The sequence below is a fragment of the Ascaphus truei genome, chromosome 2 (genome assembly GCF_040206685.1).
Source record: "Ascaphus truei isolate aAscTru1 chromosome 2, aAscTru1.hap1, whole genome shotgun sequence".
Lineage (NCBI taxonomy): Eukaryota > Metazoa > Chordata > Amphibia > Anura > Ascaphidae > Ascaphus > Ascaphus truei.
The window spans coordinates 35,526,392-35,670,570 of record NC_134484.1 but is presented as its reverse complement, the minus strand read 5'-3'; the positions used below and the strand labels follow the sequence as shown (position 1 = coordinate 35,670,570).

The window sequence follows — 144,179 nt, the reverse complement described above, 5'->3', positions numbered from 1 at the left end:
AGTGTAACCCCTAGGCGGCGTGCTTGGGCTACTGGGTGATTGATCGTATTTCCAATAGCAATGTGGAAGGAGTTAGTAGGGCCAGGTTTGGGAGGAAGTATAAGGAGCTCTGTTTTTGCCATGTTAAGTTTCAGTCGGCGGATGGCCATCCAGGATGATATTCCAGAGAGGCATTCAGAAACTTTGGTCTGTATAGCAGGTGTAAGGTCAGGGGTTGAAAGGTAAATTTGTGTGTCGTCAGCATAGAGGTGATATTTAAACCCAAAATATGTGATTAGGTCACCTAGAGAGAGTGTGTAAAGAGAAAAGAGAAGAGGTCCCAGGACAGAGCCATGGGGTACCCCCACAGAGAAATCAATAGAGGAGGAGGTGTTAGCACAAGAGACACTGAAAGTATGATGGGAGAGGTAAGAGGAGATCCAGGATAAAGCTTTATTCCGAATACCAAGAGTATGGAGAATGTGAAGGAGAAGAGGGTGGTCCACGGTGTCGAATGCTGCAGAGAGGTTGAGTAATATGAGCAGAGTCAGTCTTTGGCAGCATGGAGGTCGTCAGTTATTTTAGTGAGGGCTGTTTCAGTAGAGTGAGCAGTGCTGAAGCCAGATTGTAGAGGGTCTAGAAGAGAATAGGTGTTGAGAAAGTGTAGCAATCGAGAGAATACAAGACGTTCAAGGAGTTTGGAGGCAAAAAGCAGGAGGGAGACAGGTCGATAGTTAGGACAGGTGGGGTCAAGTTTGCTGTTTTTGAGTAATGGTATAACGGTTGCATGCTTGAAGGAGGATGGAAAGGTACCAGAGTAGAGGGAAGAGTTAAAGATCTGTGTGAGCATAGAAGGAGCAAGAGGTTTTAGGAGATGGGAGGGAATGGGATCAAGAGGGCAAGTGGTAGAGGGAGAAGAGGAGATCAGCAGTGACACATCCTCCTCTGAGATAGCGGAAAAAGAGTCAAGAAAGGCAGGAGGAGAGTTGGGAAGCAGTGTGGGATGGGAGGAGGCAACAGATGGGATGTTCTGACGTATGGATTCCACCTTTTCCTGTGTTGCTATACAGTATGATCTGATGTGATGTTATTGTGTTATTTGCCCATATAGTAAACCTGTGTTATATATAACTTGGTGTATGTGGATCCTATGTTGGGGACATTCTACACTCCTAGAATCCTGCACAGGTAGAGGCGCTGTAATTAGAAGATCGTTCCAGAGGATTCACCCCAGGCTCTCACTAGCAGAGGCTCAGACCTCCTGTGAGCCTGACAGGTATACTGCACCACACCTGGTAACATATAGGTTCCCCATCACATACACTCTATACAGTATGCTATTGGGTGGGGGAATACCCGTTACATAAGTAACAGCAGTTTCCTCTGCAAAATAGAACACAGGTAACTATTTTCTGGCATGTTGAGATTAACCTGCTTTATGCACCCGAACTGCGTGTGAATATCTTGATTATTCATGCGTTCTCATTTTTATCAACATATTTTTAGACTCACTGCAATCTTGTTTTTAACATGCTCATTCCACTGAATCTGGCCTCACCAAAGCACAGATGTAACCACTGTTACTTTCCATGGCAGCAGTAATAACGCTGCTGGGGAAAGCATCAATTGCAGGCAGCAACGGCTTTTACCTTCCTCCGGAGCCACAGCATCTTGCTTTTTTCGCCACAGCTCTGGTGAAGGTAAGTCTGGCAATATCTCTAGCTAATGATCTACACACTATTAAATCTCAAAGGTGTGACGAAATAATATTGCTGAAATGAAGATACTGTTGATAAATTATTGAAATGGACTGGGGGGTCTCTGGAGAAGGATTGAAAGTGATGTTTAGTTTCCATTTTGTAAAAACTGTTGTTTTCAGTATCCATTTTGTGTGAAAGAATGTGTGGTGTATGTGGTGTGGTGTGATTTCGCTGCTAAGTAGATTTACGACTGTGACTAAAGTAACGCCCACATTCTTGTGATAGTGAGTACCAAGGAACCTATTCATGGCTGTTTGAGGCCAGTTCAAACCAAGTTTAATGAGCTGTAAAATGATTGGTTTAAGAATTAAGGAGTGGTTAGTATAATCTGCCTAGTAACACATTTTGAACAAAGGAAATTAAATGTATAAAGGTTGCTGCCTGGACACTCCCTGGCAGAGAGAGTCTTGTAGACTTTTGAATGAGTATGATCATACTATGCACATAAACTACTTATTATCAAATGAACCCCTTTTGTCAATTTGGAACATTAACAGGTGCAACTCTTTCCTAAATTTGCTTGACCTCTCTGTTGCATTTGACACACTTGACCACCCCCTACTCTGGCAAATGCCTCACTTTCTTGGCAGCCACATCAAAGCTCTCTCTCGGTTCTAGTCTTATCTTCCTAACTGCTCCTTCTGCATCTCAAATAGCTAGCTCTTCCTCTTCTCCTGTTGACCTGTCTGTTAGTGTGCACTGGGAATATTCATCTTCTCTCTATATACAACTGACAGAAAAGCTCCAATACTACATCCAGCACCACAAATTACTTTACTATCTGCTTTTTCTTATTTATTCTTCTCATAAATATGGGTCATTTTGTTAAATACTTTGGCCAAAACATATCAACCTGCCACCTTGTCAAGATACGAAACCTCAGCAGGACACAGATGTTGTACTGTCTTTTGTATTTGTATTATGAACCAAGACATGTGGTACATACAGCTCCGTGGTCAGGTAGGGGAGATAAAAATATATAATCTAGAAGGTTATGGGGGAGTGAGGAGGTGGGGGAAGGGAGGGGAGTGATGCAGGAAGCGTAGGGAAAGGGAAAAGGGGGAAAGAAATGTGTGGTGAGCTGAGGGGGGCAATGTTTCAGGGCAGAGGGCCCCTTCTTCAAGCCTATTCTCACAGACCCAAAGGACCTATGGTACTTCCCTCCAATCCAGCCACACACTCCTCCCTCAAATGGAATAAAATCAACAGCAATGTGTGTATAGTAAGGTAATTACTGCACCATAGAATAGAACCATTCAAATAATAAATCCACTCTGACCTACATGTAGTTGTGAGTATACCACATCACACTACGTCACTATTCTGTCACTAGGCAAAAAACTAACATGTGATCAAAAAAAGTGCCTATAATTATATCTAGATTACTAGAGAATTAGAACAACTGCCCAGGCTCTAGAATAGGCACTATAAATCCAACACACACACACATACACAACCTTTGCAGCTACAGTACACACACACACATACACAAACTCTGTGGCTACAGTACACACACACACATACACAAACTGCAGCTACACACATACACAAACTTTCCCTCCTCACTATGTCCTGTCAGAGCTCTGTGTAGGGAGGGAGGGGGAGGAGTCATTGTCTGGCTGCAGCCTCCAGTCCAATCATCTCCCCTGCCTGAGGGCTGCTCTAACAAGCTGATTGGCTGGAAATAAAAAAGCCATTACCAAATGCATAATGCCCGAAATTTTAACCAATCAGGGAGCAGGGATTTCAATAATGTCCAGAATTTTGAATAGTTTAGTCAATAATTAAGTAATAATCTCCAATGAACAGGGCATTACTGGCCAATAATGTGCGTCAATGGTATAAAAAAAAAAAAAAAAACGTTATTTTTACAAATGTAATGCTTAAATAATGTCCCGATAACTCATTTTATCGCAGCTAAATTTAATACCAGGATTTCTAATTAGCACGCAAATGAGTATGCATCACCTAATTACATATCCAAGGGTGCTGACTGTAACGACAATGTATCAAAATGTCAATATGAGTAATAGAAGACCACAGGGGGACTCCAGGAATTACAAAATATCAAAACAAAAAGAATAAAAGGAAAAATTATTTTAAAAAGTGAGAACAATTGCCAGAAACACAAGGAGATGCGTTTCAACAGCTATAAACACGTTGTTTAGAAAAGTCGGGACTGTAAGGTTGTACTATACTATACTGTAATAAAGACAGTAAAGTGCCCAGGTCACCTGCACATATTTGTACTGTAGATAAGCATCATATATTCGGCCATACAATAATGATCATGTTCCCACATGTTCTTAAATTGAAGAAAATGTACTCAGATATTGTACACTGGCTATAATGCAATAATGATAAGTATAATACAAGAACACTTTCTCATAGATATACGGTGGCAGGACAGAAAAGTAATTTACAGCAGGTAGACATAAACCCCATTCCCTGGCATGTCAATTGCTGAAAAATGTGCAGAAAAACATATGGTCAGTCATGAAGGTGATAATGACCTTTGCTGTAGCAATAACCGTGGGAAGTCTATACTTTTTCTTACACTAAAATTTTTTTAGATTTGTTTCACTATATTTATTAGGGCACTTTTGGATTTTAACTAGTTTTACATGCACTGCACACAGTCTCCTAAATTGTAACCCCTTAGGCACCGCACACATATCACCTGTCCCATGCCATTGACTATCATTATTTTGTTTAATCTTTTTCCATGCAGTGCAGGAAATACAAAGGACACAGTATAAAATTGGTAGTGTCGAACCTGCTGATAGGGTCTACCTTGAGGTGGCTGCAGGCTTGATAAAGTATGTGTAGCCATGTGGGTTAGAACGCTGTATACATAGGAGGAAGGTGCAAACAGTGTACTGCTTGTGGGATGTAGAGAAAAGAATACAACGGTGGCTGGATCACATTTGATTAAAAATAGCTTCTTTATTCAGGATCTTGACAAAAAAACAATGTTCACGTGGTGCTGTGAGAGGTACTCTGACGCGTTTCGGGCTCCCTGCCCTTTGTCAAAGAGTCTTTGTAAATCACATATACTCATTGGCAAACGAACATTGTGACCAATAGGAAAAAAAGAAGGGGCTATTTAGGAATGGTCATCAGACGCACAAAGTATGACTCTTGACGAAGCCGAACACGTGCAAAACGCGTTGAGTCGCCATTGCTGCCATTTCCAGTGCCCACCATCCTTGAAATCCACTGTGTTCCAACTGCCGTAAGTGACGTGACCGAGACACCGAATCACTGAGCAAGCACCTTGAGGAAAGTACCGAGCAGCAGTGATCAGAGATGCTATCACAACTTTAGTCCTACATGCCGATTTGTCACGCTTGTATGTAAGTGTGATTCTAATATTTTATGTTATAAATTCATGAATACACAGATCGCACTATGGTATTTTCCACCTTTTCTTCTGAGAACTCCACGAAACCGATGATCGTTTGACCAGGCCACCATCATAGGATTTGATACTATCTACACATAGGTACCAAACAGAGTTTTGGAATTGCTTTATTTCTTATTATGAAATGTGAGTGTACACTTTAAAGACCACTTCTAGCAACTATACCCCCATTATTTAAACTATCTGCACCTTTTGTGTTTTTATGGGTTTTTTATGTTTTATATTTGGTGAGCATCTGTGCTCCCCAAACTCCAGCACCCTGTACTGTACTTTGTAGAGGAAGACATCTGACCGTCCTCAAAAGGGTTCTGAAGCTGCATTTTTTACATCACTTTTTTCACTTATATTTTTTATAGAGCACTTTATTTGCACCTAAGCACTTTATTATTCACTACTTCACGTTAGGAGCGCCTTATTCACTCTCTTTTTGCTTCATGTGCACTACACTATATCTACATCTCTTTTCTCCACAGAAACATTGGGAGCTCACACTCATACAAATGTCCTAAAAGAGAAGTCCAAGACTCGATGTAACACTGAAAACACCTGATTTTTTCAGATACCACGTGAGTGGGCAATGTATAATAATTCTGAGCACAATTTATCACCAGTAGCAATTTTGCACTATGTATATGTTTTCTTTTTTATGATCCTGATAAGGTGCAGTATGGCAGACCTTGTTAGTGATTGATAACCAGGGCTGATGAAGCCTAAAGATTTCTTCCTCACCTCATATCCACCCCTAACCTCACACCTACAATCCAGTCCCAAATCTCTGATTGACTCCTGGCTATATCCTGGTGTATGGCACTCTGTCGCCTCAAACATAATATGTCTATAACTAAGCTCCTCATATTTCCTCCTAAACCTAGCCCAGTATCTCCTTTTTCCATCACAATAAACAGAACCACCATGTATCCTTCCACCAAAGCACTTTGTCTAAGTTTAATATTTAGCTCTTCCCTCTACTTCTCTTTTGACATTCATGGTCTGGCTAAAACTTGTCACTGCTTCCTCCACCCTCCTGGTTACTGCTCCACACCCACAGTTCCCCTTACCAACCGTCCTGATCAAGTACTGCCATCTACTACACTTATTCCTTCACCTGCTGTCTCTAAATGTCTCCTTACATACCCCATGGGGCTGTTATATACTGTGTGCAGCCGTGCGCGCGCACGTGCCTGTGTGAAGGCGCGTGCACGTTCAGCACACGTTTTGTGTGTATACTGTGCACGAGTGAGGACTGTGTGTGTGTGTATGTATGTATGTATATGTGTGTTTGTGTGTGTGTATGTGTGTGCGTTTTCAAATAAATAAATCCTTTAATATTGTTTTTAATAACATTGTACATATATACATACACACACACACACACATATTGTACATACATACGCACATATATACACATACACACACATACTGTATACACACATGTTTAAATACATTTCAGCGGCGTTAGCGGCGCAAATTCTTTCTTTTTCTCATCTTCCCCCCTGTCGGCCGGTTCCACTCTCCCTGCCGTGCGCACGCGCGGCACCATTATAGAATGGCTGACTAACCGCAGCCAACTAAAACTTCCGCGCGTGCACAGCATAGCGCACGCAGTATAGAACCGGCCCTATAGCGTAAGTTCTGCGAGGCTGGAATTTCCTTTCCTATTGTCTAATTTTATATTTGCACTTATTGTGTTATAATTCCCTGTATGGTATTGTCTCTTTTGTAAAGTCTGGCGTTTATTTTTGGCGCTATGTGCATAAATATATACATACATACTGTATATCAGTATGCTATTCCTATTTTTCAATATTTAGTTATATACTGAAACATTATACACATTTTCAAGAATTATGTATACTCATGGAAGTGTTTGTGAAGATTTATATGCACACATCGTTTGTTCTTTTTGTATTTCCCCAAGTATGTTTTTATTGAATAAATTCACATACTGTTTGTCATTATTGTACAATATGCATTTTCCAGCTATTCTTCACATTTAAAGAATCACATTTCCATCTCTTTTCATACAACATTAATGATTAAGGTAATGTTTACATTGCTTACAGTTCAATATAAATCTCTCGCAGATCACCTCAGTTCATAATGTTTCTTTACACTTTAAGAGAATTCATATGTCTAACCCTAAGGGCCCTTTATATAGAGGGGTTGACTTTGTTCCAAAAAACTGGGTGGGGGTAATAGAACAAAAGATCTATCCTATGGGATCTATAAATTGGGGACTTAACCCCCACGGACTCAATGTCGATATCGATCATAACCCTTTTCTTGTTTGATCTTTCTGTAAATTAGAATGTCAGGTTTGGTGTATTCTATAGGATGTTCATATTAATATAATGATATTTATTAAGTTGGCATTTTTTCGATTACAAGAATTACAGTATTTATCGGAATTTACAGTAGTGTACTATATAATTGCCAAGATGCTAAGATTTTTTAATATTTTTATTATTTTAAATTGTCATTTAACAGTACCCATGGGGTTTAGAGTTTGTCTGATATTTTCATACCTGATATTTCCTTGCCCTAAACATTCCTATTCTTCTTTTATGTATTTAAAAAAAAAATTGTAACCAGATTACACTACTGCATGTTGCCTTTTTTTCTGTCTCTGTGACCCTTTAAGGTGCGTGATTTTTTTCAGCGAGACATCCGTTTGCTGTGAGTTCCTGCTCTCTGTGGAAGCAGACACTGCCTTTTCTGTATTCTATATAGCCTTTTCTTATATGTATGGATCCATCTGGATGAACTATGTGCCACTGATAATTTTTTAGGTCACCTTACATGCCTTTTTGTACTGTATGTACACATTCCCTTTATATCATTAACAGCATCATTTTGATTTTCTTTTTCCTTTATAAGTTTAAATCAACTTTAAATAACATAACAGTCTGATTTTACAGCTTTAACATATTATTTAAATCAGTTCAAATTTGGATTACATTCTCCCCCATTGCCCCCCCCTTCCTACCCCTCTTAATTGCAATGACAATCTACCTGTTCTATGTAACTTTTGTTAAAAGGTTAACCTGTTTTAATTATCATAATCTTAATCATCATAATCCTCTGTTAAATTAATAACTCTTAGCGTTCTCTAGGTTTTTGTCTCTCCAAAGTTTTAATCTGCTGTGTTGATTTAAAGCTGCAGTTCAGTTTTTTTTTTTACTGCAATAGTTTCATGTGGGCAATCTCTAATTACCTAAAGAACTGTATAGCCGCCGGTCAATTCGTTCTCCGTGTATTGATCGGCGAAATTTGGCGACATCTTTAGATATGGGATATGTTTTTCATCTACTTCTGTCAGTCAGTGGAAGCTCATGAATATTCATGAGTCTCCCAGTGACGTGTGCTCGCTCCAGATCTGCCACTGTGTGGTGCCCCCCTTTTGCCCCGATCCTTGTGGCTGCCTCCCTGCATGCACGGGAGATGGAGGGGGGTTGCGCTGCCCCTGGGGGGGGGAGAAAGGGGGAGCGGGTGATGTGTCCCCCTTCTGCCCCGATCACCATGGCTGCCTCCCTGCCTGCACGGGAGATGGAGGAGGGTTGCGCTGCCCCCGGGGGGGGGGGGGAAGGGGGGAGCGGGTGATGTGTCCCCCTTCTGCCCCGATCCCTGTGGCTGCCTCCCTGCCCGTGCGGGAGATGGAGGGGGTTGGGCTGCGCCCGGGGGGGGGGGGAGCAGGTGATGTGTCCCCCTTCTGCCCCGATCAATGTGGCTGCCTCCCTGCCCGTGCGGGAGATGCAGGGGGGGGGAACGGGTTGTGTCACGGAGCAGTGGTGGTAGCAAGGTGGTGTGTGTGTGTGTTTAAATTTAAATATATATATATATATATATATATATATATATATATATATATATATATATATATATATATAAAATGTAGATTCCTTACCAGGCAGACCAGGAGTCCAAGATCACGCAGCAAGAACCGAGACAGCACTCAGATTGATATCAAATATAAATGTATTGAAAAAAAAGGCACATACAACCGACGTTTCGGGCCTGAAACAGGACATTTCTCAAGGGAGTGCTATATATATATATAGCGTGTGTTGGTGTGTGATATATATAGTGTGTGTGTGATATATATAGTGTGTATATATCCGCTATAACGCGGATCCGCTTATAACGCGTATTTGAGCGTGGACCCCGAATTTAATTTTTTTTTTTTTTTATTTTTTTTTTTTTTTAAGTTTTTTTTTTTGCACTCACACTGCATACACTCCCAGCCCACTGCATACACTCACAGCACACTGCATACACTCACAGCACACTGCACACACTCACAGCACACTGCACACACACACAGCACACTGCACACACACAGCACTGCACAGCACACTGCATGAACTCACAGCACACTGCATACATTCACAGCACACTGCACACACTCACTGCTCACTGCACACACTCACAGCACACTGCACACACACAGCACACTTCACACACACACTGACACACACACACACAGTCTCACACAGTCAAATACACACACACACACACAGAGACACACTGTCTCTTTAAGGGAGCTTGCTCTCGCAAGACGGAAGCAGAAGCAGGAAGCAGAGACAGGGAGAAGAGCTGCCAGAAGCAGGGTAAGTGCTGTGTGCTGTTTTTTTTTTTCGGCGGCCATTTTTTTTCCGCGACCCCATTTATAATGCGGTGGTCGCGGGTGGCCCCCGTGGACCGCGCTATAACGGGGTTAAGCTGTATATATAGTGTGTGTGTGTGTGTGTGTGTGATATATATATACAGTGTGTGTGTGATATATATATATATAGTGTGTGTGTGTGTGTGTGTGTGTGTGTGTGTGTGTGTGTGTGTGTGTGTGTGTGTGTGTGTGTGTGTGTGTGTGTGTGTGTGTGTGTGTGTTATATATATAGTGTGTGTGTGTGTGTGTTATATATATATAGTGTGTGTGTGTGTGTGTGTGTTATATATATAGTGTGTGTTAGTGTGTGTGTTATATATATATATGTATATAGTGTGTGTTAGTGTGTGTGTGTGATATATATATAGTGTGTGTTAGTGTGTGTGATATATATATAGTGTGTGTTAGTGTGTGTGTGATATATATATATCTCTCAGCATGAGAGAGAACTGTATACCATTTTTAACACATGGCTACATACATATATATATATATATATATATTGTGACAGAAACCAGGGGATGGTAATAAATTCCGTATATAGGGCTCCCAGGATACTAGACAGTTTCTATCCTGTTTGGCCTGGGAGTGCAGCCTTATAATACATACACTCCATCCCACAGTTTGGCAAGCGCTGGAACTGAGGGATGAGAGATCCAGACCAGAATTTGTCTGCTGCCTGATTTCTGTCACCTGTCATGCTAATTAGGAATCAGGTATGAAAGACTGATTTCCTGTTTGCTCTGGTCTCCCCACAAGAGCCAGGAGGCTGGAAGGCTGCTGAACTACAGAGGGGAGAAGCCTCTTCCCCAAACAGGTTCAATCTTTCTGTTCATTTGTGTAAGACTGCAAAAGTACCGTGTTGTGATGTTGGAAGTGGAAAAGCCACTTCCAACCCTGAGTCAGGGATATCTAAGTTAAGTTATCGCTCAGGTGAGCAGCTTTTGTTTTGATCTGTTTTCTGTTGTATGCACTGTGGCAGTCTCAGTGCCTGGGACTGAATAAACCAGGCATAGCCTGTTTAAAGGAACAGTACGTGACGCCTCATCATTTAACCTACCCTAAAAGACCGTGTTCTAAACAGTCCCGGACAAACGACGGAGCCCCGGAGTAAGCCGTTTGTCACATATGGTGGAGAATGCGGGCAGAGCACTAGGGGGTCTGCGGGTTGAAGAACTTTGAAAAGAAAAAAAAAAAAAAAGTTTTTTTCATCCTCTGCAAACAAGATGGAAGACGTGGTGGGTGCGCTGGTACGCAATGTCGCTGCCCAGAAAGACGCGAATGAAACCCAGCAACAGCTGTTAATAGCCCAGCAAGAAACTAATGCAAACCAGCAGCAGACGAATGCAGCCCAGCAACAGCTGCTAATAGCCAAGCAAGAGATTAATGCCAACCAGCAACAGGCGAATGCCAACAAGCAACAGGCGAATGCAAACCAGCAACAGACGAATGAAGCCCTGCAAAACGCGAATGCAAACCAGCAAGAGACAAACCGCTTGCTGAGAGAGGAGCAACAGCGGTTCGCTCAGGGCTTACAGCAGGAACTCGAGATCCTGAGGGGGACTATCAGTAACCTTCCACTGGCAGCGGCAGCCCCAGTTCCGAAAATGACCAGGGCAAGCCACTACCTTCAGAAGATGGGACCCTCGGATGATGTGGAAGCCTATCTTCTCACATTTGAACGCACGGCACAGAGAGAGGGATGGCCAGAAGCTGAGTGGGCTGGTCTAATCGCACCCTTCCTAAGCGGCGAACCCCAGAAGGCTTACTTTGATCTAGAGCCAGCCGAAGCTAACGTCTATGCAAAATTGAAGTTCGAGATCCTCGCCCGCCTCGGCGTAACCACGGCTGTTCGCGCCCAAAGGTTTCACGCATGGTCCTTCACGATGGATAAAGCCACCCGAAGCCAGATGTATGACCTCATCCACCTCGCCCGGAAGTGGCTACAACCCGAGATCAACTCAGCCAGCCACATCGTGGAACGGTTGGTCATGGACCAGTTCTTGAGGAAACTTCCCTCTGCCTTACGCCGTTGGGTCAGTCGGAGTGACCCCCACAATGCGGATGAGCTTGTGGCCCTCGTAGAAAGGTACAATGCAGCAGAAGAGCACCCGCAACCCACAGTCGTGGAGCAACCCCACTACCCGAGGTTCCAGGACTCTTCCAGAGACGGTAAAAGGGTACCGGGGTTAAGGGGCGCTGAAGAGCGGCGACCACCTTCACGCAGCACCAGCAACAGTGGTTCGCACACTAAGGGCAATAGCCAACATGGGGAGCCGGGAAAAGGCTCTAAGTGGGACACAGACTATGTACCTAAATGTGTAAATTGTCATGAGAGGGGCCACACAGCAAAAATCTGCCCACTAAATGATGAGCCCATGCAATGCAACAGCGTGGAACCTTATTCGCTGTTGTCCCAATGTATGGGCCCTAGCCCAGAGGACCCCTTGAATAACCATCTGTGGGCATTTGTAAAGGTTAATGGTAAGAGGGTTCGGGCACTTCTTGACTCTGGGAGCATGGTCACACTAGTGTCCGAATACCTCTTGCCCATTAAGAAGAAACAGGGAAACAATTCACAAAGAGTGGCAATTTGTTGTATACATGGGGATAATCATGAATATTCCACTGTTGATGTTTTTTTTGAAACAGAGTTTGGTTCTTTAGATTTCAAGGTGGGTATTGTACCCAAACTGGCACATGATGTGTTAATAGGGACCGACTTTCCCCATTTTCTAAAAATGTGGTCCCCCGCTCAGAATAGCGCCCAGAGTTCAATAGCGGACCATAACGAAGTATTAGAAGAAGCAAATCCTTTCCCTTTTTCAGAAATGGAGGTTGACGAGGGCCCAAATAAGAAGGGGGAAAAGGAGGAGTGCTGTAAAATTCCCTTCCCCATCACTACTTTGGTAGGGAATACCCCAAATCAAGATGTTGAGCAGACACTTACCACCCCAGAACCGGATAAGACCCTCGCTGACCTAAAGGTCAGTCCTGGGAGTTTTAAGAAGGCCCAGTGGGAGGACCCCACATTAGCGGTAGCAAGGGGAAATATACGGGACCAGAATAGTACTCCTGGCCAACCAGATAGGTCACTTGCTTACCCCTACTTCGAGGTAGAGAACGACCTAGTATATCGGGTTGATAAAAGAAAATCAGTTACAACTAAACAATTGTTGGTACCACGGACATTCCGTAACGTAGTATTACACCTCGCACATAGTCATCCATTGGGGGGACACCTAGGGGTGGAAAAGACAAAAGAAAAGGTTCTCCGAAGCTTCTATTGGCCTGGGGTTCTGGCAGAAATTACGAATTATTGTTCCTCATGCCCAGAATGTCAGATCACCGCCCCGTTCAAGGCGTACCGCAGCCCATTGGTACCCCTTCCCATAATAGAGGTACCATTTGACCGGATTGCTATGGATCTAGTAGGACCCCTAATAAAGTCTGCTAGGGGACATCAGCATATATTGGTAATATTAGATTATGCCACCCGATATCCGGAGGCAGTTCCCCTACGTAGCACCTCAGCTAAAAACATAGCAAAAGAGTTAGTAGTTCTGTTTTCCCGGGTCGGGATTCCTAAAGAGATTCTATCTGACCAGGGAACACCATTTATGTCCCAAGTAACGAAAGAGCTATGTAAACTCCTAAAAATCAAGCATCTCAGAACCTCAGTCTATCATCCACAAACAGATGGTTTAGTGGAAAGGTTCAATAAAACCTTAAAGAGCATGTTACGGCGGGCGGTTGATAAAGATGGGAAAAACTGGGATTGTTTGTTACCGTACCTGTTATTTGCCATTAGGGAAGTTCCCCAATCATCCACAGGCTTCTCCCCGTTTGAACTATTGTATGGCCGACACCCAAGGGGCTTACTGGATATAGCCAAAGAGACTTGGGAACACGAGGTTACCCCTTACAGAAGTGTAATAGAGCATGTTGCCCAGATGCAGGACCGCATTGCTGCAGTCCTACCCATAGTGAGGGAACACATGGAGAAAGCTCAAGAAGCACAGAGGAATACATATAATAAGGGTGCTAGGGTCAGAATTTTTTCTCCAGGTGATAGGGTACTAGTTCTGGTTCCCACCGTGGAGAGTAAATTCCTTGCTAAATGGCATGGGCCATATGAGGTCTTGGAAAGAGTGGGAGAAGTAAATTATAAGGTAAGACAGCCAGGTAGGAGGAAACCTGAGCAAATTTACCATATAAACCTACTCAAGCCCTGGAAAGATAGAGAAGTCTTGTTAACCCTAGTACCCCCAGGTCCGTCAGAGAATCAAGAAACTGACCCAGAGGTTAGCATAGCTGAAACCCTGTCTGTTCATCAGAAACGAGAGGTTCAGAATTTAGTGAAAAGAAACAAAGAAATCTTCTCTACACAGCCAGGTAGAACTAGCGTAATTGAACATGACCTAGTCTCTGAACCGGGGGTCCGAGTTAACCTTAAACCGTACCGAATCCCAGAGGCCAAAAGAAAGGCTATAAGTTTAGAGGTTAAAAAAATGCTAAAACTAGGTGTAATTGAGGAATCCCAAAGTGGGTGGAACAGCCCTATAGTCTTAGTCCCAAAGCCAGATGGTACAACAAGGTTTTGTAATGACTACCGGAAACTAAACGCGGTGTCAAAATTTGATACTTATCCTATGCCCAGGGTAGATGAACTTGTAGAGAGACTGGGCAAAGCCGGATATCTCACAACCCTAGACCTAACAAAAGGGTACTGGCAGGTTCCCCTCACAGAAAGGGCAAAAGAAAAGACAGCCTTCTCAACCCCAGACGGCCTCTTTCAGTATAAGGTGTTGCCTTTTGGCTTACATGGAGCTCCCGCCACATTCCAAAGAATGATGGATAAAATTTTAAAACCACATGCTCGGTATGCTGCCGCCTACCTGGATGATGTGGTAATCCATAGTGAAGATTGGCAATCCCACCTTCCAAAGGTCCAAGCTGTGCTTGACGCAGTCCGGTCTGCTGGACTAACTGCTAACCCCGCTAAATGCACTATTGGTCTGGAGGAGGCCAAGTATCTGGGATATTCTATTGGCAGAGGTTTACTCAAACCCCAAACACTCAAAGTGGAGGCGATACAAAATTGGCCAAGGCCAGTTACAAAAAAACAAGTAAGGACCTTTTTGGGGTTAATTGGGTACTATAGAAGGTTTATTCCCAATTTTGCAACTAAGGCAACCCCACTAACTGACCTCACAAAAGCAAGAGGACCGCTAATGGTAAAGTGGTCCCCCGAAACCGAACAGGCCTTTAGAAGCCTGAAAGAAGCTCTCTGTGCCCAACCAGTGTTGGTCACACCTGACTTCTCCAAAGAGTTCGTAGTCCAAACCGACGCATCTGAGGTAGGGCTGGGGGCGGTACTTTCCCAGGAGTCTCAAGGTGAGGAGCACCCCATCCTTTATTTAAGTAGGAAACTAAATCCCCAGGAGAAAAATTACTCCATAGTAGAGAAAGAGTGTCTCGCAATAAAGTGGGCTGTAGAGACGCTCAAATACTACCTGTTGGGGAGAAAATTCCGGTTGGTCACAGATCATGCACCCCTTACCTGGATGTGTCAAAACAGGGAAAAGAATGCTAGAGTGACCAGGTGGTTCCTAAGCCTACAACCCTTTAAATTTTCTGTGGAACACAGGTCAGGGCACAAACATGGCAATGCTGATGGGTTGTCAAGGATGCACTCCCTAATATCCATGGTCGCTCATCCCTCGAGGTCTGAGCTGGGGGGGAGGATATGTGACAGAAACCAGGGGATGGTAATAAATTCCGTATATAGGGCTCCCAGGATACTAGACAGTTTCTATCCTGTTTGGCCTGGGAGTGCAGCCTTATAATACATACACTCCATCCCACAGTTTGGCAAGCGCTGGAACTGAGGGATGAGAGATCCAGACCAGAGTTTGTCTGCTGCCTGATTTCTGTCACCTGTCATGCTAATTAGGAATCAGGTATGAAAGACTGATTTCCTGTTTGCTCTGGTCTCCCCACAAGAGCCAGGAGGCTGGAAGGCTGCTGAACTACAGAGGGGAGAAGCCTCTTCCCCAAACAGGTTCAATCTTTCTGTTCATTTGTGTAAGACTGCAAAAGTACCGTGTTTTGATGTTGGAAGTGGAAAAGCCACTTCCAACCCTGAGTCAGGGATATCTAAGTTAAGTTATCGCTCAGGTGAGCAGCTTTTGTTTTGATCTGTTTTCTGTTGTATGCACTGTGGCAGTCTCAGTGCCTGGGACTGAATAAACCAGGCATAGCCTGTTTAAAGGAACAGTACGTGACGCCTCATCATTTAACCTACCCTAAAAGACCGTGTTCTAAACAGTCCCGGACAAACGACGGAGCCCCGGAGTAAGCCGTTTGTCACAATATATATATATATATATATATATATATATATATATATATATATATATATATATAATCAAAAAAATTAAAAAATAAATAGATGATACCGTTCTGTGGCTAACGAAATGCTTATATTTTTATTAAAGGTTTTTGCTTCATTCATTGTAACATCGCCGGAAGAAGAGATCAGTGTATCTCGAAAGCTCGCACAAATAAAAGCATTTCGTTAGCCACAGAACGGTATCATATATTTATTTTTTTATTTTTTTGATTATTGAAGCTCGGCTAACACGGTACTGATACCTCTACATATATATATAATGTACTGCACCGACACACTTTATTCGAGCAAATACCCAGTATGTACCTGGCAGATACCTGGAATGCGCCGCTCCTCACCTCTGACAAGCCCCGTTGCGTTTGCCTTCCCAGCCTGGGTTCATGCCTGGCTGACGGGCGGCTGATCTGTTAAATGATAATGATTAGGATTTAATAGGCTGCAATGCTTCGCGTGTCTACCAGATGGCATAAATTCATGAATTGTAATGCAGTATATATATATACTGTATACTGTGCAGTATTGCAGCCAGCGGGAATAAAATGCTTCAATCCCTGCCTGAAAATAACCCAATGCACTCGGGCAGAAAACAGTCACAAACCTCAATACACCCGGGTATACCCGAATTCGTGGGACTAGCCGAGCTCGAATAAAGTGTGTCGCCAGTGTATGTATGTATGTAGCCATGTGTTAAAATGGTATACAGTTCTCTCTCATGCTGGCAGTAAGCCTGGTAACTATACAGGGTTGCCAGCATCAATCATGGAGGTTTGCCCTCACACCCTGGTGAGGTGTCATATGTACATGAGGGGAGTGGTAACAGACCTGGTGTCCATTGTTAGTGACACAAGAGGTGGAGCCATTTCCTTGGTATATAAGACACAGCACTGCCCAAAGTTAGTGTTCAGCATGTATGCAAGTCTATGTACAAGGTCATGGGGATAATCTAAAGTGATTCTGCAGCAAATAGTCTGACCTGCAGCAGTAAGGCTGGCAGGGCCTACACTGTGTCCAGGAACCTGGCACAGGTGGTGATCTCCCTGAGGGGAGAGGTGATCCAACTCCCTTGGGGGGGGGCAGATAGATCTTCTGAAAGGAGAGCACAGAAGAAGATGAGCGGCTAAGCTGTCTGCTGTGAGGGGCAGTCTCCCTATACCATCATCAATAAAGATGCCCTTGTTCAAAAGAACCCCAATGTGTGAGTGTGAAGTTACTCCACAGCGGAAGGCACCACCAAGAAGGAGTTTCTCATCAGAACCATCTCCTTGCGGACGCAGAGATCCTGATGAGGTGGAGGCGCTGCACTGTATGTAGGTAGGACTCTTACACACTACCTCAGCTGCCTGTCTGGGTTGACATTCCCCACACAACATCATGCGGGAGACTCAGGAGTCCTGTTGCCAACAGGTGCACCACCAGACATGACCATGTAATGGGGACTGGTTAGACCACAGGGGCCAATGTGAGATTGGGTGGGTCAGCCAGGCCAGAAAAACCATTACATTTGGAGGTGCTGCTGAGAGACCTGTCAACAGGACAGGCTTTTGCTAGGCAAACTGGGAAATAGGAGAGTGTATGCTGCCAGTCAGTGCTGTGTTGGGACGGAACCAGGGGTAGTCTGGGAGGCTGATGGAGTTGTCAGACCGTAGGGACGACCTGGGAACCTGAAAGGAGTTGGGGGTCTGGAGACAGGGCTATAGCTGTCCTAGTCACTTTGAGGTAGTGCAAGTTGGTAGGATGCCTAAAGGGATAGCCTGTTAACGAGGTAAGGAATCCTGGAGAGGGTCTGCGCTAGACTGACCAACAGTAGGTAGACGCCCCAGTACTGCATGGAGAAGCCAGAGTACTCTAGCCCATTCCAAGGTGGGTAAGGGAAACTCCCTTAATTGGATGCTCTATAACAGTCCAGTGCAATCCTCCTCGTGTGGTTTTACCTGGGCTTGTATGCCTGAATAAAAGTTATTTTTTGCTGCACCCTGCCTCCAGCCTTCCTTCACAGCAGTGCTCGTCCAATTTCTTTTCCTACTCTAGCCCATTCCAGACCACTTACCACAGTCAGCACAGATTGGAGAGAAAGGAGAGACACAGCATACACAGCGAGAGTGAGCCTAGCCTGAGGTAGTGCAACACGAATCAGACCTACATTAGGTACACAAGGTGGTGCATCGGGCAATCTTTATTGTATCGGTATGGCAGCTGCCCCGCAGAGAGGAGCTCCATGTACAGTAACAGCAAATACAGTAACCAACTGGCGACCGCAAGAATGGAGGATCCGAGCGGTCCAGAAGGTCCAAAATGGCGGACAGAGTCCGATGGAGGGAGCACACGTGGTGTGCGTCCCACTGAAGAGCACGCTACTGAAGTGACTTTGGCTAGCCTGCTGTGGAGTGGCGCAAAAGCGGTGGCCGCGCCGTTTTGGTCCTTCCTGGGACCGTGGGGTGATTCCCTAGAGGACAGTGAGGAGTACATTGTGGTGGTGTGTGGTGAAAGTGAAGGATCTGCTTTCCAGACGGCGAGCAATGCACAACGAGCTACCACAGTTGCTAAAGTGATTGGCAATGTAAACCAAGATGGCGGTTCCCGCTTCCCTGGGAGACCGCGTGGGCCGATTGCAGAAAATGCTGAAAATAAAAAGGTTGCAGAGAGTTGGCCGGGAGTGGCGCCAAAAGGAAAACCCCACCCTGATGGGAGGTATGGCGCGAAAGCTGCGGCCGCACCCTCATGGACAGTAACAAGCTAAGCCCCAGTGCTGGGTCACCCTGTGAATTTGTGGGACCCTCCTCTAATATCAACCAGGGGGAGTGGTTTCCAGCTTTGTCAAATGAGGATGGAGCTGGCGGAGGGAGGAGTTAGCAAACCAGCCCCTGCCCTTCAGTTGCGAGGAACTGATCTACTGGGAAGACCACTGCAAAAAAGTGTCTCCCGTGAGCAACATGGCCTGCAAAAGCGAGGAAGATCTGGACATTTCTGCCCATCCCTACTCGGCCCCAGGAGGCTTCCTGGTGCTCCGAGCGGGAGGGAAGGAGACAGCCAAGTGTCTATGCATGCAGTGTCGGCTGCCTGGCAGTTCCGGCAGTTCCACGTCTAGGTGCCCGCAATGTGGCATCCAGTATTTATGGGCTGTGCAACCATTTGTGCCCGGACAGACAGTGGAGGCGGGGCCGGACACAGCCATGCTAACGGCTGAAGCCCCGGGTGCGGCCTGGAGAGAACCCGTAGATTCCAGAGCGTGGGGATCGCTCCTCATGATCAAGACGGAGCCGGAGGAGAAAATGGCCTGTAAAAGAGGTGGAAGCCGAGAGCCTCACCAGTGGTCCCCGACAGGAGTGCCACTCCCTGAGTCGGAGCTAGATTCCTCGGACGAGGAGCAAGTGACCCCGACCCCGGTGGTGACGCGCCAACCGTCGGACCACTATGGCGGTGCTGCGAAAGAATCGGCACTTACCTGTGTCACGGCAGAGCGGAGCCTTGTGTCGCCGGTACAGATGCAATCCAAGAGGCGGAGTCCCTCGGCCGTGGTGACTGGAGGAGCCGACGGCGGAAAAGGAACCATCCCGAGCCTACGGATCGGTAAGCGACACCCTTGCCCTCCCCAGGCGCCAGTGGTGGCAATGGCGGAGAAAGGCCTAGTCCGGGCCCGAGCGGAGCGGAGAGTAAAACCATCACTTCCGGCGGTAGATGTCGTTCTGGAGGAAAAGGTTCCGGTTGGGAACCCAACGCAAGATGGCGGCGGCGAGTCCCACGAGATCCAGGACATCACTTCCGGTGGGCACAGCGGAGCCGGATGGAAAATGGCAGCGTCCTCGCGACTGAGTAGCTGTACCCGATCGCCGGGATCTGGGAGAAGCTGCCAGGCCCTGCGGAAGCCTGGGAGCAGCGAGACTGGAGAACCGGAAGGCCAGTCCGATGGCACCGGGCCAGGTAGCGGAGAGATGCGGGTCGTAGCCCCACGGATGCCTGCCGTATTCCAATACGCCAAACCCCCGGCTATAGTTAAAGCCCCCACCCCTATCACTTTTTCCTATGGGTCCCATTCGAGCCAAGGGTTGTCTGGGGTGTCCCAAGCCACCTCCGATGAAAGGACTGGGGAGAACTTGGACTATGGGGAATGCTTCACGTATGATGATGGGTCGGGAGGGGGAAGATATGTGCGACAGGTATCTGGTTCAAGTGATTGTCCTAGCTCTATTAGTGTCAAGGTCACCAGTAGGCCCAAAAGGTTGGGGTCACACTCAAGATCGACCGGTACCTCAGGGATATCCTCAAGGGGAGAGTTAGAGGAAGGTGAGGGCACCGCAGCAGTACCAGAAGAGGTTAAGGAAACCAGGTGGTGGGCGCCCAATTTTGAAGGGTATGAAGCATGGCTAGATCGTATCAGGTTTATCCTAAAACAAGATGGGATTGTGGATTACTGCTGGGCACCAGGGGAATTCACAGAGAAGGCTCGTCAGGAGGAACTGAGATTGAGGTGGTATGATATCAGTTCAGGGGTGGTGGATCCCAAGGGACCAGACAGGTTAAGGGACCCCGTAGAACCTGCTGAGCCCTTATCATGGGTGCTACCAGGTAAAGCAGGCAATGCCAGGTTAATTAGGACAAGTCGGGCTGAAAGGGCCATCGTGACCCGATACAAGGAATCCCACGGGTTGGAGTATCCTTACATTCCTTAACCTCTAATGCAGGAGATAGAGGACCAGAGGCATGGGTGGTTGAGAGAGACCATAGAAGAGTACATCCTGACTAAGAGTGGAGGATGCTCTGCTTATAAGACAGAAGATCAAATTTCTCAGTTAATGAGGGAATGGAGCATTGGGTGCAATGTACATATGCATAAGGTAGAGTACCGCCAGAGAATTGGTTACCCCGGGAGTACAGCGTAACAGTTAAGTATAATACTGTCCGGGAGGTGAAGAACCAGACCCTAGGCACTACTATTAAGTACAGAGGATAATGGAGTCCGATTCAGAAACAGTGCTCTCTGCTGGACAGCAAGCATTGTAGTTGTTAAATTATCATGAGAACTGTATTATGCAAATTGTAAGATAATTATGTTGTTATGTTTTGCAGTGCTTCCTGGAAGAACGTCTACCAAATTAAGGTCCTAGACGGGTCGTTGGGATTCACCAGGGGGAGAATGTATCCATGTATTAAAAATGGTATACAGTTCTTTCTCATGCTGGCAGTAAGCCTGGTAACTATACAGGGTTGCCAGCATCAATCATGGAGGTTTACCCTCACACCCTGGTGAGGTGTCATATGTACATGAGGGGAGTGGTAACAGACCTGGTGTCCATTGTTAGTGACACAAGAGGTGGAGCCATTTCCTTGGTATATAAGACACAGCACTGCCCAAAGTTAGTGTTCAGCATGTATGCAAGTCTATGTTCAAGGTCAAGGGGATAATCTAAAGTGATTCTGCAGCAAATAGTCTGGCCTGCAGCAGTAAGGCTGGCAGGATCTACACTGTGTCCAGGGACCTGGTACAGGTGGTGATCTCCCTGAGGGGAGAGGTGATCCAACTCCATTGGGAGGGCAAATAGATCTTCTGAAAGGAGAGCACAGAAGAAGATGAGCGGCTAAGCTGTTTGCTGCGAGGGGCAGTCTGCCTATACCATCAATCAATAAAGATGCCCTTGGTCACAAGAACCCCAATGTGTGAGTGTGAAGTTACTCCACAGCGGAAGGCACCACCAAGAAGGAGTTCCTCATCAGAACCATCTCCTTGCGGACGCAGAGAACCTGATGAGGTGGAGGCGCTGCACTGTATGTAGGTAGGACTCTAGCACACTACCTCAGCTGCCTGTCTGGGTTGACATTCCCCATACACCATCATGCGGGAGACTCAGGAGTCCTGTTGCCAACAGGTGCACCACCAGACACGACCATGTAATGGGGACTGTTTAGACCACAGGGGCCAATGTGAGATTGGGTGGGTCCGTTTGGTCAGAAAGTCCGTTACATATATATAAGACTGAAATAATGTTTGTGTGTGTATTTGTTCCCCCTGTGATTGGCCCACCAGCTCATTGGCCTGAGGGTGGGCTGACGTGACAGCAGGGCCTGCCCCCCACATCACGTGCTCCTCTTGTGCTCACTTGGAGTTGGCAGCTCACTTGGCAGGACCACACACTGACTACTTTGCTACTCACACTCCTCGCCTCACCGCCGCTGATCTCACCCTTCCTCCCGCACCCTCACTAACTCTCCCCCGCTCCTCACTCTCTCCCCCCCATCACACTGCTAACCACGGTCCTCGGCGCCGCCGCGCACACCGCCTCACCTCTCTCCCCCACTTTATTACACTATAATGTCTGCTGTGAGATTTTATTCGAACAGTGCGGCGAGTAGATATCCAGCAACAAGGTTAACTAGGTGGCAGAAGTGGGATCCCAGCCACTCTTCAACTGCCTGCACCTTACAAAGAAAAAGGACACCCGCTACAATTATCTCAAAGGAGTGCGGTAAGATCCCAAACCTTTATCTTGACTGTGGAAAGTTTTTCTACAGTATATCTGCTTTAAAATGTTGTGATAAGGAATTAATGAACATCCCCATTTTTGGTCTTAAGTTCTTTTTTAAAGTTGGCTTCTATTCTGTCCACACTCATGAGTCTAAATACATAAATAAGTAAGATTTTACTATATCATGTGTTGCTAGGAGTACAATTTCAGATGCCTTTACTGCCTTGGTTCTATTTTGCAGCTACGATTCGATATTGGCAAACCGTAATACCAATGTGTACTTGGGTTTCGTAATTTTGAGTATTTTTGCTACATACTCCATTAATGATAAATGCCAAATTTAATTATCAAAAAACGAATGTACACATGTCAAAGGCGCACTCCGACGTGCTTTGTTCCGATGGGAACTTTGTCAAAGAAAATTACTCTTTGACAAAGTTCCCATTGGAACGAAACACACCAGAGTGCGCTTTTGGCATGTGTACATCCGTTTTTTGACCATTAAATTTGGCATTTTTCATTAATTGCGTTTGTATCACTTTTTGGCTAGCAGTGCACGGCCCTGCAGCATTTTTTCTATTTCCATGTACCCTGGCTGGAGCACGCTGTTTCTATGGACGGATTCATGGCTGCTACTTCCCTGATGGCATCTTCTGAGTACTCACGCAGTGCCCAGGTACCGGTTTCAGTGTGACACCAGGTTTAGCGGGGGTTGCGGTTACAGAGGGTGGGATTGTGTCGGGTGTTTGCTTACTGTTGGCGTCCGGCAGCTCCTTTGCCTTGTTCCTCTACATTCACCCCCCCTGCCTCTTGCATGTCCACATTCCTGATAGAGACTGGGGAATCAGTACTTATAACAGCCTGACCATCTTTGTTTATTTATCTAGGGATCATTAGATGAACTACTTAATGAGTCCTCATTTCTTGAGCACCAATTTTGGGGTTCATACCCCATTCACCCAATATTAGGTGATCAAGACAATTTATACCCTTTGTCTCCCAGAGTTTAAAGGATTCTTGTTCTAGTCCTGGAATGAATATTTAGTTCCCATAGTGATGCAGAAATCATGACATATCATACGGTAATTAGAATGTATTCCTTGTTTCCCGCCAAACTATTATGTTACTCTTGTATTGATTGTTCTTTTGTTGCAAACGCTTGCAATATTTGGCAATCTTACACAAACATACACTATTAGTGCTGCTGGTTCAACATCCATTCCTGTTTGCAGTGCTGGAGGAATCAGATTAAGTAAAGGATTTCAAGAACATTTTCTGAAGAGATCACTTTTCTCGCTAGAATTCACAGTACATAATTAGTTACTAAGGGGCCTGCAGAGAGCAGCGCTAGAATAAATTGGAGAGTTTAAGAAAAAGTAGCTTTAATGGAGAGTTTTTTTCTCCATATGCAGCAATGGCCGAAAATCGCAATTTATGGCATGAATGCGTGTGGCGAGTTAAAAAGGGAGAGATGCGCGCTGCAGAAAAGTGAGAGAAAAAAATCGCGCGAGATTCAGAAATAGAAGAAAAAAAATGGCGCGTTTTTCGTACCTCGCCATTTTCTGCTGTTTTCTGCGCGAATTTCTCAAAAAAATGACGAGATTTACTTTAGCGCTGCTCTCTGCATGAGGCCCTTAATGTTAGTGAGTTATCACTGTACAAGTGTTGAAGACTTTGATACATTTTTGCAAGTGCCGAAAGCCCAAGATGTGCCGGTTTCGCACACGTCTAGAAGTCAGTTACTGTATGCATTGAAGCAGGAACAAAATATAGTATATATTTTTTTCCATCCTGATTATACAATTATTTGTAAAATTGTTCACTGAATTTCTACTTTTATAGACAAATTGTTGTCAAACAATATTTGCGGAGCTCACTTAAAATGACTCAATTGTGTATTTTCTTAGAGATGTGTTACAACTCCACCATTCTTACTGCATTATAATCGAACCATTCTTTCCTCGTTTACTTGTGTGCCCCTGGCAAACACAGTATAGATGACATATTTCCTGAAATTATCCTAGTAGGAAGAATAAACTAAGATGACTGGTTGCTAGCCCTACAGGAGCTGCTTAATACTTTGTTGGCCAGCCAAATTTAAAGTTAATTTACTGGAAAATGGAGCTGTCTGCAGAACCAGTGGGACATACAGTACAGTACACACACCCTGGCTACAACAGTGAATTGCATGCACATAACCTCACGAATATAAGTAACCCCTCTTGAACTGAACCATTTTCCATCTGCACAGCAACTGATAATAATTTCCCAGACAAATCATGTATTTAACATTTTTATACTAGAACAGTTTGTGTTACTGCTAATCTTCTAGAAAATTGGTTACTGAATGGTGTGTAATTAAAGCAGCATTTCATGTTTTGACCACCCCTTGATAATGAAAATGCTGCAGTATATTCAACAACCTTGAATATGACTATAAATATAATCCATCTAAATCCGTCTAAAAATACATACAATTCTACAGAGAAAACCAAAACCTGGCAACTCTATTAAAACTGTTATAAGTGCAGTTTCAGACTCCCACTGTTCTCCTTCATAAATAAAAAATAAAATGCGTGAAGGTGGGATGTAGTTTCAAGTAGATTTTTAATGAATACTACAGCTGCGACCGCCTTTATCATAAGGCGGCCGCAGCCGAGCTGCTCTGATAACCGCGGCCAGACGCGGTCTGTTATCTTTTTTTCCAGAGCGTTTTTCGATATGTTAGTGCTCGGATTTTAGCGCTGTCTGCAATACTGCAATACCGTCTAAAAACTCAGATGGGCGTTCGCGAGCTGTTGTCTTAAAAGTCTAATAGCAATTCAACCTACAGTACAGCCGTACATTTTCTGCAAGTCTGTGTGTGCGCGCGCAGTAATTGTAAATTTGAAGATTTATACAGTATTACAAAAATATAACGTCGCGTCTTCTTCGAATATAAAATTATCACATTTCTACAGTATATGTATTATTTAGTAATCAATACTTTTACTTCTTTTCATACTGTTTATTTTATACGCATGCGTGTACTGTAGAGTATGTCTCATTTGAACATTGTTGAAACGCATAGGCGTGTTACAATATCACATTTCGGCACATTAAACATTATGATGACGTTTTGAAAATATTTGTATTTGTGCTTTCACAAGGTGAAGATGTAAAATAATATTAATTATTCTTTCCATGCTGGAAAGTCCTCGCCTCCCACATCCAACTTGTGTCTTGTTGGTGTAAATATCTCTAACCTCATACCCATCCCCTGTCAACCTCCCTCCCTCCGCTCTCCATTTCTCCTGTGCCCTCGGGAATAGACACTCCCTCTCTAACAAGTTCCTCTCTGTACATGACATATTTTCCTCTCACTCTCTGGTCCTTTTTGCTATAACCGAGACTTGGCTCTCTCAGTCTGACTCTGCATTGGAAGCTGCCTTCTTCTATGGTAGCCTTTTTTTTCTCCCTCAGTCCACACCCTGATGGCAAGGGTGGAGGTGTGGGGCTCCTCCTTTCCTCAATCTAGTGCTACCAATCCCATCCTATATCTCCTCTCTTTAATTTCCTTCCTTTGAGGCTCACATTGTCCATATTTTTTCTCCTCTCCCTCTCCACATGGTAGTCATCTATGGTCCACCTACCTAATCTCCCTTCTGTGTTTCACCCTGACTTTGAATCCTGGCTCTATTTCTGTTCTCCTTGGTGACATCAACTGCCAAATTGATGACCCCTCTCTCCCTTGGACTTTCTGGTTTCTCACTCTAACCTCTTCTTTTGGCCTCCACCAATGAACTGCAGCCAGCACCTATAAGAATGGCCACTACCTGGACTTTGTGTTCACAAAAACACATTTCTCTCTGATTTTTCCATTTCCCCCTTTCTTCTCTTTCTGACCATCATCTCGTCTCATTTTCTTTCTCTCAGTTCTCCCCTCTCCACGTTTGCCTACCCTTCATTTCGGCAGAGGCCTGCATTCCATTAATCTACTGGCTCTTCACTCCACTTTGCCCTCCACGCTCTCTTCTCTCTGCTCCACTACTCTAACAACCTGGTCATGGACTATAACTCTGCACTATCCTAAACTGTCATATGCACATACTCCACTCCTGCTACTTTTCTTCACTAATTAACACTCATAAATCTAACCAATGCCGTCTCTTCGCTGTCTTTGACTTTCTACTTAGGCCATCGGTTCCTGTTTTCCGAACTCCATTTCACCTCATGACTTTGCTGAGTATTTCAAGACAAAGGCAGATTCCATTTGCCATGACATCCCATTTGTATCCTCCCCACATTCTACACATCTTCCTACCTCTCCTCCTGCCTTCCTTGACTGTTTGAATTGTATGTAGTAACTTCCTGTAAGCTACTGAACGGTCCTTAGTCTGCCCTAGACACTAGCAAATATGGCATGATGTACATTCAAAATCATAAAGACTATAAAAGTGTCATCTTCTATGACATTTAAGGTATGTAATTGGGGCACTGAAGTGGGTACTCTTTGAGTGCCTACGACATCATAGTATGTGGTACCCTTCCCCAAGGTCAGTGATGTTTTGTTCATTTCTAAGAGAAATTGTGACCTCACCTCTCAGTGAGCTCTTCTGTTCACAATGTGAGGAAGACGATTAGGGTCATGTGATCTCTACACTAGCAATCGAATTTTAAATAATGGTTTAACATACTCTATTAGAGGTATTTTTCAGGAACAGTGGCTTGGCCCTGTATATACCTGCTAATATATTAAACTTAAGGAAGGTTGCCAGAGAGGGAGCAGAAGAAGGAGACAGTTTCAACGGTAATGCTAAGGCAAAGGGCTCCTGGACTGGAGGAGTATGTGTCGATTGGAAAAGGGAGGAATATATTCATAGTCCCATAACGCCAAGCATATGCCTCATAAAATACAAAATAATGTACACACCGGAAACCACTCAAAATAAGCATAGTCGGTCTAGCAAGAAAAATTGAGTCTGGGCTACTTTAAATCCTATTTTAAATGTGTGGAAAATGTGTTTGTGCCTCTTTGTTCATTAATACAAACAGGTATAAACAAATGGAAAACACATCTTTATTTGTATTTTCAGAATGGTTAAAAGTAATCTTGTTTTTATTCAGATTAATGTGCTCCAAGTTGCAGTTTGATGCCGTGCTGTAATATTTTTGAATGGGGCATTCAGACAGAATGACAGGTCAGACAGGTGACATGTCAGTCATATGTTCTTGAATTTAAGATGTCATAAAATACAGATGTATCCCACCTGGAATTTCCTTGCCACTCCGACCACGGCAATCCTCAGCCACAACAGCCGTTTGATTAAAATGCAGCCGCTGCACCTGCTCATCCTGTATATGTCTCCTTCCCCAGAGCCGTCTGTAGCTGGCGCCTCTGATAAGAGTGAGTGGTCGGCCTGATTCAAAATATTTTAAAACATGAAATGTACTGGATGTCTGTATACTAAAAAAGTGTTTCAGATTAAAAAAAGTATTGGAAAATTGGAGAAATAAAAAACATTTGATGGAAATATGACAATAATGTATGTGTTTAAAATAAACCAGAGGGAATACGTGATTAAGGGACTGATTCAAAAAGATCAATCAGGCCGTATTTGGACAAAATATCCCATTGAAGTCAATTGGGAATTTCGGCTGAAAATGACTCAATTGGCATCAGCACATATTGACTCAGAAGATACTGTTCTGTCATCAAAACCCCTAGTTTTTTATTTCTAGAATATATTTTGCTGTGTATCAGAATTTTTTTTATTATGCATGTCAGGTTCTGATGCCTCCCAGTGCCAACGGGACTAAAACGATAATTATTCCTTACTGTATGTTGTACTTTATAATTTCCAGGCTACCAAAGTCTTCATTGTTCATGATGTTGTCTTCCAACATTCCAGGCCACAAAAGTCTCTTCTTCTGATGTTGGTATGTAGCAAAGAAACTTGTGAGCACTCAGTTTGGCCCAGTGTTAAGTATCACAATCTTTAACAAATCTACATTTTCTAGAGACAAAAGTATCAGTTTACTGAAGTGTCCCGTCTGACAAATCTGGTGCCGTGTTTTTATAACACATGTATTGACCCAAGAGACTTTGATAACCAGTCCATAATGTTAATGTTAAAAAGCTGTGCATTGCAGACTGAATCAATGCATTTCTTTCATTTGTTTCACTAAAGGGAAAGGGATATTTTTTAAGCACCAGTAGCTGTCTAAAATGAAACAAATTCAAATCAATGGGAGTTTTTAGCCAAAATCCTTCAGAGTGGCCACTTTGATGTAAATTAACCCCCCCCCCCCTCCATCTCCCTAAAGAGCAAAATAGCTGTATTTTATTTCCCTTAAACGCAAACCTCTGTTGTGCTCAAACATTGTGAGCATGCATTGCTTAATTGCTTGTTTTATAAAACGTTCTCCTGTTTAGTATTTTAGATTCATGACATTCTTTGACAGTTTTTAAAGTCACATTTTTCTTTTTACATGAAGTAATCGGACATCCTAGAAAAGAAGAATAACTTCATTTTGCTAAAAGCAAAACAGCATCTGTTTTCAATTACAGAATTTCTCCAACAGATGCACAGTGGGAAATATCACATTGAGTTCCTTTATTGTTAGTCTAACTGTGTGTGTGCACTGTGATTGGGAAGTAAATTGCCAGTCATTAGGTCAGGCCAGTTTCATTAGAGTACAAATAAATTCCTAAGTGGTCACATTGAACATTAGATGAGTAGCTGCTGTGTTGTATATAAACATCTTTTGAAAGCATTGTCACCTCGTAATTGAAAAAACAGAAAAGAAGCAAGAAAAGCAAAAGACAACATACAGTATGTGTATATAAATAAATGTGTGGTTCTACAAATATAACATGTATGCACCCACAAAAGTGAACAAATTGATGGCTAGTATAAACCTGAGTCCCTATTGTCCTCAACCCTTGCGTTGCTTCACCTCCACCTCTGGCCTTTAGTCCTGTACACCACTGTGTATTCCTTTCTGTAACAAGCCAGGGCACACTTTCTGGATGTTACTCACACAGATTCAGAGTGCCAAAGGGACACTCTATGGTTGTCCGAGTTCAAAAAGAGTACACGGATGTCGTGCCTCCAAATTTTGACTCCTCCAAATGTAACGATGTGGGGTCAGCTTTAAGTGGAGTATTTGAAGACCTATCTGAAAGTAATCTACATTTACAGTATGTGACATTCTTTTCACATTTTTGGTCAGATGTAATTGTTTGTATCTATGTTTTGTTAAATAAATCCATTTGTGTATTTCTCTAAAAACCTGGCGTGACATGGACATATTTTTGAAATATATAACCATGAAGAAGGTCCCCCTGGGGACCGAAATGTCGGGCATGTGTGTGCATTTTGGACCCAATAAACCATGTTTATGTGATCATCTCTCAGGCTGTACCGGTATATTGGTTCCCCATAAAATATATATAAATATATATCTAGGAGGCACTCACAATTACTGTGGTCTCCTATCCTGTGTGCACAAACAGGTGATGGATGAACATGATTGGAAGGATAGATACTCACAAGACTTTCATGGGGTAGATTTTGTTTTTTCATTTTATCAAGTCAATGTTACATTCCTCGAATTGGACCTTTCTCAAGATGCTACATACTGCACCGACACACTTTATTCGAGCAAATACCCAGTATGTACCTGGCAGATACCTGGAATGCGCCGCTCCTCACCTCTGACAAGCCCTTTTGCATTTGCCTTCCCAGCCTGGGTTCATGCCTGGCTGACGGGCGGCTGATCTGTTAAATGATAATGATTAGGATTTAATAGGCTGCAATGCTTCTCGTGTCTACCAGATGGCATAAATTCATGAATTGTAATGCAGTATATATATATATACTGTGCAGTATTGCAGCCAGCGGGAATAAAATGCTTCAATCCCTGCTTGGAAAATACCTCATTGCACTCGGGCAGAAAACAGTCACAAACCTCAATACACCCGGGTATACCCGTATTCGTGGGACTAGCCGAGCTCGAATAAAGTGTGTCGCCAGTGTATCTATATAGATATAAAGCAGAAAATAGCCGTGTTAGTCCAGTTGCGATAGTGCAGAATAAATGAGTTCTTCAGTATTAGGTGATACCTTTTTTATTGGACTAACAATTTATGTCATAGAACAAGCTTTCAAGAGTCCTCCTCTCTTCTTCAGGTCGGCAATACTGATATACACAGGAATCTATGGCTAAAACAGTGTAGAGAGAAAGAAAAAAATTAAAACAACAGATATGTACTGTAAATAAGGTAGAATACTACAAGAAACTCACACATTATCCAACCAAGGGGTTCATGCAGTAAGCAGCGAAAAAAAGCATTAACCAGTTTAGCAATTCGCCATGTTTTTGGCGTGTTAAACTGGCTGTATGCTGTAAGGGGCGAATCCCTGGCGAATGAATGCGCCACCACCATTTGCTAAAATGGCTAATAACCGGTGGCGGGACGGCTTCTTGGCGAGAAACTGCCATCCCCCTGGCGAGAGAAGCCGTCCCCTGGCGAGTTGTGTTTGCAGCAGAGAGAAATCCGCCGCTCTCTCGGCGCAAACATCAGCACATTAAAAATTATTTTGAAAACCATTTTTATTCATAGTCTACATGTGCAGGGGGTCTCTGGAGCTGAACCACGTTGGTTTCAGGTCCGGGGACCCCCTGCTTCCCGAGATACAGACCCTTTTATTAGGTGCCGGTATCCCTCTGTATTTAAGCTCCCGATCACGTGACCGCGGAATGTAAACAAAGCAGAGGGATACCGGCACCCCATAAAAGGGCCTGTATCTCGGGGAGCAGGGGGTCCCCGGACCTAAAACCAAAACGTTTCTGCTCCGGAGACCCTCTGCACATCTACACTATGACTAAAACACATATATCAATAAAGACTCGTTCCTTACCTTACAGGGTATCTGCTATGGTAGCGAAGCAGCATTAATATTTATTTAATAATACTGTACAGTGAGCAGGGGGTCCCCCGAGCTGAACCGCATCACTTTGTGGACCAGGGACCCCCTGCTTCCCGAGTTACAGGCCCCGGTATGTGTGATCAGATGGGCAGTGTCGCCGCCATGTTTATAGCGTCCCATAAGCTACGTGCCCGCAATAAACATGGCATCCACACTGTAACCAATGCCCCAAACCGGGGCTGTAACTCGGGAAGCAGGGGGTCTCTGAGCCACAAATCAATGCGGTTCAGCTCAGGGGGCCCCCTGCTCCCGCACAATATTATTAAAATACATTAATGCTGCTTCATTACCATAGCGGATAGCCGCTAAGGCAATGAAGGGGTTAACGCATAATAGCATGTTTATTGGGGACAAATGCCCCCAATAAACATAGCAGCAATACACAACATACAATAAAGTAATGGGCAACATTACTATTATCCACAAATGAATAATAGTTGTCCATTTAAAACACATACAGAACATACATACAGAACAATAAAGACATTAAATACATATAGCACTCACCCATGTGCGGCTGCCATGATGAAGGCCATCCTCATCTTCATCCTGCCCATGCCCCATCCGCTTCTGCAAAACAGACACAAGAATTAAAACATCCAATGTAATGTCCCCTAACCCCTTCATCACCATAGCAGTTATTAACCGCTACAGTCATTAAGGGGTTAACCCACCATCACCCACATACCCTCCCCCACTAACCCCCCCAGCCCCTGAGGCCTAACCTCCCTCACCCACTACCCACAAGGGAGTCCTACCACATACCCTTGGGGCCAATACCCCTCCCCCCAACACATACAGTACAATAATGTGCCAAATAACTATTATCCACATAGGGATAATACATTATTTGGCCATTATTAAACACATTAAATACCGTAGTAAAATAAAGACAATTCTACTAACCTCATCAATAAGAAGGCCCCGTCGCCAGCATCATCATTGGGGTCCGTTGCCAAAATAATAAATATCCAATACATATCAATGACATTAACATACCAAGGAACCCCTTAATCACCTTATCGGGTACTAACCTCAAAGGTAATTAAGGGATGAAGCCATCCTGCAATGGCAACACCACTTATGCATAACATCCTCAATGAATTAAAAAGCAATTTCCTAAACAAATCTCATGTAATCATTCAATCTGAAGCCTCAAATGCCACTTAAAACATTGCATTTACAGTGTATACATGTAGCATAACATGTAAGCTACATGTACACGCTGCAAATCAATGTTAACAATACAATAATCCAACTAAAATAGCCTGACATCACAAGAACTATATTATTTAATCCAATAAAGTCACCATCAATGAATTAACAGACATGAATTACATCCCTAAACAATTAAAATACCATCCATACCAATTACACAATTAACTATAGCTATCGTAACATAGAAAAAATTCAAAACATACAAAAAAGGACACCAAAAATTACAATATACTAAAGCAAGCCTCTCCATAACCTACAGTACAGCATAGAAGCCCAAAAATTACATCTCTCTAATAATAAAATACATTTAACACACATATATGCATAGCAGCATAGCCACAATCATTTACAATAAAGTAAATCAAGCTTTTACAACACTATCATTTCTTACCCTGTATGTATATATCTCTCTAGACATACATACATACATACAGTGGCAAGAAATGATATGCATAAAAAAAAATGAACACATGAAAAAGCAAAAAAAAAACACAGTTACATTAAATACATTTCTTTATTTCACTTACCATTACTTGACCCACTCACCGACTCCCGTTGATCAGCTTACTCACAAACCAATCCACGATCAGGAACACATAAAATAATAAACCAAAAAATAATAAACATTAAAATAATAAAACACGACAATCCAGGGGTCTTCTAGTTGTAATCCATCTTCATCTGTATTCTTCTACCTTCTTCCGGGGTCTTCTCCCCGTCTGCGGCCACGCCCTGTTCTTCTTTCTTCACCGGAGGTCCTTCCTCCTCGGCGTCTGGCTTCAAAATGAGACGACATAGGCTTTTAAAGGCCTATGACGTCACATTTTCGTCATATGGTTCCCACGGCCCTGATTGGGCCGTGAAAACCATGTGTTTTGGCCGATGTAAAAAAAAATGATGACGTCACTTAAAGGCAAAGAAAGCACAGCCAATCAGAATGGCTTTGCTTCAATTGCCTTTAAGATGACGTCATGAAAAGAAACATGGCCGGACTCATATGGTACGGCAGCCAATCAGAGCGTGGGAACTCCATCCCTACTCTGATTGGTTCAAGTACCATGTGACAGGCTTTCAATGACGTCATATCCGTTCTTCCCCAAGCCTCTGTCACATGGTATACTAGAGCCAATCAGAGGTGGGGGAGGGTATGTGGGTGATGGTGGGTTAACCCCTTAATGACTGTAGCGGTTAATAACTGCTGTGGTGATGAAGGGACTGGGGACATTACATTGGATGTTTTAATTCTTGTGTCTGTTTTGCAGAAGCGGATGGGTCATGGGCAGGATGAAGATGAGGATGGCCTTCATCGTGGCAGCCGCACATGGGTGAGTGTTATATGTATTTAATGTCTTTATTGTTCTGTATGTGTTTTAAATGGACAACTGCACTATTATTCATTTGTGGATAATAGTCATTGTGCCCATTACTGTTTTGTATGTTAGGGGGAATAGGTGTTGTTGGGGTAATATATATATATTTTGATATGTGGATCCCTATGGGACTAGCAACTGCCTTTTGCCTTACATTAGAGTGCTGACTGCTTGCTTTATGTTATATATATATATATATATATATTAATTTATATATATATATATATATATATATATATATATATATATATATATTTATTTAGTTACTGTGGGGCTGTTGTGTGTATTTTTTTTTATTGTGGGTAGCGGGGGTGGGTGAAGGGGGTATTAGCCCCAACGGTGGTTTGTTTAGGGCTTGCGGGTGGGTAGCGGGAGGCCTTAACCCCTTCATGACCATAGTGGTTTTAACTGCTACGGTCGTGGAGGGGTTAAGTGCACCTACAACCCCCCCCGCAAGCCCTAAACAAACAACAAGGGCCAAATACCCCCTTCACCCACCCCCGCTACCCACAATAAAGCTGGCACGGTTGGTTAACCCCTTCATAACCTTAGCGGTTAACCGCTAAGGTAATGAAGTGGGCTTTAAATGCATTTTTCCTACCTCGGATGCATACCGGGGGGCTCCGGTGCTCATATTAATGGTATCAGCTCCGGAGACCCCCGGCATCAATCCCAGCCAGGAAAAAGGCCTGAATTTTTTCTAAGTGCCGATCCGCCACTCATCCGCTGCCTCTGAGCAGCAACTAGCCATCTTTTTCTGGCGTGGCTGATCTGCCAGCAAAACGCCTTTCTAGAGAGGCGAATAGCTCCGCTTAGCTACTCGCCTCTACTAGAATACAGCGTGGCGGAAAAAGTTGGATTTTTTGGCGGAAAGTGCCTTCTCGCCCCGCCACCGGCGGAAAAAAGAAACGCCAGCCAAACTGGCGTTTTTTTTTAATCTCGCCACTTTCTCGCCCCTTACTGAATACAGATAGGCTTTTTAGGCAGGAAAGTGGTGAGAAATGCCTTTCCGCCGCTTACTGCATGAACCCCCAAGGAATATACAAAGCAACTCATGAATCTCATTCAAACATTCCCTAACCACCTGCAACCACAATTGAAGCAACTACTACCTGACAGCCCAGGAGTTGGGATCTTCTACATGCTTCCAAAAATCCACAAACTAGGAAACCCCGGCAGACCTATTATAACAGGTATGGATACACTCACTGAAAAAATATCAGGCTTAGTGGAGAATATCCTCAAACCTTTAGTCAGAAGCACCAACAGCTTCATACAGTACAAGATACCACAGATTTTCTCAATAATCTTAACAACATCAACCAACTACCATCCAACACACTGCTAGTTACCATTGATGTAGAATCCCTTTACAGCAACATCCCCACAAGGATGGTATTGAGGCATGCCTGCAATTCCTTACAACATCTCCCCGGATCAGAAATACAGCGCTGATGTAATTACCAAACTGATAGAATACATCCTCACACACAACTACTTCAGCTTCAACAAGGAAATGTACCTACAATTAATGGGGACTGCAATGGGTACCAAGATGGCACTGCAATATGCCAATCTTTTCATGGCAAATCTTGAACAAAGATTCCTAACTACATGCCCCCAGAACCCTACAAATACTACAGATACATTGATGTCCTGTTTATAATATGGACAGAGGGTGAAGGAAACCTAAAACAATTCCACGAGACCCTGAACTCATTCTATCCATCAATTAAACACAAAATGGATTATTTGGCAAACCTAGTAAATTTTCTAGATACAACAGTAACACTGAAAGATGGCAAACTACACACATCTGTATACAAGAAACCAATAGACAGGTGCAGTTACCTCCACAACTCCATCTTCCATCCCACTCATACCAAACAAGGTATCATACACAGCCAGGCTATAAGATACCACCGCATATGCTCTGACACTGAAGACAGAAACAGGAATCTCACAACCTTGACCGAATCATTCAGACAGAAGGGATACAAACCAAAGACCATTGCCAAAACTATTACATCTGCACTAAAAGCCCCACGAGAACACCTGCTACAATACAGACTGAAAGAACCTACCACACGCATACCACTGTGGCCACATACAACGCTACCCTAGAGGGTATAGAAAAAATAATCAAAGATCTGCAACCCATGCTGGCCGAGGATGCGACATTAAAATAAATCTTTCCCAAACCTCCCATTCTTGCATTCCGGCAAGCACCAAACCTCAAACAGAAATTAGTCAGCAGAAAACTTTACAATGAACTTAAAGACACTGATAATGGCACAAAACCGTGCAACAACAAATGCTGCAAACTCTGCAAACATATGCCAAGATCCCACAGCCAGTCACAACCATGGAACACTCAATGTTAAAGGATCATACAGCTGCACATCCAAGAATATAGTGTATATGATTCAGTGCAACAAATGTGACCAAGGATGCTACATTGGGGAAACCAGCCAAAAACTACAAGGCAGAATGAATATGCACAGACACTCCATACTCCGGGGCTTATGCAGAGAGGAACGTTATTTAATGTGAAAACGGCAAGAAAATAGCCACAGAATTGGAGCAAGTTATGGTCGTATGCTGAAAGCTGCGTTACCTCATTTTTCTGATGAGATTCAAAATTGCCAAGTTTTTCTGGCTAGATTGAACTCGCTATAATATAGGGCAGAATGGCGAGTTGAAGTGCATCTATGCTACCTGCATACCACCCTATTTTAACATGGCGAATTTACCAATCTCTCCACGTGTTTGGCAATTTTTAAAGTAAAGAAACCTGCTGTGGCGAATTTTATGAATCTCTCCATGTTCTCTGCAGGACAAGCTTCTCTGGTACGTGTTTTCGCCAAAAGATGGGGCTATTTCCCTTCTCTATCCTCTCTGCATAAGCCCCTCCATTACGAAGAAGGAAGATACTGCTCACCTGTGGGACATCATTTCTCACAGCCAGATCATTCCATAAATGATTTAAAAATCAAAATCCTCAATGGAATGTTTAAAAGCTCCCAAGAACGGAAAACATTTGAACTCAGAATGATAAGACTCTTTGACACCAAAATCAAAGGACTGAATGCGGACATGGGTTTTCTCACACCCTATCAAAATTGTTTGTAATTATCCTGCGTGCCTCTATTCTTATCCACACTTTCTCTTCCCCGCCCCCCCCAGCATCCCTCCCCCTCCCCACCTTTCCTTGTCACCATCCCCTGGCTTCAAACACTTTTAACACCCTACCTTATATCTATATTACATATCTGATGTTTTTTTTTCTTTTTTCTCTACACTGTTTTAGCCATAGATTCCTGTGTATATCAGTATTGCTTGACCTGAAGAAGAGAGGACAACTCTCGAAAGCTTGTCCTATGACATAAATTGTTAGTCCAATAAAAAAATTATCACCTAATACTGAAGAACTCATTTATTCTACACTATATAGATATATAAATACAAAATGTAGAGAAGGGCAAGCTCCAAAGTGTAAAACAATATCATTACTCATATAGAAAAAGATAAAAAGTGATGCACTCACAAACGTAATACACAAATATTTTGAATACCCATGTCATGGCGCGTGATTTCTTCCAACCTTCCCACCTTAAGACGCGAGTGCAGAAAATGGCATTTTAGTGTTCTGGTTTTTAAACACCTGAAATTGACACAGTAGCACAGTACTGTACACATTACAATTCATTCCTTTCATTGCACACAAAGAAACAGAATCCATGAAATTCAAACAAAGCAACCGTGATAAATGCAGGTGCCTGGTGTGGTTGACGGTGTTAATGCCGCGTGGAATACAGTAGCGCACACGAAAACGGCTCTGTGATTTGTTCGGATAACAGCCGCTGCACCGGTAGCTCTTATTATATGAGCAATTACATTATTTTACATTATGGAACGTGCACTTCTCTATCTGTTGCTTTAGATTTTCCTGTGGATTTAGTTCATCCAATTAAAAAGCTGTGTGAACTCTACTTTGTCTTGTATTTGAATTCAACCATTAATGCGACTAACTCTACTAATTTGTGAACTTTCATATCAACTAAGGACTTAGTGAGTAACATTGGACTTATTTTATATCCTAACCTTTGTGGGATGTATTCTAACATTTGGTACATATATTCAAACACATTTTTTGTTGAACACTTAATAAAAAAAATCACACTTGTATAATGTATCTCTCACACATATTTTGAAAACATATATATTATTTCTATATAGTTCTATATATAATTTTACTCACATATTTTGAGTGCAATTATATTGGTTGGTATTCATCTATTATATCTTTTATTTATATATGTATTGTTGATACAAACAGCTTTTGGGTAATCCATTGCACCTCAGTATATTTTAGTAATTTTTTTTTATTAAGTTATATTTCACTAATTTTATGAGATAATTAGCGCAGATTTTTATACCTTTTAATATATATCTTACAAAGTTGTTGTTTTTTCCTTCACATTTAGATACATACATTATAATTGTCTAGTAATCACTAGTTACCCCCAGGGGCACTGGGCTTTAAGCAACACACACCTATTACAGTGGAAAGCATGAATTACTCCATCTACGGTTATCAGTCTTCCTCTCCAAAAAGCATCCAGGTTTGAGGTGGCAAAAACTTACCCTGTGAAAAGAAAAAGTAAAGGGCGATATTTACCCAGCAGTCTTCTGCCGTAAGGCACTTTCCGGTACTGGAAGACACCTTAAAGTTGATGGTCTTTTAGGTGGCCTCCTGCTGCCGGAAAGATGTAATTCGTCCCAAAAAATGGTTGGTAAATATGGACCATATGCATAAGGCTACGCTTATAGTGACGGCGACGTCAGGCTACGGTCGCTGGAAAAATGAAATTGAGATGACTTCCAGCGATCCCGACCATGCCGTCGCTCCGTCGCGCCGTTTTGTCGCGCTTACTATAAGCGCACGCGATGGTGGCAATGCATTTGTTTTGATGCAACGTTGTTTTCGCCGGCACTATAAGCGCAGCCTAATACTGTGTGCCCAGTATAACAGGCTAAAAATGGTATGCGACATTGATAGTGCTGTGCCTGTGAGGCTGTAACTGTTGTAAACCAATCTGGCAAGCAAATTGTTTCAAATACATAGAAGTTTCATTCATTGAGCACAGATCCAAGCAGAAAAAATAATACAGTCTCCTTATTCACAAAGGTTCAGCTCTTGAGATCTTGGTATTCTGTATTTCCTTCTTGAGATTTTTTTGCTAGGAATTGGGCTGTATCAAACATCAGGCAGTGGTAGCACAACACAACACTTAATTAGGCTACCCTTATAGTGCCGACGACAGAGACGCGACGACACATCAAAACAAATACATTGCGGCCGTCATGTGCGCTTATAGTAAGCGTGATGGCGCGACAGAGCAACGGCTTGGTCGTGATTGCTGAAAGTCATCTCAATTTGATTTTTCCTGCGACCATAGCCTGACGTCGCCAGCACTATAAGCGCAGCCTTATATTGCTGCAGCAACATACAGCACAGCAACTTGTTACAAACTGATCTGACCAATAAGAGAAGGGAGAAGGGAGGAGGGAGAAGGGGAAGGGAGAAGGGAGAAGGAGTGGCTCAGTGAGTAAAGACACTGACTGGCACTGAGTTTAAAGCAGGGGAGTCTGGATCAATTCCAGGTGTCGGCTGCTTGTGACCTTGGGCAAGTCACTTTATCTCCCTGTGCCTCAGGCACCAAAAACATAGATTGTAAGCTCATTGGGCAGGGACCTGTGCTTGCAAAATATCTCTGGAAAGCACTACGTAAAACTAGCAGCGCTATACAAGAACATGCTATTATTAACATGAGCCAACAACTATTTGTAGACAGATATGTGAACAAGGTAGGGCAAGAGAGTTTCTAAGAAGATACACATTCAGTCTGCATGTTACAGCTTCCTCAATGCATAAACAACACCTCCACTGCTTATCTGCGTAATCGCCAATCCTCTGGGGACGCGTTCTACTGCGCTGTGGTTGCTCTGCTGTGTTTTACAGGAAAGGAGATGTCTGAAGCTGAGCCTCAGCCTAAATCTTGTTTGAGACAAGATTGTCCTCCTCTGCAGAAAGGGGTTCTGGACAACCCTGGAAGCCAGGAACTGTGTGCAAAACTGAAACATTGACAGCTGGCTCCACAGTTGTCACTAGAGGATGAGCATCTTTGTAACTAATTAAACATGGCAATGCCAGTCCTGTCCATTTGTGGTATGCTCCATTTGCTACATATTGAAGAGGGGTCCAGTGACCTCAGTTTCTGTAGCAGGTACACACTTTGGTCCAGCTCCACGGTTTCTCATCAGTACCAAATGTTATAAAGTGAAGGAAGGCTATGAGGATGATGACAAGGAAGATTCTAAATTCTGTTCCTGGTTTTTGGCATAAAATAGATTACATCTGAAGATTAGAACTGCGAATTACACTAATAAATTGCTGCCATAGAGGCAAAATGGATATATATGCTAAGAGAGGAAAAAATACAAAAGGGCATACAACAACTGAGAATGTTCAAGGGTGAAAATGTCTATAAATGTGGCCAAGGAACAAGGATGTGATGACAAAGAACAACCCAAAGGTAGAGAGAGGTACAGCACACCACTCAAAAGACTCAGTACTGTAGATTCCTTCACAGAGGATAAACAACGAGTCCATGCTTTCTTAGTTCAAGTCACCATATTTACTTTCCTGGAACAAATCAGATTGTCTATGATACAACATAGCAATGTAAAAGTTACAGTCTCTGTGCGGTACGGCAACCAAGAGGTTAACCTTACTAAATTAACTTTTTTATTCTGCATCCATCTGGCGATCATGGTCAGTGTGATAAAAAGTTACTGCTTCATGGCTTTATTGGCAATCAAACAATTAAGGTGGTACTATGTCTTCTCAACAGTTGTACACCCAACTGGCACTTATTGTTTATATTAAAATGAGAACTAGGTTAGAGCCATGTATTGCAGGCATCCAGATGGGGCGGATGTTATCCTCTTCAAAGGATTCCTTAAAATCAGAGGCCATTGATAGGACACTGAAAATAATCAAAATGAAAACATTAAAATAATTTATGTTCTGTACAAATTTTAGTAATGTCCTATCTACGTTTGCGTACTATGATTGCACATGATCATCAAACTGTACAAAGGAATAGAATGCCGCTATGAGAAATAGCAGATTATTAATTTCACCCTCAAGGGTTACAAAGGGGTCTATTACATTTAATATGAACATTTCTATAACAGAAAGATGCGCTGGGGCACTCGTGTTATAATACAATCACACATTTGGTATCAAAATTAAAATCCATCTTAGAAAATAAATGGATAAATGGAATTCATGATGTCACCTCACCAAATAAACATAAGACTCATTGAACAACATGAATTGTGTATATATACAGTATATATATGTAGCCCCCTGTAAACAGCACGGGCTACTAAATCTTTCTACTACTGTGGTAAGCCCTGTTAAAGGCAGGCCCCAGTAGTAATCATGGGTTTTCCCCCTTGCAAAGCCCTGCCTGCTTGATTAATACAAGGTGTCTCTGCTGCAGACCGGTGCAGAGGGGAGGCCTTGTTGATGTCATGAGGGGCGGGGCTGACCAAACTTAGTGGCGGTTCCTGTCAGTCAGGAGTTCATTTCGTCTGTAGTCTGTCTGTCGAGAGAGTCAGGAGTAGTTCAGTCGGTCGTGGAAGTCTGGAGTTTAGAGAGAGAGTGTCAGCTAGGTTCCGGACGAGTAGGGCCTAGGGACATAGGTGGATCCATGCCTCTCATCCTGCTTAGGGGGTGAGAGAAGAGCTAGCCCCACCCATAGCGCCCTTGGTTGCGGGTGGAAGCAGGGAGAAAGATACCCGTCCTACCATCCTGAGGCGAACGATCTGGTGGGAGAGGAGGAGGAGGTATACCGTGTACCTGTATTGCTGTGCTGCTATTACTATCCTGCCGAGAGTGAGTACAATAAAGACTCTGTTGCTTTCAACACTGTGCCGTGTGATTCTGGAGTATTCACCCCGGGACCAAGGGGGTTCTTCTATAAGGGTCTCTTCCCATATCCCTGGGAATTATAGGAGATGGAGGCGCTGCATGGAGGCCAATACCTCAGAAGCCTGGTCCTGTTTCCCCCCAATAACATTGTGGGAAGCTCAGGCCCTCCTGTTCCAAATAGGTATGCACCACCCATCACCATGTAATCTACCCTCACGCACCCTAGATACATCAGTTGAGTCTAGGGGGGGGGGAATAAGGGTTACATATATATATATATAGGAAAGAATGACCTAGGCGCAAATAAGCAGGGAAAGAGAAAAAGAGAGGAACATCATAGGGAAGTATATCAAAGCAATTCAGATGATTAATTGGTAAGATATGCACTTACACTTATTAGAGCAAATAACAGCCTTTAATCCACTCTGGGATTCAGGAACTCTGCTTCCGAAACTTGTCTTTTTCTGTCTGTGGTCTTTATTTCTTTAGCCTCGTTGTTTAAATGGTATCCCAACAGCAATCGCGGTGTATCTGTACCTGGCAGATAGATCTCGCAAAGAGAATGGGTAGGGAATAATATATATATATATATATATAAATAAATACAGCTCAACCCCGTTATAGTGCGATCCGCTATAACACGGAGCTGCTTATAATGCGTTTTGTTCATGGACCCCGAAATTAAAAAAAAAATGGTTGTTTTTTTTTTTTGCAGCACACTGCACAATGCACACAGACATACTGTAGGCAGGCACACAGCACACAGACACTGCACACAGCACACTGGCAGGAACACAGCACACAGACACAAGCTGGCACACAGCACACAGACACAGCACACAGCAAACTGCACACAGACAATGGCATGCAGACAGACACAGACAGGCACAAAGGCAGACACACAGACAGGCACAAAGACACAGACAGGCACACAGCACCCCTCCTCCCCCTACCTCTGGTAGTTGCTGCTGCTGGTGGGATCGTGTGCTGCTGCTGGGGGGGATTGTGTATGTATGTATGTAGGTAGGTAGGTAGGTAGGTAGGTAGGTATGTATGTATGTATGTATATACTTATTAAGGTTATGGTGGGTAAAAAAAGTGACAAAAACCCTCCACAGTAAAGCATAAAGCAACTGTAAATATTACTGTATATTCATTTACATGTCTTAGACAGGTCTGCAACCCTGTCTTTCACCATTATCTCCCAGCACACAGCACTTCCACTGCAGCAAGGGATTCTGGGAAATGACATGCAAATGAGCACACAGTGCCACCTTTTATCTCAAGCTCACATTACATGAGCAACCCTTAGCCAATGCATGCTGCTTTAGACGCAGCTTTTAAGCAAGGGCTTGGGAGATGCAAAGCCAGTAATCCCACTCACAGACATGTTTCAACCTTGATGGGTATCATCAGTGTGAGGTTGGTTGCTGGCATTTGATCAAATGAGATTAATAGTCGGTAATCACCACACTTATTAAGGTTATGGTGGGTAAAAAAAGTGACAAAAACCCTCCACAGTAAAGCATAAAGCAACTGTAAATATTACTGCATATTCATTTGCATGTCACATACATACATGTATATATATATAAGAGAAAAGAGGAGAGAGTGCACGCCCCATAGTGTAAAAAAGTAACAATTTACTGGAATGGGGATGGGGAGAGGGGAGGGATAAGAATCGCACTCACAAGATAGCAAATACAAATGAGCCGTTGTGAAATATTGTATCACCACCAAGCTGCAGCATCACCGCAGTCCAAGGACGAAATCCACAGGAAAGATGATACCCCATGCTGGTAGTCAATAAAGGGTTGTTGAACACCAGATAAATCCTTTTCGTTGGTGTTTGGCAGCACGGCTAGGTGTCTCACAAGCCTCAACAGAACACATGGTCTGTAATAGCATCTAGCGCGACCCGACCAGATCGCGCACTTCCGTGATGACGTAGTGTCGTGATGTAATTGCGTAGAGATGTCCCTGACGCATTTCGTCGCAACAGCGACTTTCTCAAATGGGAGGAGGGGTGCTGTGTGCCTGCCTGTGTCTTTGTGCCTGGACAAATTGTGTAGTGACGTCCCTGACGCATTTCGTCGCAACAGCGACTTTCTCAAAGGGAAGGAGGGGTGCTGTGTGTCTGCCTGTGTTCCTGTCTGTGTCTGTGTGCCTGCCATTGTCTGTGTGCAGTGTGCTGTGTGCTGTGTCTGTGTGCTGTGTGCCAGCCTGTGTCTGTGTGCTGTGTGCCAGCCTGTGTCTGTGTGCAGTGTGCTGTCTGTGTGCATTGTGTAGTGTGCTGCAAAAATAAAAACACATTTTTTTTTAATTTCGGGGTCCACACACAAAACGCGTTATAAGCGATCCGCGTTATAACGGGGTTGAGCTGTATTTATTTATGTTTGTGATGGCCCATTGACTGATACTGTATTAATCTGTGTCCCTTTAGGGTACAGATAAATACAGTGACAGCTAATGTATTTTTTGGCAAATTATTGTTTTCTATTGATTGTTATTTTTTCGAATTCTGTTTATTGTTTTGATTAAATTGTTTTGAATTTGGATGTCTTGTTTTGAGTACTTTGAAGGATTGGCTAGCGTTTTAAATTCATTATTTGTTTTGTTGGCTAGTGGTTTAAATTAATTTATTTATTTGTTGGCTACTGGTTTTATTTCTTTAAATTGATTGGTTGGATAGATGTTTATTTATTTGTATTCTTATGTTTTAGAATAACATAATTGTAATTATTTTGTTGTTTTAGTCATAGATTAATGTAATTGATGTGTAGTTGAGGCTTTTTAGTTCTTTTATTGTTGGGGTGTTTAGGTGCTTGTGTATTTCTTTGATTATTGTGTTTTTTTGGCCTTAATTATTTTTATTAGGTTTACCATTGAGTGATACAGTAGCTTATCAATCCCATATTATCTGGGTATGATATACCACTGTATCAATCAATGGGTGTAGGGTGGGTATAGTGGGGCTAGGGAGGGTGGTAGGGCCTCCCAGTGGGTAGCGGGAGACGGGGGTTAACCTCTTAATTCCTATAGCGGTTATTAACTCGCTAAGGTAATTAAGGGGTTTGGGGCCATTAGATTGTATTTTTTCTTGAATTCTTGCTAGCATCAGAGGACATGGACCTGGAGTATGCTGATGAGGATGTCCTTCATGATGGCAGGGGCAAGTTGAACGTTTTATTTATTGTATTAATGCTGGGTTGCTAATGTTTGATTTCATAATGGGCAAATGCACTCTTATCCATATGTGGATAATAGTAATTTTGCCCATTACTGTACTGTATGTGTTAGGGGGGGTTGTTCGGGGTAGAGGAGGTGGGTAGTAGGGTTGTTGTGTTTATTTTTGTTTCTTAGGAGTAGAGGGATTGGGTAAAAGGGGAAGTAGCCCCAAGGATGGATGTTTAGTCCTTCTGGGGGGTAGCGGGACTAGTTAACCCCTTCCTTACCATAACGGTTCCCACTGCTATGGTACTGAAGGGGTTAACTCCTCCCGCAACCTTCCAGGCAGGCCTAAGCACCCACCCTGGGACTACTACCTCCTTCATCCACTCCCTCGGCTCCAAGAAACAGGCTATTGAGGTTTAACCTCTTCATTGCCTTAGCAGCTAGGCGCTAAGGTAATGAAGCTCTTTTAATAAAAATTTTAATACTAGTGTAGGTGAGATGGGGCTGTCCGGAGCAGAACCGCATTGATTTGAGGTCCAGGGACCCCCTGCTTCCAAGATACTGGCACCCAATAACGGAGACTGTATCTCCTATGCATTTAAATGTCTCGCGTCACGTGACCGTGCGAATAAAATGCATTGGAGATACCGGTACCCCATAATAGGACCTGTATATCAGGAAGCAGGGGATCCCCGGACCTCAAATCAATACGGTTCTGCTCCAGCGACCACCTACTCATCTACACTAGTATTAAAAATTATATTAAAACTTTTGATCACTGGCGAGATATGCGCAGGGTGAAGTGTTTCTCTCTGTACAGCTCTCTCTGCTGTCCAAAACAAATCGCCTGGTGAGGCCTTCTGAGAGAGGCGATCATCACGTCGCTGGCTAGTCGCCCATTTTGGGAATTTTGCTATCACAGGTACAGTAAGCAAGGATTTCTTAATATCGTGATAGAAACGCTCAAACAACTGGTGGCGTAAACAGCCCGGCGATTTTTTTATTGAAGTCTGCTAGTATAGGCCCCTAAGAGACAACACCCGAAATCTCTCTCTGACTTGCTCAGGCTGTGGGTTTGGTCCAAACAGGCCCTCCGTCCAGCAGGCCTGGGAACTGTTGCAACCAGCATCCTTGCTGGTTGGGGTAAGGCCCAGTTCTGACTGTTTTTTAAAGCCCTTGCTACTGTATCAGCAGTTAACTGACACACCCTAGCTGCTTACCTAGCTAGGAGGATAACCTCCTGATTGCTGGAGCACATGCATACTGCATGCTCTCTCTAATCTCTAATGTACACAGTCTGTGACTGTCACAATGTGTATTATATATATATATATATATATATATATATATATATATATATATATATATATATAAAATATTTAAATAAATATAAATATCTAAAATCTAAAATACTAAAGCTACACATCATTCTAAATGTAGGAATATATATATATTTATTTGATATTAGAGATTCTCTAATTATTATATTATGCAAACTCTATGCTTCTGTACAGATAACGTGTTCCAGGGCCTGTTACGTTGCCATTTTTTCAGTGTATTTATCACGGTATTCAAAAAGACTTTATGAAGGCTACTAGAATAGGCCTCTTTCCTGTGCCAAAACTTACGAGGATCGGCGATGTGATCTTCGCCTCTCTCAAAAGGTCTCACCCGTGGATCTGCATCAATCTGGCTGGCCCAGCTGCACAGAGAGAGCCGCCTCTCCCTGCGCATATCTCGCCAAAAATCGCTAGGTTTTAATTTAAAAAAGTATTACTAGTGTACGTGAGCAGGGGTCTCCGGAGCAGAACCGCGTTGATTTCAGGTCCGGGAACCCCCTGGTTCCCGAGATACAGGCCCCGTTATAGGGTGCCGGTATCTCCTATGGATTTAAATGGCCTGCGTCACATGAGCAGGACATTTAAAGGCATTAGAGATACCGGCACCCCATAATGTGAAGCAGGGGTCCCCGGGCCTCAAATCAATGTGGTTCTGCTCCAGAGACCCCCTGCTCACATACACTAGTATTACATTTTTATTTAAACAGCTTCATTACCTTAGCACCCAGGCGCTAAGGCAATGAAGGGGTTCAACTTCAATAGCGTGTTTATTGGGGGCAGAGGAGATGGATGAAGGGGGAACTAGCCCCAGGGTGGGAGGTTATGCCTAATGGCAAGGTTGCGGGAGGAGTTAACCCCTTCACTACCACAGCGGTGGGAACTACTATGGTAATGAAGGGGTTATCCAGACCCATTAACCCCTCCCCCTGGTAGGCCTAGATATCCATCTTTGGGGCTACTAACCCCTTCACCCAATCCCTCTACCCTCAATAAAGAAAAATAAAGACATAAACCCTACTACCCACTTCCTCTACCCCCAACAACGCCACCTCCCCCCCCCCCAACACATACACTACAGTAATGGGCAAAATTATTATTATCAAGATATGGATAATAGCTAATTTGTCCATTCTAAATCAAACATTAGCAAGCCAGCAGAAATAAAGTAAATAAAACTTCTACTTACCCCTGCCATCATGAAGGGCGTCCTCATCAGCATACTCCAGGTCCTTGTCCTCCGTTGGCAGCAAGAGTACAATAATAAACACAATCTAATGGCTCCAAACCCCTTAATGACTTTAGCGATTAATAACCACTATAGTAATTAAAGGGGTTAACCGACCCTCCCCGCTACACACCGGGAGGCCTAACCTCCCACAAATGGGCCACTACACCCACCCTCTACCCATTGATTGGCACAGTGGTTCATCATACCCATATAATATGGGCATGATAAGCCACTATAGCAGTCATTGGCCAACCTATTAAAACAATCAAGCACAACAATACACATCAATTAAAGAAATAAACAAGCACCTAAACACCACAAGAATAAATGAACTAAAAAGCCTCAACTACACATCAATAAAATTATTATTCAAAATATGGATACAGATGTCAAAAAGATATATCCTACACGTTTCGTAGCGTCATACTACTTCTTCAAGGTATTATGAATCCCTGAAGAAGTATTATGATGCTAAGAAACACGTAGAATATATATTTTTGACATCTGTATCCATATATTGGCTAAGTGACACTTTAAGCACAAGTTCTGATCCCTGTGTCAGCACGCATTGCCTCCAATTAAAAACTGACAGTTGCATTTCTGTGACGAAGGTCTAGTGACGTCAGTGGCAGCCACATGGAGACGCAGTTGAGATCTGTTACAGTATACAAACCAGTCTTGTGCAGGAGCCTTTCTACCCCTAGCTATTATTATTCCACTAACACCGGCCCCGGAGTTGAACCATCGGGACGTTTGGACTGTGGACACAAGCATATGGCAGGATATGTTCTATGTGTCACATTGTTTTATGTTTTGTATGCTTTTACATGTTGTTCTTGGTTTTTGCTGTGTTTTGTAAACTAATTGGAAGGCTGATGATACCAACTCCCAGACGAGTGCAAATCGCTTCTTATTGGTTAGCTGGCTGCATTTAGTTAGCGTCATTGATCATTGTGGCTACCCACTGACGAAGTGCCCACGTGACACGAAACGCGTAGGAGAGCCATTGCATGCTGGGCAATTACGTGACGACGCAATATGCCCAACAGTGCCCACACGCGTGCAGGAATCACCACACGTGGATGCCGGTTTAGGACTTCCCCTCAGCACATGCCAACTGCGATCCGGAGAGGGGGTTTCTGCCGGGACTACGGACCTGCCGCTTGTGTGAATTGCTTCTTCGGTTGAACTTGGATCCACATTATCCCATTTGTTATTGACGTTTTGTACTTTTTATTTTATGCTATCATAAATTGATTTATTTTTGCACTTTTAGTGATCATTTCCTTTTTTTTGCGCCCCATTCTTTTTGTTTTTATGTATGTGAGTCTTCTCTAGCCCCGCTGATCATGGGAGACTGGGAGCAGCATTGATGAGGGATTGCAAAAGGAGACTTGTGACGGCCAGCGCGCACTTAACCCCTCACCCTATAGCAGGATACAGCAGTACTCGGCCATCATGGGAGTGGACTGTCCTGATGCCTGCCAGATGAGGGGACCAGCAGTGCACCGTTATGGTAACATGTGCCTATACATGTATTGCTTTTATTGATCAAACTTGATGTATGTGCTATACTCGCCACTTTTTTTTATTTGCATAATATCATTGAACTTATTATACAATGAGAGTTGTGCGCTGTTTGTTCTTTTTTCTATACTAGTTCTACCTGATGCTGAGCCGTCATGATTGAAACAGCAGCAGACTCTCTAAGTAATACCCCAAAGGTTTTTTGTTGATTGAATTATCACTCTATTTATTTTTATGTTTCATGTTTATGTTTATCCCTTAACTAGCTTTTGTGTAATATTGAATACATAACCCTGCCCCCCTCCCCTCCCCCGTGCTGCTGGCACATCTCCCCCCTCCCCCCCCCCCTGCTGCTGGATGTAGTGCGGGGTGAGATTTGTCTCTGTTTGTGTGTGTCTGTGCCGGAACGTGTCCCCAACCTCTACCCCCCCCCCCCACTGGCGGAACATCTCCCCGCGCTGCTGTGGCATGTCACCTCGCTGCCTGCACATCTCCCTGTCCCCCCCCCCATTGGTACATCTCCCCCACTGCCGGCACATGTCCCCCCCACCGCGCTGGTACATCTCCCCACGCTAGCTTGCACATCTCCCCCCGCTAGCTGGCACATCTCCTTCCCTCCCCCACCCGCTGGCACATCTCCCCCGCACATGTCACATCACAAACACACACAGAGACACACACACAGCCCCGATCCAGGCAAGGACACGCCCCCTCCCTTTGTAGCCACGCCCCCATCCCATCTCCTGCTGTAACAGATTTGCTGGACAGCCGAGGGAAACTTAGAATGTCCATCATTTGGGAGGTGAGTGACATTGGAACCTCAAAATAGTTGTGTTGACCTACAAATCCGCAGCAGAATGTACAGTGAAAGTTTTATTGTGCTACGTGGTGCCGTTTCTGAGATTTCGATGCTTTGGACATACAAACAAACGGAATCCAACTTAGAATTATACTATAGATATATATCACCCATTAATTACAATTGGTAGCGCAGATTCTTCACTTTATTTTTCACATTACTTGCATAGGCCCCTGTATGTATTTATTTAGATGATGATTGTTAGTACACCAGCATTTAAAAAGCTCTTACCAAAGGCAAATGTGATATTACTCCATGTGAGACATGGAACAGGCCAGCAAAGGGACATTTGTTACATGATTTTGTAAGAAAATATTTTCAATTCTTTCCTGCAACCAAACATACTGTAATAACAATCCATATTCACACTGCCGTTAATACCAATGACCCGTACTTAAAACACTGTCAAAGGTGTCTCAATCAGTAGACAGTTTTTTATTTGCAACATCTTTGAAATGAAGATTTCCTTTAAATACAGTTGTGTGTGTGTGTGTGTGTGTTTATCCATTACTTGTTAATGATATGCTGATTAGATTTCTGACGAAATTGGATCAGCAGCGAATCGGCCGCTTCCTCTTGTCCCCAGATTCGACTCTGCAACTCCGCCCACGGGTAGTATCCACTTGTGGATTTTCATGAATCTGCACGTATTGAAACCGCCCAAATCTGTTTGCCGATTTTACACCGCAAATGGAATTTTGGGGTAACCTCAACAAAAATCGGGGAAAAGGACATGGGCAGATTCACCCATCTCTAATGCTGATTGGTATCGAAAAATAATTAAATACATTAATACCAAGAATTTCAAATTGTAGACACCATTATACATTCTTACACTAGCTTTTCGTTCATATGCTTTCTATCTTTTCATGTAACTTCTTTTATAATATATCATTTCTAATAATGATTAAAAAAAATTCTATATAGTGCTGACAGTGAATGCATCGCTGTACATACAAATTTGCAGACATAGTGAGTGCCGCCCATGAGAATTTGCAAACTAATTTTGGTGTCTGAGACACAGAGAGATTCAGGGACTTGCCCAAGGTCACAAGAAGAGCTGACACCGGGATTCATATGCTTCAAAGGCAATTTATTTGACAATGGCTTTGAGTCTATTTCAACAGCGGTGTTAATATATTGTTTTATTCCCATCCTGTTGGTAGCTATTGGGGTCACATTGAGATCTCATTATTAAGTTGTTCTCAGCACATTACCAGCATCTGTTGGTGCATGTCAATTCATGTTAGATATACTGTACTCCAAACCATACAGGAAAAGCCACTGTAGTGCTGGCTCTAAGAATATGCATGGCTAAGGATAACTGAATGATGGCCCATGGATATAGTGGTGTTAACTTAAAATGAAGATTTTTAATTTAATTGTACACTTTTACAAATGTATACAAATATCTTCATTTATAGGTAATTTGGGGAAATGGGCTTAACAGCCTTAACAAGGCAGGAAGAGACTGGCATCCATGGAGCCTTGAAGAATTGGTAGCGTATTCACATGGGACCACAAGAAAGCAGTTGTCAAGAGAAGTGATTACATCTGGTCAAAAAGTATAGCTGACATTCTTTTTGACAAGGCACTTGAGTCTACGTCTCTCCAGAGGGCTGTAACGTAGAAGAGAGCAAGCAGGTGGCAATAATTGGCATTAAAGGCATTCAAGGTTTTTATACAACAAGGATTATAGTGGAATTTCCTTTTTTTTTCCCAGGAAGTCTTCCATGATAGCGAAACATTAAAAAAAAAAAAAAACATTAGTAAGCATTTTTTCTCATGATTTTTACAGCTTATGCTATTTTATTACAATGTTGATTATAGCTTGCTCCTCAATCGTCTAATGGCAGTGTAGTGACGAAAGGTTGATCTCCATAAAGTGACAGTGAGCTTTGAGGAATGGTACAAATGTCTCTGGTGAGAAAATCAAATAGATGCAGGAAAATGTGTCAATGAAAATAGCTTGTCTCACAATTATGAGTGCAAAAAGAAAAGAAAAAAAGGTTGTTTTAACCTCTTCTGTGAGAAGCATGTTTAAAACTTGCATGGCCACACATATTTTCAAACATTTGGTTTTCATTTTTTAAGTATGTTTCCTGTGATCCACTTCATATGTACCTGCAATATGAAAACTATTTATTTTTTATTGTTTTTTGGTCTCATAAATATGAAAAAATTTTACAAATCTATATAATTTCTTAATATTGTCCCAAATTTCTTTAACAAATTAATTCCTGTCATTACAATGAATACTAAATATTATTGCACTGTGCCCCCTGGTTATACTGATCCTAGATATGTGTAGGTTAACATACTTTTTTGTTTCTACAAATACGTACCCCAAATTAGCAAGACTTTTCACAAATTACATTTTCAGGCCTGAATGTAAAAGGTACCAACACTAAGACTGAGAAGTCCATTGAATAAATATCAATCAAATAAAAGTCCAAACCATTCAGTGGAGAATCCCAAAAATGTCCTTAAGTGAATAGGCAGTGAAGGGGTATTGTATGTCTTTATTGTATTGTATGTCTTTATTTATATAGCGCCATTAGTGTACATAGCGCTTCACAGTAGTAATACATGTGGTAATCAAATAAATAACAGATAATATAAATAACAGATCATGGGAATAAGTGCTTTAGACATAAAAGTAACATTTCGGAAGAGGAGTCCCTGCCCCGAGGAGCTTACAGTCTAATTGGTAGGTAGGGAGAACGTACAGAGACAGTAGGAGGGAGTTCTGGTAAGTGCGTCTGCAGGGGGCCAAGCATTATGTATCGTGTTTAGAATATCCACAGTGCTATTCATATGCTTCTTTAAGCAAGTGTGTCTTAAGGTGGGTCTTAAAGGTGGATAGAGAGGGTGCTAGTCGGGTACTGAGGGGAAGGGCATTCCAGAGGTGTGGGGCAGTCAGTGAAAAAGGTTTAAGGCGGGAGAGGGCTTTAGATACAAAGGGGGTAGAAAGAAGACATCCTTGAGAAGAACGCAAGAGTCTGGATGGTGCATACCGAGAAATTAGGGATGAGATGTAAGGAGGGGCAGAAGAATGTAAAGCTTTAAAAGTGAGGAGAAGAATGGAGTGTGAGATGTGGGATTTGATCGGAAGTCAGGAGAGGGATTTCATGAGGGGAGATGCTGAGACAGATCTAGGAAAGAGTAGAGTGATTCTGGCAGCAGAATTTAGGATAGATTGTAGGGGAGACAGGTGAGAGGCAGGAAGGCCGGACAGCAGGAGGTTACAGTAATCAAGACGGGAGAGAATGAGGGCCTGAATCAGAGTTTTAGCAGTCGAACAACAGAGGAAAGGGCGTATCTTAGTTATATTGCGGAGGAAAAAGCGACAAGTTTTAGAAATGTTTTGAATGTGAGGGGCGAATGTGAGAGAGGAGTCGAATGTGACCCCTAGGCAGCGTGCTTGGGCTACTGGGTGAATGATTGTAGTTCCAACAGTAATGTGGAAGGAGGTAGTAGGGCCAGGTTTGGGAGGAAGTATGAGGAGCTCTGTTTTAGCCATGTTGAGTTTAAGGCGTCGGAGGGCCATCCAGGATGATATAGCAGAGAGACATTCAGAAACTTTGGTTTGTACAGCAGGTGTAAGGTCAGGTGTTGAAAAGTATATTTGTGTGTCGTCGGCATAGAGGTGATAATTAAACCAAAAGATGTTATTAGGTCACCTAGAGAGAGTGTGTACAGAGAAAAGAGAAGAGGTCCCAGGACAGAGCCCTGGGGTACCCCCACAGAGAGATCAATAGAGGAGGAGGAGGTGTTAGCAGAAGAGACACTAAAAGTACGATGGGAGAGGTAGGGTGAGATCCAGGATAGAGCTTTGTTCCGAATACCTAGAGTATGGAGAATGTGGAGGAGAAGAGGGTGGTCTACGATGTCAAATGCTGCAGAGAGGTCGAGTAATATGAGCAGAGTGTAATGACCTCTGTCTTTGGCAGCATGGAGGTCGTCAGTTATTTTAGTGAGGGCTATTTCGGTGGAGTGAGCAGTGCGGAAGCCAGATTGTAGAGGGTCTAGGAGAGAATAGGTGTTGAGAAAATGGAGCAAGCGAGAGAATACAAGACGTTCAAGTAGTTTAGAGGCAAAAGGCAGGAGGGAGACAGGTCGATAGTTAGAAAGACAGGTAGGGTCAAGCTTGCTGTTTTTGAGTAATGGTATGACTGTTGCATGTTTGAAGGAGGATGGAAAGGTTCCAGAGAAGAGGGAGGAGTTAAAAATGTGTGTAAGCGTAGGGATTATAGTAGGAGCTAGAGGGTTTAGGAGATGGGAGGGAATGGGGTCAAGAGGGCAAGTGGTAGAGGGAGAAGAGGAGATCAACAGCGACACATCCTCCTCTGAGACAGTGGAAAAAGACTCAAGGAAGGCAGGAGGAGAGTTAGGAAGAGGTGTAGGATGGGGGGAAGAAACAGAGGTGATGTTCTGCCGTATGGATTCCACCTTTTCCTTAAAATAGTCAGCAAAGTCCTGAGCGGAGATGGAGGAAGGAGAGGCAGCTGAGGGTGGTTTGAGTAGAGTATCAAAGACCGAGAACAGTCGGCGTGGGTTAGACTTGTGCATGTTGATTAGTGCAGAAAAGTAGGCTTGTTTAGCTTGCGAGAGGGCAGAGTTGAAACAGGATAGCATAAATTTGTAGTGAAGGAAGTCTGCGAGAGTGTGAGACTTCCTCCAGAGGCGTTCAGAGGAACGAGTGGAGGAACGCAGCATGCGCGTGTGGGAATTTAGCCAGGGTCTAGGGTTAGAAGGGCGAGGGTGGCAGAGAGAAAGCGGGGCATGTAGATCAAGAGACGAGGACAAGACAGAGTTGTACTTTCTGACCAGGTTGTCAGGGTCTGTAGCAGAGCTGAGAGAGAAGAGGGAGGAGCGTAAAGTGGACTCAAAGTCAGGTAAGTGAATAGAGCGCAGGTTTCTGCAGAACCGGGGGGTAGATGGAGGTGGAGAATGGGAGAAGCGAATGAGATGAGATGATGGTCAGAGAGAGGAAAAGGGGAAATGGAGAAATCAGAGAGAGAGAAGTTTTTAGTGAAAACCAGGTCTAAGTAGTGGCCATCCTTGTGGGTGCTAGCTGCAGTCCACTGTTGAAGGCCAAAAGAAGAGGTAAGAGAAAGAAAGCGGGAAGCCCAAGAGAGAGAGGGGTCATCAATGTGGCAATTGAAGTCCCCAAGGAGAAGAACAGGGGAGTCTGAGGAGAGAAAGAAAGAGAGCCAGGATTCAAAGTGAGAGAGAAAGGCAGAAGGGGGATGAGTAGAGGTAGGTGGGCGATAGATGACCGCCACATGAACAGGGAGAGGAGAGAAGATCTGGACAGTGTGAGCCTCAAAGGAGGGAAAAGCAAGAGAGGGGGGAATAGGAAGGGTTCGGTAACGGCAGACAGAGGAGAGCAGGAGCCCCACGCCTCCACCCCTGCCATCAGGGCGCGGAGTGTGGGAGAAGGAAAGGCCACCATAGGAGAGGGCAGCTTCCAGAGTAGAGTCAGACTGAGTGAGCCAGGTCTCAGTTATAGCAAAGAGAAGCAGGGAGTGAGAGAGAAAGAAGTCATGTACAGAGAGGAACTTGTTAGAAAGAGAGCGTGCGTTCCAAAGGGCACAGGAGAAAGGGAGAGAGGAGGGAGGGTGGCAGGGGATGGGTATGAGGTTGGAGGGGTTGACACCAGAAGGAGTAGAAGTTGCATGTCGGAGGCGAGGACGAGAGCAAGTTGAAATAAGACAGGGACCAGGATTGGGAGAGATATCCCCAGAAGCAAGGAGGAGAAGCATGGATAGAAAGAGGATGTGTGAGGAGGATTTGTAGGGGTGTTTTTTAGTGCAGGGGATATAGCTGTGTAGTGTCAGAGGACGCACGTAAGAAAGGAGTTCATGTGAACTGAGAAGTGGTGAAGAAAGGAGAGATGGAGATATATGAATAGAGTTAGAGACATACTGAGGCTGGTAAAAAGAAGTGCATAATTTGAGAAGAAGTGAAGTCACAGCAAATATAAATGGTAAAGGCAGCATCACAGCAGTAATGATGCAGTCTGGTATTGATGATATACTCCTTTCCAGCGTAGTTCAAATGCAGGAATCAGGGCCAGATGGGGTGTCCACTTCTTCCTCACTTCTTTTGAACTTCCTTTTAAACTTCAGTTGTTCAGTAGACATGCCACTTATAATGGGCCACTTGGATATGGGCTGCAAGCAGACTAGCTGTTCTGACTGGGTTTATATAGGCCTAAAAAGTCACCTGACAGTGTTGTTCTGTCTGCTTAATTAGCACATCTGAGGCACATTCAAACAAATGGTTTTCTACACAGGGTGTTCCCTGCCTAGGGTGAACAGACGGCTCTCACCATACAGCAGTGCAATATGTGGAGAAAAGACAACAAAACAAATTATGGTGCAGTATGCCAATCAATGTTGACAAAGGGCATTCAGGACTAACAACACAAAACAGACATGACACACAGACAAAACAACATTAGAAAGGCTAAAAACTTAACACAAAGCTATTTAATAACAACACATAATGCTGGGTATCCGGAGGGTACAGGGAATAGCACCAAGGTCCAGAGGGGTAAAAGTGAAACCCTACTTACAGGCCAATAGAAGGAAACAGGCAATACATATGTAAATCGCACTGATGCTCCTTAGTAGTGGTGACCAGAGCTCCTTTCCAAGAGTTCCCTCGTGTTCAGGGTGGATGGTATGTCGCTGGAAAGCGGAACTTCCGGGCGGATGTGACATCACACACCGCGGATCTTCCTGCAACGATGCTCCTCTCTCTTTCCTCCCCCCTTACGACCTGATCAACTGCTACACAGTGTCCTCCTTAACCATAGACAGCTCTAAAACAAGAGAATAACTTCCCAACGCGTTTCATGCGCATGCGCGCACTTCTTCCGGGGATTCTCTTGTTTTAGAGCTGTCTATGGTTAAGGAGGACACTGTGTAGCAGTTGATCAGGTCGTAAGGGGGGGGGAAAGAGAGAGGAGCATCGTTGCAGGAAGCCCCGCGGTGTGTGATGTCACATCCGCCCGGAAGTTCCGCTTTCCAGCGACATACCATCAACCCTGAACACGAGGGAACTCTTGGAAAGGAGCTCCGGTCACCACTACTAAGGAGCATCAGTGCGATTTACATCTGTATTGCCTGTTTCCTTCTATTGTCCTGTAAGTAGGGTTTCACTTTTACCCCTCTGGACCTTGGTGCTATTCCTTGTACTATCCGGGTACCCAGCATTATGTGTTGTTATTAAATAGCTTTGTGTTAAGTTTTTAGCCTTTCTAATGTTGTTTTGTCTGTGTGTCATGTCTGTTTTGTGTTGTTAGTCCTGGATGCCCTTTGTCAACATTGATTGGCATACTGCACCATAATTTGTTTTGTTGTCTTTTCTCCACATATTGCACTGCTGTATGGTGAGAGCCGTCTGTTCACCCCTTCACTGCCTATTCACTTAAGGACATTTTTGGGATTCTCCACTGAATGGTTTGGACTTTTATTTGATTGATATGTATTCAGTGGACTTCTTAGGCGCCGGTAATTCTTTTTTTCTATGTTCTGTTGTCTGACTGTACTGTCAGTATTTGCCAGGCTGCCCGTTTTTCACTGATATTTGGTTATTTAAGTACACATTTATTTTATTTTTAGCGCTGTTTTACACCGTCTTTGTTTGCTGTCCACCAACACTAAGACTGCAAAACTACCCTTAGCAGAAAAAGAAAAGTATATATTTTCTTAAAGTACATGACCCAAAATATTCAAACATGGGTAAAATGAGAGATGGGTGAATTCTTTTTTTGAAGGGGGGGGGGGAATTTGGATCCACAGCAGATTGTCCGGTTTCTTTGATCCACGGAAATTCGCAGACCAATCTCAAAAAGAGCGATTCGAGTTTTGTGGATTTTTTATTATTATTACCATTACACTCCGCGAATTCCGCAACCCGTGGACGGATTTGTAGAGTCCACAGTGTGGGGTTGGTTATACTGGCTTTGCAAAATGAAGCAGGGATAGGTTTCACCACACTATAAATAATCTATACATATATATTTAATCCTTCTCTAAAAGAGTCTACATTGAGTTGGATATATATACATGGCAATGTTTAGTCTCTCATATGGTACGTTTTCAAGGAGCTGGATCGGTAGATGCCAGAAACTGTTATAGTACAAACAAAGAGCTTTATTCTCATCCATTGATAAAGCTCACCATACCATTACAGACCACTTCAGTCATGAATTGGTGCAAATATTATGGTTACTTTGTGCTTTTTCCCCTAGCAGCTCTCACGCCGACGCTGGGGAGACACTGTACTTATGCATGTTTCCCATAGTAATAGAGACCACTGTCTTCCTTGAGGAATTTGAGAGATATACCCAACACGTCGTATTATGGGTCAGATATATCGATGACATTCTCCTCATCTGGAATGGTACCAGGGCGTTACTGGTGGAATTTATTGCACACCTAAATAATAATGCTTTCAACCTCAAACTCACATATCAGTCCAGTAAGCAACAATTAGACTTTTTGGACATCACCATTAGTAAGACTGAGACTGGGAGCCTGGAGACTAACATCTTCAGGAAACCAACATCTACCAACTCATTACTTATGGCTACAAGCCATCACCCCAGGCATATTGTTGATAATATTCCCGTTGGTCAGTTTTTGCGGTTGAGACGGAATTGCTCCTCCCTAGAGGAATTCAAATTGCAATCCGTAGACATGACAAGGAGGTTTAGGGAAAGGGGCTACTCCAACAAGGTCATTAAAAAAGCCCACTACAGGGCACTAACGACAGTTAGAACTGAACTTCTTGTACAAAGACAAAAGCTAAATGAGGACAATACCATACGCTTTATTGGCAAATACAGCAGCCAATGGCAGGAAGTTAGAAACATCTTTAATCGGTTCTGGCATATCCTTCTGGAAGACGCTGATCTGAAGAAGATACTACCAGGAAGACCAAGCATGGGCTGTAGGCGCAGCAGAAATGTCAAGGATCGGCTCGTACGCAGCCATTTTCAAACGATCCCTAAAAAAACATGGTTAGGAGAGAAACCAAAAGGTTTTTATAAATGTACGAGATGCAAGGCCTGTCCCTACATGCAGAACATTAAATCATATACAAATAACAACTGCACAACATCTTACCAGATCAATGACTTTATGAATTGTGATACCAGTGGTGTTATATATCTCATGACATGTAGCTGTGGAAAGAGGTATGTGGGGAAGACCCACAGACCCTTCAAAGTACGGGTACTAGAACACCTGGGTAACGTAAGGAATCTTACGGATACCCCCATTGCTAGACACGTTGCCGAGCATCATCAGGGTAACCCCAAAACAATGATGTTCTCTGCAATTGAACATGTTCCTCCAAGACCGTGAGGAGGCGACTGGGATAAAATCCTCCTCCAACATGAATGTCGATGGATTTATCTCCTTCAGACACAGGCCCCCTCGGGACTTAACGAGGGTTTCATGTATTCCTCATTTCTACGCTAGTGTTAATGTTAAGCAAGGACACTACACATCCCCTTGCTTACTTACCTTTTCAAGAGACACCACTATTATGGCATCCAGTTCATCAATGTAGCCCTCACCCCCACGATAGAAAGTCAATACGTATATACACCTACATGCCAGTATAGTGAGCTACATTTATATACATCTATGCCATTGCTTTACTTAACATATAGTTGAATAATGAGACATCTTTTTGGGATCATGGTATACAGCATGTAAAGAAAGTCTAGATCCGTATTGACCTTAGGGGCGGATCACCTAAGTGGGCGCACACTCCTACACCTCTACTTCTGTACGCGTTTATCTACCTTTTACAAGAGTAACCTACGTTTACAATGGCATTCAGTATATTTATGTAGTCCTCACTCCCACGTTAGTGAGATATATACATCTATACGCCAGTATGTACTATAGAGGGCTATACCCATATGCCACTGTTTACTTACCCTATTTACACTTGATAAATGAGATAGCCTTATCATTACACAAGTCCTCTTACCTACCTTTTTGAGTCTCCCACCAGCCACATAAAGTTATCTGGTACTGCACTTACCACAATGAGTGCACCACAGTATCAGGACACCTGTGCATAAGGATAACCCACAGTACACTGAATGTGCAAACCTTTACTAAAGTTACGAATATTAGAAGTCCTGAACGATTCGTTTTTTGACTTAACCCGGTCTGACAGGGTCATTTACGCTATAGAGTGCAGTTATAGGGGTACTTCTTGAACTTCTCTGTTCAAATCCTGTTTGCATTATAACCCACCCCTTGCACCTACTTTTTAAGGACAATTGGTTAATTAGGTGAGCAGTTCTTCAATACCCCTTTTGTCCCATAGTAATAGTTAGACAGTCTGCCCTCGGGATCAGTATCCCATCACTCTGGATACTGCCTACCTTGTCCATGCATGTTGGACCAGGAGTTTACTTAAGACCTTCCGGTGGGGTTGATCGGATTATGCTCCAGAGCTACTACACTGAGAAACTCCTATTAAGCACACAGTCACTCCTCTTCCGAATGAGAATAATCTTGGGATAATACTATGCGCACTGACTGCACTCTGAGGAACCTCTTTCTAGAACATCGGTTGGAGCAACTAGTATACCAACTAGTAGTCCTTAAAGGGGAGTTACATATAGCTTTACATTCCATTTTGACATAAGATTTTCAAAATTAGTAAGATTGCTTAAGCACCTACATTTTACGTGGCTGAACGCAATATGTGCCCACCATCATTGGAAAGGCAAAGTTACCCTCTAGCATAAAAATACCCCCATACAATTATATATGCTATGAATCAGGAATTTATACATGGGTAGCACATGCTTCCACAAAAACATTTCTGGCCAGGAATTATTGTTGAAAATAGCGGTCGCTAAATTCGACGCTCTAATTCAACTATATATATATATATATATATATATATATATATATATATATATATATATATAGTCATAGGCATGGAGATTTGCACTCACGTTTGTCCGAAGGCAGATGCTTTTCCCATAACAGAGGTATAGACATGTAGTGACCAGGGAAATCAGCCCTGAGGAAGGTCCCTCTACGAGAACTGAAACGTTGGCGGCCCTGTGTTCACAATACACATTTTTTGGACTCATTTTGCGGTGTGCTGCCTTTTGTTATCAGGATTTCCCTGGTCACTACATGTCTATATATATATATATATTATATATATATATTAAAATTGGCTTTTTGGATTGCCACTTTAATGTTTTTATATGAAAATGGGTGGTGGGTCCCAAAGTAGCATAAGAAAGATTTTGACACACCACTACTATTTCATTTAATTACAATGACTAAACCATAATACACCCAGACACAACTTACATTTGCTGAAAGTAGACCATTAAAATTATCCTGGATAGGTCACTTTAAACTGGCATATAAAGGTGACTATGTTAATTATCCCTTTCTATAACAGATACAATGAAAGTTGTGATATGTTTTAATCCTATGCTGTCGGTGCATTTAATGCCCTCATGCCAAACATGTTTTATTCCCTGCAAATATGGGGCAAACGGTGATTGACACAGGATACTACCACCCATCAATCAAGGCCGACTTTATATTTGTAGGAATACAAATATTCCTGTGGGGTCTGGTGAAATGAAACATTAATAACAATTTTACTCTGTCAAATTTAGAAGTACCCATGACTGACAGGGACTCTGGGGGCTATGCACTAAGCTCAGATAAGTCACTTTTAGACAGCAAAGTGCTCTTCGATCGTGATTTTTGGCTCAACCCGATGCACTAAACAACGCAAACAGGCACTTTGCGCTCTAAAAATGACTTTTTTCAGGGATTTTTTCTAAGTCCAACTTTGCTCGATTGCAGCCCTGTTTGCGTGAAATTCTGCCCTTAAGCAGGATGCACTAAGCAACGCAACCTTAGCAAATGCGAAAGTTGCGTTGATCAGAACACGTCAGGTCAGAGAAGACGCAAAGAAATCTGGACTTTTTATTTTTGCATGCGCAAAACCCATACAGCAGGCCGGCGGGTGTCCCTGGCTGACCCCGCGGGGGTCCGGGAGTCCCCGGCTCACCAAGTGGGGGTCCACGCGGGAGTGCGGGGGTCCCTGCGGGAGTCCGAGGGTCCCCGCGGCCGTCCTGGAGTCCCCGCGGGAGTCCCGGGGTACCCGCGGGCCTGCAGTACCAATGTTGCACCTCCAAAAATAAGAAACAACAATTAAAACTAAATACACCCCCCTAACACATAGAGTACAGTAATGGCCAAAATTACTATTATCCAAATATGGATAATAATGCATTTGGCCATTTTAAATACATATAACATTCAATAAATACAGTCAAAACATATTACACTTACCTTTTACAGGCACCCACGATGAAGGCCATCTTCATCTTCATCTTCATTCTGGCCATGCCCCTATGGTGCTGCAAAACATGCACAACAATTACAATCGCCAATGTAATGTCCCCTAACCCCTTTATCACCATAGCGGTTATTAACTGCTACAGTCATTAAGGGGTTAACCCACCCTCACCCACCACTCGGGAGGCCTACATACCCTCCCACACTAACCCCCCACCCCGTGAGGCATAACCACCCTCACCCACTACCCACAAGGGAGGCCTACCCACATACCCTTGGGGCCAATACCCCCTTCCCCCACCCCCAGTACCCACAATAAAAACAATACACTGCCCCCCATTAAACATCATTCTATTTATTAAATACATAACCGACCCCTGTGCCCCCCCATAAATACATGATTTATTCTTTTACATACAGGGTTCATACCCCAGCCCCACGCGAGTCCCCAGCGGGCTGGCGGGTCACCTGACAGACCTACAGGGTACCAGCAACTTTTTTCACACAGGTTCAGGAGGCCTGTTGGTGGGTCTCGCCAAGCGCCATGGCCCCCAGGTGGTCTCCTTGGGACACCGTGGGCCACAATTGGGTCCCCGCGGTAAGCCCGCGGATGTCTGGGAGCCCCGGGTCAGACACACAGGTGTCTGCGGGGCTTCGGGTGGTTCTCACAGGGGTCTGGGGAACTCACGAGTGGTCACTACGGGTCCGCGTTGCCCCCACGGATGTGGGACCACCGCTTCATCCCCGCACTTACCGGTCCACGGTGCCCCCACAGATGTGGGACCACCGGTTCTTCCACACAGACTACGGGCCAGTGGTTCCCCCAAAGATGTGGGATCACCGCTTCATCCCTGCAGTTGTCACCCGTGGAACCACCAGCCTGATACTCGCGAGATACCCGAGGAGACCGCAGGTGGTCTCCAGAGGTCTCACGCAGAACCAAGGAACCAACCCTGAATGTAAAATAAATAAACCGGACCTATACATACAATACATACACTCCCCCCCCCAACACATACAGTACAATAATGTGCCAAATAACTATTATCCAGATATGGATAATATATTATTTGCCCATTATGAAACACATAAAACATCTACAAATCAAAACATGAATTTTTAATCTTAAAACCACCACATTGCATGTTAAAATAAATCCAGCAGCCATTGCAAATATAAAAAAAACAAACTGCAGCTACACAAATGTCTATGAAATGTCACACAATTGCATTGAGTGTGTACATGATGCAAATAATCTGTGCATCATATAACACTATGCAAAATATATGTAACAATAAAATACACTATGAACAATGTCCCCTAACCACCAATGCCATCCAGAAAATCAATTAGAAACTAACCAACATCAATACAATTAGCATCAATCAATTAATCCATTTCCTCAAACAATTAAAATACAATATAAATCAATTATGCAATTCCCTATTCAATTGCTAAAGCCAAACCATTGCCAAAACAATTCTAATTTAAAGTAACCACCATCATTCTAATCTTACTACCATAAAGAAGCCTTTAGCTAAATACAAATTACATTATTCACAACAATGACAAAATAAAGATGCTAAATACATTATCCCTACATGAAAAGAACCTAAACATGTGCCAAACAATCAATTATTATCCCTGTATGTCTATCCATACAGATAGATAAACATAACATACAGGGGCAATAATACAGCATAAAATACAATGCATTTACATACAAAATTCACATACAATACACCCATTCAGTGTCCGTGAATGTATTATATACATAGATACATTAACGGGCATTAAATGGGAGTGAAAAAATAAAAGACATGAATGAAAAATAATAAAAACCTGTAAAAGTTAAAATAATAAACTTTTCTTTTGTTTACTCACCATTAGATGTCCACTCTCCGAAATCCAAGCGACCCAGAAGCACAGGAACCAATCCACAGGTAAGCCATAAAATAAAAAACCATAACAAATCCACGTCTATGTCGTCTTTGGGGTCTTCTGGGGTCTTCTGGGGTCTTCTTCCATCTTCTTCCGGCTTCTTCCATCTTCTTACACCACGCCCTTCTTCTCTTCTTAGGAGGGGAGATGTTCCCTCCTCGGCGACTAGCTTCAAAATGAGGCGACATAGGCTTTTATAGGCCTATGACGTCACATTTTGGTCAAATGTTTCCCACGGTCCTGATTGGGCTGTGAAAAACATGTGATTTGGCCGATGAAAAAAAAAATGATGACGTCATTTAAAGGCAATTAAAGCACAGCCGATCAGAATGGCTTTGCTTCAATTGCCTTTAAGATGACGTCATTAAAAGAAACATGGCCGGTCTCACATGGTACGGTAGCCAATCAGAGCGTGGGAAATACATCCCAACTCTGATTGGCTCTAGTACCATGTGACACGCTTTCAAAGACGTCACATCCGTTCTCCCCCAAGCCTCTGTCACATGGTCTACTAGAGCCAATCAGAGATGGGATGGAGTTCCCACGCTCTGATTGGCTACGGTATCATGTGAGACCGGCCATGTTTCTTTTAATGACGTCATCTTAAAGGCAATTGAAGCAAAGCCATTCTGATTGGCTGTGCTTTCATTGCCTTTAAATGACGTCATCATTTTTTTTTCATCGGACAAATCACATGTTTTTCACGGCCCAATCAGGACCGTGGGAAACATTTGACCAAAATGTGACATCATAGGCCTATAAAAGCCTATGTCACCTCATTTTGAAGCTAGTCGCCGAGGAGGGAACATCTCCCTCCTAAGAAGAGAAGAAGGGCGTGGCGTAAGAAGACGGAAGAAGCCGGAAGAAGATGGAAGAAGACCCCAGAAGACCCCAGAAGACCCCAAAGAAGACACAGACGTGGATTTGTTATGGTTTTTTATTTTATGGCTTACCTGTGGATTGGTTTCTGTGCTTCCGTGTCGCTTAGATTTCGGAGAGTGGACATCTAATGGTGAGTAAACAAAAGAAAAGTTTATTTTAACTTTTACAGGTTTTTATGATTTTTCGTTCATGTCTTTAATTTTTTCATTCCCATTTAATGCCCGTTAATGCATCTATGTATATAATACATTCACGGACACTGAATGAGTGTATTGTATGTGAATTTTGTATGTAAATGCATTGTATTTTATGCTGTATTATTGCCCCTGTATGTTATGTTTATCTATCTGTATGGATAGACATACAGGGATAATAATTGATTGTTTGGCTTATGTTTAGGTTCTTTCCATGTATGGATAATGTATTTAGCATCTTTATTTTGTCATTGTTGTGAATAATGTAATTTGTATTTAGCTAAAGGCTTCTTTATAGTAGTAAGATTAGAATGATGGTGGTTACTTTAAATTAGAATTGTTTTGGCAATGGTTTGGCTTTAGCAATTGAATAGGGAATTGTATAATTGATTTATATTGTATTTTAATTGTTTGAGGAAATGGATTAATTGATTGATGCTAATTGTATTGATGTTGGTTAGTTTCTAATTGATTTTCTGGATGGCATTGGTGGTTAGGGGACATTGTTCATAGTGTATTTTATTGTTACAGTACATATATTTTGCATAGTGTTATATGATGCACAGATTATTTGCATCATGTACACACTCAATGCAATTGTGTGACATTTCATAGACATTTGTGTAGCTGCAGTTTGTTTTTTTTATATTTGCAATGGCTGCTGGATTTATTTTAACATGCAATGTGGTGGTTTTAAGATTAAAAATTCATGTTTTGATTTGTGGATGTTTTATGTGTTTCATAATGGGCAAATAATATATTATCCATATCTAGATAATAGTTATTTTGCACATTATTGTACTGTATGTGTTTGGGGGGGGGGGGGGGTTGTATTGGCCCAAAGGGTATGTGGGTAGGCCTCCCTTGTGGGTAGTGGGTGAGGGTGGTTAGGCCTCATGGGGTGGGGGGTTAGAGTGGGAGGGTATGTAGGCCTCCCGAGTGGTGGGTGAGGGTGGGTTAACCCCTTAATGACTGTAGCGGTTAATAACCGCTATGGTGATTAAGGGGTTAGGGGACATTATATTGGCTATTGTAATTGTTGTGCATGTTTTGTAGCACCGTAGGGGCATGGGCAGAATGAAGATGAGGATGAAGACGGCCTTCATCGTGGGTGCCTGTAAAACGTAAGTGTTAAATGTTTTGACTGTATTTATTGTAATTTATATGTATTTAAAATGGGCAAATGCATTATTATCCATATGTGGATAATAGTAATTTTGCCCATTACAGTACTGTATGTGTTAGGGGGCGGGGGGATGTGTGTTGTTTATTGGGGGCAATTGTCCCTAATAAACATGCTAATGTGCCTTAACCCCTTCATTGCCATAGCGGCTATCCGCAAAGGTAATGATGCTGCATTAATGTATTTTTATTAATAGTGTGCGGGAGCAGGGGGTCCCCTGAGCTGAACCGCATTGATTTCTGCCTCAGAGACCCCCTGCTTCCCGAGTTACAGGCCCCGGTTTGGGGCATCGGTGCCAGTGCGGATGCCATCTTTATAGAGCTCACGTCGCGTCTTGGACGCTATAAAGATGGCGGCGGCACTGGCACCCGATGCCCCATACCGGGGCCTGTAACTCAGGAAGCAGGGGGTCTCTGAGGCAGAAATCAATGCGGTTCAGCTCAGGGGACCCCCTGCTCCCGGACAGTATTATTTAAAATACATTAAAGCAGCTTCATTATCATAGCGGATAGCCGCTACGGTAATGAATTATTGTTTATTGTTATGTATGTTTTAATACTAGTGTAGATGTGCAGGGGGTCTCCTGAGCTGAACCGCATTGGTTTCAGGTCCGAGGACCCCCTAGTTCAGGCCCCTTTATGGGGTGCCGGTATCCCCTGCAGAATGTAAATAACCCGGTCACGTGACGCGGGAGCTTTAAACTGCAGGGGATACCGGCGCCCCATAACGGGGCCTGTAACTCCTGAAGTAGGGGGTCCTCAAACCTGTGTGTTTTTGTGCTTATATGTTTGTATTGTACATATATATCTACGTGTGGAAAGAGAAAGAGAGATGTGTGTGTCTGTGTACACGCATTGCAATGCATTTCCCCCCTCCTCCACACACCCCTAAACACATTCTACCAGGCAGGGAGCTGCGATTCCTCTCAATGTCATACAGTGTATTATATAATAAAAATACATATATACATATAAACATACTACATTTGTTTAAGTAAATATCCTAAAGTGCCCTAAATACTTGCCAATATACTGTAAATGATAAATGGAGGAATAAACTATGATGCTACAGATGGTATAAATAATATTTACTTAATAACCAAACATCTGTAAGCATAAAAAGATATAAACCACAAACATGAACAAAACCAGACCTGCCAGCACAGGCACAAAAAGACTGAAGAAAATCTGAACACTAGACAATGGTACTAGTGTACAAATTGTCATTGAGACCCCCTGGAATCAAGCATTTGTAGCTTGAAAATCCAATAGGTCTCCTTACAGGAAAGAACTATATCAATGGTATATATGTGTGTGTACAGTATATACACATACTGTATACATAATTAAGTATGTGACCCAGACATCTGATTCCCCTCTACATCTCTCATCCCTCTCTACCACTACAATGTTGACCTGCCCTCTTCCACCACACTCACTCCTCCTACCCTACCTTAATCACCCTAGCCCCCCTCACCCACTCCCCACACCGTTGACACCTTCTATACGATAAAAAATCCCCCACAAACCCTACACCTATTATCTCCTTCCCCAACAACTTTATTAGTGGACAAGGGGTTAACTTATTGAGTGGGGGTTCTTCTCTTCCCCTGACCACTAATGATGTCCAATGCCACCTCTAAGCCATAGGGGTGTTGTCTGACCTTTATGACATCAGACCCCGGAAGTAAGATGGAGCTCCAGGATCACAGGGGAGGCAGCAAGGAAGCATCTCTTCAATGCCACTCCTCTAAAGTCCTACAGTTGCCCCCTTGACCGGACCCAGACTACAAATGGGGCAGGTAGACGGTTAGGTCGGAATTGAAAGGGGCAAATTATTATTATTTTATAAGGTTAAAGGGGTTCATTATTATTTTTTTTAAGCAACAAGTAGTTTATTTTTGTACGAAGAAAGTCCCTCCTCCCCACCTGACTCCCCAATGTCCGCCAATCTTCCCCCCAAGCCACAGGAAGGAGATCAGAGTAAACGAGGGATAGGAGGAAGGACCCTCTATTTAGAATTTTGTTTTGATCTAGGCTATTTCATCTTATCTACACTTCTTTGAAGTGTAGATGAGATGCTCCAACTGGCAGGAACTGATTTAAAGCTCTGCAGGCTAAAGCAGGGGAGGAGAGAGTGCAGGACGAACAATGTACATCATAAGAAACTGCCGGCTTTACTTTATTTATATTTAGAAAATATTTTACCAGGAAATAATACATTGAGAGTTATCTCTCTTTTTCAAGTATGTCCTGTGCACAGACTCATAATGACACTACATCATTACACTATATTTATAGACATTTCATGGACAGTTAAGGACAATATATGTTATGGGTGTATTTAACAGACAATTAACAGTTACAGACAAGATTAAAATGTGAGAAAGCTGAAGTCTTGAAAGAACATACTGTAGAGTGGAGGCAGCTTTGAGAGTCTCTGGTAGACTGTTTCAGTTGTGTAGTGCACAGTAACAGAAGGGAACATGATCAGATTTGTTGAACCTTGGGACCATGAACAGTCTTTTGGAGTTATATCTCAGGTGATATTAGTTGGTTGTTGATGACTAGAAGGCTATATTGTTGATGACCTTCTAGACGTTTGCTGGATTTGATGTATTTTGATCATTGGCCTTTTTCTAGTCTTGTTTGCCTTGTGCACGTATTCCGCAGGCATCTGTACTTATTAGAATCTAGGTAGTGCCAGTTACTTTCTATCTTTTCCAGAAGGCATCTCAAAGATTGTAAAGAACAATAAGGTTGGTTGTAACCCATGGAACGTGGACCCCCATATACTTATTCTGCGTAGTGGAGCATGGGTGCCACTCAGCTGGAAAATTATCAAGCGCAGAATTGGGGTCAGGTATCACGTTGATTCTGTACCAAAGGCAGTTAGTTCATAGATCAGCCAGAAACTGCATGGGTTAAAGTAAATAAGGCATGTGGCCCTGGTGGCATACATACAAGAGTTTTTAAGGAATTAAGTTCAGTAAAAGCCAAACCATTACATTTAATATTCAAGGACTCCATATCCATAGGCTCAATACCATAAGATTGGTGTAAAGCAGATGTGGTGCCTATATTTAAAAAGGGAGCTAGATCACAACCAGAGAATTACAGACCTGGATCTGGGGACTGACACGCCTCCCATACAATGGAGTCTGGGGTTAAGCTGGAATCTCAAGACAGACACATTCACATTCCAGGTATCCATCGAGGAAAAACCCTAAACCCGATGTGGAGCCCTGTCTATGGTCAATAGTCTCTACGACCCACTGGGATTTGTAGCCCCAGTCACTATACAAAGATAGTCTCTTCTCAGAAAATTGTCCTTCGACAATTATCCTGGGACACCCCATTGCCTCCGAAAGACGGAAAGAGTGGGAGAAATGGAAAGATTCTTTGAAGACCCTTAAGCAACTTAAAATCCCACGCCCCTACTCACCCACTTCTCTCACCACTGCATACAGCAAAGAGCTTTGCATATTCTCAGATGTCTCAAAAAAGGCTATAGCAGTGGTGGCCTACCTTAAAACCACAGATGCAGATGGAAGCCACCATACCAGGTTCATCCTTGGCAAGGCTTAGCCGGCACCACAACCCAACCATGCTATAACCAGACTCAAGCTATGTGGTGCAGTGTTAGCAGAAGAGCTGGCAGAGTTCATTGAGAACGAAATGGACAGTAAACCAGATGCTGTCAAGTGCAACACAGATAGTAAAGTGGTGCTAGGCAACCAGAAAAGGAAATTCTACATATACATAGCCAACCTACCGAGTAGAAAGGATCAGGAAGTCGACACAAACAAATCAGTGGTACCATGTGCCAACAGATCAGAACCTTGATGACCATGCCACTAGATCAGTGTCTGCAGCGTATCTACAGAGCAAGTCATGGTTTACAGGACCAAAGTTTCTAGTACAGCCCGATGAAACACCATCAGCCCCAGATGACGACTTTGAACTTCTATGGGACTTATCATTAAGACCATCCCAAGTGCGGATGAAAGAGACCGCAAGGTCGAAGTAAGAGTCACTAAACAAGGAACTGTGAAAAACTTTGTAAGGCCCATTACAGAGACCATCCTTCTAATGTCTAAATCGGATTTAAGAAAGTAAGAACTGGTCACCTGTTCTATGGACTCCTAAAGACATTGTGGAACACCCAGCTATCCTGAACCGGTGCACCCACCCGGCATCCCTTGCCAAAGGGGATCTTGGAGTCAGTGGTATCGGCCGGCACCACATTGTTATATGAACATGGATTTCATGTGTTTTTTCCCTTCTCCTTCTTTCCCCTCCTTCCCTCACTGAGACATTTTTTTTCCCCATGGTGACACTCGATTGTATTTGCATTTACTATTGCTTTAATTCCGGTTTATTTATAGTGTTATTAAATGTATTTACCTTACTACATCTGCAGTGAGTAGATCATTAAGCCAATAGACAGTGAGTGCTGGTACTTCCATAGGTAGGTATATATGTATGTTCCACATATGTTAGATATAGTGGTATCTACCGATACCAGACGGGGAGTGTCCTGGAACAGGATTGTACATTTTCTGTGTTCATTTGCAGCTCTCAGGCTACCTGTTCTCCCCAGTTAAGCTGCATGTTTTCCCCCTGTTGTAGCAGCCTATGCTGTTGTGTAAACTGCAACATTATTGTAAGAATAATCCCCTTTTTACACAAGTAACTAATTGGTTGCCCTGGCAACCTCCCAATCCTCATACTGCTGCGGCCCCTTTAAACCTCCAACATCCCAGAGTTGTTCTCCGATGTTTCTCCGTATGCCATGCACTTTCACGCATTCAGCGCTGAATGGCTAGACAGCGCTAATAGCGCTAAACAATGACTAAATAATGAAAAATGCCTGCGGCGCCTAAAACGGCCGGAACACGGCCCGGAACATGCCGCATCTGCCCGCAAGTTTGAATTTCGTGCGCCCAAACTGCCGCAGGAGGCTAAAGGCGGCCGCCACTGTAGCTGAGTTTGGTTCACCCCTGTTCCCCTGTCCTTTTCTGTTTATTAGAATGGCCCTTAGCTTGTTCCTGTCTGGCAAGAAAGTGTGCTTTCTTTTCCTACAAGCAGCCTAAGTGAGTAGACTTCCTACATAACTCCCTCAGTAAAGGAAATCCTTTTTTACCTTCACCTCAGAGAAGCACTCTCACATAGCAGCACTCCTTCCTATCATAAGGTCATTCTCCTGACAAGAGAAATCTGCCACTACTATCCTTATACAAGAACTTTTATGTTTCTGTTGACTCCCCAATAAAGTTGAAGAAAATAGAAGGACATTGTGTGCTTTAAAAGGGGACGAGTTAAACTACATGGACTTACTCACATGCTACATATGACACTGAATTACAGACCTAGAAGCCTGACTTCAATAGTGGGGAAAATACTTGAAGGTTTAATACGGGATAATATACAGGAATATCTAATGGAAAACAAAATCATTAGTAATAGTCGTCAAGTTGGAATTTAGACCAGGGTAATGCAGTTGATGTGGTCTACTTAGATTTTGCAAAGGCTTTCGATACAGTTCCTCACAAAATGTTGGTGTACAAAAGAAAGCAAATTGGACTCAGTAATAACATATGCACCTGGATTGAAAACTGGTTGAAGGATAGACAACAGAGGGTTGTCATAAATGGAACTTTTCTAGGTTGGGCTAAAGTCGTGAGTGGATCGGTACTGGGACCCCTGCTTTTTAACTTGTTTATTGATGACCTTGAGGTTGGCATAGAGAGCAAAGTCTCCATCTTTGCTGATGATACTAAATTGTGTAAGGTAGTAGAATCAGAGCAGGATGTAATTTCTCTCCAGAAGGACTTACAGAGACTGGAAACTTGGGCAGGTAAATGGCAGATGAGGTTTAATACAGATACATGTAAGGTTATGCATTTGGGAAGCAAGAATAAACAGACGACATAAATTAAATGGGGATAAATTTGGGAAATTCTTGATGGAGAAGGATTTAGGAGTGATTGTAGACAGCAGGCTTAGCAATAGTGCCCAAAGTCATGCAGTAGCTGCAAAGGCAAATACGATCTTATCTTGCATTAAACAGGCAATGGATGGAAGGGAAGTTAACATGTTTGTGCCCCTTTACAAAGCATTAGTAAGACCACACCTTGAATATGGAGTACAATTTTGGGCACCCCTCCTTAGAAAAGACATTATGGAACTAGAGAGAGTGCAGAGAAGAGCCACCAAATTAATAAAGGGGATGGAAAATCTAACTTATAAGGAGAGGCTAGCTAAATTAGATTTTTTTTACATCAGAAAAGAGGTGTCCAAGAGGGGATATGATAACTATATAAAAATATATTTCGGGACAATACAAGGAGCTTTCAAATGAACTATTCATTCTAAGGGCAATACAAAGGACCTGGGGGCATCCCTTTAGGTTGGAGAAAAGGCGATTTCACCAGCAACAAAGGAAAGGGTTCTTTACAGTAAGGGCAGTAAAAATGTGGAATTCATTATCCATGGAGACTGTGATGGCAGATACAATCGATTTGTTCAAAAAAAGATTGGACATCTTTTTATAAAGAAAAGATATACAGGGATATACCAAATAAGTGTACATAGGAAGGATGTTGATCTAGGGAGTAATCCGATTGCCAATTCTTGGAGTCGGGAAGGAATTTATTTTTCCCTTTATGAGATATCATTGGATGATATGTCACTGGGGGATTTTTGTTTGCCTTCCTCTGGATCAATAAGTAAGTATAGATATAGGATACAGTATCTGTTGCCTAAATTTGGCATAGGCGTCACATGGTATTTCAGCCAATCAGATTAAATTAAACCATGTGACGGAGTCATTTTAGGTCAAGTATGTGACATCATCCAAAGGGAGTCACATGGTGTACAACAACCAATCAGATTGGGGATTTAGTTCCCACGATCTGATTGGCTGAAATACCATGTAATGCCGGCCATGTTGGATTTAGTGACGTCATGTTAAAGGGAAATGAAGCACAACATTCTGATTGGCTGGCATCATTCCCTTTAAATGATGTCATTAAAAAAAAAATTAATCGGCACATGGTTTTAACAGCCAATCAGATGGCTGTTAAACCAGTTGGAGGCAAAATGTGATGTCACAAGCCCTATTTAAGGCCGTGACGCCTCATTTAAGCCCAAGAAGACAATGAGACAACATCGGTTGGATCTACTATGTGCTTTTTTGGATTGACAGATGAAGACAGAAGATTAAGAAGATTAAGAAATAATTACAGAAGAAGAAAGAAGAAGCTGATTAAAGATAGAAGAAAGAAGATTTGGGTACCTGATCTGGATCTTCATGGCGGATGGCATCAGATGCCGTTTCAGGCCTTCATGGTATGTGAGCTTCCTGTTTCCCCGGGAGTCAGAGGGCCAGCTCTTCTAATGGTAAGTCAAATATTGCATGTTTGGAAATGTATTTTTTTACAGGTTTTTCCATTGCATGTGTATTTTTATTTCTTTGCACATTGACTGATAATGTATTAATCTGTACCACTTTAGGGTACAGATCAATACATTATTAGGACAATATTTTTTTGCCATTTCTTGCTTTGTATTGATAGTGATTTTTTCAATGTCAGTTTATTATGCAGATGTAATTGTTTGGCATTTTGCTGCTTTATTTAATAAAAAATTGGCGATTGATTTTCGTTTTTAACTAATGATGCCTGGTGTTGGCTAATGCTTTTAATGGTTGTGTTTCAGATATTTTTTAATAATTAATTTCTATGTTGGTAATGTTTCAATTAATTCATTGCTGTTGCATTCATTCATTGCTTTGATTGGTTACTGTTACAATTAATTCTGAGTTGTTTTATTAATTAATTGCTTTGATTGGTTAATGATTTAATTAATTCATTGTTCAGCTGGTTAGTGCTTGTATTAAGACATTTATTGGCTACTGTTTTTATTTAGTGAATTGTTTTTTTTTGTGTTTTTGAATGTTTTATTATTGTGTGTTTTGTGCATTAATGTATTTTGATTAGGGTGCCAATTGAGTGCTATAGTGGCTTATCAGGCCCATATTATTATATGGATATGATGTACCACTATACTACTCAATGGGTTACAGGGCGGTATATTGGGTCCGGGGTGGGTGCTTAGGCCTCCCGGGTGAGTAGCGGGGCAGGGTGTGTTAACCCCTTAATTACTATAGTGGTTATTAACCGCTAAGGTGATTAAGGGGTTAGACGACATTAGAATGTATTTATTATGTTAGTATGGTTTCTGGCAACGGAGGACAGGGACCTGCAGTATCCTGACGAGATCGCCCTTCATATTGGCTGTGGTAAGTAGAACTGTATTTATTAACTTTATTTATGCTGGCTAATGTTGTGTTTAATAATGGGCAAATAATCTATTATCCATATCTGGATAATAGTTATTTTGCCCATTACTGTACTGTATGTATTTGGTGGCGAGGGGGTGTGTTTACTGAAATGTAGGCCATGTTTTATTTTTTTACATACAGGGTTGGTACTGCCGGGTTAGCGGGAACCTATGGAGACCACCTGAGAACCCCCGGACGCCCACGGGTACCACCTGTCTACCCACGAGGGATACCTTAGGGGAAGAACCGGGGGCCCCACAGCTGTGGGGGTCCTGCGGACCCGCAGGGACCACACCAGGGCCCCAGCCCCTGTGGGAACCACTTGAGGTCCCCCAGACACCTGTGGGGATGATGCGGGGACCACCTGTGGACCCCATTGGGGCCCACGGGTACCACCTGGAGGCCCACGGCGCCTAGCAGGGACCATCCTGAGAGCCCCAGACATTGTGCACTGTGGGGCCTGCGGACACACATCGGGACCACCGGGGTATTAATTCTGTATGTAAAATAATAAATATTGGTTTTATGGGGGGGCACGGGAGGTGGGTGGTGTATTGGTGCTTACTAAATATTTTTAAAATGTATTCATAGTATAGATGTGCAGGGGGTCTCCAGAGCAGAACCGCGTTGGTTTGAGGTCCAGGGACACCCTGCTTCCCGAGATACAGGCCCCGTTATTGGGTGCCAGTATCTCCCTGCTTTGTTTACATCCCACTGTCACATGATCGGGACATTTCCACGCATAGGAGATACCGGCACCCCATAACGGGGCCTGTATCACAGGAAGCAGGGGGTCCTCGGACCTCAAACCAATGTGGTTCTGCTCCGGAGACCCACTGCTCATCTACACTATTAATCAAATTTAAATGTAAAAATATTTTTTATACGCCGAGATTTGCGCAGAGAAAGGCGGATCTCTCTGCTGCAGCAGACAGATCTTGCCGGGTGAGCCCTTCTCGGAGGGCAGGTCATCTCGGCGCCGGCAACTCGCCATGTCTGCTAATGTTGCTCTCACTGATATTCGGGCCTTTCTGCATACCGTGAAAGCAACTCGGCAAAAACATGGCGAGTTCAAAACCCTGCCGATAATTTCTATCGGACTTTACTGCATAGGCCCCTGTGTCTTTTCTGCATTGTATGTTCTGGAGCTGAACCTTCTCTACCTCCAGACTCCTTCCAGATGCTTAGTTGTGTAATTACAACAGTACAGTAGCTGAAAGTATCTTGAGTCTGTGGAAGACATTGTGCACTCCCAAAGTAAATCTCCCTGCTTGAATTCAGGTGCTAGTATTGGGAATAACATTATTGTATTGATTTACTGTTTACAAAACATTAAACTTTCTCCTTTTAAAGTGATAGTATACCCTTCACTTTGAGAGTCATTGCAGCCAATATAAAGACATAGAAAGGATAACTGGTACGGTCACATGTGCAGTATAAACCTTTGTACACTGAGCAACATGCCACTAAAAATGCATATTCACTCAATTACTGTACATGACTTGCTCTGTATCCAATAATCCTAAATTGCATTGGCAGTTTACTGGATTTTTCCTTTGCTCCTGCTAATATTTGCATTTTAGTCTGAATACTATATTCTAAAATAAAGGATGTGGAAGCATGGTATATACAGTAGTACAAAATGAGCAAATGTAATAATCTACCTGTATTAAGAAAATGTGTCTGCAATGGCTCTTCTGCACGCAGCAAAACGGGTCTGCTCAGGACATTCAGAGCCCTACAATAAAAAGTAGTGCACAACATTGTAATCTATCTATTCTGGGGGATTCCAAGCTACCAGTCCAAATCCAATGAGTTTCATCTTAATTTGACTAAATCTTGTTATCACTAAGGCTGGGGCCATGGTGCCTTTGCCGTGGGCAAAGGCTGGGAAGTGACCCACGTGAAGACGGTGCTTTCCCTGGCCATGGTGGACGGCCCGAAGGGGGCGTGCCTGGGGGCGTGCATAGGGGCATCACGGATCTGGTTCGCCCTCATTGGGTGAACCGCTCACGAGACAGGCCTGTCGCGCCAAGAAATCAGTTTCAACTGATTTCTTGCGCAACGCGTGCCCCTTCTGCTTCCACAGGCACGCGCCCGCATGCCGCATGGATGCGAACACTGCCTTAAAGCAATACAGGAAAAAGGAGACCAAAAGCGCTACAGCACAAACGGAGCAGGAAGGACCCAAAACAGAAAATAATTAAAAGGACACTTTAATGTGACAAAAGACCCATCCAACGCATTTCGAACGTCACCGCGTTCTTTTTCAAACGCGTTGGATGGGTCTTAATGTTCATTACTTAAAAATTAAAGAAAACAACGCAGATCCCAATCAATGTTTAGTCCGTTGGGCTGTAGAGAATTAGGTGTATGTATCCAGTGTGCCTCTCTCTGATGTAAAATCTTTAATCTGTCCCCTCCTCGAGGTGGTAGCACAATGTGTAGCACTATGATTTGCACCAGATTTACATGTGGCAGAAGTTACCAACCAGAACCAAAGGCAAGCCCAAATACAAAAAATTTAATAAAGAAGGAGGGGGCAAATCAATCCTAAAGGGAAATAAAGTTAATGAATCTTCCTCTCATGCTGTATCCTTTTCCTTTTCTGAGAGTGACATCAACCCCTCGTCAGGGGACGAGGCGGCAGGAACCAGCGAGATGATTCACGCAAATAGACCGGCCACACAGAAGTCCTCAAAAAACGGGGAAGGACGAGAAGAGGCAGGAGAAAGAACATATATTGGGATGCCATCCAAGAGACTAAAAACTTGACAATGGAGAACAGTAATGTTATCAATATTTCAAAACACGAACTGACACAATCAGAACTATCTATGTTGCATCTTGGTCTTTCTTTTGCACCAAGTACCCAATTTAACTTGTTTTCCACAATGGTAGACGTATTCAAGTTTACACGTAAACTAACTTTAAAACGCTTCTTTTTTTCCAGGAATCAAAATCCCAATACATTGTTACCCATATTTGACATTAACCCTGTCGTTCCAATTTCCCTAGGTTTTGAAGACCAGTGCAGGGAGCAGGATTTGATGGATCTCTTCAATGAGAATAATACACTAGATGACACGGTAGATTTCCTGGGCAGTACCAACTCTGGGTTTAAAAAGAGATCCTTGTTCTATCCCTCATTCATGAGGGGGCAGTACATCGATATCTTCCAGAAAGCCATTGAAAGAGATCTATCACTCCTTGCCAAAGGTATAGGAACCAGGGGACTTCAGCAAGACAATCTAACAGGGGAACAAAGAGCAGCTTTAAAATCACTAACTAATAATGACTCTATTCTTATTAGAAAGGCGGACAAAGGTGGCGCCACCGTGGTGCTTGATAGAGAATACTATATAGCAGAGGCACAGCGACAACTGAGTGACCCCGACACCTACCGTACCCTCGGCAGGGACCCCACCATCCAATTCAGCAGAGAGTTCTTGGACCTCATGGATGAAGGTGAGATGCTACACGTTCTCTCACCCAATGAGCGGGACTTCCTCACCACTCCAGATCCCATCACCCCTATTTTTCACCACTTACCCAAAATTCACAAGACACTGGTTGCACCCCCGGGTAGACCCATTATTTCTAGTATAGGTTCACTGGGTGAACACCTTTCACAATATATAGATCACTTTTTACAGCCACTAGTTCACTCACTACCGTCTCACATCATAGACACCAAACACATTTTATCACTACTCACTTCCATCACTTGGCACACACATTACATCTGGGTCACCCTAGATGTAACCTCCTTATACAACATCATCAAACACGAACATGGCCTCATTGCCACAGAATTTTTTCTGCACAATCATTCCACTTTGTCCCCAGCACACATAGCCTTTCTTTTAGATAGCATCAAATTTTCACTCACTCACAATTTTTTTCTTTTTGATCACCAGTTTTATCTCCAAACACGTGGGACAGCTATGGGGACGTCCTTTGCCCCCTCCTATGCCAACCTATTCATGGGTTGGTGGGAGATGTCCCACGTGTTTGGAGATTCAAATCCATTTAGACATCATGTGGCGTTTTACAAGCGCTACATTGATGATCTCATTTTGATCTGGAGTGGTGGGGAGGAAGAGCTTTTGAAGTTCTTTGAGTATCTGGCTGATAACACGTTGAATTTGAGTTTTACTCATTCATACGACAAGTTCCAAATTAAATTTTTGGATTTAAATTTATATGTAGATTTGGAGAACAATATCCAATCTGACATCTATAGAAAAGAAAATGCCAGAAACTCACTGCTTCATGCTAAAAGCTGTCATGCGCGCCCTCTGGTCAGAGGAATTCCGAAGGGACAGTTCCTGCGGTTACGCAGGAATTGCTCCACTTTGGGATCCTTTGAACAGAGGGCGTGTGAGATGAGGGAGCGATTCCTGTCAAGGGGGTATGATGTCAAGGACCTTGATCTAGCGTATCAAAATGCCCTAGATACTGATAGAGAACAACTCATCAATATGAACACTCGTCAATCACCACGGGGTACACAAGTGGAAGACATGGGATCCCCTTTCTTTATTACCAATTATAGTGAGCAGGCCAATTGCATCAAAGCTATTATACACAAACACTGGACTACTTTGTCCTTAGACCCACTTCTGGGTAAACTGGTCAGTATGGGTCCTAAAATAGTGTTTCGTAAGGCAGCTACACTAGGGAACCTCCTGTCGCCCAGCATGTTAAGGCCAACCAACCGCAACAGAATAGGTATGTCTATGTTTCCAAAACTAACTGGCTCGTTCAAATGTGGACATTGTAAAATATGTCCAAATATGATTAAGACTAAGCATTTCACAAACTTTGATGAAACACGTAGATTTCCCATTAAAACCTTTATATCATGCCAGACCAATTTTGTGGTGTACCTCTTAAAATGCGGCTGTAACAAACAATATGTAGGACTTACCAGTAGAGTCCTAAAAATCCGCATTATGGAACATCTCAGATTAATTAAAAAACATGACACTACACACCCGGTACCATTGCATTTTAATGTTTGTCCGTTGGGCTCTGTGGAGAATTTCAAATGTTGTGCCATTGAACACATTGTGCTACCACCTCGAGGAGGGGACAGATTAAAGATTTTACATCAGAGAGAGGCACACTGGATACATACACTTAATTCTCTACAGCCCAACGGACTAAACATTGATTGGGATCTGCGTTGTTTTCTTTAATTTTTAAGTAATGAACATTAAGATGTAATGCTCCTTGAGTGAGGGCATACAGTTTGTTAGATTTTCCTCTGCAACTATTTCCTACTGCTTTTTTCCATCACCCTTTCTACCCTTCCTCCTTTCCTTTCCCCCCCCCCCTCTCTCTCCCCCCTCCCCCTCCCCCCTTTCGCTTTTGTCCCCCTCCCTCTCCCCCCCCCCACCCCCCTCCCCCCCCACCCCCCCTCCCCCCCCCTTTCCCTTTCCCCTCTCCCCTCCCCCACTTTCCCCCCCCCCCCCTCTCTCCCTCTTTCCTTATTCAAATACCTGGTTGGAGCCCAAATTATGATGTGTAATCAGCTTAATAATTTTACTTAGTAAATATTGCTAAAATATATGTGTTTGAGTATAACTGTATGCATATACACAATGAAAGAGCATAAGCTGTTACTGCAATCTATGGCGCTTAAACCAGGCACTAGCAATGTTTGCAGCAACCTTTTATTTATTATTTTTTTATATATCTCCAATGACTGACCTGAGTTTAAACAGCATAGGGTTTATTAAAATGCAATTATATTGTCATAAGTTTAAATGTAACAAGTATACAGTACTGGTTCACTTGATTGACAACATGTGTGACAGGCAAAAGCATTGGAGGGGTTAATGTTTTAATGTGTATGTACCCGTTTTCGCGGGCTTTTCTGTATTTAAGCAGGCAGCTTCCGCTTCTCCCCACTCCAAGACGAAGCCCTATTCCTAAGGGTGAAACGCGTTGAGGGGGAGAATGCGGTGTTAGCCCTTGTGTGTTGGATCAATAAAGTTTTTTGAAGTATCCCAGCAGCCTTTCTGAGTCAGACATGCGCAGTTGCGCCGGAATCCGCCATTGTATCCAGTCTGCCTGCCTACCTACTACCAGGATGTGAGTATTGCATATTTCCAGGGGAACCTGCCGATGAGACTGAGGGTGAGTGGGCTTTTACCATCTACCACCTGTCTTCAGGAGGATAGTACCCATACTATTACACATTAAGTACTATGTTATTTATTAGAAGAGAGTACAGGGAAAACGATCTGAGTCTTATGAACTGTCCTAGCTATGAAGATGTTTATATTTTTATATCATGATCAAACATTGCCTACTCCTGGTTAGCATCACAAGTGGGAATTAACCCTCCCCTTCCCTTCCATGTTATTTATTAGTACCCTGGTTTAGTGGTTTGGCTTATTTTTGTTCAGTACACCTGCATTTGAGCGCTTCAGCTACTTTCTACACTGCCTTAAAGCAGTCTGATCGCTCAGCGTGCTGACGCATCCACATGGTCTGCAGCACCATGGCCCCAGCCTTAGTTTCCTCTAGTTAAGTGTTTGTTTTCCATATTCCAGGTTAACTCATACAATATTGTAAATTTTTATCTACTATGTGCCCAGAGGTGGATAGGCCTGGGCCTAAGGCGGCAACATTTTAGGACGGCAGACTTTGGGTGTATCATGCACAATCAGTACTTGCCGGCTGCGCAATCGTCGCTTGCCAAAATTGCATACGAGATCAGCACTTGCCAACCGTGCATGTGCTTGACCGGCTGGCAAGCGCTGATCGTGCAAGCGCTGATCATGCATGCACTGCCAGCAAGCGTCGATCACGCATGTGCAGCCCGCATGCACCAATTGCGCATGCACGGCCAGCAACATGGGGGGGGGGCTGAAGGGAGTCGGAACCCTACCTCCGGACTCATAATGAACCCCCCAAGTAGTTCAGAGGCCCCGCTCTCTTCCCCACCGCAATTAAACTGATTGGCGATGGAGAGAGCGAGGCCTGTGTAACAGAGCAGCCCTCCTCCATCGACATCGCAATGTCATATTGTGATGCGTTGCCATGACAATACACCGACACATGACGCAGCGACGTCCCGACATTGCCCGGGGATCCTCTTACGACTGAGTTTACTATTACTGTACTTTAAGTAGTAAATTTATTATTACAGATGGCCTAACAGAGCTTTAGATAATTATAAAAGGGAAGACAAATATAATCCAATTTAGGTTATTTATTTATATTATTATAGGAGTTATAAAACGATATTTTTGATAACCAAAGTGTATATTTATTGCTATGCCTCATTGTCTCCGGAGCCTACTGTCTGTCCGGCCTCTAGCTGGAGTTGGTTTTCCCACTCAGGAAATTGGAAAGGGACCTGGGGTGTAGGTAGTTCCGAGTGTGTTCAAGGTTTGCCGCAATGCAGGCTCAATTGGCTTCAGGATCCCGAGCATCATCATCACATATTTGTTTTAAATGTACCATTCTGCAACTCTAAAAAAATCCCAAAACAAATGCAAGTGTAATGGTCTAATTATAAATGACCTCACAGATCCTGCTTAATGCAGCGATGTAACAGTGCACGGAGATTCCCCAAATGACCTCTAACATAGTGTGAAATTTTGCATGGCAAATACATGGGCATACATGAGAAGACAGCTCTGCAAAAGAACAGCTGTCTTTTGGTGGAATCATTAGATAAGCCCTGTGCAATTTTGGGGTTACATGCCCCTCTCCTCCTGTGCAATAATCCCTGTTAAAAGGGCAGGATTGCCAGGAGTAATCATGAGGTTTGCCCTCATCCCCTGTGATGTGTATTGTGTAGTGAAGGAAGTGACATCATGCTCTGTGTCCAATTACAGTGACACAGGGGTGGTGCCTACTGGAGCTATATAGTATGCAACACTGCCTGAATTTAGTGTGTGAGTGTTTCATCCCACTTGAATGAGACTGTCTGACCCAATAAACTGACAGTACTCTGGCAAGGATTGTGGGCCTCCCCTATGAGAGTGGTGGGCAGACAATTCCCCTTACTCTATTAGAGAGTAAGGAAAGAGCAAGGACAGCTTCTATGGCCCTGACTAGGAGTGGTGTCCAAGGACTTCCTTGAGGTGGGCAACCTTTATGATGAGCGGCTAGAGACCGGCCGCAATGATGGGCAGTCTGCCACTAAAGATGTTAATAAAGAATGTCCAACATGAAAGAACCTTCTTGCCTGAGAGTGGAGTCATTCAGGGAGAAGCTGCACCCAGAGGTTCTCTTCCAGAGACTCCTCCCTGCTGTCGTGGGGACCTGGAAGAGATGGAGGCGCTGTACCAGAAGTGAGTAGTTCTCAGCATTACCTCATGAGCCAGTCCTGATGTATTTCCCCATACCACCGCGGAAGACTCAGGAGTCCTGTAAGCCAGCAGGTGCACCACACTACATTACATGTAACATGGGGCAGTTTCCTCACGTATGAGGCCAATGTGAGATTGGGGGGGGGGGGGGCGGGGGGAACACCGTTACACTATATTACAGTAAAACACAGAGATGATTGTGTATGATCTACAGAAGTAGTGACTTCATGCATTATTGGTGAGGAAATGTGATGTTAGCTATGAATCTTCTTTCATTTCCCCAAAATTGAGTAATGGTAATTTATTCATTTCTTTCTGTTTGCTTCCTGTAATTTATTTGTGTTAATTGAGTGGTTATTTTCGCAGCACATAATTACATAAGCATGTTTTAGAAAGTCAATCCCAATTCCATTAAATGTTAATGACTTATGGTAGTAGGAAGATGTAAAAGCTATTAAAAAAAATAATTTTATCAGTAATTGTTGTCCTCTCGCTCTACGTGGGAGCCCTAGAAACTGTCAAGGAAAATCTGTTTTTTTTTTACTGTTCTAATTAGGTCTGTTGTACTCCAGGAGATTAACTGTATATTGAACAAATTGCTATTGTATATACTGTAGCAGCTACTGTTCCAGGTGCAGAAATTGCTAATAGACTTTTTTTCAGTAACAGGAGTTAAGCTCTATTGATTTATTGCTGGATAAGAAGAGGCCAAAAAAAAAACAGATTAGATGGATTATTGCGTTAATCTCAACATTATAGACATGAGAAGGATTCTTAATCCATTATTTTACAAAGTAATTACAAGATAAATGTTTCATCATATTTCATCGGTATACTGTAAATTGACGTAGCAAATTAATCAACATTCAGAAAACATATCTCAACAGTAACATCTCCATTTCAATCATTTTATTTATCCCTTATCCATTTCTGATAATGTTTATCATAAATGTCATTTAACTTTCTCTTCCCTCTCAACAGATTACAATCACTTATTAATAGGGAACTCTTTACCACAGAGGTATAACCAGGGCTTTTTTGTGACGGTACGGTCTGGTACGCCGTACCCTCACCTCTGTTTCTACTGCTGCAGGTTTTTTTCCTGCATGTAGCCTCTTTTTGCGGCAGGCCTGTCACTGCACATGGCCAATCCCTCCCTGCCACTGCCTGTTTCCCCACACCCCGCATGGCTGAGCAGTGCAGAGCAGCTCCAGACAGACATCCTATCCTCCCCTTTCCCCCAGGTAATATTCTTAGACGGGGATAGAATGTGTGTTTTATTGGGGTAGGGGGTTGTGTATGGGGGGTTATTATGTATAGGGAGGGGGGTTATTATGTGTGTTGGGGGGTTATTGTGTGTATTGTTGAGGGTTATGTGTATTCTGGGGGGTTATTATGTGTAATGAGGAGGGTGACTATTATGTGTATTGGGGGGTTATTATGTGTATTGGGGAGGGTGGCTATTATGTGTATTGGGGGTGTTATATGTTTTGGGAGTGTTATGTGTATTGGGGGGTGTTATGTGTATTGGGGATGGGGTTATTATTTGTATTGGGGAGGGAGTTATTATGTATATGGGGTTATTTGTTTTGGGGGGGCGGTATTATGTGTATTGGAGAGGGTGGTTATGTGGATTAGGGGAGGGGGCTTAGTGTATATTGGGGAGAGGGGATTATTGAGTTTGAGGGGAAGAGGTTGAGATGAGAGAGAGAAGTTGGAGTGAGAGAGAGAGAGGGCTTGGGGTGTGGCAGAGAGAGAGAGGGGGAAGAGAGGGGAACGGAGATAGAGGGAGGAAGAGAGAGAGGAGAAGAGAGAGGGGAAGGGAGATAGAGAGAGGACGAGAGAGAGGGGGTATCGGAGAGAGAGGTTGGAGAGAGAGGTTAGAGGAGGAGGTGTGAGATAGAGGTGTGTGAGAGAGAGGGAGGAGGGTAAGGATGTGAACCTGTCTGTGACCTCTTTTTTTGTTTTACAAAACAAGCACTAATCATATGTAATTGCTTTATTGGCAGCCTGACTCCATTTAATTAGGAGTTATTGATACAGACTTAAAGTATAAACAAAAACAGAAAGGCCAGCACATCATACAAAATGACACAACATATAGTGCAATACCTCAGTGTTTATCTGCTCATGAGAAAGGGTCATTTAGTGAAACCCTTTGGCCAAAAGTTTATAAGCCTGCAGCCACTTCACGGCATGCAAAATCTACAGGTCCTAACATTACCTGGCACTTTTTAAAGTATAATTTATCAAGGGTTCTAAGGAACTGCACCAGATTTATCAAGGAAAAACATCTACATTACAACCATAAATCTGAAACAATATCAGTTAGAAGAAGGGCATTGTAGAAGAAGGGAAACATTGAAACCATTGGGGCAAGAATGGCATAAGATGTTGGAGAGCCACTCTGTTAGGTGAATGCTATGCTTGCTATTTGCTCTACCCAAATTTCCTACTTGTCTCATTCGAACTGTTATAATAAAAAAAGAAAAAGTATGAAAATACAAAATTGATGAGTGAATATAAGATAAGTGTGCGTATCCAGCATTTATGTTGAGATATTTTCTGACAGCAGTGTTGGATCCCTTAGACAAGCAGTGCTCCTGCCTGGAACGTAATCAGGGTCTAGTGCTGTCTTCTCATAGAAGAAGTGGTGCTACCGCCTCTGCTTGGTGGAAGAGTGTGATGATGTTCTTTCATGGATGGACAAGTACTACTACATCTCACTGGTGCATGGACAGCATGGCATCAGTGCTGCTACAGTCCCTGCTTGATAAGAATGTGTGGAGAGAGAGGCACCACTAAAAACTCTGTTGCTCAATAATGAGGGTCAGACCGGAGTTATTCTATCATCTAATGGAATTGGGGCGAGACATTGCCACAGCCGAAATGTACATCTGGTTGTAGTGCTATCTCACAGAAGAAGTAATGCTGCAGCCCCCGCTACCCGCTATGCTGTTATTTTAAGGAATATTTGCTGTAGTTTTTAAACAGGCGCACCGAGTCACTATGGCTGCGTGCTTGCATCTGAGTTGGTCTGGAAATCATTATAAGTTTAGCGCTGACAAGGTCCTGTTAATGTATGTAGAATATGAGGAATAAAATGCTGTGGCCATTATCACCCACAACTGTATTTTTGTGTTTTGAATATAGGAGTGAAATAGTAGGAGGTATGTGTGGTGGTGAAGCCACAAGGCAAAGGGGCAATTCAGCATTGCTCTTATTATGCATTTATGGTTTTGTGGATTTATATACTTTTTTTACAGTGTGATAATCAAAACAATAATTTGCTTAATGGGAAGTCTGTAAAGAGATTTCCCTTTTTATAAAGTTTACATTTAAGTTTAAATATATCTATCTACTTTGCGTTTCTGTAGCTTCTGAAGATAATGTGATATGGTGAAATAGGACCGTGGAGATGTTATATTCATTTTAATGTGTCTTGAGGAAATGTACCACATAGCTAAAATATCTCAATGTAATATATATATCTAAGTTATGTTTTCAAGCAGTTCTTTGCACTAGAATCACTGTGTTACACATATTTGAGCTTTTCATATTTACATAGAATATAATAAGAATAAACAAATATATGACAGTAATTTTTCACACTAGATTACTCTCCAAGCAAAGCTAAGTGTTTCATAACCTGACAACAACTTCACAAGACTTCCACCCACCTCTGTAGTTGATTTCATATAATTACAATTTTTTTTACAAACTTTGTTTAATAGTCACATTTATCCATTCATTCCTATAAGTGTACAGCAACTTTAGCTTGTACTGTATATTGTATTTTGCTATATCCAGACCCTAATTATCATTGAGTTCTTTCTGGGAATAGCTTAAAAGCAATGTACTGAGTATGGAACTTAACACTTTAATTACAAAAAGTTACATGTCCTACTGTACAAATACTGTATGTATATTATGGATCCTATACATTTCTGAAACACATCATACACTGTATTATGGTTTTTAGTGATTAAAGTGATATGTTTGTATGGACTAATATGGTATATAATGGTATATAATGTAATAATTACTGTATTAAATATGGGTGTACGGTAATGTATATCCCTATGTACCTCAACAATAATACTTCATATTTAATTTGTATTAATGTACAACTAAAATAAATGAAGAAAGGGCACTATAAGTAATGGAAAAAGTTAAGAAGTGTTAAAATGTAAAATACATGGGTACAGGGCCACAGAAAGATTTCCCGAGGACCTCCTACTCCCGCCATGTCAGCCGTCTTCCGAGCCCCGCTCCATTTCATACCTCCTCTATTTCCCCCTTCTTTCCATGTATTTCTTTCCCCTCTGTCTCACTCTTCCAGTCCTCCTCTCTTCCTTACACACTCCCCCCTTCATCTACTCTCTTACAGTCCCTCCCCACTCAATCTCCCCCCCTCCATCAATTACTCCACTCTCCCTCAATTCCCCCTCTTCGCACTCATGCCCTTCTCCCTCTCTGCTGGCCTCACACACACAATCCCCCCACAAAATACATACCAAAAAACACCACCCCCAAATAAAAAAATAAAAGCAACCCCCCCAAATACATACAACCGGCACACCACAAAAATACATAACCCCCCCCATCCCCCAAATACATACAAGCCCCCACTCACCAAATACATACAACCCCCCACCCCGCAAATACATTAAAAAAACTCCTGCCCCCAAATACATACAACCCCCCAACTCCCCAAATACAGTACATATAAACCTCCCCCATCCCCCAAATAAATTAAAATTAACTAATCCCATACACATACAACTGCTCCACCCCCAAATACATGAAAAAAATCCCTACCCACCAAATACATACAAACCGCTCCCCCCTACCTGTTAATAGTGCTGCTATTTTGACAAACGGACGTTATTTTTGCATCCCATTAGTTTTGATTATACCCATTAAAATTTCTGAAATGCGCATTATTAGCCCAAAAATGACAGACTTCTATGGATCTATCCCCTTTTGAGAAAATGTATACTGGAGCCAGGCCCAAAAGATCCACAATCTCTGCTATTCTTTGTAGCTGTCATAACTGTGAACTAAACTACTGTAGCTGTTGGATACCTCCACCTTCACATCATACTTTCGAGCTCTACTGCTCACTCCTTTAGCTAATCATACTTGTGGACAAGCCACTGGCTTCCCTTAAATGCAGACCACTTCCCCTTCCTGATTGTCAATTAAATGTTCCATGTGCACAAAAAGGATCATACCTGAGATACCTGTGAGATATGCTAACAGCTGGATTAGCTACAGGTGTGTGCAGAAGAGCTCAAAAGTATGCTGTGACAGTGGTGCTACCCCGTAGCTGGTTTGGCTCATACTGCTAGAGCTGCTGCTCAGAATAGCAGACATTGCGGGTTCTGATCCTCCTTGACCTGACACCAGTACCTGATTCCTCACATGGGGCCTAGGACTTGTCGATATAGATCTTATGGAAATCCTTTTAGGAATTGTGGGGTGTAAGTCATTTAAATATACTTTGCATATCCCATTTGCGTAGCTAAGGTGTGCTCCTTTGAGCACAAATGCCTCTCCATTTGTTATTGGAGGGAATAGATATAGTCCCCTCTCCCTCCCTCCACCTCTCTCCCCCTCATTACCCTTCTCCCCCCTCTCTCCCCGCTGCTCTTTAACATGTTTATTAACGACCTTGAGGTTGGCATAGCCTATTGTCTTTGCTCAAGACAATACATTGTTTAAGGTAATAAAATCAGAGCAGGATGTAATTTCTCTCCAGAAGAACTTGGATAAACTTGAAACTTGGGCAGATAAATGGCATAAGTAAGCATAATTATGCCACTGTATAAATCATTAGTAAGACCATATCTTTAAAAAAAGAGATTATGGAAATAGAAAGGATGCAGAGATGGCCACCAATAAAGGGGCCGGATAATCTGATTTATGAGGAGAATCTAGCTAAATTGGATTTGTTTACATTAGAAAAGAGGGGATATGATAACAATATAGAAATATATTCCGGGTCAATACAAAGACCAGGGATTCACAGTCAACTGTTCATCCCAAGGACAGTACAAACAACATAGGGTCATGCCTTAAGGTTGGCGGAAAGGAGATTTCCCCAGCAACAAAGGAAAGGGTTCTTTACAGTTACAATGTGGAATTCATTATTCATGGAGCATGTGATAGCAAATACAATAGATATCTTCAACAAAAAGGTTGGACATATTTTTAGAAAGGAAAGGTATACAGGGATATAGCAAATAAGTAAACATGGGAAGGATGTTGATCCAGGGATTAATCCGATTGCCAGGAGTCAGGAAAGAATTTATGTTTGCCCTTTTGAGACATCATTGGATAATATTTCACTTTTATTTTTGTCTGCCTCCTTCTGGATCAAAATACTGTAAATACAAATATAGGATAAGTATTCGTCGTTTAAATTGAACATAGGTTGATCTCTATGGACATACAGATGTACTGTATGTCTTCTTTCAATCTCATCTACTACAGTATGTAATCTTCATCTTTATCTTTCTATCTGTGTATTAAATTAGTATGGACTAATTGATACTGGACAAAGATTTGTGGTAATTGCCCCAATGGGCTGCATAAACACTGCATAAACAAAAACACTTCATGATCACTGCATCACAACTAGTGCTATACTGTCATTACCTGTACCCGTCAAGCTCTATACATTAGACATAAAAGTAACAGTAAATGAGTCCCTGCCACAAAGAGTTTACCATCTAAGTTGTATGTAGGGAGAACTTCCAGAGACATTAGGAGGATGCTCTGGTAAGTGCATCTACAAAGGGTCATGGTCAGTGCGTATGTGATGTATAGTATCAGCGACTAAGCTATTCATATGCTTAGTTAAAGAGGTGGGTTTTAAGATGGGTCTTAATGGTGGAGAGACAGGGTGCTAGTCAGATATTGAGGGGGAAGGGCATTCCAGAGGTGTGGGGCAGTGAGTGAGAATGGTTTTATGTGGTAGAGGACTTTAGATACAAGATGGGGTAGAGAGAAGACATTCTTGAGCAGAACAGGTGTATAACGAGAAATTAGGGGTTAGATGTAAGGAGGGGCACAAGAGTATATAGCCATAAAAGAGAGGAAGCTTGGGGAGGGATTTCCGCAGGACAGGTGGTGAGACAGATGTAAGGTCAGGGGTTGAAAAGTAAATTTGTGTGTCGTCGGCATTTATGAAATATCTTTAAACATTCTGAAAAAAGCAGTTGAGTTATACCATCAAAGTTAGAATAAATGACCATTATATAATGTACGTCCCATAACCCATAGTGTACTTCACAGTATGTTGTTTTGTCAACTAGTTGTATTCACAAGATTTCATCTCCCTGCTCATATTTCTTTCAAATATTAGAAGATGCGTAAAATGAAGTGCAGAGATTTATTTATTTCCTTTGTGGATTGTATTGTGCGGTCTGCCAGTCTGCCTGAATACTGAGACTGCAAATTTAGCTGTCCACCACTTTATTTACATAGTGTCTATGCCTTTTTCTAGACTATACACTGCAAAGAAACTCTCAAAGAAGTATTAAAATATTTGGTGTTTTGCTTAACCAAATTCTAGATGCACAAAGCTCTGTTAAATCAGGGCTCATCACATGACGCTACCAAAACCGAAATTTTCCCTCAAAGCTAAATACAGTTGAACCCCATTATAACGCGGTCCTCGGGGGCCACCCGATCCGACCGCATTATAACCGGGGTCGCGCTAATTTAAAAAATAAAATGGCAGCCGCACGCTTGAACGGAAGGTGGAGGGAGGAGGCAGGAGTGAGGCGCCGGCAGCCCCAGCACTTCCCCCAGCAGCCCGATCCCCACCACGATCCTCCAGCAGCCCCACCGCGATCCCCAGCATCACCAGAGGTAGGGGGGTGTATGTGCATGTATGTGTAAAGTTTGTCAAATTTTTTTGTTTTTTTATATATATATATATATATATTTGGGGTTCACGCTCATACCGCGTTATAAGCGGATCTGGGGTTGAGCTATATAAGCGAAAATAATGGATGTTGGCATGGGCTTATCGTCACACGATTGAAGCATTCCATTGCATTTTCTTCCAGTAACATGATATTACATACAGTATGTCTTGGCATTACGCACATCCAGGGCCTGAAATAAGTCTTACCGTCATCTAGATCTCTCTCCTCACTTCATAGGGCTGTGTCCATGTGCTCTCCTCGCGCCCTCCTCTCTGCAGCTGTCGTGTGTGACATATTTTTTTTTTTAAATATCCAATTCAATGCTTTATTGACTAACGGACACATACACACACTATATGGGAATTGAACATTAATAAATTTTATATAATACACATGCAGGGATCGAACTCAGGATTTTCCATATACTGATACCAATGCCTTACCTATACCTCTATACCATAGGCTAATATATAAATATATTTACAGCACATTACCACATTACACAGTTCCTTTGGTGTAGAGGTACAAACCTTAACTAGCATATGAAAGGTCCTGGGTTTGATTCCTGTATGATATGGTATAATTTATAAATTATTAAAATATTAATTTATAAATTATTATTTTATTGTTATTATATTGTATAATTTATAAATAATAATAATAATAATAAATAATAACTAATAATAATATATGTGTGTCAAAAGGAGTGCTACTGAGCGTGGACAAATTTATACAACAAAAGACAGAAAAGCCCAATGCTACATCCAATGCGAAAAAAATGTGTAAGGGCCGATAAAACGTGATCCCAATTTTGAGGAGGACTGACGTAATCAAATATTCCACGTCGAGAGCCAGACCTCATCACCAACTTGATATTCGGGTGATGACCTCCTATGTTTGTCCGCGTTTCTTTTCTGTGCTTCTATTGCCATGCGAAAGGTTGCTTGAATGCCTTTCCAGAGATCCTGTAGGTCATCGACCCTGATATCCACTGCTGGAACCCCTACAGTGGAGGAGTTGTGGTGAAAGGTAATTGGGTTATACCCTAGAGCTGCAAAGAAGGAAGAGCAATTCAAGGACTCTTGGGACAGAGAGTTCATAGCGAATTCTGCCAGCGGCAGCAGGTCTAGTCAACCGTCCTGTTGCTCATAAATATAGCACCAGAGGAACTGTTCTAATGTTTGATTGGTTCTCTCCACTGGACTGTGGACGGTAGACAGAGGAAAAATGGAGATCAATGTCAAAACGGCAACAAAAGGCCTTCCAGAATCTTGCGATGAATTGGGAGCCCCTGGCAGTGGCAATTTGTGTTGGTAAGCCATGCAGGTAAGAATTCCAGACTGAGGCTGACTTCCTGCCTTGGTGGCCATGTTGGTGGGGGTAGACGTCCTGTCTCAGAGGCCATTTTGGGAGGTCCTACATAGATCTGGAATGAGGCTGACTTCCTGCCTCGGCGGCCATATTGGTAGAGGCAGATGTCCTGTCTCTGTCGTGTCATGGAAGGGAGAAAATCCTATACTGGGATCTGCCTCCAAATTCCTAGCCCCAAATTGGAGATTCACCATGCCTCCGTCAGTTCTGCCCCCCAGCTCTCTAGCCCCTATACCACACAGATGTCTTTGACAAAAAAAAAGGCAGAAGTTTTACCCCCACACAGCCTTACGCATCTCCTGCCGGGATCTGTGCCTCTCCGTGGCCGTACCTATCAGCTCTCTGAGCCTGAAACCAAGACTTTGCGCAAGTACATCCAGGAGAATCTTCAAAGGGGCTTTATCCACAAGCCTAGTTCTCCTGCTGGAGCTGAATTATTTTTTGTTGAGAAGAAAGATGGCTCCCTAAGGCTATGTATTGATTATCGGGTCTAAACAAACTCAACATAAAAAATGATACCTGCTTTCTCAGATTTCTGAACAGTTGAGCGTATGTGAGGTGCAATCACTTTTACTAAATTGGACATACACAGGGCATACAATCTTATCCACATTCGGGAAGCTGACGAGTGGAAGACTGCCTTCAATACACGCAATGGCCATTACGAATATAAGTCATAGCCCTTTGGTTTATGGAATGCTCCTGCTGTATTTCAAGACTTTATTAAAAAACCTTTCCTTACCTCCTGGATATCTTTGTCATAGTCTACCTCAACAATAAACTTATATTCTCCAACTCCATGGTTGAACACTGGGCACAGGTCAGTCAAGTGCTACAAAGGCTTCAAGGCAACTACCACTATGCCAAGTTAGAAAAGTGTGACCCAGGAAATGGACCCAGTTAAGGTAGCAGCAGTTCTTTAATTGCATTTATCTATAGGCATCAAGCCCATACAATGCTTCTTGTGGTTTACTAGCTACTACAGGCACTTTATCCCAAATATTCACGTGTGGTAGCTCCTATCACGAGGCTGACCAAAAAAGAAGCGGTTCTCTCCAAATGGACTCCATAACAGCCCTCCATAAACTTAAAAATGCTTTTTCGATGGAAGCTATCCTGATTGATCCCAATCCAGTCGGCCGTTTGTCCTTCAGGTCGACACCTCCAATTCAGGGGCAGCAGAGGTTCTCTTTCAACATGAAGACTTTCAAGAAAAATTACAGCCCTGCGCCTTCTTTACTAACAAATTTTCTGTGGGCAGAGAGAAACAATGACATCGTGAAGCTAGAGCTCCTTGCCATTAAGATGGCATTCAAAGAATGGCATTATCTTTTGGAAGGAACTAGGATACTGATTACAATTGTCACCGACCACAAAAACCTGAAATAAATAAAAAGAGCTAAGAGACTTGGGACATGCCAGGCCAGATGGGCTTTGTTCTTCACTCGGTTCAATTTTGTAATCTCCTTTTGTCCAGGCTAAAAGGAAAACCAAGGTTAATACCTTGTCTATGTAGAGATATATGGGTGTGTAGCACTCCAAAAAATTGCAAATAAATGCAAATAAATGCGATACTTGCGCAATGCCGGAGCTCCTGGTTCAGGGATGGCTATCTGCAGCAATCCAGTTATACAGCAACAAGAAAGATGATCCAGGCCTCCACAGTTTCTTTAGGAAAGAAAAAATTCAATTTGAATAAATTCTTTCCTAAAGAAACACATGGAGCCCTGGATCATCTTTCTTGTTGCTAATACCTTGTCTAGACAGTTCTCTACTGAAGAAACCATCAAGACTAATAAGTGCCCAAATTTTCCCCATGCCTGCATTGAACTGAAGAAAATGTCTGAATATTTATCATGCATGTAGTACTGGTAGCTGGAGATTTTGAGTGATGTAAAAGAGTTTGTGGCAGCCTGTGCCACTTGTGCTCACACCAAGGTACCCAGAGCTCTTCCCTACCACTTACTCCTACCACTGCCATTCCCTAACCGGCCTTGGAACCATTTGGAAATGGAGTTTATTGGTGACTGCTGCCCTCTCAAGGCATTACTACTTTTCATGGTCAATTTCTTTACTAAGCAGGCTCATTTCATTCCCTTGAACAAGTTACCATTCACCTCGGATCGCTCAGAAATTTTTATCAAGGAAATCTTCTGCTTGCACGGGGTAACCTCAGAGATCATCTCAGCCCCGGGATCACAGGTTGTTTCCACGTTTTGAAGAACGTTCTGTCCCAGAATAGGAATTTCTCTCCATTTTTCCTCAGCTTACCATCCACAGCCTAATGGCCTAACAGAATAATTCCTTTGTTGCTTTGTATCCGAACATCAGGTTAATTGGGTGGAACTGCTACCTATTGGTGAGTTTGCACGAAACTCCTTAAAATACGACTCTTCTCAAGAATCCCTATTCTTTTGTGCTTATGGGTACCACCTTGCCATCTTTTCATCCACAGTCGTGCCATCTGGGGTCCCTGCAATGGATCTCAAACTTCAGAAACTCTAGGACCTCTGGAAACAGGTCCACACCTCTCTCGCTGAAGTGGCCTTTCTACAGAAGGGACACACGGATAAATGCAGGTGACCACCTCCTCCCCTCAAAGTAGATGATTGGGTCTGTCTTTCCAGCAGGAGTATTTGCCTCAAGCTACCCTCAGCCAAGCTCGGTCCTAAGTACATTGGTCTTCATAAAATTCTGAAGCAAATCAACCCTACAGCCTTCAAATTGGAACTCCCTGCCAGTCTAAGAATACCATCTGTTTTTTATGTTTCTCTCCTCAAATCATACATTCGAAATTCCGTCTCTTCCCCTCTGTCACCTCCCAGCTCGGTGATAGTGGAAGGTCAGAAGGAATTCAAGATGCAATGAATTTTGGACTCTAGAAGCTCTCATGGCAAGCTCCAATATTTTGTGCATTGGAAGGGGTATGGCCCCATGGAAAGATTTTGAGTGGTTTCTAAGAACATCCACAGTCCAGTGTTTTCACAGAAAATGTTTCCTAAATCCTGCCTTGTATCGCTGGAGGCCACCCCTGAAAGGGAGGGGAACTGTGAGGCTTCGGCACCGTCAGCACCCACACTGAAGCCACAAAGTAAATCTTGTTCCCTGGTGGTCCTTACCCACTTCTGCCCACACTGAGGCAACAGGGGCCACCTAGGGCCCATCTTGGTAAGTGGAGTCCTCCCTATAAAGAGGACTTCCCCCTGGATGTTGCCAGAGTATAGTTCCTGTTGTTTCTGTCTGGCTCCTGTGTTCCTGTTGAACTTCGCCCTTTCTTTGTTCCAGCCTGTGACCACGATCTTGCACCTCTGCTGCCTGCCTCGAACCCAGCCTGTTACCTCGATTATTCTATTCTCGATTCAGGACTCTATCTCTTAGTTCACGTCAGTGATCTATATCCTTCCTCAGCCTAGCGGGTCACTTCCTGTTTAGAGGCGAGCATCGTTTCATTAACACCCCTCATTTGTCTTTTGTACATTCCCCTATACATTCTCCCCCTTAGTTTTTGGGGAGTACTTCTGGGAATATCGTCACCTAGTGCACTTTATTTTCCATATTATTCATATCCAGTGAATTCACTGTATAGTCTACCAAGAAAGGAGAAATTGTAAAAATAACCACATAAAACGTTTCACACCACACATTACAACATTTGAAAACTGAAAGACTTTATAATCTTGTTTACAATAAGTGTCAAAAGGGCTAACAAATGTGGGAAATGTATTACACTTTAGGAAATTGACTTGTTGACTGAAGCATACATTTGAGGATATATGGAAGACATCCATGCTCCAGTAAAGCTCTCTGACAATGCCTTATAATTAAAACACAGTATCCCTGCACTTGGGACAGAATAATGAACATGATTTACTAACTTAGGAACTGGGTGGAGTAAACCACAAAGGTCTAAACAGAATACAGATGGAATGAACTATTTGTAAAAGATGGTTTGCTAGTGAAACAAAGTACAGATGACTTGACCAAAATATGAGCCAAGCCAAACATTCACATTAAACATTGCACTTGGACAATGTTCAAAAAAGCAAAGAGTACATAAAGAGAGATTTTTGCCAAAATTGCATCAGGCATCCATTGTGGATAGAGGAAATTATTTTACTTAAGACAGCTGTGATATCAAAGGGGTTTGTTTCAAAATACATTCTGGGGAAGGGTTCCCCCTCCAGTAGAGTTTGCAAAGTTCAGCCAAGTCAGTACAAAGAAAACTACAGAGAACACACAGTTTTTTTTTTTGCTCAGAGTAATGATTGCAGTAAAATCAGTCAGCTAAAATATTCACGTATGTCTACAATTTTAAAACAGCAGTACCCCAAAAATCATATATATATATATATATATATATTTTCTTTTTTCTTTTGAGAAGCTTAGCAGTGCGAGTTTCAGCTCTCAATATCTCTTAAAATCAAATTAATAATAGTTTTTGTCCAATGATTTCAATAATAATAATAATAATAATTAATGATGGCTGCTGTGGTCAATCAATAGAAATCCAGGAATGTATGTACAGTGATGTTAAACCTTGCTGTTGGCTTCCTGGAGTGAGAGTGGGATGGTGGCCATTTTATTTCCTTTAAACTTGTCCACTCCAAGGAATTAAAATGGAAATACCGCGAACCACATCCAAGGGATGTCATGTTATAGACGATCTAAACAATGAGTAGCATGGATTGCTTATTTTACTGTTTTTGTCAAATAGAATAGTTCAGAAACTTTCATACATTAACAGTTATGCTTCAAGTGACTTTGTCCGCACAAAGGTTTTAGGGGGCAATTTTAACGCAAAGAATACAGACAATTGAGTATGTATGTTTTATAATGTTTACAGATGCAGCCACCAGTATTAGAACTCTTGCCTCTGAAATTCTGGGGAAGTCTCACAGTAAATGCCTCAACATTGCCTCAACATTTCTGTGAAATTCTTAATGGCCCATCATATTAACACAGCAGGGTTAGTTTGAACCCTGTTAGTCAATTTGAATGGGACTGCAGGGAACCCACCCCCCCACCCCCCCGCTGTGTTAATTCGATTGGGCCATTAATGTTGAGGCATTTACTGTGACACTGCCGCAGAATCCCCCAAAATTTCCAAGATACGGTAAGTGTTCTAATACTGGTGGCTGCATCTGTATGTTAGATAAAAATGTAAATTGAAGCTATATTATGTGTGTATAAGTTTAATACTTTAAACCAATATACGTGTATTTGCCTCCCAAAGCGGCTGACAAAATGCAATAGTGTACTTTTACAGACTCCTTGCTTATTTCCAATGGCTTTTGTTCACACCCTGGTTGCAAGCTTTTAAACAAGGAGAAATTAGCAGGCAAACCATCCTATTTGCATTTCGGGTGTCAATATTTTCTTCTAAGCAAAACATTCTGAAAACCAAAGGCAGGTTAACATTGTATGTTTTCGTTGTAATTATTAAGAATGATCAATACAGAACGATTGTTACACAAACTTTCATTATTAGATTAATTGCAATGATATTATTAGCTTAAATTATTAGTTATAGTATACTTATTAAATTATGAATGATATTTTATGATAACAAACAAATTGTCATCTTCATGCAGTATATCTATTTGTTTAATGCTTGGCACCTATTGAAAGTTTAACTACTGACCTGTTATATATATTATTTGTTATTTATATGATTACAACATGTATTACTACTGTACTTTCAGGTCTAACTTACTGTGATTGGTGGCTACATACTATATATCTTGGTGTAGAGTCCTTCATATGTCCATAAATGCTCATTTGGTTTCATGACAGAACCATATTATGGTGGAAACAATGGGGGGGAAAAAGGAAAGGAGCATCCACTGAATAGAACATACTGTAGAAAGGGCAAAGAGAAAGATGCCTTAAAGCAGCGGTGCGCAATCTGTGGGGCGCGACCCCCAGGGGGGGCGCGAGACTGCCGACGGGGGGCGCGGGGTTTACAGAGGCCCCACGCGCTTCCCGAAGGCACTTAAATTAAGTGCCGGGGGAGCTGCAGGGCCTCTGTAAACCATACTTACCCGTGGCTCCGGCGGCTTCCTCCCGGCGTCGCCATGGCAACGCGGCGTCAAAATGACGCTGCGAGGTCATGTGACGTCACGTTGCTATGGCAACGTGACGTCATTACGCCGGAGCGCGGGTAAGTTGGGGTTGGGGGGGGCGCGGGAGCGAGGGGACAGCCGTCAGGGGGGCGCAGGGAAAAAAGTTTGCGCCCCCCTGCCTTAAAGCACGCATGCATCTTTTCTTGGCCTGAAAAGTAAATTGATTGCCTATGACATGACACATACATCATCGCTACAAAGAGACATGCATCCATAGCCAGGAATTATTTTTATGATGCTTTATGAAACAAAAGTTTACTTAAAAATGACAGCGATTCATTTATCATCAGAGGTTTCTTACTCATTTGAGCAGCACATTTACCTGAAGCACACAAATCAGTCAATAGGTATAATGTACAGGTTGTTAGTCGTTATTATAATAATAATAGGTCAATGGTAGGTGTTTAAAATAAATTGTGTATATCCTTTGAGGGTCTAGTGCAGGGGGGGGGGGGCGGAGAGATACAACTCAAGCCTTCAAGTGCCACCTACATGTCAGGTTTAAAGGATATCCCTGCTTCAGCACAGCTGGCTCATTGAGTGTCTCAGTCAGTGACTGAGCCACTGATTGAGCCACCTGTGCTGAAACAGGGATATCCTTAAAACCTGACCTGTTGGTCGCCCTTGAGGACTGGAATTGTCCATTCCTGGTCTATTGTATACTATTTGCCACAGTGAATAAGAAAAGTTAAAACATAACTGTTTAATTCCATCTCTTTTCAATTTTTAACTACTTTATGTACAGTGATTCAAGGTTTATTGAATTAATTTATGTTTATTATGAATATACTGGAGGTATTATTGTTTTTAATAACTACAAATCCAATACAGTAGAAGGGCATTTAAGGACCTCTGGATTTTACTTACTTATTTAAAAAAAAACCTACATCAATATTCTCCAGCCCACTAAACTTAGCATATACATTCAGTAGCAGTTCAAAAAAAAAAGGAGAAATAGATCATTGTAATATGTGACAGTTCAATTGCTTAACTTTAACCTTTGATACATATAGTACGTAGGAGAACACACTGATATATTGTGTAGAACTGTGTTGTTTGGCAATGTGCTGCTGTAGAGCAAGAGTGAGGGTGATTTCAGGGAATCCTGTGGTATTGGCACATGTTCAACATGACGGCTGTGAGGGGATTCTGAAAGTGTTTCAAAGTTGGTTTGGAGCCAAAAACATTCCTTCATGGCTGGGACTGATAGCATTTCCTGTTACAGTGAGTTGGATTCCTGCTAGCATTTCAGTGTTTCTCAATATATTCATTGTTGTAAGTCTCCTTCACTGTAGAAGACTTTGTTTAAAATGTATCACCTCTTCTGCAGAGCATGCATCAATCACTGCTGTGGCATAGTGGGGGGAAAAGAGGCCACAGAAATGGCATTCTGCTGTATAACCCTTTCACTGATAGATGATTATGTACAGTACTTTAGCAGAGCAACTGTTGCAGGCCTCTGTAGCTACTCACAGAAATACGTTTAGGTGAATGTACTTTTATATTGTCATTTTTTTGGTTAGAAGATATCTCTTTTTAGTAATCACATACTGTAGCTTAACTGAAACAATGACGGCGTCTTATTTTTATTATGTCCACGCAGTGATTCACAGAACTTATAAATTACTGCATTATGGGACATATTTCATTGATGCACTTAACATGGTACCAGGTAAAAAGTAAACCAATAGCACTGAAGTTAAAGATGATATTAAACTGTGCAGTTTTCAAAACTATGTAGGTCACTTCTTCAGATATCCTCAAGCACCACAGTGAGAAGGTATTTTAACATCTTAATGCCCCTTCTTCACACCTCTACTATTCACCCACCTCTGATGCATAGCATACCTCGCTCCTGCCAATTTATGCTTACACTCTCGCCACTTTATCTGAGAAGTTTATCTCCATCCCTACACATTGCCTTTTGGTATAAACTGTATGCTTACTTCTCATAACAGTATGCTGCTACAGTACTGTACACGTGAAGCTTCAAAAACTTTCTATCATCTACTGCAGGGGAGCGCAAACTTATCCTGCTGCGCCCCCCTGTCTTCCTTGTCCGTTCTCGCTCCCCCATCCCCCTATCTGGTATTCGCGTCAAATGACGCTGCGGGTGATGCTTGTGATGTCACGTCACATGACCCCGCGGCGTCATTTGACACCGCGTTGCCATGGCTGAGTTCTGGTAAGTGAAGTGTTGCAGGGGCCTTACGCGATCCCCCGGCATTTAATTTAAATGCCGTGGACAGCCCGTGCCCCCCCCCCCAACAAAATCTCCCACCCCCCTGCGGGCCGCGCCCCCCAGTTTACGCACCCCTGTATAAAGAACTCTCATGTTGGGTTGTGGTATCACATCCCACAACAAATGTAGACGTATCCAGAACCAATATGGGTACTAGAACTTTGAACTACTACAGTTAAAAGAAATGTATTAACAGAGTTGATCCCAAAAGAATCAAAAAAGGTTCCCGCTATTATTAGCACTCTATGTTGGAGATCAATAGACGGACTACAGTGGTCCAACAGATAATTACTGTGATTAGGTCTATTGACCTATAGGAACCAGATCAGGAAAATAATAAAGTTTTATTCAAATATTGGTTAAAAAAACACATATATAACATTCACATATTAAAATAACCCCATAATGAAGTGGCTAAACATGCAATCTATAAAGGTAAGTATCCTTTTCCATTCATAGGTTCAGATTGCTGTCTAAGCGTCTATTTTAAATTGATCCAAATATCATACAAGTCAGCAGGATAGTAATAGCATAATATGGCTATATACAATGAAGATTAATCTCAGAAAAGGACCAATCTAATCCATCAATACAGATTGTATGTCAGAGTTCTTAGGTACTGTCCTCCCTGTATCGCATGCATAAGTATACTGGTATATAGCAGTAATATCTCAGTATAGTATCACCTATAAGTATCAGATATATGTACTAGATATCTGCTCTTAATGCATAAAGTACTCCTGTTTTATAACCATGAATATATCTGTATATAGTAAGTCTTTGGTGGAAAAACGGTTTCAATACCATCTCATAAGTTGGAACAACCACCGTTACTAAATGCATATGTATACATGCTGCATGGTGGATTCCCTATGTGGATCTTATCAATATTCTCACATAAGGAAAACAGAGCACACCCGTCACAAAACAGTGATAAATAGGACCACAGCTGGTCAAAGGTAACACGGAGGGCTCCGTCACTAATACAAGCCTGACTGTAGAGGTGTCTATCTGCTGCCTGAATCGAAAGACGCCGCCACTTCTGATGACGTCACGAATGAAGTCACACGTCCCGACAATCGTTTCGCGTGGGCTACACGCTTCTTCAGGGGTAGGAGTCTATTCCCTGACCTAGCCGGTAGGTATTTATACTCTTTTACATATCAGAATCCCGCCTCCTATGACTCATGGAGGTGGAGTCTATGCCCGTGATCCAATTGGGTTCATTGTATATAGTAATTTACTCCAATATCATGTGTCATTGGATATCATATATCTGCGTTGCAAGAGCTGTATTAACTCAAAGTAAATATGATAAGAGCATATCTAACTGTCTGACTATAGCAGGTTACAATGTCTCTGTGAAAGCCATTTCAATATGAGAGAAGATGATTATGATTCAACCCAAAATAATAGGTAAGTATATTAATGCCTAGTGTGCTATAACGCATTATATCGCAATTCATTCACTTTCCAGACCCTTAATAAATCAATAAATATATATAGGTATGCGTCTGAATTCATTTTGTGTGGTTTTTGTAATTCTTCAAACTTGTAGTGTACTGTCAAAGAGATGTTCTCCCATAAATAACAAGATATAATATAATACATATAAGAGTTATTGTTAGTCTATGTATGAATACACTTGGTGGGTGAACATAAATGAATATTAAAAGAGTTAATAAATTAATACATTGTGAGCTTCTCAACAAAAAAGATGATCTACACTTAAACAGATAGATCAATAAATGGTGAAATATAAACATTAAGGGGGGAGGGAGTGTGTGTGTGCATGGTGTAGGAGTGAATGAACGCGTATGTGACCTGCCCCTAATGGTCAATACAAGTCTAATTGTGATTAATAACTATATACCTGGATCCCCATAGACAAACCCTTGATAATTATCCCAGTGTAGATATATATATATACATTAAGTTGCCCCTATCAATCCAATTTAAATGAATGATATTACACTACAAATTATAGACTCCCGGATTACAGGAAAGAAGAATAAATGAATCCCTCATTAAGTCCTAAGGGGGAGGTTTGAAGTTGGAAAATCCAACGGCACTCTTTTTGTAGGAGCCGTTTATCCCAGTCATCCCCTCTGGGATCTCTAGGGACATGTTCGAGTCACCTTTATGATGTTGAATGATATGTCTAGCTACAGGTGTATCCGTGGTATTCCGTACATTTCCTATATGCTCTAAGACTCTCGTTTTTAATTGTCTGTGAGTCTTACCAACATATTTTAGGCCGCAATCACAGGTCATTAAATAAATTGTACCATACGTCACACAGTGAGTAAAGTCTTTAATTTGGAAAGTGGCAGTATTGGCTGAGTTGGAGAACTGCTTTGTAGCATGCATAAAACGACAGGCTTTACATCTAGAGCATGGAAATGATCCACGTGGTTTCGTACCCAACCATGTTTTCTGTTGTGTTTGAATGAAATGACTGTGTACTAATCTGTCTTTAATGTTGGTGTTACGTCTGCAACCCATAGTTGGATTGTCTTTCAAAATCTTGTGTAAATCTATGTCTTCCAATAGAACATGCCAATGTTTGCGAAGAATGTTCCTCACATCCTGCCATTGGTTATTGTAGGTAGAAATGAATCTAATAGTTCCATCATTTGGTTCCCTTTTGTTGTTCACTAGTAGACTCGATCTGGGTGATGTCAAGGACCTGTAGTATGCCCTCTTAATAAGCTTATTGCTATAACCTCTCATTTTGAGCCGTAGTGACATTTCCTTAGACTGTTTGGTGAACTCAGACGTGGTTGAACAATTTCAACGTAGTCTTAGGAACTGTCCAATTGGTATGTTATTAGTGATATGTTTCGGATGCTGGCTATTTGCCATCAACAACATATTAGTGGCCGTTGTTTTCCTGAAAATGGTGGTTTCAACATTCCCCTCCGCTGATTTGGAGATACAAATATCCAAGAATTCAATTATTTGTTTATCTATTTGAACCGTTAACTTCAGGCTGTGTAGATTATGGTTCAAATTATCGATAAACTCATGGAGCTAAGGTAGTGAGTTATTGTTTATTGGTATTGGTGTTTTAATAATACTGTACATGTGCAGGGGGTCCCCTGAGCTAAACCGCATTGGTTTCAGCCTCGGGGACCCCCTACTTCATGAGATACAGGCCCCCTTATGGGGTGCCGGTATCCCTTGCACAGGAGACCCCCTGCTCATCTACACTATTATTAAAAATCATATTTGTACAGCACGATTGCCTGTAAGAGCCGTGCATTGAGACGCAGTGTCTCCATGCAGTTCTTACGGGCTGCTTTACTGTATTTATATCAGTTATCGTGCTATATAACTTTAAGCACAATATCAGGGGGGAAAGAAGGTGCTCGCGCTATATGGTACTTTTTGGCAAGGCAGGTCGAGAACGCGCCGAGCAGCCTTAGTGAATAGCGCATATGGCTTCACCCTTTTGCGCCCGAGCTAATTTTTCCCATTTCAGCGCAAATACTCGGAGCTTAGTGAATCACCCCCATTGTGTGAGACACTCCAGCTGGAGCTTGCACCGCGTGGAGGCCAGGATCCTTAGGCGATAGGGGATTGCTGTCAGAGGCCCCGCTGTGTGGGACCTTTCTTATCAAGTCTGCAAGCTGCCCCTGGTGTACTGGAGTACCCAGGCAGGTATCACATGTGCACCAATGGTTCACACGAGGGTAACGCTACCTCACATTGGTTGGGACTAGTTCTGCAAACGCCGGGTGTTTAGGTGCCCAAGGCACCCTCAGTACTTTCGGGAAAACACACCTGGGTGTTGGGGTATTGCATCAATGTGTTATTTTATTGTGTTGTTGCATACTGTGGGGTTTCAGTAAAACCAAGTTATATATATGGTGTTGTATTGTTATTTCTGTTTGTATTGGATCCTATGAGGAGTCATCCCGCCCACGCTGGGATCCCTCATAGGTGGTTGCGCTGCACTAAGAGAGAGAGGGCTCACCCCAGGCTCAGGCCTCCCGTGAGTGTACAGGTATCAGCAGCACGCATAGCCGTCCGCGATTTCCCTTAGGCAGCGGGAAAGGGGGCTACAGTAATATGCAAGACTAGATCTTTATTTCTATATTTGAAAGCCTGACTAGAACAATAGCAATTATGACAGCATGAGAGGATAAACAAAGAACATTTGGGAGGCATTACTTAGCTAGATGCTCACACCTAAATTCAAAGTCTCAGGTAGAATCTAAATCTGCTTTTACAAAAACACAGTAGCAGCCACCTTGAAGTATCTCCACAGAAAATAAAGTCAAGTCCAAAACCGAAACACCTACAGTAGGTGTATATCCTAGTACAGATGCAGTACGCTTTATTAAGCAGTTTCCTCAAGGAAACTGCAAGTAAAACGCAGCTTGCCACGGCCAGATCGTGCCTCCCCTACAGCCAGACTAGTGCCCATAAGGATTAAGACAGCATGGGGTCCCTGCTTCTGAATGGGAATGGAAGCTTCCTGAATAGGCCCCTTAGGCTGGGGCCCCAGTCACTCCATGCACGCGCGCATCTGAGCGACTGACGGCACGTGCACCAGATAGAGCCGGGATCTACGGTCCTAGGGTCGCGATGGAATGCGAGGCAGGGGGAGCAAAGACAAGAGTTTTTGGCGGGGCGTGGCAATGACGTCACGCAGCTGGTTCGCCCGCATTGACAGAACCGCCGCCGTGACGTGGCCACCGTGCTCAAAATGTCAAATATCTTGAATTTTGAAAATGTGGTCACGCATCGAGCTTCCTGGAGGTTACTGGGGCCGGCCCCATAGGTGCCGTACTTTGTGTGCGCCGCACATGAAGTCGCGTGCGTAGCCGCGGGCAGTGGGGAAAAGGCCTTAGAGTCCCTGGCAGGCAGAGGTTGTGCGGTCCCTGGCCTTGTCAAAATGTTTGCTTGTCATTTGTTTGGTCTTTGGACATAATTTAGGACTCAATATGAATGTTATTTTATTAGACTAATGAACTAAAAATATGTAGCCATTGATATTGTGGTTTACAGTTATTGTTGGTAATTACTTATTGGCCTAAATGTGATACAGGAGCCACATATTTTCCTAAACATTTATTGCAATAAACTTATTTGCAACAGAAATGTGTTATTTTCCTTTTAGGGGCTGATGCTGCTGTGGCACTCTTGGTGTTTGCCTGTCTCCTTGTCGTGTACGTGAACTCTGGCTGGACGTTGATGGATTATATTTGTATTTACAGTATATTGATCCAGAGGAAGGAAAACAAACAAAAGACCCAGTGAAACATTTTCCAATGATGTCTCATAAGAGGGAACAATACATTTCTTCCTGACTATGAAGCAGAACCAAAGCTGAGGATTACATATTTAAATACCCAAGATGTAATCTTTTAAGATATCCTTGTATGCATTCATGTTAGTGATGTGCACCTTGAATGGTCACCTATTGGGAAATATTCTCCATATCCCTCACAAAGGCAAAAACAAAAATCCTTTACGCTTTGCAGCTGTATAAAGACTGGCAAAATTGCTGCCCTCCAAGAGCACTTGTGTCTTGTAAACAGCTGGCACTTCAGTTTTCACAGGGTTGAGAGAAACAATGGCCACAGTTGACAATTCAACATTATTTAGAGACCATCAGCTGCAACATTCTGCATTTTCCCACTTAAAGTCTGAGATCAGTCTTTGGGTGATTGCCTGAAAATGTGGGGAAAGCATTGTTCATGGTAAGCTTTTGTAATTATTTAATACAATTATACCCAGTATGCAATTAGTCCTAAATTGTACATTTTGAATATCATGTTTAGATCATCCTAAATGCGTAGGTATAGTAACCTTTTTAATTGTATAAAAATAAGATTTATAATAAACAGTAGAGTAGCACATTGTTACTCCAGTTCTTTTGCTATAAGTAGTAAGAAGTTTCGCACAAGCTTTATTATTATTAATATTATTATTATCATTCATTGATCATCGATATCTCTGTGGGGATACCCCAGGGGTCTGTCCTTGGACCTCTTCTCTATTCTTTTTACACACTCTTTTTATTTGACCTTATCATATGTTTTGGGTTCAAATATCACCTCTATGCTGATGACACATAAATTTACCTTTCGACTCCTGACCTTACACCTGCTGTACCGACTAGTCTCTGAATGTCTCTCCGCTATATTATCCTGGATGGCCCTCCGCAGACTCAAACTTAACATGTCAAAGACGGAGCTACCCCCACTTCCTCCCAAGCCTGGCCCTACTGACCCGTTCTACATTACTGTTGTCAGCATTATCCCACACGCAGTATCACAACACTTCAATGTGTATCTGTTTTCTCTGCATGTGGATGTCTGAACTCTGCATATTGTTTTGTTGTTGGTCAATCCTATTTATACATCACGGGGAAGGGTAGTTAGAAGGGATCAGTCAATCTCTCTCTCTTCTCTCTTCTCTCTCCTCTTCAAATCCAGTCAGTGAGTAAGCATGGCAACTCAGAGACCCACTGTCTTTACACTATGGCCCATATTTACTAGTCTTCTGCCAAATGACACATCCTGGTGCTGGATGACACCCTGGCTTTAAGAAGTCTTCAAGCACCAGAACGTGCAGAAGACGGCTTTGCAAAAATAAACCTGACTGTCTTCTATAGGTCCAGAAGAGTTTTCCTTTTTCAGATTCAACATTTAAGACATAGGGCCTCATGCAGTAAGCGCCGAAAAAGTCCTCTCGCCAAGTGTTCCTTATCGTTATGATTGTGCCGATTTTCCCTCGCCGTATGCAATAAGTGCCGAATCCATTCCGAATCAAGCCGAAAACATTTCTTCCCACTCTGCCGATGATTTGCCGATCACACAAAGGTGTATCGGTGTGCATGGCGAGGTGGTGTTAGGTTCGCAAATGAAACTTCTTGCTGAATCTGCCGAAGCAAGCATGTTTTTGATTGAGCGGCCCATTTAAAGGCAGTGTGTATTTTTATTCATTCTCTGTGTTGTTGAGAGAGAGAGAGAGAGAGAGAGAGAGAGAGAGACACACACAGAACTGGGCGATTTACATACTGCTGCGGCACAGCTTAGTCTTACAAAAGAGAGGAGCTGGCCTTGCACGTGACGTGCATGTTGTTGAAAGTTTCCCTGGTCTATCCCGTGCCGCAATAGAAATGCGCTATGGCGCTTTCAATTGAATGCGCCTGAGGTGCTAGAAAGCGGCCGCGAACCTTCCCGGTTCGTGGCGGGGTACGGCCGCGCGGCGCCCGCGTTTCTTTTTAACCGTGGTGATGGCCGTGTTAGAATTAACAGTGTCGCCACTGTATTTCATATTGACTGAGAGAGTTGTTGTGTATTGTGAGAGCTTTGTCCTGTATTGTTTTGTTAACATCTTTGTCTTGTTGTCACTTTGTAAGTGTTCAGTGCGATTGTCTTTAAATTTCTTTTCTGTTCTTTGTGAGTGCTATAGGTATGGCCGAAAGGCGTGGGAGGAGTGATGCTGGTGTGAGTGGTACTGGTAGTCGTGTGAGTACGCGTCTGAGTGAACAGAGGATTCAGGGGAGTGCTGTTGCTGCGAATGCGAGTGATGTTGCTGGGAGTGCGACTGGTGTTGCTGTGAGTGTGAGTGTTGCTGGTGGCTCTGTTGCTGGTGCTGCTGGGGTGTCTGTTGCTGGTGGTGCTGGGGTGTCTGGTGGTGGGCTGCATGGTGGTGGGCCGCTTTTGGAGTCTCTTCCATTGGAAGGAGAGTCCAGTCAGCAGCAGGCAAGCTCTGGGGCTGGACATGTTCGGAAGAAACGTGTGGAGCGGCCACGTAATCCTCGTTTCAATGAAGAGGAAAACAGAGTTCTTGTCACAGGGATTTTGGAGCACTATGACTCTCTGTATGGGCATTTACTAGGTAAGTCTATCTTTGCATTGATTGTTCAAAGACATGTTATCCTATCTCATGTGAGATGTCTTAATATCAAACTTTTATTCTCTAATATCTATCAATTAAAGTTAATTATTTATTTATAACGACCATAACAATCAGTCTAAAAAGTTTGCCAAAGTTCATACAATATTCATGCAAGCTTCCTTAGATTTGTATGTTTACACGTAAATGCTCATGTGCTACACATATTCAACCTAAACCAGCATGTTTGGTATCTCTTGGAACAGGTAGCAGTTTAGGAAACTGCTCGTTTTTCTAATAATAATTAACGTCATATATTTTGTATGTATTTCAAGGGCGGACAAGTTCAGCATCAAAAAAAGAAATGTGGGACCAAATAACATTGGCTGTGTCTGCGTGTGGGAATCATGTCAGGGACCGGGCGAATTGTCGGAAGAGATTCGATGATATCAGGGCAAACTTAAAGAAAAAAAATCCAAGCACAACGGATGCATGCTTCTGCCACTGGAGGTGGGCCGCCAGCACAATCTCTAATGTTAACTCCATTGGAGGAGCAGATGCGGGAAAAATTTCTTCCTGTCGTCTTGGAGGGATTGGCAGGGTAGAGGTATCGGAATTTATTTGGCTCAATTTCCACCAGGTGACAAATGTTACTGTACTACGCGTGTCGTATGTTACAGTTCTTATCTATATTTACGATGAAACGTATAGTTTCTTCCCAATAAAAGCATACCTACATATATATATCTGTATATATGTCTCTCTATCTCTCTATATATATATCTATCTATCTATATAAATATATTGATATTTATATATAGTTGTCCTAAAAAAACACACACATATATATATATATATATATATATATATATATATATATATATATATATATATATATATATATATATATATATATATATATATATATATGTATCTATGTGTTTTTGGAAACATGTATTGGCTCAGCTAGCGTGGATGACATAATTATGAGTAAACATACACAACTTGACCTGCATGAAGGGATTATTTGTAATGATCTTCCAAATAACACACACTGCAACCTTGTACTTTACCAACCATTCAACATCTTTGCCCTATAGTTGAAAGATGAAGGTATGTTGGAATCTTTTTACAAACTATGGGTTAACATACATAACCACAAAGCACACCCGCACTCATTCTTTGTCACAGTAATGTATAACTTCGTTAGACTGTGTCTGTGCACACAAAAGCATCATTCACTATTTCATGTATGTGTCTTAACATATATACATAACAAATATATATATATATTATTGATAATCTATGTTACACCTATAAACAGGCCATTACTACCTAATCATGTCTTGCATGGAATATTGTGCATTCTAATGCGAGCAGAAATAATTTGCACTAACACATTTCGTTAGGTTTCAATAAAGCTTTTTATTCGCTTCATATAGTCTCATGTGAGCATAAATAGGAACATGTACCATATGGTCTTTAATTGTGTTCATATGTAGCTCACTTCATATGTGTATTTCGCTCATGTACCGTTGTCTGAAACCAGCTGCAATTAACATGTAATCACAGCATAGAGGTGAATAGAGGGGTGGTGTCGGCCACAGACCCAGATCACAGGGTCATGGTAGGGTCAAGTGTTGTGGGAGGGCTTACAGGTGGTAGTAGCAAATAACAGCTCAGGGTGGTGTCACGTCTTGGGGGAGGGACTATAGTTCTTTGAAGCTGACAAGGTGAACACAAGTGCATCACATTCATTTGAAATGGTAATTATCTGAATACTTTCACCCACCACTCCACTATATATTAAAACGTACGTTAGTCATTCGTTAACTCATATATTCTTTTAACGTTAGAGATACGCCAACCTTATCACACCAGTACCATCTATGAGCGACACACTGCATGTGTTGCTGAGTGTCAGCCACATTGAGCGCTACACTTGCTTCTCTTAAATGTTCGTTCAGATCTGTAAACACATTCATACACATTTCCACAATTAGGTGCTGAATTCTAAGCAGAGTCAAATTTGCTTTCCTGGTAGTGATGTACATTATTTGAGTTAGATTACTACACAACATATGCAGTGTATGTACAACAGAACACTTAATTTTACAACGCATTCCTGCATGAATATTGTATGGTGTTTAAAATAAATGTGCCGATTAGGTTCACTTGTCCATTTATGTTAAGATGGATAATATACAGATTGCCCTAACCATATCATTGTGATTTCGTTGTGTGATGCTGATATTTAGCCATAACTACTCCCACTACAGATAATTAATGTTAATTATGTACACATGACAATTAAAATCAGATGTTATTCTTCTATATAGTTGCTCCTGTGTTACCTGACAAGGAACATGTCTCATCACCTGTATCATCAAGCTCATCAGCAAGGTCATCATCAAGAATGGAAGTTGAGTGTATGAGGTGCAGCCCATATAATGTGTACATGTGAAGAATTTCATTAGCCATGCAAAATAAATGCATTTCACATGTAATGAACTTAATATCAGTTATTGTCACAGAAGATGTACTGTTTACTGACAACATGTATTGTGTGTGTTGTAAAGTATCAGCTAGGATTTGGGATGTTACAATATCCTTTAATTCATTCTTCTTTCACACTGAGTCGAAACATCATTGTTACTTCAAGCATCATGTTTTAAATTGGACACAAAGAATAAATTATGGAAACATGTTATGTGTTCCACTATGAGAATAACTATCATTATAGTGATAATAAAGTGAAAGTTCCATGGCAGTTCATCATGTCTTTCTTTATATGTAGAAACAGATGTTGCCGCTCAAGGCCAAATTCACTCAAGTGACCATGAAGATGTTCACACTCCTGGATTAACCCAGCATTCAAGTCCTCCTGCTCGTGACACCTACTCAGCTATTGCAGCTTCTGAAGAACGAATCTTGGGTGAAGAAAATCGTCGTCATTCAGAAATGATGACAATGCATTAAAGGATGATGTCACTGCATGAAAGGATGCATGAAAGGTTAAAATCAGAAATGACACAAATTAAACAAGTCATCATCCAAGTCCCTAAAGAAATCCAAAATGTAAACAGAACATTACAAGCACTAGTTCTTAATGTAAGCCAAGCAAATCTGTTGCGCAGTACAGCAAGAGAACAACAATTCCACTTTACCCCATCAGAGGATGGATCTTTACATGGTGCTACTTTTTCGCCACAGTCATCAGTTCTTCATTCCCCAGTTCAGGATGATAACGGTACAGTAGCTGCAACTTCTGTGCAGGTCCCTGTCAACATCCAACCGCTTACATCTGTTCAAAATATGGAACAAACACCTACAAATGAGACACGCAAAAGAAAGTTAGGGCAACAAATGCTAATAACCAGCTATTGGAAGAAGATTAAAACACCAAAACAAGAAAGTGCTCCACCATCACTCTTGCAATGTTTATCAAGTCTTTCACAACTGTCACAGCCCACACCCAGTGTCCCTGAAGTGCCACAGCCCACACTTACTGCCTGTCAACTGCCAAAGCCCACACCCAGTGCCCCTGAAGTGCCACAGCCCACACTTACTGCCAGTCAACTGCCACAGCCCACACCCAGTGCCCCTGAAGTGCCACAGCCCACACTTACTGCCAGTCAACTGCCACAGCCCACACCCAGTGTCCCTGAAGTGCCACAGCCCACACTTACTGCCAGTCAACTGCCAGAGCCCACACCCAGTGCCCCTGAAGTGCCACAGCCCACACTTACTGCCAGTCAACTGCCACAGCCCACACCCAGTGCCCCTGAAGTGCCACAGCCCACACTTACTGGCACTGAAGTGCCACAGGTCAGTACAAGTGGTACAGTTAAGGCCAGAGTACTTGGCAGAGGGAAAAAGCAAACACAACAGCCAACAAGCAGGCCTGTGACTCGCTCTCAAAAGTCTAAAGATAAATAAAAAAAGACATTCACTAAATTTTTTGTTGTACTGGTGTTTACTGCAGACTATTTCATGCATAGTGTATGTATGATCATGTACATATGCTTGATAACATTCAAGTATGTCCTTGTACACATGAATGTTTATAAATGCTCATTGACTGAATGAAGGCATATTTTATAACATACAGTATTAATATCTACTAATCATCAGTTGATTAATGGTATAACATTATTACACACTTGGCATGTTTATGGAAGATGACATTCACTTACCTCTTGTTCAAAATGAGATGTCTGTAGCCTTTTTTTTAAGGTACATAGTAATTTCATGCTAATATTATTGACATAGAGATTTAATTAAGTACCCATATAAAAGCATACATTTGAATGTGATGTTTTCTTGTGTCTTAACTCTGTAAGACATTACTTACCTTAATCCTCTTTCATACTTCATAATGTTGGCATCTGATCATGTATGCTTTTTGGTTACAATAACAGATCTGTAAGCCTGTATGAATATATCTGTAGTCTCTCTGTATCTCTATCTATATATGTATATACACACACAGTATATATATATGAACATACAGTAATATTTACAGTTGATATATATATATATATATATATATATATATATATATATCAACTGTAAATATTACTGTATGTTCATTTGCATGTCTTAGACAGGTCTGCAACCCTGTCTTTCCCCATTGTCACCCAGCATACAGCGCTTCCACTGCAGCAAGAGATTCTGGGAAATGACATGCAAATGAGCACTCAGTGTCACCTTTTGTCTCAAGCTCGTATTACACAAGCCAATCCTCAAGCCACTGCATGCTGTTTTAAACACAGCTTTTAAACAGAGGCTGGGATGAGATGCAAAGCCATTAGACCTACTCACATCATGTATGTGAGTAGGTCTAATGGCTTTGCATCTCATCCCAGCCTCTGTTTAAAAGCTGTGTTTAAAACAGCATGCAGTGGCTTGAGGATTGACTTGTGTAATACGAGCTTGAGACAAAAGGTGACACTGAGTGCTCATTTGCATGTCATTTCCCAGAATCTCTTGCTGCAGTGGAAGCGCTGTATGCTGGGTGACAATGGGGAAAGACAGGGTTGCAGACCTGTCTAAGACATGCAAATGAACATACAGTAATATTTACAGTTGCTTTATGCTTTACTGTGGAGGGTTTTTGTCACTTTTTTTACCCACCATAACCTTAATGACAGTGGTATATATATATATATATCTGCCAGTGTTGTGAGCAAACAGGCCTTGTGTTAATGAGATATAAATGTTAGGACACTTGCTACAATTATGGTATCAGTATGAGTGAGCCCCTAATTCACTCAGCTGTATTAAACTTTGAATATGATTACAACAAGGCCTACTTACACACATCAATGTGTTTAGTATTGCACTCTATATATAATATAGATCTAATCAGAATGAACAGTACAGGCCTTCATGGCTGCAAAGAGGCCTTGTTTGCTGTTAAATACAACTTCTACACAGCTGACTCGATCAGGCCCTCAAACATACTGAATCAGTAATGTTATAAACTTTAATGAACTGTTAAGATACTTACAACAAGGCGTGTTTGCACACAACAAGGCCTTCAATGTACCAATATCGATATATATCTATATATCTATATATATCTAGATATATATAGCAACTGAAAATATTACTGTATGTTCATTTGCATGTCTTATATATACACACACACATATATATACAGACACAATATATAGTTTAAGATATATATATATATCTCAAGAGAGACAAACAGAGAGAGAGACAAACAGAGAGAGAGAGAGAGAGAGAGAGAGAGAGAGAGAAAAACAGAGAGAGAGAAAAACAGAGAGAGAAAAACAGAGAGAGAGAAAAACAGAGAGAGAGAAAAACAGAGAGAGAAAAACAGAGAGAGAAAACATAAGAGACAAATAGAGAGATGTGTGTATGCTTAATTTTACCTAACTGTTATTAGAAATCTCTTCATCATAGCACTATTGATGATTTCACACACATTGTTATAGAAATTAAAAGAGTAAACTTGTTTTGCAAATTTTAATTGCATAAGCCCAAATGAAAGTTTTGATTCCTGTGAAGAGGGTATCTTAGATAAAGAATTTCAGCCAATTATTGTAACCTATTTCTTGTGGGAGAAAACCTAGGCATATAACTGTTAGGTTGTATTATAACCTTGGAACAAACCGCGAAGATAACATGTAACTATTCACACATTCAGCAGACATCCGTATGCGTTCAACTTAGACACTGTACACTTGAAGAGAGAAGAAATGGCACGAGCTTCAACATTGCACAGCCATCCACGTAAATCATATACATTTTTGATTTCAGAAACAATCGAGTCAACGGCAGAAAAAAAGGCAACGGTGGGGGAAATATATGAGTTGATCCAAAACAAATATCCATACTACCAAGAATCAGCCAAGCAAAGAAATTTTAAAACTTCTGTACGTTTCACGTTATCCGCAAATGAATGTTTTGAGCGTGTCCCTCATCGTAAATCTGAATGATACGGCTGCTGGCAGGTTGCTTCATCATTTAAAGTTACCATGGAACATGGAACATATCTTCTGTTAAATAGCATATATTTGCCTAATACCAGTAACATTGAAGCCGCACAGACTGTCACGTCTGCTAATATACCTACACCGGCCATTCATCAAGACCAGATGCAAGATGGACATAACTACTATGATATGTATTAATACTTATATGGGCAAGACGAATGTGGAGGTGGAAACAACCAACAACTGTACGTACCTCCGGACCTCTTGTTTGAAGAAGCCACTGCAGATCCATATTACGACATAATGGAGATGTGTGTGATTCAGGATTCAACGGTTGCCTCAACCATGGATGAGACTGTTGTGCCTTCCTGGAGCGAGGTGATGCAGCCAAATCAATTTGGACTTCTACATGAATGGTAAATACAAATGTCGTTAGGCCTTTACTCAAATAATATATGTGTACATTCATAATATACACAATTTGTAATGCAAATGAGTGGATCCAGCTTAACATTGCAGACAGGCTTACATGTAGCGTGCACAAAGACATTATTTCCTATAACAATATCCTACATGACGAACTATTAGTACACATTGGTGACGGAGTCCTAAATCATACATTATTATCGTTTTTAAAGTATCATTTCAACATGTTACACTAACTGTAACACACACACACACACACCTCATTGTTTAGCATTCAACATATACAAACAACGTGACGCCCACATATGACGTGGAAACGTGGTAATGTCCCAAGGCGTCCTTAAAAAGGTTACCGATGCAAGTCCCAACCCCAACCGACGTGCGCACGTGAAACTGTATTGGCTGTGGCCGTAGCTTATTGTTACGGTCAGTGCAGTGTGTCATGCACGCGCGTCGGTCGGGCGGTGCGTGCACAGCGCTGTAGGCCAATGTTCATTCAGTGGGAGGGGTGTTTGCGTCCATTTCACGGTGCCTTAACATGACATCACATGTATTTTGTACGCTCATTTGGCTGATCGCCCGTTTTTGCCGTGGGTACACGTCCATTGACAAAGTGTAGATATGTACGTGTGTAGAAGTGAATTTGTTTCGCTTCCATATCATTGTGCGCGCACATTATTATGTATACAGGCACCGGAACAAACATATCAGTAGTAATGCCAGCAACGCTATGTGAAAAATATGATACTTCTGGATCTTTAGTTTGATCCTTGCAGTTTAAACATATACGTAACTTATGCGTGAATATCCACAATCATATAGAGATGTGTTAAGCGTTGTCATGCTGAAACATAGATAAATGTGGCATCTTTGAACATCATGTGTTTGCTGTATTTCACAGATGTTGCGGATCAATACATGGGACCAATGTATGATGTCAGATGGAAAATCGTTCTATTAGATGATTGTGACGACTAGCGAACAACTATTATAATAAATATGTAACAAAGCTTTCAATGATTGCTGCGCAGATTAACAATCACTACATAATGTGATCCTATTTTGCAAATATTTACTATGCACTTAATTATCATAATGATGTTGCTAAGCACTGAAGTTAGATCTTATATGCAATAATTTAAAAATTTTACTAACATTATATGTATTGTCACGTGATATATGCTACCCACATTATCACTCAGCAAACACATTAATCTACTATATATTATATTCTCACGTGTGACTTGACAAAGAATGTAAATGCTACATAACAACTTGTAGACATTGTATCTGAACGTACACAATAACAATAGGGAGGTGATATAAAATTTTGAGTCGTGTGAATATTATATTATCACCTAGGTTGTAGTGGTAACCTAACATGCATGAGCTAATGAATGTTATGTACAGATCATGAAACCATGAACATTTGTGTGTACATTTAATTCACACGAGTAACTATAGTTTAGTGTTATTATTAAACGTTCAACATATACATAGCTAAGTGACGCCGATGATAAAAACAAAATTATTATGTAGGTTTATATTATTTATGGTAGAAATACATGCATCACACAAAAACGAACAAAAAACAAACACACACAGTATGTTGCTGAAATGTGTGCGTATGTAAATGTCTCCTTCATTTATGTTCATATGTTGACAGTACTTATAAAGGATCATGATCATTATGAATAAGTAACGTGAATGAAATTAAATTTATATTAACTACATAGTCATTGTGTGGAATGATGTAGGAAAAGTTGATAATCAAAAGAACTAAACTTAGGAATGGTGTTAACATTTTGACAAATGTTAGCTGTACGTCAAATCAACACACATCTTTGATTTATACATACACATGTGACAATGTAGTAATCAACATGAAGATGAAGTGAGATATTAAATCATCACATACATTGAAATGTTTATGATGTTTACCACATTTGGCTAAGGTCATACAAACATGCATTGAGTGTTAATATCGCTCATGTGCATGAATGGATCTTGTTACGTAGTCCAAATTACATGTTATGTAATGTATGTTATGCTTAGAAAACACACTACACAATAACCACGAAGTGTAGATAAACGCACGGACACAATACAGAAAAGATCATTTTCAATTGTCACATCTTTTTAATTACGTTCTCTTTATACATCCTGTCACTATACCTGTATCAAGGTTTGCACATCTTCTTACAGATGTAAATTCAAATACATACCATGAGCAGTCCTTGGAGTGATATACAGTAGAGGCAACGTTTATTCTAACATTTGCTGTAAACTAGCCGGGTTACATTCTGGGTATGTGCTTGGTATGTGCTGGGTATGTGCTGGGTATGTTCTGGGCTAGTTTGAGGCACGTTTAAGGCATTTCTGCATTGACTAACGACCCATAGGATTAACACAGCAGGGATCCCTGGCAGTCCAATTCAGTTTGAATGGGACTGCCAGGGACCCCCGCTGTTAATCTGATAGGCCATTAATCAATGCAGAAATGCTGGGGCTAATTTAAGGAAAGTTTAAGGCATGTATTCAGAATGTACCTGGGTGTTTCCTGGTTTTTTTGGGGAATTGCCACTGGTTTTTGTTCGAATAAGAGTTGCCTCTACTGTACCTTGAAAAATCAAACATGAATGAATATAAATCATTGTCATGACATGTTCATTAAGGTAAGCAACACACAGAAGTGACACTTTTGTATGTGATATGATAAAAATTATATAATATGTCAAATATGATATTTAATACACAATACTGTACACATCAGGATAGAGGAATCGTGACTGGAACCAGGGAATTTGGCTACAACATGCATAATCTTCATCGTGGCATCGCATACCACCTGTACATTCAGGGAATGGTAGTGCTTACGGTTGCGGTAAGCATGCTCACTCTGACTAGGCGGGATCAAGGCAACATGGGTGCAATCGATTGCACCCATCACACATGGTATCCCGGCTATGTTATAAAAGCCATTCCTCACTTCCAGCTACTCTGTGTGCTCTGTAGGAAAATGAATATAATTCCTAGCGCGTCTATTGAGTGCACATAGAAACTGGGTAAAGGCCCGCGAGAATGTAGATTGCGACACCCCGCCCACTATGCCCACAGTTGTCTGGAATGACGCAGAAGCAAGATAATGTAATGTGCACAGCATTTTCACAAGCCCAGGGACTGCACAACCTCTGGCTGTCACAAAATGTAAATAGCCCTGTATCTCTTGATAAAGAGCTAAAATTGCTGCTGAACTCAAACGATAGCGACTTATAATCTCCTCCTCAGGAGACTTGATGAAGTACAAGGTGTTACATTAACATATCCAAGTAGTTCAATGCAAACGGTTATCCAGTACTAATTAAAAGGATTATTTATGTGTGTTCACCAGGCAATCATGATATTTGAGAATGATGTAACGTTAAGCTTTGTCCAAGAATTAATTCGCAAGTATTTGTGGAATGTGTAATGCATGTACCACTTCTGAACGCAACACATAGTCATCTCATTAGGATACAACCATGACATTCACGTTGAAAAACGACATTGCAACATGTCTAATTTCGCATGTTCTTGTCACATGTTCACATGAACTAATTGTCAAGTGCATATGCATAATTTAATGCCATCAGGATACTTGCTAATGATTATTTCAATCGTGTTAAAAATGAGTAACTATTATAGATGTGTGTATAACTTATCATGAAGTGATTCTAATGCATCGTGTACAATGTAAACATGCAATTATTATTGAGTGTCCAATTGCGGATGTCATAAAAAGAGGGAGGTCACAAAGTACATGTAAACATGAAAACAAACAGCTACATTTACGATTGATCATGCGTTACACATTAAAAGCATTCTCTAATGTAAAGCAACATTACTGTACGCTGGATCTGTTAGATGTGTGAAATCTGTAACATCATATAATAATTTGAAGCACACTTAAGTAAAATGTTTAATATGATGTGACCTGTTCCTTTAAGGAGTTTACTATAGGAGTTTCCCTTGACACATCATAACATGAAGAATAATGTGACACGCAAAACATCATCATAGACAAGTAAAATGTTCTGCCAATAATAAACGTAAGCCGTGACACGATGAAGTGAATCACATCGACACTGTAATGAAAAGCACATTTTTATTAGGAGCAATATAACGTAAACATTCCTATAAAGTTATAAGTCCCCGCTCCATTGACTCCATTGATGTAGAGATGAGCTTTTTTTTCTAAGTGCCGCCCCGGCAATGTTGCCGATCCTTCTCCCCTCCAACTTCCAACTTTAGTTGGCGGGACAAATTGCCGATGAAATCTCCATTTTTGAGTGCCGAACAGCACCGATAAGCTGATCGGGGCTACTAGAATACAGCCAATTTCAAAAAGTGGCGAAAAGTGCCGAAAAGTGGGTTATCGGCAGCCGCATGCCGATAAATTTTTATCGGGAAGAAAAAATGCAAATTTTGACCACTTATCGGCGCTTACTGAATCTCAAACTCAATTTTGGCGCGAAAATGCCGATAAAAGCCTTATCAGCGCTTACTGCATGAGGCCCATAGTCCCTATACCTAAAAAGTAGTGTTGCCAGGTAGCGTCTCCAAAAATACTTGACACAATTGTGAAAGGTGTGACGCACTCGAGAGACACACACACACACCCTTTCACCTCTCTCCGCTTCATGCTGTTTTCTTATCTCTTTGGCTCCACCCCAAGGCTCTTCACACCTCTTGCTGATTGGCTACATTACCCAGCAGCAGCCAAACAGGATCGGGGAAATCCCACGGACCCCCAAGCCGGTCAGGTCACTAATAACAGAGAGGTAACACCGGACACATACATGTCCAGTATTACCTCTAACTTTTTACTGGATGGAGTGTCCAAATACAGGACAGTCCGATTCAATACTGGACATGTGGCAACCCTACTAAAAACTAAATATCACAACTTTCTTTTTTCTTCAGTGTTATTTGGTCATCGTGTAACTTTATACTTATATACTTTTGTATTGTATTTAGTTTTTTTTTTATTTACCATAAATACAATACATTTTCTAAAGCATTATGGAATTGTGTTTTTTTCTGCATCTGGTTTGGTTCTTACTATTATTTATGGCTGTTTACAAACATTCTATTTTTATTTTATTTTTATTTAAAAAATTAGATTTTGAAAAAATACACAAGATACGCAAGTACAACAAAAATAAATAAGAATAAAAAATATTCTTAATAAATAATTGATTCTTATGTGGATAAAAATAGAACAATCACAATAGTGGTTCCTTGTTGCATGTGAAAAAGGAAAATACACCAAAAGTAATTATATACATACTGTGGTATTTTGAAATTAATACATTGTTCATTGTATATAATATGAAAGCTTTCATAACTCAGAGGGTTCTTCTTTGGGTAGTTTCACAATTCAGTCTTCCAATTCAAAAGAGATTTAGCAGTATCCAATATCCAATGTCAATATATCCAGGAATAGCTGATGTCCCCCCCCCCATACTTCCCCCCCCCCCACCTGACTTTTCTAAGAAGACCTCTTATGGAGAAATATCTATATGCAACAGTCATATATCTGGTTCTTCTTTCAAACGTCAGACTTGTTACTGCATCCGCTATTTATGAAAGTTTTCAGATGAAATTGTATTGATACAGATCCTTCCCTTAAAGCTGCTGTTCCTGCAATATCCTACATGTGTGTTTTTTTTTTTAATAAATCAGTTCTGTACTATGAGAAAATACTTGTAGTATTTAAAAAAAATTGTTTCTATAGCAACCATTTACAAAGTCACATCCCCTTACTCTTCTGAGACCGGCTCTGGCACATCCCAATTGTATCTAGTGCCTGCCTGGTCACATGATCTTCCACACAGAACTTTGCATCTTGGGTACTTTTCTGCAGCACTAACAGTGATTTAGTGAACCCCTGAGCCGAATCTTTGCCAATCGATCACAGGAGAACGGATTGATCAGCAACATAGCTAATCACTTGTCAGTGTTCAGATTGTATTAGTGCACATATTGAATGGAAATAATAATAATATATTTTTTTTTTAAACAGCTTGAACTGCAGCTTTATGATAGTGAGTATTTTACATTAAAAAGCACAGGGAGATTTCTCAAAGCACCAATAATACATTCCTCTTTATTATTATTATTATTATTATTATTATTATTTGTATATGTAAAGCATGTGGAAATGTATAATTCTACATTCTTACCTAAGATGGCAATCGTTTAGTGCTTATTTTATACATCTGTATAAATCCTGATTGTCTGACTAAAATAATGGCTTCTTCAGTCGGTGTAACTCAGCAGCTACAATCTATCATTAAATTACTAAGGCAACATTATCCATTGTTACAGTTTAAAGCTAAAACTGATGGGAATATTGGCAACAAATGATCACAAACAGGAAAATGTTGCCAAAATGTTGCACTGCTGGGGAGGTGTGCTAAAGCCTGCTATAGAAATCAAATGATGCTTTAACACTCATTAAAAATGGTATTGTGTTGAATAATAATTATAATAAAAAGTATTTTTTTAAGTATACAGTAATATTTCAAATATTTTGCTGCTTTAAAAGACATGTTCTTGCTGAAGCAGTTATGCTCCCATGATGAGGTAAGTAAGGATGTAGCAAAAATATGCTATCGATAAATAATAAGCCTGGCCCCCTGCAGACGCACTTACCAGAACTCCCTCCTACTGTCTCTGTACGTTCTCCCTACCTACCAATTAGACTGTAAGCTCCTCGGGGCAGGGACTCCTCTTCCTTAATGTTACTTTTATGTCTGAAGCACTTATTCCCATGATCTGTTATTTATATTATCTGTTATTTATTTGATTACCATGTGTATTACTACTGTGAAGCGCTATGTACATTAATGGCGCTATATAAATAAAGACATACAATAATATTCTTCTTCTTCCAGTAGATATTTTGTTATGAGAATAATACGAGACACCGTTCAGGGCCATCCCTCTGCTACTTCTGAAGTCAACAAAATTACTTTTAATAGGCAATTCACTTCTCAGTCACAGATATTCAAGTAAAGTCTGTTGTTAGTTGGTGCAAATTAGACGGCTTGTTTTGTTGACAGGTGGCGGCTGCTCATGAGCGGCTCAGTTTCATATGTATTTTGCAAAGCTGTTAGTATTACTGGACCCTGGGTAACTATAAGTCAGAGCTCAGCTGACTTATGAACAGCTTACTACTTGCAAAGTAAAATCCATCCCTCTGTTTACTGCTCTTCTCTTCAGCTTTAATCGACTCACATTTCTTCTTTGGCGACAGGCAGAACAAACTGAGCAAAATATCGTTTATCAGGAATGGTGTGGAGTTGTTAGTGATGACTGTGAATCACAATTTACAATCTGTGTGTGGAAATCAAAGGGGTTTACCCCAAGATCTAGTGTTGCACACCACTATATATGAGCCTCACTAAGGGGAGTGTTCTAGGCAAGGTTATACAAATATCAAATTACACCGATCAAGTTTACCTAGCTGGAGCACCATTATTGTGTATATTGTGTATAATATATTATTGTGTATATAATGTATAACTTTGCTCACTTAATGTAACTATGTATTTGTAACCATATATCTGTCGTCATAACTCTGTGCCCAGGACATACTTGAAAACGAGAGGTCTCAATTTATAAATAAATAAATATTATTGTACTGAGTTGATTAACATTCTATTTAGTAAACAAATAATACTCCGCGCTGGTGCTGTCACACATGTAATTCTGCACTGGTAGGGTTAAAAGCTTGCTGCTGTCTGCCGGAGGGACTCCTCACACCCCCTAAAAGGAAGTGAGCTCCTTTGCAGAAAACTCACAAAACAAAGAAAAACATACTGTAGCTAGAAAGCGCACTGAGCAAACACTAATTATCTTTAATAAAACTACCTCAAATTGAGAGGTTGCACACACATACACACACAATGTGAAAAATGCAAAAGAAACAACAGTATTTCAAAAAGACAAAAAGTAACAGTGACTAGAAAAAAGTAACAGTGCTTTAAAGAAATAATAAATTAAATGTTTAACTTACAATTGCCCAATACTAAGAAACACCATCAGGGAGCTGTGGTTCAAACAGCCGGGGAAAGTGGATGTAAATGGTCCGGACCAGCACTGTACACCCGTGCCGCAAGAAGCCCCTGCTCCTCAAGATGTGTCTCTCTCTTCACTCAAAAGAATCCAAGAAGCAGCCTCACGTGACCTCTATGCGTTTCGCACGTAGTGCTTCGTCAGGAGGTCACGTGATAGACATTCTATTTAGAACTGTAGTCGAGCCTGATATGTTTGCTAAAATGAACCACTGAAACCATTGCTTCCTTTTGAAGTCTAGTCTCTTGGTCTTGAAATGTCTTCTCATTACGTGCTAATTTAATGCTAACCTACCAGTATATTCAACATTATATCTGTACAAATCATCTTTTATTCATAACTACAACATCGATATATTTATGAAGGCTTCATCAGGTCATTATAGAACAGTTGGCCGCTATTTTTTATACTTTAAAGCCATTTCTGCCATTTATCAGGGAAGCCCCTGAGCTCTGTACATTGTTGACCCAGTTAAGGAACAAACTGAAATAAAATGTGAATAAAAATATAAAATAATTTCCCATTGGGATATCCTGTACTTTGACTGTTTCAAAACTATTGGGAGTATTTATATATAGATGTCCACCCTAAAGGAAATCACTTTTATGCACACCACCGCATAAAATCTAACTTTTAATATATATATTTAAAAATGTATGGCTTCATAAGATTTTAAATATATATATTATATATATATAGTAAATGTAAATACAACTGTATGCTCATCTGCGTGTCTTAGGCAGGTCTGCAACCCTGCCTTTCACCATTATCACTCAGCACACAGCACTTCCACTGCAGCAAGGGATTCTGGGAAATGACATGCAAATGAGCACACAGTGCCACCTTTTGCTTCCAAAACCATTTTAAACATGGTTCCCTATATATATATATATATATATATATATATATATATATATATATATATATATATATATATATATAGGAAAATAGTTCATTACCAGGCAGACCTCGAATCCCAGGAAACCACAGCAAAGAAGAGACAGCACTCAAGGTAATCCTGTGTCAAGAGTGTATTAGAGGAAACATGGCACAATCACCCGACGTTTCGGTCCTAAGAACAGGACCCTTCCACTCACAATACTTTACTGATAAAGACACTGATAATGGCACAAAGCCGTGCAGCAACAAACGCCTGCAAATTCTGCAAACATATTTGCCAAGATCCCACAGCCAGTCACAACCATAGAACATTCAATGTTAAAGGATCATACAGCTGCACATCCAGGAATATAGTGTATATGATTCAATGCAACAAATGTGACCAAGGTTGCTACATTGGGGAAACCAGCCAAAAACTACAAGGAGGAATGAATATGCACAGACACTCTATACTCCATCACGAAGAAGGAAGATACTGCTCACCTGTGGGACATCACTTCTCACAACCAGATCATTCCATAAATGATCTAAAAATCAAAATCCTCAATGGAATGTTTAAAAGCACCCAAGAACGGAAAACATTTGAACTCAGAATGATAAGACTCTTTGACACCAAAACCAAAGGACTTAATGCGGACATGTGTTTTCTCACACCCTATCAAAATTGCTTGTAATTATCCTGCTTGCCACTATTCTTATCCACACTTTCTCTCTCCCCCCCTGTAGCCCTACCCCTCCCCACCTTTCTTTGACACCGTTCCCTGGCTTCAAACACATTTAACTCCCTGGCTTCAAACACATTTAACACCCTACCTTATCTACAGTAAATATCTGCTGTATTTTTTTTCCCTCTCTCTAAACTGTTTTAGCCATTGAAACCTTTGTATATCAGTATTGCTGACCTGAAGAAGAGAGGATAACTCTCGAAAGCTTGTCCTATGACATAAATTGTTAGTCCAATAAAAAAGGTATCACCTAATACTGAAGAACTCATTTATTCTGCACTATATATATATATATATATATATATATATATATATATATATATATATATATATATATATATATATATATTGGTGAAGGTGACCTAGGCGCAAATAGGGGAAGGGAACATTATTTTGATATAATTGGAAATCCAAAATGTAAAAAAAACAAAAAATGAAGCACTGTCAAGGAAGGGGATCCCAAAAAACAACCGTCACTGAATCCAATTAGGAACGAGGAATTCCTTGCTGCATACAGTTGGGACTGTAGATAATTCCACTATAACGGAACAATGAAGGTGAACAATTAATATGATGAGAAGAGTAATAGTATCCTAAACATATGTAACCCTTGTTCCCCCCCCCCTAGACTCATCTGGTGTATCCCCAGAACTGTGATTTAACCCCTGTAATGACATGTACATGTGTATTCTCCTGTTCCCTTGTTCCCTTGTAATGTCTGGTTAATCAGTGTCTGCATCACACACACACACTAGAATCCATCCGGGAGCACAAGGGTTAATAGTCCTTTAATGATTATAGCTCTTCCGCAAGTCGCTTTTTGGACCATATGGTGTCCCAGTTCTGGCAATGAGAACTGGGAAGTTTGGTTCTGCCCAACCCAACAGAACCAGATATTTTAATACGTTTATGTTTTATGCTTAATACTGTATTTTAAGGTATGGATAAGCTTCAGAGGAATTCCTTTGCTATCAGGATGACAGATGGCCCTAGAGACATGGCTAGAACTTAAGTTTGGTTCAAAAGGTTTTATCACCCTGTCTCTGTGAGAATGGAGGGGGGCGCATTCCATAGCAGTTTTTAAGTGTCGCACTTATCACTGTCCAACACAGGTTATCTGGTCCAAGATCCGGAGGGGTAGCTGGCCTGGCATTCCATTTGCACATGTGGGGCCTCAGAAAGGAGACCCCAGAGTTCTACTGCACATGTGCCAGCTAGCAGGGGGGCCTGTCCTAAAATGTGTTCCCCCATCAAAGATTGGCTGGAGATAATTGCAAACCAATCCCAGGGTCTTAATGTTACAGATAGAGGGACAAAGGGTTTATAACCTGCTGTTTCCCATCTATCCTTTGTCTTCATTTTTGGTCTTCATGCAAAGTCTTCATTCGTTTTCGTTTGCTGATATGGTTACCTGATACCACCTGAATGGTTTCCTGATTGCTGAGAGAAACGCTATGCACTGTCTTCCTGCCCGAGGTCTTTTCATGCTTTTGGGTGTCTTTATGACTATGAAGAGTGCTGTATGAACTGCCAGTCCAGCTGTGACTGCTTCATCATTTCCCTTTTACGTAAGTGTCTATATTTTGCTTGTTATTTGTACATATTTGCTGTGTTCACCTTTATCAAGGAATAAATTATATTTATCATATCTTAAGTCTCGTCCCAGTTCAAACCCAGGTATATATAGATTTATATATAGTTTTGGTGTAAATTACAGCCTGTCGCAAGCTCTCGTGACACTCATCCCCCCAGATGTCCAGACGCCATGCACAAGAAGCAGCTCGTTGGACCGGATGCTGAATGGGATAAGTGTGGATCTCCCCGGGAATTCTATTGTGCTGGCAAAGATAGATCTGCTTCTGGAGACCATGTTAAATGTGGAGCAACGGATGCTACAAATGGAGCAACGGATGGATCAACGGATGGAGAAGATAGAGGCTGACATTGCGGGCATACATTATTTGCTCGGTGCTAATGCCCCTGTTTCCCCGACGCCGGAGCAGGAGGGTGACATGAATGTGATGAATGGGACCTTCGACCCCCTTCCATCACCAAGCGCCCCCCCTCCACCACAAGATGTAGTGTACATGTATGCCGTTGAGGAGGACAACCCCGTCAAGACCACGCCAGGAGACAACACGGCGACCACGACCGGAGGAAAGCTTCCTCCCTAACATCCTACCATCGCCCATCGCCACAAGCACATCCGCTCCCAAAAGACCTACACCCGCTCGCATCGAAACAGTGCCCGACTTCACCCTGCGCGATCTGACAGCGGCGCTTAGGGAGAAGTATAGGGTGATGAGTGCTGGTGCACCCCACAAGTATGCCTTGATTATTTTTAAGCACCATGTTCCCTACACGTTGTACTGCGAGTGGGTGTTCAAAGTGAACTACGATGGGAATCGCGTAAAAAAGGCTCTTCCTGCCAATTTAAGGAAAAACATTGTGGAAGAATTGCGGCGCTTTTATACAGTTATAGATCCTGTAATGAAAGGCGTTAGAGACTGCATTAATGGCGTTTTGCGCCATGCAAGGAATCGGCCATAGATGGACAATGTGGAGGACTGTCAGTGAGACCATACTGTTGTGCTGAACTGTATTGTACTCTCCATGTTTTGCCCTACAGTACCTGCTGTACTTAAACAAAGGAGATGTTGTTGTGTGTTTTTTTTCACAGGACATGCACAACTCCAGTTTTCAATGTTTTCAATGTTGCCCTGAAAACCTGCCCTGTTTGCTGCCCTCTAGGACTGAACTGGTGCAGGTCTGACTGACAGTGTTGTGCACCATCCCACTGTACTGTACTGTATACAGTACAGTACTGGGTTTCTTTAATAAAGGAGAAGTTACTTAAAATGTCACTTTAACTCCCTTTGCCCCATGCACCAAAAATGTTTCTTTGTGCACTTTAAATGTTTCAATATTGTAAATAAATGTTTTTGTACTGACTCCACCAATAAAAGACCATGTTGAATTGCCTCACATTGTTTCCATCTGCTCCTTTGCCAGTGTAACAAATGTACTGTAGAGGCTTGCTGCACTGTTTTTTAACTGGCTGGTCACGCAATTGGCGTGGGAACTTCTGTTCTAGGGCGCTTAGAAATCAAATTCATTTTGCCCCTAGATGTGAGGAACCTCTTCACTTGACCCCAACAGGGTCCGAGCAGTAATGGCGGCGAGAAAGGGTCACGCTGGCGAGGAGGGTCCTACCATTGAGCGCAAATGGCGGAGAAAGCTTTGAAGCGGCTAAGTCACAATGAGCAGAAACCTGGAACCCAGAACTCCGGTTCTGTTCGACCTAGAGGGCTCATATTCGGTCACCATGTAGTCCTAGTTGCGGCAGGATTGCATGGCAAATTGCGACCCTCTCGTGGCAACAGAACGGAGTCAGGGTGATGTTAAAATTCAGGTTTCTGCCATTGACTTGCATGGCAGAAAAAAAGCCACTTTGGTAATGTGCTTTTAAACTGTCTTTTTGTACCTCCGGTTCCAGGGGTCTTGGAAGGCTGATATTTTGCCACTATGGCAAGGGTCCTCCCGCATGAGGACCAGGTAAATTTCAACCCGCTCAGACCCACAGAACGGGTTATTTTACATTATATTCGCACAATTGGCATGGGAACTACTTAGGGCCACGGTCAAGTTCACGGGCAATTGGCGTGGGAACTTTTGTTCTAGGGCACCTAGGAATACAATTCTTTTTGCCCATAGATGTTAGGCACTGTATACCACTGTACAGTATACTGTGGAAGACAAATAATGACACGATACTGAACATTTAGAATAAATGCATAGTTTTATTTATTCGGGTTTATTACACAGTATACTGTACGGCCCGAAAACATCAGCATACAGTACAATATTATCCATCAAAATCCCCCCATTAGCCGTTTTCTTTTCTGAGAAAAAACAAAAAGAAAAATTTTAATGTACAGTACAGTAATGGTCAGCCCCCTAAAGAAGTACCCAGCCAGCCCCACCAAAATAATACGGCAACAAGACAGTACTCACCATTGAATTTCCCATTCAGCTTGCGCTGGCGCCGGTCCACTGCCAGTCCAGCTTTCTTCATCATCCACGTCGATAGTTGGCAGCGGGACTAGTCCACCTGTAGTCAGCAGGTGAGGCTGAAAATCGCTTACGTACATGCAAGCTTCATCAAAACTGCACGCCAAATCCAGCTCAGCCTCAGGCTCAGGATTGTCACTGACAGTGGGACCGTCATTGGAAGCCGGTGCTGGTGCTGGTGCATTGCTTGGCAGCGACTGTTGCTTCTTAGTTGGTTTTAACACGACCCTTTGCCTTTTGCCGCCTCCATGATCATAGATACGGGAAAAACCCGGTGATACACACCAATACCCTCCAACAAATTGGGGCTCAATACGGTGAAAACAGGGGTCACTACATAACCTTTTCCTTACTGCACGCTTCCACGTATGAGGAGTTGGCGAAAATTTGTAAAAGTCATATTTTTCGATAAAATACTGATAAATTTGAGCAACTGTTGCCATCTTATCCTCTGTTGCATTAATCGCGGCCCATATCAAATACGCTTAACTTCTGTCAGGTTTTTGGAAAGCAGGCTGCACTTGAACACTCATGGCGGGTGGGTCTCTGGAGAATAGTGTACAAACTGAAACTGGTCTTTGTCTTTCTTTAATATGAAAAGCCTAAATTGATACATTTTGGCAACTTCCTTCAGTCTCAAGGCCAAGGCCAAGTTACAATGGCACACTGTGGTACAGTATCTATTTTAAACGAAACACCTGCAAGCCGACACATTACTGATTCGGCGCATTACAAGTCATGAATTTATGCCATCTGGCGGACACGCAAAGCATTGAAGCCTAGTAAATCCTGAACCATTATTAATTAACACATCAACCGTGCGTCAGCCGGGTATGCGCCTTGCTGGGAAGGCAAAAGGAGCCCGGCATGCTCCGGGTGAACAGTGTCACATTCCAGGAACATGCCAGGTACATGCCAGTTATTAGTAAGAATAAAGTCTGCCGCTGCAGTATAATAATAACAGCATGTTCTTGTATAGCGCTGCAAATTTTTACGTAGCGCTTTACAGAGACATTTTGCAGGCACAGGTCCCTGGCCCGTGGAGCTTACAATCTATGTTTTTGGTGCCTGAGGCACATCGAGATAAAAGTGACTTGCCCAAGGTCACAAGGAGCTGACACCGGGAATTGAACCAGGCTCCCGTGTTTCAATCTCAGTGCAAGTCAGTGTCGTTACTCACTGAGCCACTCCTCCCTTTTCCCAATTCAACATCTACCTTAAATTCTGGACATTAATATCTATGAAATATCCAAACAGAATCAGCTGCAACTATAAATATTAGCTTCCCCTATAAACATTATTATTGTCAGGGCATACCAATATGTTATTATTGATTTAGTGATAAATATGTTTTAATTTGTTTTTTATTTGTATTTTTATAAATGTAAATTGTATGAAATACATGGATACGTGCTTTGTTCTCAGGAAACTCGGTGACCACGATACACTGTAATTCAATTAACGGTAATAGTCAATCTAAGTTTATGAGCTACAGATGCAGCGGCCATTATTTTAGCAAATCACGCGGTGTATACCTTGGAATACCCATGTCATGGTGCAGGATTGCTTCCAACCGTACTGCCTTAAGACGCCAGTGCAGGCAGGGTGCATAAAATGGCATTTTAATGTTCTGGCTTTTAAACACCTGAAATTGGCACAGAAGCCAGTAGCACAATACTGTACACATTACAATTCATTAATTTCATTGCATTTAATTGCACACAATCCATGAAATTCAAACAAAGCAACCGCGATTAACACGGGTGCCTGGGGCGATTGGCCGCGTTCATGCCACGTGGAGTACAGCAGCGCACACGAAAACGGCACCGTGATTTGTTCGAATAAAGGCCGCTGCATCTGTAGGGTATTTTTTCTTTTGCGCTAAATGGGACTTATAACTCAGCCCTGATCACTGACATTTTGTATTAACCCAAAATGACTCATGAGAAAATCAACATTGAGTTTTCTTATTTCTTAGTGTTCTTTTCTCCTTTATAATTGGTGCGTAAGGCATAGTGGTTTGTCTCTATTCGTAGACTTAGAATACAATTCAAATGATTTTGAAAACTATGGTCTGAATAAAAAAAACAGGTTCAAGTAATACAAAAACAAATGATGTGCTCAAAGACTACAAATTCTGTAAGTGTTATAAAAAAAAACTTTGTCCACGGGTGTTCAAAAAACCATATGAAAAAAAAAAAAAAAAAAAAATAACTCTATAAAACTCTACTCCTCCAGAAAAATTGCTCAGATCTTAAATGTATCCAAAATAATGGAATTAGCTCAAATGTATATTATAATATGTTATGACATTCCATACATTACAAAAATCATATCCACAATTACATAAAGAAAACATATATCATTTAAATATAAGTCATTAGGTTAATTCAGTGCCCCGAGTCCCTGTTTTGCATGAACTACGATGTTAACATTATCACATTGTGTTTCACTTTCAGACAGAATATTTTAGCATACAAATAACCTAAATTATATACTGTGGATGCCAAAGGTTCCTACAATGCACTGAAACTGATCAATATGTTCATTCTTCTACATTTATTCACCTCATGAAAGAAGCGTGTTAATCCAGTTTTAGTACAGAACATTGGATCACACATTGTATGGCGCATTCCTTTAAATCAGGGGTGGCCAACTCCCCAAGGGCCAGTAACAGGTCACATGTTAAGGATAACCCTGCTTCAGCACAGGTGGCTCAATCAGTGGCTAAGTCAAAATGACTGAGCCACCCATGCTGATGCAGGGATACCCTTAAAACTTGACCTTTTGGTGGCCTTTGAGGACTGGAGTTGGCCACACCCTGCTTTAAACTGTTGCAATAGAGACAACATGGGTAAAAAGTTACAAAACAGGTGACACTACACATATGTACGTTTATAGACAAGTTGCACATGCCACATAAAAGCCGTTCACATTTTTCCAGATGTGTGAATACTCCATGCTGTGAGGTGTAGAGTAGATACAGATGATGCTGAGCACATTCTTGCAAGGGAGCATAGAAAGTGCTATTTATTTGTTTTTGTCTTTCAACATTAATTCTTTGTGACATCCACAGGACCTGGTATGTAACATGGCACTGTTTCTACACCTATGAACAGGGAATACAATATTTACAGAAGCGCTTCACCAATTAAAACACATTATGACAGCCCATAATGTTGCATTCAACAGGTTACAGGACAGATACAACACATTGAGTGCTTGTTACTAAGAAATAATAATAACAGAGCCCTTATAGGCACAGAACAGTGCAGACACATAAGCACTCGTGTTGAGTACTCATGACAGCAGATAATAGTGTTGACAGTAGTACCCCAGCTGCCTTGTTAGCAGGGTCTACCTTCCCACAACAGGTGGGGGGATCTGTGTTATCAGAGGCTGCCATGGCCTCACAAGACTTTTGATTTAAAAGTTAAAAAAAAAAAAAAACATCTGATACTTTTCCCTGGGGAAAGATGGTGAGTGTCAGTGAAAGATTAAACCATTCAACCTATATATTAGCCATTGCAATTCTTACAGTCCTATGTCTGACCCACAGTTACTGTAGATAGTGTTTTAGGGCAAAAAAAAAAAAAAGCCTTGTTAATGTTAAATATGTGCTGCACAAGAGTATAAACTTGTGCAAACTTTTGATACGTTAAATACGTAAGTTTGTTTAAATATGACTCGCATGGCTTCTTAAAATCAGCCATAGGAAAGGATCCCAGAGGTCATTAAAGCTTGCATTTCATTAAATCATTAGTTAGCCATTACAGGATTAATTCCACCTTACTTTTGCTCTGTTTCTGCGTACCAAGCCTAAAAACAAGAGCCGAGTTGGCCTGTTCATTAGCAGAGTGCATGGTTTTTTTTTTTTCCTAAGATATATTGGTCTAATTAGGTTTTGGGAAATTAGATGCCGTTGAGACTTGCACAGGGGCTATTCTAATCAGTCCATTAGTGGCTGGTCCCTTATACTGTATCCCTTTTGTATAAAGCAACCTCACATGCCATCCGTTTTTCTATGTTATCTTGCACTTTCGAGTTACTAAGGAATAATAAAAGTATATTGTTTTTAAAAATACATGGGTGAATGGTAACTTAAGTGTCAATATAGTATTATTATCCAATATCGATCAGAAAATAGTGTAGCATTGCATCATTTTTTATTTACACTCCTATCCTTTGGGTATTGAAATGTTTAAGCTAAAATGGGTTATGGATTTGAAAGCTGTTGTTGAAGGATTATCAATACATAAATCCAGTTGCAAGTTGTACAATAGGCACATGCATTAAAATGAACTTGAGGTCTATTAAATACACATTTCTCATATTGGAAAAAAAAAATATTATTAAAGTGCATACAGTATGAATATAAAAATACAGTGAACTCATCTTGCCATGATGGCAACGAGTACATTTTCAGTATAGCCCAAAGCTTGTGCTCTCATCTTATAGCTTTCCAGACCCTTTCCAGACCCTGTCCCACAACTGAAATACCACCCCTTATTTATTTTCTTACTTGTGTTGGAATATTGTCCCTCGCACATTTTTATTTCCAGACTACAGTGTGAAGGCCAAATGCTAGTGCCAACCATCATGCTGTATGTCTCTGTTGAGAATAAACGAAATCAGAAAGACAGCTGGGTGTTGTTCAACCCCATGTCGGCATCAAGTATCAGAAGAAGAAGCTTTATTTGGTGTGATACAGGTTCTGGTGCCATTTCTGGACACATTTTGCGTACCACAAACAACCTAAGGGAGCAACGCATTCAAATCTAAGGACTGAAAACCTGAAAATCACATTAAAGGAAGATTCACTAAACGCTGATACAATATATATATATATATATATATATATATATATATATATATATATATATATATATATATATATATATATATGTGTAACGGGTATTCCCTGTGAATACAGATGCTACTACCTGCTGTGTAACCTGTGTGGCTCTCAGGAGCCTAAGCCTCCGCTTGGGGAGCCTGGGGTACATACATATAATACGATCTCGTGGTGCAACGTCTCCACCTGGGAGGGATCCCAACGGAGTGGGAGGAGGCCCTCACAGGAAACAATCACTTTGGACAAACAGTTGTAAAACAGAACTGGCTTTACTGCATAGCATGTACTTATTCATAAATCAACAGGTGTCCCTCTCTAGAGGAGACACTGACTACTGCGTCTCGCAGGACGCTCCCACCTACACCAGGTGATCCCACCCCGTGTCCAATAACCCCACACAATATGTCCCGCACCCTTAAAGGGAGAGGATATGTGTGACTGCGCAGCCACTAGTCCCGTAATAATAATGTATGTAGGATAGTTGGTGCACTTGTTGAAGTTTACCTGCCGAGCACTCCAGTGCCCGGGCCTGCAACAGAGCTTCGCAAAGGATCCGATGATGGAGGAACACAGGAACTACCGTCCGGAGCGATCCCACCCGGATGGCTGCTGCAGCGGTAGCGGAGGTCTGAGCCCAAACCTCTGGATGGACGTGCAGCATCCACTGTGTCCCTAACTGACTCTGTGTAGTAAGGGGCAGGGTCCCTAACCTGGGGCCTGTCCCTACAACACTCAACTACTAGTGACTCAGGGCTATCTGGGGCCTAGGGGGCTGCTGGCCTAGTGCAGGGAGTCACTGACTCCTGCACTCTACCTCCTTACCCTAGCTGCTCCTGGCGCCGACTGACCAACGTGCTCAGAGCCCGTGAAATGTATCAATCCCTCTGTGCAGGGAGATACTCTAGCCCTATTGGCTCCCTGGCGTCACGTGGGGCGCTCAGAGGCACATGGGACTTGTAGTCCCTTCCAAGAGCCAGTCCCTGGTAGGCTAGGGTTCGCGTGCTTACTGCTCGCGCATGCGCAACTGTCCCGGCCAAGATGGCGGTGCCCTGCACGGGGAGCCGCCAAGAGCCCTAGCGATGTGCCCTCGGCCCTGACAACTGGCCGCTCGCGTCCCCGGCAACCTCCTCTCCGGTTCCCGTCTGCCCCTCACCCCGCAATCGCCGACGGGTCTGCCGTGGGGCTCGGCGGCACTCTCGATTGCCAGCCAGGTGAGGGAGGGCGACGGGCAGAGGGGGACCTGGCTACATATATATATATATTTATATATATTGACAAAATAATATTGCTGAAATGAAGATACTGTTGATATATTATTGAAATGGATTGGTGGGGGGTCTCTGGAGAAGGATTGAAAGTGATGTTCAGTTTCCATTTTGTGAAATCTGTTGTCTTCAGTTTCCATTTTGTGAGTAAGAATGTGTGTCTGGTATGAATGAGAGATTTCGCTCCAAAGTTGATTTACGAATGTGCCTAAAGTAACGCCCACATTCCTAGAGAGACTTGGTACCTGGAACCTATTCATAGTTGTTTTGAGGCTAGATTTAACCAGGTTTAATGAACTGTAATATGATTGGTTTAAGAATTAAGGAGTGGTTAGTATAATCTGCCTAGTAACTGTTTTAGAGAAAGGAACCAAGATTGTATAAAGAGGCTGCCTGGACACTCCCTGGCAGAGAGAGTCTTGTAGACTTTTGAATGAGTATGATCATACTATACTATGTATTGAAATAAACTACTTATTATCAACTGAACCCCGTTTGTCAATTTGGAACATTGACATATATTATATATATGTATATGTATATATATATATGTGATAAAGAATCACTGGCACTCCAATAAAAATTCAATAATGAAATGGTGCATGTCCCATATAAATAATAAAAGTATACATTACCGCATAGCAGCAAAAAGGAGACAGCACTCAGGTGAATGAAAATAAATGTATTAAATACAGCACATAACTCCAACGTTTCAATCCCACAGGGGGATCTTGCACCCCCCTGAGGAAGATCCCCCTGTGGGACCGAAACGTTAGAGTTATGTGCTGTATTTAATACATTTATTTTCATTCACCTGAGTGCTGTCTCCTTTTTGCTGCTATGCGGTAATGTACACTTTTATATATATCAATACAGTACAATACAATTCAGTACAATACAATATCAAAGCTCGATTCTGTGTAAACTGTCATTCAAGGAAACAGCAGTTAATGCAGGATCGACCTCTGATACCTCATATCTGGGTTCAGTGAGTACCAGAGTGAGGGTATATATGTGCATACATAAGTAGACATATTCAGAATGAACAACATCTACATACAGTAATAGGCTTTAGGTCAGTGCAACTGGGACACAGTATTAACAATGTGCTGCAGGCTCAGGGATATAGATGGAGTGTACAACAATATTGACACAAATGTACAGTAGAATTACACACGGTGACCTACTGTGGGGTGGGGGGGGTTAAGAAAAAACCTTTCTACAAAATAAACCACTCTTTAAATTTAAATAAATGAGTCCTCATAAAAACTCTCTCCTCCAACAAAGCCACAGTACATATATCAGAAATTAGGACAAAACAATTAAAAGGCTAAAGAGTCTACACCATTGCAAAAAGGTTTCAATATTCAATATCAAACATGCACAAATGCATAAGGATTTGTGCAAAATGGTGAAATACACATTAAAAACATATATACAGAAAAGTAACAAAAAAATAAATGAAAGATTAACTCCATGTAGCTATAAAGTAGTTCTTACAAAGACTGACAAACCTGCCTTGAGAGGCTCAATGTTTCGGACATAGAGGCGAGCCCTTTCTCAAGAGCCTGAGTGACATATTGTGCATACCCTTTATTTCTAATACCTCCTGTACCTATGCACCTATCCTTATTGATTGTAAGCTCCTTGGGCAGGGCCCTCCTTACCTACCGTAACAATGTATGTTAATGTTTGATTTTTTTATTTTTCGTCCTCCAACCCTATTGTACATCGCTACGGAATATGTCGTCGCATTATAAATAAATGATAATAATATAATGCTTCCTCGTAGCGGCCACCATTGTTGCGCCTGACGTCATGCATTGTTACAGTATGTAATCGTGGAAGGGTTAGTAATAACAGACCTCCTCCGTTATTATAGAAACATGCCACAAACCAACACATACAATCACATGAAACCCCAGCACATCCAGGAAACAAAGAAAACCCATTCTAAAGCCATAATATAATCCACGGAATCACATCTTCACAGTTTTCCCCTAAAACTATTTGGCATTTCTATGTTTTACTGTTTTCCCAAATGTATTAAATGATAGTACTTTCCACAAAAATTAAGTCAGCTCACACATTCACTTTTATGTATGCCACAGTACCACACACATCAGTCTACTCCAGAAGCATTTACTTCAGCTATTCGGAAATGTATTAACTGAATCTGGCAGTACCACAGAAATATGAACACAGTGCTCATTCTTTCACCCTTATGTTCTAATTAAGTTTCCTTAGGAATTCTAGTAGGTGAAGAAAGTGTTTCTGTCATTACAGTTAACAATGACCCCTATGTACAACTAGCTAAAGGTCTTCACTGTCTTTTTAAGAAGACATCGAAGTTCATGGCTTTCTCAACAGCTGTAAGCCTCATCCTGTCAGCTGTTTTAAAGATGTCTAAATCAGCTGTCAAAATTGAACTTCAGCTGGAGCAAGTATGATGCTTCTTCATCCATTTGCAAATGACTCCACATGTTTAAGTTTGTGCTGCCGGCTGATCTTTCTGAACAACTGTTTCACTGGCTCTAGGGGTAAAGTGATAACATTTTCAAATGTTAATCATCCCTGTACAGCAACAAAAAATGTGCATTGAAGAGTATTTGAAGAAAGAAGCTGTTAAATAGGCACATACTGTAGCCGTGAGGTTGTCTTACTCATTCTGATAAATGTTCTACAGGCACATTACCTTTTGTTTGTCCCAAGGAGTAATGTATAAGTGTTTTTAATAGCATGGGGCAAGTATATTGCCTCAGGTGCCTAAACCACGTCCATGTTGTTTGTTCTGTCTCTCATCAAAAGGATATGTCCCGCTCATTAATAGGAGTAAGCTCATTAGCACAGCAAGGAAGTAAAGAGTGTGCATATTTTATGAACATTGAATTGAGCATAAGAAGTTGGGGCAACCAGCAGTTTTACGAATCACATGAATACGGGAGATTCCTCTTGCTGCTTCTCCTTATCTTTCATTCTACTGTTGTTGTTGTTGTTGTTGTTGTTGTTGTAGTACACTGTATGCTTCATGAAGAATTGATTCCCTTATGCTGCTTTCATTAATGTGTTTAACTGTAACACTTGCCCCTTTATCATTTTTTATTTAATAGTGTATCTCATATTGTAAAGTTTTGAATCTGTGCTTTATAGCTATAAAATTGTCAGAATAATAACAAATTATAATAATTCATTTAATGCCCTTGCTTAGTTTTAGTGGGTGAGGAAAACACCCAGATAAAAGGGTGAAAGTTGAGAAATAACTCCATAAAGGGGACAGATTTTTACTGCTGGGTTTTCTACAAGTGTATAAAAAGAAAAGAAAGATTAATAATAAAATACAAAGAGGAGAGCAAAGGCCTTGAATACTTTGAGGAACAGGAGCTGTTGTGACTGGATATGACATTGGGAATTAAGGTACAAAACCCTGAGCTGCTGTACGTTCTACCTTTGAATTGTAGCCACTTTGGTACAACAACTGAGTGTTTGCAGGTGTTTGTATGCATGTGTATGCATGTGTGTATGCACTCGTGTGCGTAGTATAACACAGAACTGCCATACAGGTGCGCCGACGAGTATTCTAAAACATGCCTTAAACTTGCCTTGGAAAATCTGGGGCTATCACCAACAAGACCCAGGTAAATGCTGGGTACATGCTGGGTATATACTGGCTACATGCTGCAACATTTCAGTGACATTTCATCAGACAGACTAATGGCCCATCGGATTAACACAGCAGGGGTCCCTGGCAGTCCCATGACCAAATAGGCGCGAGCTTCCCCCCCCCCTCTCCTATTACCCCTCTACATAAAACATACAAATAACGAAAGGACACATTTATGGAGGTAAAAGGCCGCAGCTTATTTATTAAACACAAATGGGGATAGCGTACCACCTGTCCGCGCCAGAATGCTCAGAGCTGGGCAACGCAAAGGGGGCACCCGGAAGTACATCCCGGTGACCTACCCCCTCGCTTCAAACCCCCCGGTTACCAGCCCCGAGCCACTTCTGGCGGGACAAGCACCTACGCCCCACAACTGCCGCCGCGACAAAGCAATTGGTCCACTGACCCCTCCATCATAATCTTGTTTCAAATATTCTCTTACTTATCTGCAAAAGAAATGTTAACACTGAAAACATTTTTTTTTTTTTTTAATTAACTTAACTCAAAGGGATGGGTGGGAAACTGCTCCACCGCCAAGGAACAAGTGACAGTTGCTTGTTCCTTGGCTCTAATTTGAAACCCAACCGCCCCAACTGACTCCCCGATCGCGCTCGCGACCACCAGACCAGATGGGGGGGGCCGCACCCCCCGGTCAATTGCTGTTGCCACCCATACGGGCTAGGCCAGCTCTATGACCAAGGAGGCGCGAGCTCCCCCCCCCCCTCTCCTATTACCCCTCTACATAAAACATACAAATAACGAGAGGACACATTTATGGAGGTAAAAGGCCGCGGCTTATTTATTAAACACAAATGGGGATAGCGTACCACCTGTCCGCGCCAGAATGCTCAGAGCTGGGCAACGCAAAGGGGGCACCCGGAAGTATGTCCCGGTGACCTACCCCCTCGCTTCAAACACCCCGGATACCAGCCCCAAGCCACTTCTGGCGGGACAAGCACCTACCCCCCCCAACTGCCGCCACCAACGGGCCTGTTTAACCCCCTTAAATCAGACCCGTACCGCCATACCCCTATGACCTCTTCCAATCCTTCCTGTAAATCATTATTAAACATGTCCACCCCAACATCTGACAACTGTACCCCATCCTCCCTAAACCAGCCAAACAATTTAAAACTGAACTGCGGTTGACGAATGACCCAACACCCACATTGAACCAAGAAATTCCCCACCTTCCTGTTTAACCTCTTCCGCATCTTGTTAACTTTCCCCGGGATACGCGCACCCCTCCAAACCAACCTGCATATTATCTCGGACCAAACTAATTGCACCCCTGGCCAAAACGTTAACATACGCGCCAAATTTTGCTTAATCTGCTGGAATAAATCAATCGACTGCAATTTTGCCACATCATTACCCCCAACATGAATAATGATGATGTCCGGTGCCCTCCTACCCCTGGCCCTAGAAATTAGCAGCGGAAAAAGCCATCCCCATCGCATCCCTCTCATCCCCCACCACGTTACCTCCACCTGCTCCATACTCAAACCTAAATTCTTTCCGTAGGGGCGCGAATTCGCCCTCTTCCCAGCCCAGTGAACCATTGAGTCCCCCACGATCCAAATTACCACGGAATCTACGCCAACCTTGCACTGACCTCCTCACCTACCTCCTGCACTTCAAACTTTTCAACCAACAAATGGAACCACTTCCTCCTTAACCCTCTGCTTATTTCTTGGTTGGACTGTGGTTGAAAAACAACCCGCCCCCGCAAGGTCTTGTCAAGCTCCCCACCTTGAAAATTTGGATTTCCCACAACAAGCTTTTTTTCAAACACTAACAAGTCGGTAACAAATGCTATTTGGGACCAAATCTGAATTCCAAAGCTTCCACTGCCTGAGCAGACACCGGTAACTCCTTGACACACTGTTACTCCTGAAACATGTTTCCAATACTTGGGCATCTGGTTTGACTCCCCTCTAACATTCGTGATGCACAATGGTACCCTGCTATCCAAAACCTCTGCAAAACTAGGTATACTTAACCGGAACAAAACCTCCATACATCTGCTGATCAGCAATCGTATCATGCAGCAAATGCTAACACCAAATTATCGCCTGTGGGGACATAGTATCCGGCTCACTGTAGGCCATGTGGCGTGTGAGGGGTGGCCACATGGTGTGCATGTTTTGTGTACATAACTGAATCCCAATGCAGTAATAGCTGCATTAGTTAATGTCATATTCCATTCTTAAATCCCCTATAACTATCCCAACTAAATATAATTATAAATCTAATCCCAGTAATATTCTGCGTTAGGCTCAAACATTGCATTGTCCTACACAATTCTTGCGACACTCAAAAGAAACTTGCCCCGTTCAACCAGCTTAAGGTAAAGATAACCCCCATCGCCCATGAACCCCTTGGTGCCCCCAATGAGGCAGCCCTCGGCCATGCGGGGCCCCCCGTGGCACCTGCGGGGCACGACCCAATTGTTCAGATTTCCCATGCCGCTAGATGCATGGCCTGGTGCACTGTACACATCCTACGCCACATGTTGCACCAACTGCCAAACTGTACAAATATCCCATGCCAAATGAAGCAAAAACTTGCCACATTGTACCAAACTCCCCTGCCATATGGCGCAAAACAGGCCCCATTGCACCATTAAAAAACCCTGCCCTATGGCTCCAAACATACCGCACCGAATTAAAACCCACAAGTGCAACGTTTAAGCAGCGACTATATGTGCTGCCCCAATAAGGTATGGCTACCTGCAGAATATCTGCCTCGCCCCCGTAAACCATGGAGCACCTGGTGAAATTGTAAAGAATGCCCAACTTGTGTGGCCCCTTACGTACCTGATCCCCCAAATGCACTCCTTCCAGCACGATATGTATACACTGTACTACACTGTACTACATGGTGTAACTTGAACCACCAAATGTAAATAACATATACTCATACACATGCCCACATATACATATATATGTATGTATGTGTGTGTAATTTCCCAGAACCCCTTGCTGCTGTGGGACACTGTAAGCTGGGTGATAATGGTGAAAGGCAGGGTTGCAGACCTGCCTAAGGCCTGGGACCCGCTGCGCTCGTTGGCGCGGGCGGCAATGTAGCGAGTTCCCCACCAGCAGGGGAATCCTCGCAAGCCGGTCCCGGTCCCCACTGGCTGCACAGCTGACTACACGCTGTGGCGCGTCAGCCGCTAGGAGACACAACAGAATGGTGTTTCCTAGCGTTGACGCGTCACGTGGTGTGGCTGTGAGCCAATGGGGAGGGGAGGCTGCAGGAGGAGGGGAGGCTGCGGGAGGAGGAGAGGCTTCGGGGAGCGGGGAGGAGTGTGGAGTGAAAGCAGCGTGAGTGCCTGTCTGTGTGTGTGTCTGAGTGTGTGAGTGCCTGCCTGTGTGTGTGTGTGTGTCTGTGTGTGTGTATGTGTGTGCCTGTCTGTGTGCGTGCCTGTCTCTGTCTGTGTGTGTGTGTATGAGTGCGTGCGTGCCTGTCTCTGTCTGTGTGTGTGTGTGTGTGTGTGTGTGTGTGTGTGTGTGTGTGTGTGTGTGTGTGTGTGTGTGTGTGTGTGTGTGTGTGTGTGTGTGTGTGTGTGTGTGTGTGTGTGTGTGTGTGTGTGTGTATGTATGTATGAGTGCCTGCGTGTGTGTGTTTTTTTAAATTACCTGCAGCCTGTGGAGGGAGGGGGGGAAGAGTAGCGGGTCCCTCCGCTCAAGCCACGCCCCCCCCTCCCTGTCAATCCTCCCACTCCCGCCCACCTCCCGCTCCGGCCCCTCACGTCATGGCCGCGCCCCCTCACGTCATGGCCACGCCCCCCGACCCGTTTGGCCACGCCCCCCCCGCTCCGAAAAAAGTATCCTGTAGACCGCAGATCGCGGTACAGCGAGTTGCACGCGCCGCCGGCAAGCAAGCCATCCGTGCGGACGCGTGCAACGGGACCTTAGCCTAAGACATGTCAATGTGCTCACAAGTGATCTTTTTATTTGAGGTATATAGCTGTATACACACATCCACCTATTTTTTTTTTTTTTAAGTTTGTTAAACCATTATCCCACGCAATAAATGTAACACTCAAAAACCAGCACCTATTGCTTTTTTTTTGTTTTTTTTATGAGGCAATTGGCCCATACACCCGAGGAGGCGGAGCTACGCATGAACCCCACGCACCTGCCTCCTGTGCTCCTCCCACAAACTTTCCCCTCCTGTCACCAGCCACTGCAGGGCAAACTAAAGCTCTGCTAATACCCCCTCCCAGGAACCACATATACCCCAGAAGAGAGGCGCGAGCCACAGGGGGCGGCACCAAGCGGGATTCCCGTGCTTGCCAAACTCCCCTGCCACTGCCACTCTCCCTCTGGCGCGTCCCCCCCTACCGTAGGAGCAGCGCCACACGGGAGACCGTGCGCACGCCTACACTGCCGGCCAGACAGTGTGGAGGAACCAGGCGCTTACCTTTAGTGAATGGAAACAAAAGAAAACAGCGCACAACACCAAATAGTGAAGCAAATTCAACAATATAT

At 42.3% G+C, this 144,179-nt stretch overlaps 1 long non-coding RNA gene across 3 annotated transcripts; it reads right to left on the bottom strand.

The window, feature by feature from the left end:
• Positions 1–58,931: 58,931 nt before the first annotated feature.
• Positions 58,932–124,270, bottom strand: LOC142488484 (uncharacterized). Of its 3 annotated transcripts, none has more exons than XR_012799429.1 (4): positions 124,145–124,270; positions 115,910–116,061; positions 112,360–112,520; positions 58,932–59,419 (listed from the first exon to the last, which is right to left on the bottom strand). It is a non-coding gene; the product is annotated as an uncharacterized LOC142488484 (long non-coding RNA). The 3 variants fall into 3 exon arrangements; XR_012799428.1 differs by lacking the exon at positions 58,932–59,419 and adding an exon at positions 110,678–112,183; XR_012799430.1 differs by lacking the exons at positions 58,932–59,419; positions 124,145–124,270 and adding exons at positions 110,678–112,183; positions 118,258–118,328.
• Positions 124,271–144,179: the final 19,909 nt, after the last annotated feature.